Source organism: Larimichthys crocea, chromosome III (genome assembly GCF_000972845.2).
Source record: "Larimichthys crocea isolate SSNF chromosome III, L_crocea_2.0, whole genome shotgun sequence".
Lineage (NCBI taxonomy): Eukaryota > Metazoa > Chordata > Actinopteri > Sciaenidae > Larimichthys > Larimichthys crocea.
Window position 1 is genome coordinate 10,416,093 of NC_040013.1, and position 106,046 is coordinate 10,522,138.

The 106,046-nt window shown below is 39.7% G+C and overlaps 1 protein-coding gene across 1 annotated transcript; it reads right to left on the reverse strand.

Annotated features, from left to right (window-relative positions):
* Positions 1-23,571: 23,571 nt before the first annotated feature.
* Positions 23,572-74,595, reverse strand: wdr11 (WD repeat domain 11). The gene is made up of 29 exons (XM_019254593.2): positions 74,354-74,595; positions 73,351-73,462; positions 71,965-72,118; positions 71,525-71,698; positions 70,974-71,175; positions 66,073-66,238; positions 63,870-63,972; positions 63,015-63,213; positions 61,892-61,992; positions 58,997-59,173; positions 51,367-51,451; positions 48,520-48,626; positions 45,926-46,001; positions 43,794-43,902; positions 42,921-43,042; positions 41,773-41,920; positions 39,461-39,567; positions 39,113-39,227; positions 37,667-37,838; positions 37,419-37,527; positions 35,840-35,902; positions 35,432-35,497; positions 34,204-34,393; positions 32,251-32,346; positions 31,356-31,521; positions 28,659-28,756; positions 28,192-28,337; positions 26,826-26,905; positions 23,572-25,674 (listed from the first exon to the last, which is right to left on the reverse strand). The coding sequence occupies exons 1-29, from the start codon at positions 74,437-74,439 to the stop codon at positions 25,472-25,474; spliced, it is 3,732 nt and encodes a 1,243-aa protein (XP_019110138.1). The 5' UTR covers positions 74,440-74,595; the 3' UTR covers positions 23,572-25,471.
* Between the last annotated feature and the right edge of the window lie 31,451 nt (positions 74,596-106,046).

Sequence of the window (106,046 nt, forward strand, 5' to 3'; positions counted from 1 at the left end):
TTAAGTTCGAATGTGTCTCACCACCTATTCAATTTAAGTCTAATATTCATTCTCTTTTTGGCTCCAGGGAAAATATCTCTCTTTTTAGGATTATGATGCCCTTCCAGTTTAGAACGTGTGATGAAGTGCATGCTGGTTCCCGTCCCCTTTTTTTTCACCGGTGCCCCTTGAACAGCCCGAGTCTGCCACTGATTATAGCTGCTCTAAAGTTCCATAAAATTGTAGATGCTTTCTGAACATTCCACTGGGATGTCATGTTTATGTTCAGTCAGTCATCGTGGCTCAACATGTTTTTCTATGTTAATATATTTTTTTAACACAGTTTGAATATAGATCTCACCTTACATGTCCTTTGGAGTTAAATAAAACTTAAAGATTATCTTTCTTTAACATAGGAATATGAATGCACATATTTTTATTCATGCCATCAACAGCCCTACTATGCAAACACACCTGAGTGAGCACAATCACGCATGTATACACGTGAGAGCTCCAAGGTCACCTGTGTATAACAGATTAAGAGCATAAATGGCTGCTGTGTGTAGCTCTAATGACTGATCTGTCATCAGTTTTCATTAAGTGCCCTGAGTTTACCAAGGTGAGACCGTTCTGTCCGCACAGTCTGGATCCTGACGCCGAGCTGTGGATTGTGGACGAGAACAGAGAGAAACTTTGGAAGTGACCTAAATTTCCAGTAAAATACTCGAGCAGCAAAAAAAACCTGGTGTTTCGTGTTTGGCATGTGCATACAGAACCTGTGACTCGGGTCGCTGGCCCGGTGTCCTTAAAGGCAAATTCCAGCAAAGTCATCTTTTGGAAGAGTAATAACATGCTTCATGAATTCTAGAGTAGTCTACAAGATGTGTTGCTCAGGCAATCATATGCTTGTCCAATCAGCAGGCAATAACTGCGGTTATGAACCAAGTTTGTGCATATGAACCACAATAAACATGATGAGAAATTGAAAATGAAGAAGCACATTTATCTTCCCAAATGAGCCACTTATTTTTCAAGTTAAAAATTAAAAACTGTCTTCCTCCAGGCGATGGTTCAGAGCCAGAACTGGGGGCCAGGACAGGAACCAGAGCCTCCAGTGTGTCACCTCAGACAGAACACACAGCAACACGAGCAGATCTTTCTCTAAAGCCCAGGAACACTGCTGACAGTGTTTAGACAACTGCTTAAGTCTCTGTTTCCCGCTATAACTCACCCTGTCTCCTCTTTCCTCCTCCATCCTACAGCGCCAGAACACGGATGCTGAGATGAGCATCAGAGACAGACGGAGAAGTAACAGTAAACACAAGAAAATAGATGCATACACAGATTTTACTCTGTCACTAGATGGTGCTGGAATCTTCAGTGACAGGGGAAAGTTTCTTTTTAATTCCTGTTCTCCTAAAAGAGAAAATCCTGCAATAAGTCAAGGACATCTACAGATTATCTGATCTGAAAACAGGCAGAGATGTTTTTTTCCCACAGTAATGCAAGATAACATTAGTTTCGGTGAGATTAACAGAGATTTGAGGAGAGCCATTTCCTTTTTAATTAAACATTAATATCACGGGCAAATATTCAACATAAATGATTGATCTGGTTTATCGCAGTCAAACAAACAGCACAGATAGCCATCTGGAACAGAGACTATCCTAAAATGCCCTTTCATAACTGCACTTATAAATAGCTTTAAATCAAATCCCTGAAAAAAAGGAAAACAAAAAAAAGAAAAGGAAAACAACCAGAGAATTAACATGCTCCCAGTTCCAAGAATAGGCCGTACCACAAGGTCCAGGATTGGATTTTGTGATAAGCCAGCCATATGAGCTGCATTCTCTATCTACTCTGACCCGGCTGTATGTGAGCCGCAATAACAAAGGCGCTCAGCAGTGGGCCCCAGGGTCCGTTTACTCAGTGGTGTAATGTTTGTGCTCTCATGGCCCTCACAGCAGCCGAGCGCAGCCCTTATCAGGGGCCCCAGCCTAGCCCGCCACGGCCCTCTACAAGGCTGCGGCTACACCACACTGTGTATTCTACCACTGCAAACAACCCTTGCACAAAGGCGAGAAAAAAGAGCAGAGGGTGAGGAGGTAAAGAGAAGGATGAAAAACAGAGGGATCTGATGCCTGGGGTCTTGGTTGCTTTCCATAAAGGGGCCTCCATCCCTGCTCCTCTGGAGGGAAAGAGGAGAGGAGGGTGGAGGGTCGGAGTGCATTCCTCTCTCCTCATGCCCTGGAGGGGTGTCGGCTTTGGCTGTAGAACGGGGAATGAAGGCAGACCTAAGCCCCTGCAGACACGCAGGCCTCGGCTGGCTAATGCTCTTCTGGCCTCACAGCAAGCAAGACAGAGCCCTCAACCCAAAGATTTGAACCCTGAAAAGTGGAAGACCGCCTCTCTGGTCGGTCACTCTTATAATACATGGAAGTACAAATGTACTGTACAAGACCAATCTCGGGTGTATACGTTCTTTTGTAAGAAAATCAAGAAAACAACAAGGGGAATGTGTTTATAGAAAACATGTCCTGCTGCGAACTGAGCTGAACTCATTTTAGTTGTTTGGTGAGTCACAGTGCCAGTCCAGCCAGGGGAGAAATGGACCGTTCCATATTTTCCATCCTCGTTGCTGCTTTTTGGGCTTTTCTCCTTGACTGGCAGGCAACAGGCTGGCATGGCCATTGTAATTTCCAGCCCTGTCCCTTCTCAAAACGCCTCACAGAATAGTGCTTAATGTCACTCTTAGGCCAATTCAGTCTAATTGGAAATATCACATCTATAAATACCTTCCAACCGCAGCAGAAAGAAAAAAAAAAAGAATGATTTTCTACAAAATAATCCCAGTAGATATGGGGTGAAATCAATCATCTTGAAGTGATGATGATGCCACTTTAAAAAGGACAACTTCCACATCCAAAATGAAATCAGAATGTCCTCTTTAGGCTTTGGTTCAGCTATGCAATGCCAGTGATTGATGCGGAAATCTTCCCAAAACCCACCAAAAAAAACCTGTTCCAGTTTAGTAGAAACTATCCCACACTGTGACCAAAAGAGGCCTTCCTTCCATCGCGCAGCCAACCCACCAACCCACAGCTCTCTCTTTCCCTCATGTTCTCTCTGGTTTTCCCTAAAAACCAACAACGAAATAGGATGCAGGCCTGCAGACTGTTTTGAATTGCACCCATAAAAAGGAGAAACGGAGTCCTCTTTTTTGGTCCCTAAAAGTGGAGGAATGTTAAGCATATCCCTAAGAAGATTAGGGGTCTTCTTGGTATAGCACACAGCTTTCCCTCGATGTGCCAAAGGACCCGTGTAGATCAAAGCTGCCTTAGACTTCCTCGTCATTAGCCATGGCTTATCCCCAAATGCTTTCACCCTCCGATACTGACCCCCCTCATTATCCCAGCACACCCATCACTTCTGCTGGCTTTGGAAACAGAGTGCAGGGTTCTGGCACAGGATGTGATCCCCCCTCTTAAAGACCCCCTTCCTCTCTTATTGAAAAAGTTACACTCACTCAGTCAAACTCAGATGTAAACAGCACAGACGTCAGTATCTGAATGAAGTGTACACACAATAAATTTTGTGTTTTACAGTTACCTTTTCATGCTGTTTCCACACATTTCATGAGTAATATATGTTTATTTTCTATCATTAATACGCACAACATTAAAATAAGTAGGACCAGACACCATGACTTATGGAAAAGATGTTATGTGTTTAAACAAACATATAATTAAAGACTAAAAAGGAAACTAGTGAAAAATTGTTTGTTTTGGTATTACGGCTTATTATTTTTTCCTATTTGTCAACCCTTGTTTACAATACTAAATGTGAATTTGTTAACATTCCTTCATTGGTCCTTTGCCGTCTGGAAGCCATTAATATCAGGGAGTTGCTTGCCAAGAAGGTTATAGGCATATTTATACACTTATGGCTCCTAATCAAAACAAAGACTGGTCATATGAGCCAAGCATTTACAGTATATATTGTTTGTGAAATAGAAATACTTGCTTCAGAGGTAGAAATGATTTGTAATTATTATTCAGAGCAGTCACAGGAAACAAGAAAATACTATTCACTAGCTGTGACTGTAATAAAAAATGGAGCATTAATAGATTGCACTGTGCTCAGTTCAACCTGCCAACATCCATCTAGCCAGCCCCCTATCACTAAAGTCAATACAGGTTGATTAGGCGTAAAGGAAGCAAGTTAAGAAAGCCTTTGTTCCCACATTTATGAATACATTCCTCCATACTGTAGATTATCTAGCTAGAACACGGGAACAAGCCTGTCACACAGAGATGGATTTTCTCCTTCAAGTATAAAAGCATATAGTGTAGAGTGATCCAAGCATTCAGTGTGTTTGCTCAGGGTGTGTGATGCCTGCCGTGGCAAAAGGTGTTCGCTCAGGGTTGCTGGGAAGGCCACCTGAGCGGCAAAGAACTTGCACACCTGTTCTCTGTTTGGTCAACAGCACAATCGTAGCCTGGTCAAACAGCACAATGCTATCGCTACAGATCTGGAGAGCAATCCAGCGCTTATCTCTTATTGGCTCTGATTGCAGCCATTCAGGCCAATTAGGAGCTCTGCCTTCTGTTCAGTGGGTTCCTGCCCTCTGGCAGCATGGCCCCGCTGCACGGCTGCTGCAGTTCCTGGACCATGCGGAGGCAGCCGGGGCACTGAGGGAATTAAGATTTAAGCAAACATCATGGGACGTCGATTCCCACATATGGATGTGTTTGTAGAAAGGAAAAAGAAGGTGGAGCAGTGGCTGTTGTGACATTGCAAACCTTGTCACAGCAATTAAATAAAACAAAAATATAGCTCCTTTTGAGTGGTTTGGACTTTTGCCTGGATGGTTGGTCTAAGTTCACTGTTAGACCTAGAGGCAAAAAAAAGGACTATATTTGGACTGAACTTGCAACCTTTCAGTCTCAAACTTGTCCAGCAGGCCACCCTGTCTCAACAACATTACACTGTCTATGTTGTATCCACACAGCACCAGTCACACAATGATTAAATTATGCTCTCTCATTGCCCTGGTGAAAATCAGTCTTGTTAACTGAGGTTGTGCCAGTGAGATTGAGAGAAGGCAGAGTATTGGACTCTACAAGAGCTGGTTGATACCAAAGCTTTCCCCACCAAAGCCCTCCAGAGTGGATGAAGGACACAGAATTTGGAACTGACCCAAAAAGAAAGGAGGGGCGAGAGGACTTTTAAAACACCTTAAAATACATACACACATGCTATTTCTCTTGGACAGACTCACCGGTGTACGTCACCAGCCTGGCTACATTTGACCATTGCCGTGGAGACGATTCACAGTCCAGCCATTAACACTGCGGGAGCACTGGAAATCTTGACACAAACCTGGCAACATGTACATATTGTCCACGCACATGTCCTGCCTGAAAAGCCCAAATTAGACATAGAAAATAGAATTGATCTTTTCATGCCTGAGAGCCGAGACTGTGCCAGTATGTGACGCCAGCATCATGCCTGCTCACCGTGTGTGTGCGTGTATGTGCACGTGAGAATGTGTGAATCAGATAAATATCTGAAAATAGCCAAGTGGGCATGGTTCATGGAATCAGGTTAATGATTATTTTTGTCAAATAGCTTTGTTTAAACATCGACACTTGCTGTACTCTGCTGACACATCCAATACACTTTGACTAGACTAAACCAAACACAGAGATTTACTGGTAAATTTACTATAGGCTGAATGTATAGTTAACCTTGTGAGGCAGCTGCACTCACAAGACCACAAAATTGCAAGATGACGCAACAATCCATCTTGACATGATTCAGACAATGCATTTGTGTTTGAGCACAGTGGTTACGGACCATTCAGATTCCTATAAGGAACTACTGGCAGTTTTGGCATGAGCTATGGGCAAGGTTTAGTGCTAGGTGTATGTGAGATGTGACTGCTCAAAAACAAGAATGGTGGCTGCTCGAGAGGTAAGTGTAGATGTTACTACCATCACATCATCGTATATCAGAACTGGAAAGTATTTCCTCATTGAAAGAAGAGAACTGAAGGCTTTTCTCAGTAAAAAAACGTGTTTTCACTCTTCTGATTGGCTTGTAAGAGTTTGACTACATTATAAGGTCTGTTGATTTGATTGGTCTATTCACCGATGATAAACAGTCATAGACAGGTGGTTCATCCAATCATCTGGTCTACATTATTTTGAAAGTGCCTGCCTCTTTCCAAACAGTTTCTGATGACGACTTTCCAGATCCCAGTGTAACAAACCATCAGACGCAGTCAGGTTAATGTATAGTGTCAAACAGAGTAAAACGGATGTGGCAGTAAGACTTCAGCCACAGGATACTGTACATGAATGGCCTATACACAGGATGGAAATGTAGCACCACATATGTCACAGAGGTGTTGATGAAGTGGAAGAAGCTTCGTCTCTTGATCTTCACCTCTGCTTGGCAGAACTGTGCAGGATCATTCCTCGACAGCTCAGAGTGCTAACGGAGAGCTCTGGAAAAACAAGACACTAGCCAGAGACAGAGAGGATACTAGATATGAAGAGGAGATTTAGAGAGAAAGGAGACAGAACTCTATCAAACTCCTCAATTCATAATAATGACTGTGTGTGCAAGAGAAAGTGCCCAACGGACAGATAACATGCCTAATGCTGAATCCAGAGCATTTGTGTTCTGTCATTTTCAACATGCAACAACCCTAAAACAATCCTTGATTCTTCCCAATACACTTTCTGAGAGGCGATGAACCTAGCTTAGTATAAGGACTGAAAGCAGGAGGGAAGCTTGGCTCTGCTCAAAATTCCAAAATATTAGAGTTATGTACTGTAGCCTACTAACACTCATAAACTCAAATGTAGCTGCTTCCTGATGTCAACCCTTCATGCTAAGCGAGGCTAATCGCCTCCTGTTGAACTTTAAACATTTCAATTGTCCCTCACTGTAAATAACCTTAAAATACACAATATAAAGAGATATAGAGAGAATATATAAAAAGAGAGATTATATAAGATATGATAAGGTGAACATTTTATTGGAATTTAACCAATAACAGCAGGTTGACCTTATCAATACTCCTGCCTGCAATAAAGCAATAATTAAAAGTCCTATTAGGTCTTGAGAGCGTGCCAGTTAGCAGGTAATTAAATACAGAGGTTTATGACTTTGTTGGACCAATTTATGACACAATTATCATGTTGCTAAATGTCAGATTATCGCAGGGAAAAAAAGCTTTCATCACATTTTCTTAGACAGAAATTGCCAAAAAGAAAACAAAAATCTTTCAGTGCAGCAGTTTACAGGATCAAATGCATATAAAACTATATAAAACTGTGCAGAGCAAAAACTTTGACTAAAAAAGTTCTGGCAGACCTACTGTATGCGTAAAAACGCTAGAACTATGCCTCTTTTCTTCTTTCTTCATTTGAGATTTCAATAAAAATGCTAAAACACTGAGGGGTGAAAAAGTTTTGATTGACAGCATAGTGTATCTAGGTCAATTACAGCCATTATACTGAATCTGTAACTGAAGCACTCAAATAACAGGGAAGAAGAGTCCAAATCAATGAAACACATATGACTAACAGAGTGCTGTGATCTGTAGAGTCATAGATCTACTTCTCTACTCATGGAAATTATTCATGGATTGCCTTGAGAGGCAGCCAAGCCGCGCCGCAGTCATTGAAAATCAAACATGCAGGGCATGGTACATATGAAAGTCTTTACTGGACCCTATAGTGTGCCTCATTCTTTGCTTCACCCACCCTTTCCCTTCGTTCTCCCTGTCTTGTCATCCTCAGGGCTGTGTAAGCTCTGTGGTTTTGGCAAGCTGCTGCAGAGATCCCAGTAGTTCCTGTTGTGGGGAGAGCGACTATTACAACCCCACACTGCTACAGTTCACAGAACAATTATCATAATTATCATTTCACCAAATAGAGCTATGATACCCAGTGATGCGGCTGCCACGGTTTTGAGTGTCAGCCTGATAAGCCTGATATGTTTCTATTTTGCAGTCTGGCTTTAATTTAGTCTCTTTTGTGTATCCAGTTGTTCACAGAAAGGATACTGTATGTCATTTGGTGAGTGGCCACTGTGAGAAATTTATGAACCTACCACTTTCTAAACCGATACACAGAAAGACATTATGAAAAACACATTCTAAAAACACATGTGGTGGTGCACAAGCTGACCAAAGCCAGTCCATACAAAGAGTAAAATAAAGAACAGGGGAGTAATAAGATGGAGAGGAGAGCGGGAAGAGTCGAGGCGTCCGCTAGTCTCCCAAGCAGAGGAAGGACAGGGAAAAAGTGAAGTCAATAATAGTTTATATTTGACCAAGACAATGCTTACATCCATCCTCCATCTCCATCCAGTTCCTCTTTTCTCTCGGCCACAGTAACTGTCGGAAATGACTGTGACTTAACCGATATGTGGAGTGGTGAGCATTAGACACCAGCATGTCTGCCATCGGGAGTCAGTTTGCCGCCAGGGGTGAAAGGTCACATCTGAGCATTGGGATGGGAAACCGCTTCAGCCAAAGGAAGGGGGATATAAAGAAAAGACCAATGCAGGGTAGTTATGTATTCATTGGTGAAATGAAATGAGAAGAAGTGGTTAGAGAGAGAAAAAAGGGATGAGATTGTAAGTAGGGGTTTAGACTTTGTGTATGTTCGTATTTCCTCTATGATTTTTGGCCTGCAATCTGAGACAAATCACACTTAATTCTTTGGAGGATCAGTCTTCCTGTTTAGATAGAAATTCAAAAACCTCAGATCCAGAACCTTTTTATGGGACTTCTCCTTGATTAGTTTGAAAATGGTACAACACAGGAGCTTTGTATGGGATCAAATAAAGCTCAGCGGAATGTAGCCTAAATGTAGAAAATCTTAATTGAAAAATTCTGTAAATTTGATTAACAATTGATCAAGTCATCTCCCTATTAAATGAGTAAATGAGACACCCTGAGCTGTTTCTACTCTGAGAACAAACATAACAGGCTTACATACTCTTTCACGGCTTCAACACCGGAAGAGGGGGGTGAAGATTAGTAAAACTGACAACACTGTAATCTGAAGGAGTGCATGCTTGCATGAAACAACTTCAACAATAAATAAATACTAAAGCTCTGTTTGTTGCTAACATTATTACAACATATTCTACAATCCTCATCTACTTGATTTTATTGTTAGGAGTCAGCTTGCTGTTTGTCTAAGCAGATGTGTATGCACAGAGCCAGGCAGTTATCCATCAGCAGTGCGTTGACTACAGTAGACAGCAGTCAGAGGCAGACAGGAGTCCTGAGCTCTGCACTGCTGTGGACAGGTCAGCAGAAAAACCTTAACACATAAAAAAAGTAAAAAAAAAAAAAAAAATCTATATCAGTTGAAGTGTCTGAATGTCGAACAAGTTAGCATTGCAAAAAAATTAAAATTGTTTAAAACATAAATTTATCTGTAACAGTTACAAGATCTTAATGTTACACTGTGATTTTAAGCTGAGCCATTTCAGGTGTTAATCATGCTGTTACTACTTACACATAATCCAAAAAATGAAAGGAACCATGTTCATGGTTTAGATATTATATGTATTTTTGTCATTTATGAAATATTATTCAAATTTACATTCCTGTGACCACATACCTGTGGTCTAAAATACCACATCCAAGGAAGATTTATACACAGACACACGCACACACTTGTTATTTAACATTAACACAAATCTAACGTCATGCTCCAATTCCAAACTCTTCCACTCACTCACACTACATTAAACAGCGCACTCTTGCATACTTGTGGCAGCTGTAAGTCCCAGTGAAGCCACATTTCCTTCATTAAGATATATTTCTCTAGCACATAGTTCTGGGTGCAGCCTGTTTCAATAAGACCCCAACAGTCTCAACATGGCCCATTTATCACCATTAAGGCAGTGCAAGGAGCCCAGGACAGGTGCTGAAACCTGCTTGCAGAAAATTCCCTTTATTTTGACACAAAACACTATCACTATCAGTATTTTTTGCACTATGGCTGAAGTATTTACAGCACTTACAGGAGCTAATAATGAGGAGGACAGCAGCACTATAGAGCAAAATTATCTCCCAGCCAGGTCCATGTTGTTACAGACCTATAAACTGTATTTATGCTCCCAGAAAACAGTGGAAAATATTTTAATATCACCTTAAAGTAGCCTACATAACTCGATTGCAATTATGTTGCTGAATTTAATTCCACAAATCTAATACTCAAAACATTGTAAATTATGTGTAAACATTATTTGACCAAGGTCTTTTCTTGGGTTGTTACCCGATCCTACCCTCAAATCTGAAGGAACCTGGTTTCCATTTAACCACTTAATTTAACAACATAATGGGTCCTCAATGCCTTAATCACTGCAGCTCAAGATACGTTTCTCAGAAAACAAACCTCTGAATGACATTTGTTGCCAGGCGTTAAAGTCAAATCCAACTGGAGACGATTGACAGGATTCAGGGGTGTGGTACAGTTCAAGAAGGAGCAGCCTGAGACATCTAATGTGAAGAGATCATGTCAAGACTTGTGTCATGTCTTAATTCTCATTATTCAAGTTCACTGTTTGCTCTGTTTTCTTTTAGTTCAGTAGACCTGTTGAAAAGTATAAACTTGCTGTAATACTCTTGGCAGACAGTGTTTATATATGTGAGGATAAATGTATGTGCATGTCAGTGTATTGTGTGAGCGCAGTGTGTACGACGCAGTGCCTCTGGGTTACCTCCTGGGCTGAATGTGAGGAATCCGCCCCCGTTTTCTCAGTAAATGTGCACCCAGTGCCCTTTTACATGGCAAACCTCACCTGGCCCAGGTGTGCTTTCTCCCCCAGGGGCCACCAGTGAACCTGAAGTTTCAGGCCTGATGGGGTCACCTAGCCAGCCAGTCCTGCTTTATAGCTCATCTCCTGGGCCTTTCTCCTCCTCCTGTCCAAGCAGCCATGTAATGAAGCCCTAATGAGCCTGTCACTCCAACTGTCATTTACTCTCACCTGAGAGACACAGCGATATACGGTGAAAATCAGGGTAAGGAGGCGAGACAGGGTTAAAATGGCAGGAAATTTAAAAAGAGAGAGAAATTCATCAGGGAAATGTGTAAAGGATTAAGCTGAAGACCAAAAAATTTAAATTGAAAAGCAAGCCAAATTAGAAAGAGAGATGAATAAAAAGAATCAGTGAAAGATGAAAATTCTAATATGATAGAGTAGAAAGGATTTTTACAAACAGATCACTTTACAGAGATAGCAGAGCATATTTTACCAGTTTCACACACTTGTTTTTTCAGGTGAAGTAGCAAGACATCCATTACATAAGAACTATGATGGAGGAAGTACAGTATCAATACCACACAGTACACTATTTCACTTCATTACAAGTAAAATCTTGTTTTTAAAATCCCACTTACTTAAAAGTACGTAAATATTATCAGGTAAATGTGCTGGTATCAAAAGTCAAAGTACTCTACCCTTTGTGGCTTTTTCATTTTCACTTACTGATACTGATGCATCAAGGTAAAAGCAGCACTTTGTTGTTATAGCTGGGTGAGGAGTAGCAAGTTTTAACTATTTTATAAATTAGTTATAGTGGTTCCCAGGCTCCTCACAAGATAAATCTGGAGAGGTCATGAGATGATTAATTGGTCAGGAAAAACAAACAAAAAATACATTTTTGAATGTTCTCTGATTGCCTTTTATGTGAAATATTAGAATATTAGAGTTAACCTTTTTGAGCCTCAAACTGTCATTTATATGAAACCTGACACGTAACAAAGAACCTAGGCCAGATGCGTCTTTTGCAGCCAGACAAATTTTTTGTAAAGGGTTCTAAAACACAAAGGTTTGGAAACACTGGTTTAATCTTTGCATTAATCTTTAAAGTAACAAGTAACTACACCTGTGAAATAAATGTTATGGAATAAAAACTAGAATATTTCCTGCTGAATTGTAGTTGAGTGGAAGTATTAATTATCATAAAATGTAAATAGTGCAGTAAAATAAAATACTGCAGAAAAGAAAAGGTGCCCTGATGTTTAAACCATAGTGATGAAGGTGCTCTTTGGTGCGGGACACTAAAGTTATAAAAAATAAGAAAGGTCCAGAGCACTAAAAGTTCAAAAAACCTTTCATGGTGAAATTCTTCAGTGTGACCCTGAAGAAGCCTGTTTGTGCCACTTTGCATAGATTAATACCCAGCTGTATGTATGTATAGGCACTGTCTGTGCTTTTAGAATTTCACCATGAGATTGAGATGAGATGAAGAGCTTATTAACCTTTTCACAGAAGAGTGCTTTTTTGAATTACATTAAAAGTACCTAAAATTTCTACATAGGTACTTGAGTAAACATGCTTAGTTACTTTCCACTAAAGCATATGAAGGTACAGTAAGTTTTAAGACTTGTATGAGCTACAGCTCTACCACTGTGTGGAGCCAGTGAGCTTTTTCTTTGTAGCAGTGAGAGTAAATACTACAGAGAAGGGGAGGGAAGAGCTACGGAAGAAAGGAAGGAGGGGGAACAGTGTACAGTCGTCTGGCAAAACCAGAGGCTGCCTGATTAAAAGCATGTGCTGACCCCCCGATTCCCAAGCAGACAGACTACAGCAGATACAGACGCACAGACATGAACAAAGAAGTAAAGACCACAGCGTATGAACACATACTATAGATGCTATAGATATGTTTGGCACTCACACGCTTGATGCTTGATGCTGGAAATGATGTAGGTGGTGGTGAGGGACATTCACGGGTGAGGTATCCAGAATGTCACACATCGAACCAACAGTTTGCAATAACAAGGTGTGAAATGCGTGTTCAGACTTCCACCTTTTTCTTTTACATACTGATTACACAAAGGTTTTCAGAGAGGATCAGGTCTTCCTGTTAGGAGGGTTAGTTAATGACAACAAACACACTCAACAGAGGAGTTTAAAAGAGGAAAGGTGGGTGTGTGTTCCATGCAAGAGCATCACTGGCCCGTGAAGTGAGGAACTAAAGTGAGCCAGGAGAAAGCAAACAGAAGCAGAGAGCTAAAGAGGGGCTCAAGATCCAGAACGAGGTTCGAATACGGAGAGAAAATACACACCGCGAAGGCCTTCAAATAAAATAATAACATCTCCAAAAACATGAGAGCTGGGCAGCAAACTCAGCTCCAGAATGACAACATGCAGACACGCTTTTGTTCTCCAAGTGGTCGGCGGAGATGCCAAGGCTTTGAAGATGACAACTGACGAATCCAGACAGAAGAAACAAATTGGGGGAAAACAAATCACGACCTTAATAAAATAAATGTTTTTTTTTTTTCTTCTTTATTTAGACTTTGCGTGCATTTTCTGTTCCATTGTGATCTTTCACCATACTTTTGGTGTGGCCTGGCTTTGAAATATTAAATATTTAGTCAATCCTTGGAACATATTGCTTCGTCTTTTCTCACTGGTGTGGGTTTCAAAAACACACATGATGACTAGTTTACCTCTAACAAAACATTTTCAAGGGAGGTTTGGAGGGGCGTCGTATATGAGTAGAAAAATACATCAATCTTTGTATGTCAGCACTGCCATGGCACAATTGGGATTTCAAATGGCACAGAGCATTAGCCAGCAGCAAAAGCAAGAGCAGTGTTCATATACGAGATGTTGCTTATTGGTCTGTGCTGAGGAGAAGTGGTCTCATTTGGGGCTGCCTTGTCTGGCTCCCCTCCTTATCTTGTGTTTATCTGGTTCTCAGAAGCCGTTGCCAACAGTCACAGAGACCATTACACTTCCCCCATCACAACTTATTTATGTTAGCTTTGATTAATAGCCTGTGCATTTTGCAACGATGCACACACACACATTGATTGAGATATGGAAAAGGATGACTTGCTTCATTTGAGAAGGAGATTAATCCATTCCCACTCCTCTTATGACATTTCAGTCTTGCACCATATGAACATGAGAGAAGGCCAAAGAGTATAGCCTGCATGATACATCTGCAAACAAGCCCAACCAGCTGTGTAGTGTATAGATCCTAAGACTCTTTAAACCCTCATGTCTCTGTTCATTTGTCAAAATTTACATGGCAACAGATTAGACATGCATTTCTGAGAGCTGCTTTCCAAAATGTTTTTTTCCAAAATCTTATTTTTTCTGCACGTGGAGCAAAATACTGCAGGTCTCCAGTTGTTTTGAAATGTTTCTCAGAAATTAATGTCATGCATTAAGAAGATTCATTTTTCATTTAAATAACAAAGAATAAATGAATCTGAACATCTGTTGTAAGCACATAAAACATATAAAGTACATTTATATCTATTTATGGTGTATTTTTTCATTTGTCTTGTCTAGTAAAGCCTTTAAAACAAACCAGAAAGACATCTGTAAAAAAGTGATTTTATTGGCATCGTGAAGCAAAGTGTGAAATTGCAACAGACCTTTCCAACAAGAGCCTCTCCTGTTCAGAAGCCTTGCTCAATCCTTTATGTAAACCCAAAATTCCCACAATTATGTTGCAGTGTGATGGCTGAGCTCACCTGTCCCAGCATGAATTGTGCTGAGAACAGCGTGTGCAAGTAAGCAATATGCAGCTTTTATCTTGCTTTGGGGTTGCTATAAATATTTTACCAATACACTGTGTTACTATGGCTTAGAGCAAGTAGCTACCATGGGTGTACGGTAAAATTAATTGCCAGGTAGAGCTGACACTGTAGGGTGTACTATGCTTCAACATGCCAGGTAAAAGAGTAAAAGCCTCCAACACTTTATTGCATAAGATAATTTTTAGGCTGTGCTGCAGCAGAGTCAGAGCAGCAGTGTCTGTGCATGCCGTGCTGAGGCTAAACTGGTCAATGCAGCTGCACACTGCGCCCCCCCCCCCTTCATGGCTGCTTCACATTATAGTATTCCCTTATTCCCTATTGTGAAATTTGTTATCTATCATGTGACTGCCTGGGTTCCATTAAAGCTCACACCTCCCTCCATCCTTCCTTCTTTCCCTTCCTCTCTAACTCCTTCTCTGATGGGGGTGATGCACTATGGTGACAGATGGTGTTTCTCCCCACATTTACAGATCTGGACTGATGTTTATTTGTGCAGCAGTGGACTCAGCGGGAGTTCGCCCTTTCCCTGTTAGCGCCCACCCCCATATATAGGAATAGCCGCATGTGTGTATCTATAACTAAGTACCCCAGATTCACTATACGTGTAGGCATGCATCCCTGTGTTTGCACTGTATGTCATATCTATCAACAGTGAGTGAAAAGCTGATCAATTTCATTCTGCAAGATGTTGGCACATAGCCCAGCCTTATCTGTGGAGCTCAGTGGAGTCATACAGTAGGTATGTAGTAATGCACATTTATGATAACCCAAATGTGCACAAACCTATCGGCTTTTGTGGACCTGATAACAAGTTGGCGCCACAGCAAAACTGATATCACATGACGGGGTGAATGATGTGAGAGACAGAAAGAGTCTGTCAAACATATGACCAAATAGATAACTCCAAGTCTGAGCAAGACCCCCATCATTCATTTACTCTGACCTTTTATCAACCCCTCACCTCTCTCTCTGTTGCCCTCTTTTTGCTGCTCTTGCTCTCCATCTCCTTCCTCCTCCTCCAGCCCCTAGCTGAGGGTGACCACTCCGTTGGGCCACAGCTCTATCCAGAGACCCTACAGCTCTGTTTCCAGTGTCAGGGTGATGGAGAGGGGTTATCTCCCCGAACACCTCCCTTTTCTTCCCCTCCTACAGAGAAAAGGCCTGGGAAAGGATTGAGGCTGGAGGGATTGAGCTGTTGCCCTGGTTCGAATAAAGTGGAGCTTATCCTGATGGAGAACGCGCTGTCAAAGTGTTAGAACAAGACAGGGTCGAACCTTGATATCAGTCAAGTGAATACCATCTCTTACCCTGATGTATTGTGCTTCTTTAATATAGTATTAGTAGACTTTAACAGTAGCTTTAAGCACAGTCATCCATTTGATGACAGTTAGATCTCTTAGACCTGATGTGATAAATGTTGGGATTACAGCATTTTAAGAGAAATCTGTGTGTCTTTTTCGCACAGATTCTCAGAGAAAAAGTAAAATTCTACATTACTAATAGTTTAAATTGATGCTGAGGTAAAGGTGAGAAGAACAATGTTTCAGTGTTCTGAACTTTAATTCCTGAATAATTTGCTTTTCTTTGTCAGATCACTCAACACTTACAGGTCAGGGCTGCACTCTGGAAAAGCAAAAGAGAAGTCCAAGAACAACCATCTCTTCGTGTTCACACACATGCACACATACACAGACACACACACACAAAGGTCACCCAGCTGTGAAAAGAAGCCAAAATACACTTAACTAATCTGCTTGATCTAGCAATTTATTGACGATGAAAATTTCAAAAGGGTTGAAACTTGAGCCGCGTGCGTCTCCTAAACCATGGCCAATGCAATTTCCACTGGCAGGCGGTCAGGGGGTGTGTGTTATGGTGGGAAGGGCCTGACCAGTGGATGGAGGTTTATTGGTTGCATTCGCCCCAGCATAAAACTAATTCACCCTCGATGACAACCCATGGCGCAGGGGCGAAAGACGAGATGCATTCTTTTTACCCCCCTCTCTCAACTACCTACTTTATTAGTTGGCCTTTCTGTGACAGAGCTATTCATTCTCTGCCCTGCACTACCCTTTCTCTCTGACACACACTACGTACATGCCCTCTTTCCTCCACACATCCACACACACACACTTCTGCGTACACCAACCAACCCAAACAAGTTATATTACCGGCTGGGAATTTATATCGCTTTCAGAGTGAAAAAGCAACCAAGCCTCAGTCTGGGCGCAGGGCTCCATCGCTCATGTGCACAGGCTGCCCTTTATGGCTGCACAGTAGTGAGGCCCCCTCATACAAAGTGGGCTCAGGATGCACTCAAAGCTGTGACACACACAGGGAATTGCAACAGGGGCCATGTTATTTGTTTTTTCTGTATATTAATGAATGAACAGACAGGAGAAGGAGGATTCTGAGCATGAAGACAGCAGGACATTTGTCTTGGTTAAGTAATTTATTCATCCCATCTGGAGCAATAACTTATCAGAGTTCAAAGCTAAACGGCCTTTGCTCTACCTTTACTTGCCATCACTCACACTCTTGAAAGGACTGTAACTCTTTGTGGATGTCTGAAAAAATAAAAATAAAGAGATAGAATGGCTAACAGAAGCCTCACCAAGAATTTTACTTTCACTAACACCTTGTCTAGTCCCACCACCGAAGCTCCATCTCTCCCAGGGTTGCTCTGAAGGCCAGGAATGTGACCCACCTTAGATCTCCCAGGGCTCCAATGAGCTCCACATTGTGCTGAGGTTAGGTACCCGCAAGTCCAGCTGGGCTTTACTAGCAGTCCTGCCTCCAGCAGCTCTGCAGGCCTATCAAGTTACTCTGATTTTGGGTCAGCGAAGCCCTCCTGGTTCCACTTAGAGCCCTGTTTCATTATTTCAGATTTATCACTGCCATGTTTGCCAGTTGCCATGTTTTCCCTCCATACGTCCCTAAGTGTAATTCATAGCATCTAATAATGCACAAACCAAGACATTTTAAGGGACTGAAAGTTGGAGTTGTTCCCAGGCCGTAGAAATTAGGGGCTCCCTAGGGGCTGCTGGGTAAAGCAGTGGAGTGTTGCCCAAAGGAGAGTGAGACCAGTCCCAGTGGAGCAAACATTACTGGATATGTACCGAGTCATTGCATGGCCTAGGGGTCTGGCTTGACAGCCACCCACAACCTCCTCCCAACATGGCATCGTGCAAGGCAGACAAAGTCCCAGAGGATGGCACAATGACAAAGAAGTGTAATGGATGATTTGCAGATCCCTCATGCTATTTCCCGTGTATTGTTTACCTTATTGAGGCAAACCTTCATTACTGTGTCATTATCTCATCTGCTGCTGATTTGTGAACAATGACCAATTGATAAATGTGAAGAAAAGAAACTCATAAGGCTGTCAGGATCAATTTAAACTATTCCAGACACAGACAAATTTCAGTGAGAGAAAAAAAAAAGAAGACGTTTTTTTTTTTTTCACCACTCACTACATCTATGCAACAGTAGGACTTTGCATCTAATCTTTCGGGGGCCTCTAGGGGCCATTTAACTGTTGTGTACTTATGCCGGAAGCTCTCAGATGGGGGGTGTGGGGACAGGAGACTTGGATGGAGCAAGAAGGGGAAAAAAGCTGGGATTCATCCCCCATTACCATAATAGAATTACCGTGGTGAACAAAGCAGGCATTAGTGCACCCACGGTGGCATTTGGAGAAGATCCATCTCTCTTTCCTCCATGGGCCAGCCCTCACCATTTAAAGAAAAAGAAAATCTACCCTTTGTTCCCCCCTTTCATGAGCCTTGCCAGATTGCAACAAGGGGCTCAACGGACACACATGCACACAGACCGGCACAAACTACTTGTGTGTGTAATGTGCGCCTGCATGTGTGCACTCATGGCTGGCCAGTGCCTCAGTGTTCAGCAGGCAGCTTGACCTGCCCATCAGAAGGGATTACATCTACATAACTCCAACAAAACACTGTCAGCACCCTGCCCCTCCCTCACCCACCCTTCCTTCCACCTCTTCTGTCATCCTGCCTTTCTCTCCACTCTGTCTCCTCATCACTTTAACCTTTCAATCCTTCCCTCCTGCCTCTTTCTTCTCCCTGTCTATTAGACTTCTGTCTAGTCTGATGTAATACAGTTCCAGTATGCCAGCATTTCTCCCAGCTGTGCTGCATCAAATATCACTCATAAAGTCCCCTCAAAGAGATCAAGAAACAGGAGTGTCAGTGAAGGGTGACCTCCAAGTATTTATCGGAAGGTGTCAGCGTGATATACCTGAGCGGATGTTTCCTTGCACAGGGAGCTACGTGAGCAGTGCCTATAAGGAGGAGCTGCTACACAGATTCACAGATTAGACAACATGCAGTAGTGCTGGTGTGAGATTGTCTCGCTGATAGTGGGAACGTGGCGCCGTCATGCACAAACACAGTGAGCTGTTATGAAATGGACCTGCGACTTCTGGTTGGCCCTCTCACTGCACGACCCAGGTGGCTGAGGTGTGTTAGACACCTCAGCCAACGAGAAGCACGCAGCAGACACACTGGAATGTGACTCTTTTCAAAAGGGATTCAGACAAAGATTCTGCGGCCTAGTTAGCGTCCTGGGAAAGAAAATATTGACACAAGTGTGTTCGTTAGATGAATTAAACAGCAGTTTATTGAAATGTGTGCAGCATGTTTTAATTATAAGAATGATGCTGCAAAATAGCTTGTTGCCACCGAACTGTAGACAAACAAGTAGTTTGCATAGAATCATTATGCAGATACATTTTGCAATCCTAATTAGTTGCATCAATGATACAAGCTATCCTAATTTATAATCCATATAGAGTACATCTGCAAACTGGTATGGGGAATCTAAAATCCCCAAACTCTTAATTAGTTGGATTTTAGGAGGAAGACACTCACTACCAGACAATCCAAACATCTGTTCTCCAGACCTCTGCCGCCCCCTAGTGGAAACATAATGAAGCTATCAGACCTATAGTCATACTAAAGTGCAGTTTACTCTGTATACTAGTGTTGACAGTGCTCTGCTTTGGCAGTTAGTGTGCCAAACATGGATGAACTGTACCATTACTACTAATGAATTATTACTAAAGAATCAGCTAGTGTTTGTGTCTTCTGCTGTCACTGAAACGGTGTCTACATTTTTTTTTTAATTTACAGCAGCTGTAAACAACCCTCCAGTTTTGTAATGTTGCATTGTGTCAATCAATGCTACACTCAAAAGTCCTCTTGTCATTCCTTTAGTCTGAACACATGATATAATTAAGATGTCGTTTGAATTCGTAGAATGCAACTGGGACATTTGTGCTTGTCTCAACAGAACAGTCAGGAAGTGCAGCCATAAAACAAAGCTCATGGCTTTGTACCCCATACTGTAGATATGACTATGCTGTGATTGATTGCCATCTCCGGTTAACAGCACAGCGGATGTTTTCCTTTAAAAAAAACCACGAGAGAAAGACCCAGCCTGGACCCGTTTCTCTCTTGGCAGCATAGCACGTGCTTATCCCCAGGAGTGAAGGCCTGCACGGGCCGCAGCAAAACAGTCCACCGCTCCTGGGCCTCCAGCGTCCCCCATGGCCCCTGCTCTCACACACAGGCCCAGTGTGTCCGGTTGAACTACACAGAGAGGAAACACACATACTCCGCTTGACTAGAAACAAAAACACGCAGCTCCATGAGAGACCCAAAACACAGCAGGAGAGTCTCTCTGCACTCACCGGAAAGAGGCCAGAGCAGTTAAACTAGGATCACTCTGTACATTCAGACACCGAGCACGTATTCAGGGCATACACACAGCTTCAAATAAACACACTTACATGTGCATATACACAACCAACAATACAGGAAATGGGTCAGCTGCAGCACAGGTATCCTTTACATCCTCTACTGGCTCCCACTGTCCACCGATGAAAGGGAATACCCCCTTCCCTGCAAACCTGGGCCCGGCTGGCCGAGCATACAGCGCCTTATAAGAGGCCATTTCCTTCATAATCATCCCTGCCTTCCCCTACTCTAATCTCCCAAAGGACAGTGGCAATTAGCCCAATGAGGGCCTCGCTGTGGCATCTCTATTACCTCATGGCCTGCCGTTGAAACGCATCTTGTGTCCGCATACAGCAGCATATGATCTTTTTCTCCCCTTTAAAATGTGTTTGTTTGGTTAAGTATTCGTTCATTAAGCTACTTCTTTCTTCGTCTCTCACCACCTTGTTTGTTTAGTTGATACTTATTCGCTTCACAGTCATTAATATGATCTCTCTGCAGTCACTATTTGTTATTTACACATAGAAAAACACACAGTATGGATGTGGTGTAAGCTTTGACAACAACAGTTGGAGACGAGATCTTTCAGCTGTGTATTTCCAGCTTGTTGACACAGCAGTGAGGATTTCCTATTATATGTGAGATTAATATGATGGGATAAACCTCTTGCTACCAGTTTGGACATTTCCCACAGTGCAGTAGGCCTGTCAATCTAATGAAGCCTGCACGTCCCACTGCCTATGCAAGTCTTAGCCTTGTTAGCAAATCATTAGTCTCTCTTTCACACACATAACCCTGATCATTCTCTGAGGATTAGTAGTGTAGATTCATGTAAAAGCCTGTGCAGAAGCTGCGGACCACACTGCAGTAATTGACAGAGGCAGCACCACGCTCCTGACACAATGCACTCATTGATTCCTCTTCTCTTTTGTAAATAACAGCCCTGGCCGCAACATGCACGCGTGGAAGCCACAAAAGAGCTGTTTTAGAGATAGCAGGAGCTTTTTAAAAAGATTATCCTGTCTGCAAAGTCATTACCGGCACTCGATAAGAGTTTGTCGTCGTGTGGTAATGTTCCAGAGATCCTGTTGTTCCCCCCACGCTGCCCCTGCCCAAGCCCTCGCCCCCACGCTTTACTCTCTCACACATGTCTTTTCTTAAATGGGAGCAGTGTGGTGTTGTGGCAAGGTGAGGCTATGGTCTGCTGAACACTGTGACATTCATCTAAATGGAATCAGATAAAGCTTGGGGCCTGAATACCTTCAACATAAACATCACCTGGAGCCCCCAAGGTGGGGGCCCCAGCCAACCAGAGCCTGCAGACATCAGGGAGAACCAGGAGCTCAACCAATCGCAGAAGCTGAAAGGAGGGAGGGAAATTATTTCCAACCACTCAGAGTGGCTGTCTACAGATATCAGATGAGTTCAGGCCTGTGGGTTCCTTCCACGCCAGTCAATACCCCCAGATGTGGGCATGGGGAGGTGATGAGGGATGTTGAGAGTGATTGTGTGAGAGAAACGGATATGACCTTTACACGTGTAGATCAGATTGCCTGTGGAGTGGACTGAGAGTAAGAAAGTGTTAACAGTGTAGAGAAAGGTGTGAATTACAGTGATGTGGAGAAGATAGGCAGGCTGGTTACAAAGATGAGAAACATCAGATGGGATGAGGGTAAACAAGAAAATGAAAACATGTACATTTAATTCTACCTTATTTTCAACATGGCACAAAAGGTCGAGGGTGAATCAGCAAACTAATCTAGATACCTAGACAAATAATTATCCTCAAGAATGCAGCAGCCACTTGACACAAATATAATTTCACTACCTGGGGTTTGGGCTGACTAAAGAATGCTCCAAAATGTCTGGGGAGGGTGTTGAGAAAACAATGGAAGGTGGGATAATTACAGAGAAAATGAGGGATGAACTCAGTGGTAACCCTCAGGGAGGAGGGGAAAAACAGACTGGAAAACATTTCACACAAACAAAGAGAAAGACACAGTGAATTTTCAGTAAGTTGTGCAAGCAGGCATGGACCTGCCCATCCTGGATAAAGCTATCTGTCAGCACCAGAGGAGAACATGCTCATGGGAACCGAGTGACCTGCTGTGCACCAGTCTTCACCACACAGACTGTGCATCGTTGGCTCTGCCTCTGCATGCTGCACATAGAAGCCTAATTCAATGGCTACTTACTTATACAGATGATTGAGAATGCGTAACGGCAGAACCACCGTATACAATTGATTTGGAGCTGACAGTTAATTCTCGCCGTATGCAGCGTGAAAAGCCAGTGATTTCCATCTGTTAAATGAACATAAGTGATCCTCACAGCTCTGGATCCAAGCACACTTAATCTTGTGTTTTTGACACTACTTTGAGTCTTATTTCAGGACGTGGGGGGGGGCACTGAGAGGTGAAAGCCAAGCAGCAGATGGAAACAAGGCTTCCAGGAAATTAGAAGAGGTAGGGTGCAACAAGAACATGAGTTGGCATGGTGTCTGCTTGTTTTCTTTAGGTGGAAGAAAAGCAGAAAAAGAGGGATAAAGTGCATATAAGGTGGAAAAGGGAAGTGACAAGTGAGGATGGCTGGGTGGGTGTTGTTATCAGAGCCATTTGGCTAGCTGGGTGGTAGCCTAAAGTATAAGCAGTTGAACAGAATAGAAATCCTGTAGTGAGGTCCTGCATACTGATGACCTGGCTGTAACGGCTGGATCGGCTCTCCGGCAGTTATTCATTAAGCCATTAAAGGAACACAAGCAAGTCATTTGTGTAGCCTTCTGTTTCAGACTGTTTTTCTTCTCCTTTGTGCTCGGCTTCTTGCAGAAGAGAGAGAGGGAGAGAGAGAAGAAACAGAATACACATCAATGAAAAAAATCTGAGGCGAAGAAAAGGGTGAAAACGGTTAGACCTGGGCAGCGAGCTGAAGCCAGCTGTTGGCCCTCCTTCTGAGCAGAAAAGAAGTAATTAATTGCGGAAGCGACTCATGCAGGAGCTTATTCGCTTTTAAGACAGTTTGATAAATGAACGTTCAAATTCAATCTACCTGGGTTGAAATTAAAGTTGGATAATTGCTAAGAGCTCTTGATATAACAGACCTTTTTGCACAAAGCGCCTGACATTAAACACAAAAGAGCCACAGTCCCTTTGCCTCCTAATGAGGGGTAAGAGCGCCCTCTTGTGTCAACATCTTTAGACAGGAAACAACACACTGAAACTACAAAGTTAATAATTTTGATTTTATTGCCATCCATATATACATACAGTATATCTTTTTTTCACTTGTAATATTTTTTTTTTGTTGCTTAAAGCATTAGGATCACCATGTTAACAATATACAGAGAACAATGAAAAAAAAGGCTAAACTTTGTTTACTTCATCTAATTACAAAGAAAAGCAGCAAGTGTTAATCAAACTAGTGCCTAATCATAAAGAGGCAGTACAGTACATGGTGCTTCCACAATACTGTATGACATGATTGGAGGAGGGCACACAGCATCAAGTAAACTACAGCTGATTATCTGTTGGGTTGTAACTCTATGCTGGACTCTCGAGATCCTACCGTATGTAAGTGGAGCTATGTGAAATGGATCTACAGGAATAACATGTAGTCCCCAAAAATAGGCCTGGGTTGCCATAGTGACACTGCCTGGGGTTAACTGTAACACAGCACTGACGTGTTTATGAAACACAATGACACACAAGAAAAGGTCCTGTGGATGGAGTTACTGTCTTGTTTCAGGACAACTTAACACATTAGAAGGCAATTCAACACAACAATCACTAAAGTCTTTGCATTGTCACACAGATGATTTTGATGATCGGTAGATATTCACTACGTAAAGATGAGGCAAAAGCAGAGCAGAGGAGAGGAGAGGTGGCTGCAGGTCTAAACCAGGTCCTAAACTGTGAGTCAGTCATTTTTGTGATGACTGAGCGACAGTGGCAGCAGCACAGATTACTCGTTTGTAAATGGTTCCATCAGAGGTCTGATTAAAATGAGTAACAACACATCACAGCTTTTCTTGCAAGACACACACACACACTCACACACACGCCAGAGAACAAACACCAAAGAATACAGAGAGCAAAAGTATCCCCTCGAGTCTTCATAAAAGTAGAAAATTAAAAAATACAAATTAATTTAATGGAATGGATTAATGACAAAATCTGGTTAACTGAACTGAATGCTACATGAGATAATTAAATGGTGTCATCCACGTGGCAGCGGGCCCACTCTTAATAGAGAGATAATTTAACTAATAAGTGTCTAATAAGGGCGGAGTGGCCTGGCTGACTAATTTACAGGCTTGTGCAGTAGCAGGCTTTGGTCAGTCATTTATAGAGCACCTCCCCTGCTGTGGATTAAACATCCAGTCTGTTACAGCAAGTGTCTGTCTGGAGTTTTATTGTGTCTGTTACAGGGAGGGCAGAGGAAGCAAAGTTATTAAAATAACGCAGTGTTTTTGGTTCAATCAAAAGTGCAAAAAAAATAAAAAATAAAAATAATTTTGGAATTCAGTCATGGAGTAGTTAGGGAGACCTTCTATAATGGCAGTGCATTTTCAAAATTACATGAGGAACGTATTATTTTAAATTCATCACGCCACATTTAATCCCAGCAGCAAAAAAGGATAATTAAATCTGTAGACCTACAACAGCACTTTGAAGTTATTAATACAGGCACAAAAAATAAAGCTCAACCAGCAACCATTAAAAAATCTAATGAGTTAAATTCATCAACCAACAAGAACAACAACAACAAAAAAGTAGACCAATATCAATAATGTGTATTATTTCACTTGTTGGGGGAATCAGGACAAAAGTGTGTTTCTTTTGGGGCTGTTACATGCATACACATATGCACACAAACACACTAGTCATACTAAACATTAAGAAACGTCATTACAGCCACAGACACAGGCAGACTCCAATGACGAACTTCACATGGAGAAAACTCATCCGATCTCCTCTCTCCTCGTGATGAGGAGATGATGTTCATAATCCCCCTGGATACCGACTCAGAGCGAATTCACAATGGTTACATTATAGAAGCTGGACTGAATGGACGACCCTAGATTTGCACCAAAAGAGTGTGTTCTCTTCCAGACCTCATCTTTGGAGGTCACGCGGTGCTCTCCTGGCCCATCACTACTTCCTCTTTGCCAAAAACCGCTTCTGGTATTCCCCCCTCTCCCTGGAACAGCTCCTCCATCAGCTGCTCGCCAGCGGTGCCGGCCCGTGATGCCCACAGAGCGGCACCCTCTCTCAGGCCCAGCGTGCGGAGCAGCCGTGCGTAGTCCAGAAATGATGCTTCGATGAGTTTATGTGCAAACGCAGGTTAAGGAGAATTCATAACATTCGAAACGCAGTAAGCCAATGAAAGCCACTTAAAACTATGCGTTTATTTTATGTTACACTGGTAAAGTGTTGTTGATCCACCTAAATGATTGGAGATGCATTTTAACACGATTAACATCACAATGTCTGCATACAAAAAGGTAACTGAAATAAATGAGGCACAAAATGAATGCAGATGCTGCCATACAGGGCAGAAGGGGTCACTGAACAGTTTGGGGGTAAAAAGAAATGATATTAATTGCACAGAGTTACATTTAAAGAGCTGTATGTCAGTATTACCACACATTCAGTTGTAATTTTTGGCAGTTGTCTGATTCTTTGTGCTTGTGTGGTATTTTCATGGCTCCAATTCTACCTGCTTGCATTGAGGTGAGACATGTGGCACGGCTGAGTCTGTCTTTATGGATTAAGCAGGGCAGTTACATTTTTGTGATCAATTTTAGCATGTCCATGCACTAGTTGTTTCACTCAGACCAGATCCGATTTTTTATGGCTTTACTGGTCAAACAGACATTTCCAAAATCTCATTTCAATCAATGAAGGTCAGCTGAATAATTAAACAATTTTATGCAATACTGTTAGATAAAATACAACTGAAGCTGAAGCACACCAAAATGACTTTTAATCACCTCTTTAAAAACAGCTTCATCATAAACTACTATTCCAACCTTCATGAAGTGAGGATTCTTGCAGGACTTGTAGTTACTACTACTTATACTGACAGCATTAGTTTTAGCTAAGGCAAGTCTGGGTATTGCACCTGAGTTTGTGTGTTATAAAAATTAGGGTTACACAGTTAGTTGGATGTTTTAACTGTGAAACGCTCCTCTTGTACAAGAACAATAAATTCAACTTAAACTTTGATGCTTTGAATTCGATCCTCCTTATTTAAGGGTTTTTCTTTAAAATTCCCGTAACATTGTGTTTGGGTCCAGTTCATTTTGGTTAGTCTGGTCCTGGTCTGGTTGTAAATCACTCAGTGGAGCATCTTAATTGACTTTGACTGAGAAAAATCTTGAGTGCTCGTCTGCAGTAGAGATGGACAGAGTTAGTGGCAAAGCTAACTCTGGTTATAAATGTCCCTCAGAGTACAGTAATGGGTTTTTCAAAAAGGATATTGGAAGAGTCGTTGGCCTCCATAACCCCATACTTCAAACAGGCTTCGATGAAGAGGGCGGCACGATCAAAGTGCCTCATACTGCCAGGATATAGAAAGAAGGAGACAAAGACACAGGCAGAAGGAGATGGTGAGAGCTATTGTCAGAAACCAGCATCATCACTGCCTGTGATGTCTGTGATCCTAAAGCAGACATCAACCCTGTCGTCCCGATGCCACTCTATTTCTCTCTGAGAGGTCTTGCCGCCCCTGAGGCGTCTCAGAACACAAGCTGTCAAGGAGGAGGAGGAGACCCGCAGCAGATCGATGCTGAGGTAAAAAGGTATGGGGTCAGACCATATCATACACTGTGAAGTGCCCTTCAGTGTTCCCAGGGAGAGAAGCAGAAACTGAGAAAGACTCAAGTGTTCATGAGTGTGGATGAAATAAGCAGGGAGTAGAGCAGAGAAAGGTCAAGCAGAGAAAAGTCAGTGTAAATACATTTTTAACAAGACAGGCTCATACCTTAAGATGTTTGATTTTAAAGAGAACTTATTATATAAAAAAGTATATGCATCAATATATAGTATCCTCCTGCCCTTTCATTCATTTCTATCTGCAAGATGTCTCTCATTTTACATGACCCTCTCTGAATCTGGGTGTTCTGAAAGACTGATTGTTAATGTGAGGTGCTTTAACTCTGCACACTCCCTCATGTCTCTCTGTGCCTAGAGAGCTGTTTTCTCTCCTACTCTGCACTCTGCTGGGCTGTTACTATCTCTGTCTCTCACAGCAGTAGGTTTTATGTTGCTTTCCAGTGTCATTACCTCAAAGTGAATATCAGCTATCGTACTGTTTCTGTTCTATCTGTGCGCATATACGCACTGTGATGCATTGCCAAGGTTACTGATTTCTTGTGTTGTGGGTGTATTTGTCCTTGTGGGGAGTGGAAGCCTAAAGAAGTATATACAAAATACACTTCTAAACTGTGGGCCACATTAGTTCCTTTATTCCATCTGAATTAAAAAAAAAAGTTTTTGGGAGTCCACTGTCTGGTCTCACCTTCTATACTAGTACGTTGGTGTAGAGGGATGAGCCCAAAAACAATAGCCTTGGAAGGCATTATGGTGTGTAACAAACCTTCGTGCCTATTCAAGAAAAGAGCAACAGCCAATGGGGTGATCAACTGATCAATAGTGTAAATTCATGACTCACTCAGTGAGTCAGAATAGTGAGTCAGAACATAGGGCTAGCTGCAGCCCAGTCAAAAATAAAAATTTAAAAAGTTGAAGTTTCTCATCATGAAATTCAATACTTTTTTAAGACTACAGGCACTCCTTTTATGTCTGAATATATACAGTAGGATCAAAATAGCTTCTGGTTTTTACCTGTGGAGCATCTCTCCAACTTTGTAAAAGCAGCCCAGGGAAAGCAGCACCAGGATGGCTTTGGACTTGTGGTTGACCTGCGGGGAGCACAGGTGCTCGGCCCATCGCTTCAGTACATCCGAGCTTTCTGCCGGGCTCAGACGCACCTGGAAACACACACAACATGCAAGGCACTGAAACCACAACTGCTTCAAAGGTGCATCCTTACTTTTACATTTTATGTACAGCATAAGAACATACTGGTGTTGTGCAGCTCTAAATGTTCCTAATTTGGCTATATTGCCCTAATGTATCACTCTCAATGGTAGAGATAATAAGGAAACTTATTAAAACATAGTTGCAAGGATCCAAACAAATAGTAAGAAATAAGTTTAACCCACTACTCAGATGCTCACACACTGAAAAACATCCAAACATTACACAGTATCAGATGTTTCCTCATGATGGACAGCGTCATGCCAAATTACCTTAGCCAGCCAGGCAGCACGGTTCCACTCCCCGTAGGTCTGCAAGTAGCGGCAAGCATCCGCCGCCTTGTCAATCAAGCACAACAGCTGTACTCCCTCTGACAGACAGCAAAAGAATTTGTACACAAACGTGAGGTGGAGAAATGATGGCCTCTGATGGCTAACTCTGCTCAGACACCAGGGAAAGAAAAGTTTATTCGTATAGCACATTTCAACAACGAGGCAATTCAATGTGCTTTACATAAAACATAAAAGGCATCCAGAAAGTAACAATAAAAGTAAGATAAAACAGGAGAGTAAAAGTGGGGTTGCAGTGCAGTTTAAGCCTAATTTCATTCAGTCAAGATCTCTGGCTTGACTTGCAGTTTTTAACATGACAGATTGCAGCTGAGCATTGACCAAATGAACATACAATAGGTTCTGTCTAGACCTCTATACCAGATGCTGCAAAAATAAGTCTAGGACAATCAATAAGGAATCCAACCACCCGGATATTGGGCTTTTCTCCCTGCTGTGATCGGGAAGATGGTTCCAGATACATCAGGTCAGCAATGGGTGGCTCAGGAAGAGCTTCTACCCTCAGGCCACTAGGATCCTAAATGAGGACACTGCCTAGGATAGTTTATTTATTCCTTATTGCTATTGTTGTTGTCGCTGCAGTTGTTGTTGCCGTTATTATGACTTATTTAGTCCCATTAAGAATGTATAGTCAGAGCTCACAGGAATACATTTGACAACAATTGTTCTTTTATGACTTTATGTGACAAAACTGAATTGAATTTTTCTTTGGCTCCAAAAACAATTTTCTCCGTCATATCTTTGTTTAACTGAAGATTATTCTGGCACATCCAATCTATGATTAGTTCAATGCACCTACTCAGCACTTGTACAGGATTATAGTCCGGTGACATGGTTGTTGATTATGATTATGTACATGATAATGGTAATACAGTGGTCCCTCGTTTATCGCGGGGATATGTTCTAAAAATAACCCGCAATAAACAAAATCCGCAAAGTAAGTTTTACAATTTATTATTATACATGTTTTTAGGCTGTAAAACCCCTAACCAAACACTTTTATACACCTTTTTACACGCATTTCCCCTAACCAAACACTTTTATACACCTTTTTACACGCATTTTATACTGTACTCCCTTAGTTAATCAGGACGCAGAACACACGTGTGGTTCTCCCTTAGCCAATTTAGGACGCAGAACGCAATGCGCGTTCATACTGTACAGTACGCTGTAAAAAAAAAAAACATGCAAAATTACACTAAAAAAAATCTGCGAAACAGCGAGTCCGCAAAAAGTGAACCGTGTCATAGCGAGGGACGACTGTATAATGTTGTTTTGCATTATTTGAGCTAGTGGAAGCTGACAAATGTTGAACGGAAAAGGCTCCAGAATGGACCCTTGGGGAATTCCACATGAAGTAATTACCATAGACCATGATCGTTCAAACCAGTTAAGAAGTGTACCAGAAAGTTATGCCAAGTTAGTCTAGTAATATTTTGTGGTTCACTATTTCATATGCAGCGCTGAGATCCAATTATATCAAGACAGGATTTTGTCTACACCACAGCACTAACACTAGTTTTGTTAAGATCTTCAACAACATCCACTTTAAACACAGACAGCGGCTGCATTTCAGAGAGTTGTTTAGTGCCAAAAAGTTGTTCAACTGTTAAAAAACAGGAGGTTTAGTATTGGTTTATAACTGTTAATTAGTGAACTTTCTAAATTGTTCTTTTTTAAGAGTAGCTTGATGACTGCAGTTTTCAGGACTTTCAGTTTTCCTGAAAAAAAGAGACATGTTGACAATTTGTAAAAGATCTGAGGCTGTGCAATTAGAAACAATTTTATAAAAGCCTGTTAGTAAAACATCACAGTAGCAAAAGGACGATTTCAGATAGCTATAATGTCCTCCTCAAGTTTTTAATGAATGGTTGAAATTTGTTCCATGCTATCTGAATTGATTTTAAGTGGACACAGGGACACATTCCCTGTGCCTGGTCTGGAGGAACTGATTGAAGAAGGAGGCAAATTCATTGCAGGCTCTGGTAGATAGAAGTTCAGAGGGCTTGTTGACAGCAGCAAAAAAGGCTGTTCCCGATGACGTCAGAGAAAAAGCTCCAAATGAAATACTTTATTTATGTCATCATAAAACTAAAGCTATGTTTTTTCGCCATCTGTGTTCAGATTTCAACCCTCGGTTTTTTCTTTTCCTACCAGCGTGGCATTTCTACATGGACATCTTTCCAGACACCACCGTCACCTTCGTGGGTGCATCAATAACATTAAAAACCTAATTGACTAAGACCCAAGAGAAGGTAGGTGTGGAGGAAGCCTGAATAAATTTCACTGGTGTTTTCAGTGATATAGCATTTTGTGATTATTTCTTAATACACTGTGAATGTGCTGGCAGTAACCACAATCGTTATGCAATATGTGGATAGAGTCAAATCCAAATTTTAATTGTAAATAATTGCGAAAATCCATAAAGCTGGTCGGCCAGGCTGTACTGGTTTTTCCAGGTATAAAATGCAGAACCTTTTTTAAACCTAAACATAAAACAGATTTTAAAAAGGCATCCGGTTCATTTTAGGGCCTGAAGAATAGACAGATTATATTTTAAGGCACTAAAATAAGAGAGGACAACGTTGCTAACTGCTATCAGACATACAGTTACACTACCTGCTAGCTTGCCGTTGGCAATCATGTTGGTGGCCACTAGTTTAATGGTGGACTGTGAAGGGCCTGAAGAGGTGATGGTGGTCACTAAGCAGGCTTTGAGTGAATCACAGTAGTAGCTGGAGTTGTCAGCACTTGTCTCCAACAGTAATTGCACTGCCCGGTCCGTCTGAAAGCAACAACAAAGACATGAGAATGTAATGACTGAGGTGGCACAGAGAGAGACAGAGAGAGAAAGCATTAGCAGAATGGGCAGGTAACTACTATGTGAGCTGAACAAGACAGAGTAATAAGGGTAAATTATGTTTATTATCATGCTTTTCATCTGGTGTAGATGAAGCCTCATGCTGGGGTCAGCTCAGACTGTTTGTTGCAGGACTGAGCCTCCAACTAACAGCCTGCTGATTACAGCCTGTGATTAGAGGGAGAGTGGTGACATTGAGAGGGAAGAGGTGACTCCAATCTCTACAGATTGAGATGCAGGGGAAGATGGAGGCACCACTTATCATCCATCTTTGCTTCATTAGGTTCCACAGCACCAATATGACCCATTACCATTATGACAATATGCATGTATGTGCAGCTGAGTATGAAGGTGTGAAGGCGTGTGTGTTTGTGTGTGTGAGATTAGGTTACTTAATATTCTGAAAGCTGCAAGAAACAGGCAAAATTTGTCACATTGTTTTTTTTGAATCATCAAAGTAAATGTGACAGCTAAAAACAAAAATTTAGAGTTTATCCATTTATTTGTGAGGGAGGATTATGTTGTTAACAACTGTTATGCATATAATAATAATAATAATAATAATAATCCAATTTCACTCCCATATGATATGAATGTAAACATGTAATCACGTCCTCCTTACAGACATCGTTTCGTGTGTAGTGTAATACTTACCTGACCCAGCAGGAGGAGCTGGTCGGCACATTTCTTAGTGTGTTCATAACTGGAGCGCTTCACCTCCTGCAGATGAACCCGATCCAACTGGAACTTCTGTTGAGCAGTAAATGTGGAGCCATAAGTTAGTTTACCTTGTTTTTTTACACTTCTTTCCCTCTCCACATCTTTTTCTTTCCAGGTGTGGGAGAGAGGCACAGATGGAATGAGTAGGTACACAGATTGTACACTAAGGACATTAAAAGAGTAATGATGAGCAAAAAAGACATGGAAGATAATTATAGAAATACAGAATCCAGAGATAGGGAGTGTAATTATATTGTCTTTGAAATATCCAGGAGTTTTATGGTGCCAGAACATCCGGTATTGCCTTTCATTACTGGTGGCTTTTTCAACATTGTTTCATTACATCGTCCCTGACGAGAGATCAGATTTTCTTCCAGTGAGCAAATGACAGCATGTAACATGAAAATAGCGATAGATGTTTCAAAGTGTGAGAGCTTATCAGTTTTATAAGTAGACTAGAAGGGGAAAATCGAATAGAATGAGGAGAAAGATAACAGCATAGTTGAAAATGAGTTATACAGGCTGCGTGTGCGTCTCTGTGTGTGTACACACTTGCACATCTATATTTAACACAGAAGCTTTACTTTTTTTTAAAAATACTTTATTATGATGAATTCTTCTGTGAATCACAGCTGTGAGCATGAATTCTTGCAGAGATACCAAATGAGTTCTGTGTGCTCTGTGTTGTAGTCTTAGATATTAGTAATTACAATCATAGTTCTGCCACTGAAGCCGTTTTATGACAACAGGAGCCAAATGTAGCTGCAGACTGTCTGGGTAGCTCTTTGAAAGTTTTAACTTTGTGATCACTGCGTGGATCCTCATTAACAGGAAGTAGAACTTTCTCAAAAACAGAATGGTGCATAATCCCCCCAGAACAACTAGTTACTGAAATTAGACTGAAACATTGAATTTACATTCTGCTGCTTCAAACTTTAATGCTAGTTAAAAGTTACTTCACATTTTTCTGGCTAATTGTCTTTCATCAAAAAAGATACATGTTCTCTCGACTCTTGTCCTCGGCTTTCTTCTTTACATTGATGTAGCCTTATGAGGAAAAAGAACACACTTACCAAAAACCTTGTGTGTGAGTGTCTCCACTTGTACACTGTGTACTGTGCCAACTTTTTAATTACTATTCATCTCTAAAGTCCACAGAAGTATTTTCTGCAGCCTGGACAAAAAAAAAAACGATGTGTGGTACATCACAACCACAAAATGAAAAACAAAATGAAAAAAAAAGTTCAATCCGTTGTGTGGCTGCCGTGCCAACCAAGACGGAGGCACACAAGAGGAGTACCAATCAATGAGCATCTTCTAAAGAAACTTTTCTAACACACTTCAGAACAAACTAAGTCGATAATTAAAGTTTGAAAAAAAAAAAATAGAGAAGACTCAGGGCATTGTTAATAGAGGCCTTGTACGCTGGTTCAGCTATGGCATCAGCAAGACGCATTGATCCGAGCAATGACACGGAGCAAACAAGAGAGGGATTTTTTTATTTTTTATTTTTAAATTGAGCACCCCGGTGTGGGCTACAATCACTGTGAGGAAACGTTCAGGGAATTAAATGTAGCGAGGACAAAGTGAAAAATAGATTTGACCTCAAAGACTTCAAAGTGTGAGTTGCAAGACCGGGACACAATTTCATTAATAATGGAATGCACTGTGTGACCGGGCCAATGTTGTTGACACTGGTTGACAGGAGAGAGGATGGTGTTTGTGCGTGGTCTGACTTGAGGATAATAAGTGTCTCTGGATGACTCCTAAGGGAATTTTCAAATGTTGACTGCAGGGATTGTGTATATGTCTCTATTGTCTCTGTTAAACAAAGAAAAAGTGACCAAAACAGACTAACACTTCTTCGTCTTTTCTTGTCTCACTGACCTGGAAGTAGGAGCTCTCACACAGGACGTCATGGCAGATGTCCAGATGGTTCTGAGGTGACGTCTGGGTTCCATCACTTTGAGCCTGAACCTCCGCAGTCGACATGCTCAGCTGGCGAGCCTGGGCAAACGACTGGATGTAGTGGGACGCCACTGTCCAGAAGTGAAGATCTGACTCATCCCCGAACAGCCTGTGATTTACCACAACAGCTGATTAGCTGGGCCCAGAGTGGTAGATGCTCTGTCCGGGGTAGTTAGCCTAATTCTGCAGTCTGAATCAACATGCAGCTTGGTTCTTCTAATAGTTTGCTCTCTAATGACCATAGTTCCTGTATCTTCCAGCCTACGCCTTGCTCTTTCAGCAAGCTCCATACCAACCCCCTCTCCACATCCTTTTCTTTCCAAGGTCCTTGTAACATGTCTGCACAGGCACACAGATGTTGCTAGGCTACCTTGCCACATTATCAATGGCTCGAAATCTTGGACGGACATGATAATCATGAGCTCTCTGCCTTCACAGCATTTGCCTTACAACAAACGGAACTGGTTTTCTAGGTAAATCATAGTTTTAATAACTGGCTGTAAATGGGAGAGGTGAAATATTGCATATCCGCTCAGACTGGCTGCTCTAGATTTGTCAGATGCTCAAGGGAAATGAGAACTGGAGCAGAGACTAGATCAGAGTTGCTGACACCAGCTCTGATGTTATGCTTTGTTGTGGAGATAGAGAATCACGACTGTACTGTTGGAGCAAAAATAAACCCTCGTATTTTGACTGATAATTTGCCCGTTTAAAAGACAAGTTTATTCAACTCACAAGATCGGATCATGCTGCTCATCACATTACATACGATGATTTAAGCAAAATGTAAAAAAATAAAATACAAACTGAATGTAATGATATTTAAGGGTATGATTAAGCACAGATTTCTGTAAAGATATCACTTCTGATCCATCTAATTATATCTTGCTCAGTTGAAATATATCCTGAACAAATCTAACAAGTACCTTGACTGCAAACCCAGTTTGGCTTTAGATCACTGTAACAAATAGATCCAATCTACTGCCTAAATTGATCATTTACAGTGAGTACAGTGAGTCTTTGACATAGGTGCGCTGTCTGCATGTTAAAAAAATATTCATGCTGTAGAACTAGTAAGCCCCACTGAACACAGTGCAGTCTGTGCCAACAACAAACAGTTGTAACTCCATGCTGGGCCTCAACTCACCTTGAGACCAGGAGGCAGCGCTGAAGCAGACTGAGCTCTGGGTCTTGCAGCACACTCTTCATATCACTAGGGAGCCAGTCACAGACAGACAATCAGAACACAGTAAGAGCCAATTACACTTCTCAAACACAGCGGGCTGAGTGTGGCTGTTAGAGGAGATTCTTCTTATCTGTCAACCCACAGGCTACATGCTCTTTGGGCCTGCTGTCTAAACACAAAGGAGCTTGGGAATCGACCGCAAGCCAAAACTACAAAAACAAAAACTGACACTTGGCACAGATACTTTGGCAGACACTCATACATACACATACGCACAACATCCGATTAGTGCCGTTTGCATCATGACATTAATGCTGAATATTTTATATGAGCTACAGTGCAGATTCATTACCATTAGAAAGAACTCACTTTGACAAGGAGTTGAGCTGCTCCTGGATCAGGCCTTTTATCTCATTTTTCTCATTGTAGTCTCTGAAACAGAAGGATCAAACTCAGTGATATGGCTCCAAAACAAGGTGGGAGGTTAAAAGCCTGCAGAAGTCAATCTGTGGTGTCAGATAATGGATAACTCTATTTGAGCATTTATGCTGAGGTCAGGTAGCAACGTGTGAGTGCTGTTAATAAAATTGCCTGACTTGTGATAAGGCAGCTGTGTGTGTTTAATGGAAGAAAGCTGTGTCACACAGAGGGCTCGGTTTATTTGAGGCATATTTACATCAGGATATAGTTAAACACAGATGTAGCCATCTGAAAAAACACAAATTTCTCCTCTAATGGCTCCGGTGTTGACTTGTTTACAAAGGTGACTTGCTTATACTGGTAAATTGGGTATGTATTTATGAAGGCAATAAACTAAATGCTTGGGAGGTTGGCAGATGGTATGGTGTTATAAAAGAATACATCAAGGTGAGTCTTATACTGTACCTTGGCGTTTGGTTCATTCAATTCAGTTTTCTCGACCCTAATTCTTAAGAACAATTTGGTCTTTCAAATCTGATTTAGTTTCATATATTACTAAACACAACTATCTGCTGCTCACGACTAACTTAAAACTGAACTAAAATTAAAATCCAAAGTAAAATTGTATTAAATATGGATGGCACTATCAAGACCCTAGTGAATCATTTTTATGCTGAAACTGATCTAAAACTTAGATAACACTTTCAGATTCTATTCTGCGGCTCAAAACCTCTTCATAGTGATTTATTGAGTTTTCATACTGTATGTGGTGAGAAGTGAGTGAGACAGTCTGTAACTGCTGTTGCAGGTAAGTTAAACAGAAGATTGACAGCCTGTTATAATCCTCGAGTTCAACGATGTGTGGTACAAGTTCAAATGCCATTTGACCTAAAGTAGCTCTGCTCAGTCACTGATGCACGCTGTGTGGATATCAACAACTGAAACTCCTGGCCACTATTAATGTGCTGCTCAGCTTGCTTGCAGCGCCATGCTTTAGGGATAAAGGGAGGTACCAGTACTTATTTTTATTTTTTTTATTTTACAGCCGGTGTACCCAACAACAATTCGCCACAGTAAACAAAGGATCAGTTCGGATTAGGCTTGACAAAGCTGATACAAATTATAAAAAACGGTCAGCCCTGATACCAATTTTGTAGACTGGCTCAGGGCATCTAGAGTAATAAAAAAAGTCTGTTCATGCAGTGCCGTTTTATTCTTCTACAAGTTTCACTTACCAAGTTGTTTACAAAGCTGTTTTAAAGAAATATCTTTGTACGCATGAAGTACAGGAATATGAAGACTAGGAAAAAATGGAAGTCAAGAATTGCTTTTTGGACTTTGGTCTATTGTCATGTGGGTTTGCCTTCTTCTGGCAGCTGTTTTCACACAGTCCAAAGAGATGCTGGTCAGGTGGAATTGAAAAATTAAGATATACTGTCTCTGTGTTAACCACACTAACTAACCTGGCATGATAAGAGGGGGTGATTTTAGAGTGGACACAGCGAGTCTTTCAGAGTTGGGAACTTACACCTGAGTGATATCCATGGTGAAGGTTCCTGACCAGGGCTGCAGCAGGAGGAATGACTTGAGAGTGAGTGCGGCACGGGGCACCAGAAGGTAAGGACACCACACTGGATCTGAACATATTCCCCCACAAATCAGAAGGAACACAATATTAGGCTGTGGCTGCCTCGTGAGTAGTGTTACATCATGTGTCATTATGTGTAATTGGATATATATTTAAAAACCATATATCATTCCTTCACACTCACTCACCGGTCAGGTCTTGCTCATCCATGCGGTAGCTAGCAGACTTCATGGCCATCTCCAACACTCGGATGCAGCCATCATCAGAGGCCAGCACAACCTTGTCTGATGTGCACCAGTCAATGTCTAGGATGCGATAGTTCACATTGCGGCCGATCCGCATGCTGCTGACCATTTGAACCTGCATATACAGACAGAGGGAGTTCATTTCAAATGTCACGTAAAAGCTTATTTTACAGGGGAATGGTGGGAAATGAACAATTTCTGGATTTAATAAAAGCCTGTTGTACCAACAGAGGATGGCCAACACAATGGGTAACAAGTTAATGTTAAGTATAGCAGGATACACAATGGAAGGCTTAGTAGACAAACAGCCTTTTCAGGAGGTTCTCCAAAACCTCTATCTCATTCTATGTTTTCCTGTGGCTGTATGGGAGTCAGTGCATCCGAGCTGTCAGCAGAGCACTGAAGCATTTCAGAGATCTCTCCTGCACTTCCTCTCCTCCCTCAGTCTCTCCTCCTCCTCCCTCTCTCTCTACTCCTCTTTTCCCCAAACCTGCTTGTTCCCCTTTGCAGCTTGATCCATCTGTTGTCTGCCTTTTACAATTGGGGACTAAAAAACTGTCTTATCTCAGATTCCCTTAAGAAAACACATCCTTATACCCAGACAATAGTGCTCCGGTGGGACCCTCTTCTTCCACCGCTCCACCCCATGCTGCTTAATACACCAGAGTATCTATGCGTGCCCACATTCATCTAACTTTTCAATTTTTTAAACACATTGCAGCAGCAAAGCAAACAAACACATACTGCGACGTGGATACAGATAACACACAAAAGCAGTCCAGTCTGTGACATTAGATCTAATATAAAGTGGAACGCAATGTAGCCAGAAGGATCCTTAAATGAGGCAAAATGAAGACTGTGCAGAGGGAGGACTTTCTGGATGATTACGACTCCTGTAAACAAAGTTATAGAGAAAGCGAGGATGCATGCCTCTTACTGGGATCAGGATCATCCATCCTGTTATGGTTGAGTTTATATATGTCAGTGGAAAGCTTTTACCTCCTGTGTATGCGCACTTATACAGTGCACTGTAATGATTCTTTAATAAAACAGAACAATTACAGCGGATGTGCTATTACCACAACATTAGTTTGAGAGAGGACTTTAGTTAAATATACCCCACCACAATATTGTGCTTCAGTGATTACAGTGCCAGGGAAACACATTAATTCTGCCACAGTAAATCTGTTTAAATGCAAACCACTGCTACAGTATGAACCCGCAGAGCGCTGCAGATTCTATTGCTTTATTTGAGTTATTCAGAGCAGTCAGGCAATGCATGCTGGGAATTTATAACCTGTAAATAATGAATCAGTAAATCAACTGCAAAAGTTCTGTCACAGTAACGTATCACCAGTGAGTGCCAAGGGTTGGTGTGTGGAGCTTCACCTCTTTGGTGTCCCAGACCTCTGCACCATCCGTGTACATGACCAGCAGCTTTTGGTTGCCTTTTCCCGGAGCGAAGCGGATCTTCTTCACCCAGCCACGATGTGTTGGTATTCCCCTGAAAACATACACGACATTTGCTTTCATTCCTACCTCACAGTCAATACGTTCCCCTTCCTTTTAAAAAGTAACAACTGCATACATAGACAGATAATCATTTATCATAATGTTGGGGAATTTCTTCTCCTAAGTTGTAAGCATTCATCTTCGCCTGCACAACACAACAAAGCATAGTAGTAGTATTATACTGTAGGTAGTGTGGAGTAAAAAAAACCTAAAACTTGATGTTACCTTGACAACCGAGCTTTGAGGTCCCAGAAGTTGAGATTGCCATCCACATCCCCGAGCACCAGGGTGTCACCTTTCCAGGCAATGCAGGCGATACTGCCCATACTACCCTGTAATACAATAGGAACAATACGGATGAACATTTGTCCCCTGCAAAAAGTCCTAATTAAATTATGTATTAGAAAAGTGCTACTGAAGTAAACCTAAACATTTACCAGTTTTTACAGTATGACAAGCATCTTGTCTTTACAGATTTCACTAATACCTACTAGTGTCACCAATGAGCAGATGTACCCTTGAATTACTAAGATAGCCCGTGTCAATCTTTAAAAGTCATTATAATTCTGATAATGATGATCATCCTCCACATGATTACAGGATAGACAATGATGTTGTTGTTGTCTTTAATACAGGCATCCAATGAGTAGTTAAAAAAGTGCAGTTAAAAAATCTAATCCCTCCACTATAAAAACGTCTGACACTTAGTGTTTGAGTGTGAATCCAAACAGGAAAATAAATTTAGAATATCTGTGGCAGTCGAGGGGTGAATAAGCACAACATCTGAGTTCAAATAAGGCTGCACTGCAAGACAGAGTCGTGATGTGAAGAAATTAAGTGTCATTCACCGTCGGTGTGTACGCAGTGGATGATGGGACAAAACTTTTTAGGAGAGTTTCCTGACAGAGATATAAAGATCTTCTATCATTGTGAAAGGACTGTAAAACCTTTTTGGGTATGCAAATCTGTGAGCAATGAATCTGCAGCAGTCACAAAGATAAGGCTGTAAAATCCCCAGGTAAACCTCCAGTGTCTGTCTGTCTGGTGTGAATAGATGCGGGTAGTGCGCGATCAAAACCAAGACAGTCTAACAGTCCAATCTGTTGCTCAGAAATGGACTTGAAAATTTTGATAAACGCTAGTGGCTACCCTTTAGAAATACTGTATGGAGCAAGATATATTTTTGCCATCTTGAAGGATACATGTAAGTGGTGAGGTATGAAATAGTGCCGTTTTTATTGACAGAAGATGTGGGCAATCAACAACAACAGATGGTGCTACCTACTCTACAGCATGACTCAGCTCAACACAATTAAAAGTCACTAATGAGAACGGGAATGTCCTGAAGTCTTTCAAAAGACATCTCAAACAATAGCATCAAACTTGTGGTACTTAAAAGGAAAATGGATGCTTAGCAACTAAACACATTTCTCTAATCAACAGAGGGCTCTTTGTTAGTGACTTCTAAAGGGAGCAAAACATCCTGCTGCTATGATACCGTATCTTGTAGTCATCCAGGTGAAAAGAAATCGTGTTTTCAGTACTAGCTTGTTTCTGTTTCCCAGACTGGCCATTTTGCTGTCAAAGCAAATTAATAGCTAGCTTTACAGGTAAATACAATACCAGTCTGTTTGAGCCAGAATCATGTCCTGACCCAGAGCAGAGAAGATGGAAAGGATTATCTGGGACAAACTGATGAAACTCTGATGACACACTGAAATTCACACACAGCTCGCTGTTTAGTCTCTAGCACAAAAATCTAAAAATTAAATCTAAAAACAACAACAACAACATAAATTTGTAAAATTTAAACTTGCTTGCATGCAGTTTATAAATAATATGGTGTGTGACACAACACTTTTTTCTGCAGAACCAACATCTATATCATTTCCCCACACAAGCCCCACAAAAAAGAAAAACAAGAACCTGAAGTACACAGGATATAGAGAGGCAGTGATGGCTTTTACTTCATAGAGGAGGAAATTGTGCAGACACTGACTAACAACCAAAAAGCAGTGTTTCTTTTACGCTCCCAAACAAGATAAAATGTTGACAAAGCAGATCTTTGATCGCAAAAACGGGAAAGCAATTTATGTGAAACCCTGCTATCACCTTTTAAGTCTCTTTGAAACAGAGAGAGGAAAGTCACATTGCAAAAAAAGATTTAACCTTTAAACATAAGAGATACATTGTCAGCATGAAGAAAAAAGGGGGAACTTAGCTGCACAAAGGTAGGTGTGCTGTCATGTGTAAAACTGATTACAGTATAAAGGACAGTGAAGGTTACAGTACCGAGAGAAGGTATTGATTAACAGATGTGACAGAGAGACACATATTTACAGAGACGGGGAAGGAGAAAGTCAGAGGTAGAAGAAGTGATAGTAGAAAGTAAAGAGGGAAAAAAGGAGACAGATCTTTGCATACAGAAACACTATATGGTAATGAATGAGGGAGAGATATGGAAAAAGTAGCAATAACAAGGATCAGTGTGGATGACCTTAAAGTAATTCAAGAGGAAAAACTGTCTCTGGACTCACATCAGGGGGAATTCGTGCACCGTCTTTGACTGTATTGCCCTCTACGGTGATGTGGTAGACCTGCCCGTCTGTGTCAGTGAATACAAAATGCTCCCTGGCTGAGATGGCCTGACTGGTCTCTGACTTGCTTTCTGCATCCTGTAAGAGACTGTAGTGAAGAAACATGTCAGTTGTTTGTTTTTTTTACACTCTTTCCAGTGTGAAATATTTTGGCTTTACATTGACATCTTAGTATTATGCTGCTGACAGTGGAAAGGCCAACTAGTTGTACCCTAGGTGGTACTTCTACTGTTGCCAGGGGGTACATGGGATGATTTCAGAGAGGGTCAACAAAAAAAAATAGAAATAATGAGCGTGAGATTGCGTAAAAAAGTAGTTAGCAAGAGATCAAAGAGGTCTAAACAGATAAATAAAAAGGTAGAAATAGACCAATAAAAGTAGTCTTACAGATAAATGAATAAAATAGATAAATGCTTAAATGGCTGAATGCTGAAAAAGCTTAAAGTAATATTCAAACAGTAGCATTAGTAGCATTAGTTAGCTAAAAGTAATGGATACATTTTTAAAAAGCTTCTGCCACTCCAAGTGGTGACCAAGTAGTATGAATACAACCTGACCTGAAAATGAAAGTTTCTGTATGAAACCATTATTGCAAAAATAACAACATGTATATAATCCAAAGTGTTTGGACATGTTTGGAACATGTGAGACGTTTGTGGATGTATGTCAGAAAAAAAAAAAAGTTTTCATATTAAGGGATGAAGAAATAATTTTGGATGATTACCTGTTAAATTAAAAAGACAACCCCGTTGTTAGTGCCATGAATTTCTGGCTGCCACAGTGTCTTTTTCCCCAATTTAAATTCTTCACAGCCACAGGTTTGAGCCTCATATACACTGGGCTGAAAGTGTAACTAAATGTATTAAAATAATAATATAAAATAATGTTTTACTAATACAAAGGATGTCTACTGGCTTATTTGCCAGTACTATATGAGGTATGATACAACTTCAACTCTAAACACAGCTACTTTACTAGAAGATTTTATTCAAATCTAATAAAAATGCATGTAATCACAGTCTGATGTTGAAATATTTTACTTATGGCTTTCTATCCTGGCAAAACATTTTCATCTTTCTAACACTGACCTGATCACTGAGGATTCAACGCTACTCTGCTCGGCATCTGACACCGTCTGCCGAGCAATGGCCTCCCTCGCTGCCATCTGCTTCTTCTTTAAGCTCTTCAAGTTATGGGATGGGGACCACTCCTGTTTACACACATACACACGGGGTTACCATTACAGGAACGGATCCAGAAACAGACCTAGACATAAACACATTTGCTGACCTAGCAGCAAACCATTACAGTGCAAAAAGCGGACATAGAGACAGGCAGATCAAAGGAAGTGATTTACACATACAGTAGATGTTCACATAAATGAAACTAAGGCACACGGGAGCTGTTTTTCCCCGCTTTCCTGCCTAACTACAGGAGCTCTGTGGCTCTAGTCTGGCTGACTCAAGGTTGTAATCAATATGGAAATGAGACAGCAATATGGGACTGGGGGAGACCAGCATGTATTATTAAGGTTACTGCCGTTTTTATTCTCACTGTGGAATTTTATGGCCCCACTGTAAAGTTTGTCCAGCATAACTCTTGTTTTATGAGCATTTCTCTGGCCTAATGAAGCCACCATTCTTTGCTGAGCTTGGGGAAAATTTTCAGACTAATCTTTCAAATGGCCCACACAAGAAGGGAACAGGGTCGAAAAGGAAAAGAGACTATTAACAAAGAGAAGAGTCAACAATGAGCCCTACAGCACTGTCTGTGTGTTTTGGTACATGAATATGGGAACTGGAGAGGTTCTGATATGCAGCTGTGAATCTACATGAGAATACCCAAACACCTGTTTTTATATTCAAATTTCTACAGCATTTGTTTTTTCTTTGTGTTTTAGCACCTCAGATCAAAGGATTGTAAAGGACCATGTTTTTATCAGTATGCAGATTTGTCAGTACCAATGCCGTAACGGTGGGGAAGTTCTTAGCCATCTCTCGGAGGAGCGTCCCCGTCCTGATGTCCCACAGCTCCAGGGGTTTATCTCTGAACACCACCACCAGGTACTGTCTGAGAATGGAATCACAAACACTCACATTCAGTCTCAAAATATACAGTGCCCACTACTCCAGTAGAAGGTTTCTTGTGTTTTATTGAATTCAAAAAGCCAAAATGAGATTGCCTTGTAACTTGGATGTGTAAACACAGTCTACCACAGCAGTAAATGTGAAAGATCACCAGCAACAGTGACAGCACAAATTCAAGTTTATTTTAAGTTTCAGAAAGTTTGTTTTTTGTGTTCACAAAGGATAAACTTTGAATTGATTGTTGAGTGTTGAGCCTTCTCCCAAGAGCCTTAGTGCTACAAGGATGAGTATTCAAAAAGAGCTTTGTGTCTAATTCTTTAATCCTATTGTAAGTACACAGCTGTTAAGAGAAAGAAACAAATGAGCAGCAGCAGCATAAACAGCATTTTTAAATCTGGCCCAAGTAACACGGTCCCTTTCTTAAAAACCTACCATGCAGTTGCTCAAAAGCAAATATATAACCTTCAGCTGCAGTAGAGGAGCAACACAGAATTAAACAGTGCGGAAACACTGCAGCACCGGGCAACTCCTCAGTGAGTTTTTTTGTTTGTTTGTTGTTTTTTTCCTTGTGTTCAGGTTTGGTTCCTTTTCATTGTAAAAATAAATAAATAAAACATACTGTAATCAAATAAAAAATATTCCGTCAAGAATGAAAAACACAGACTTCAGTCAGTATCAGTCCTTCATCCTGTCCTCTGTCCTCCTCTGATGTGATTCACTGCAGAGAGGAGGGGCTGGTTTGTCTCAGCCAGTAGCTACATTTACAAGAATTTGACAAATTTGAAGACACATGGCAAACTAAACTAAACCATGTTGTTTTTCTTGGTTGTAACGATGCACTATGTAAAACACAGCAGTGGATGAGAGACTGCAGATAGAGCAGATTCAAATATTTATAATTTCCTCATGTTTATATGTTTATGTTTGTTGAACAGTTATATTGATAAAGTATTGTCTTTTTACGTTTTTATGCCAAGGTGTGATTGTACCTACAGTAATGAATGTAGTTACAGTTGAATCATTTTCACTTCACTTCTCCACCACTGCGGCATCCCTTCTCAGTGTGTATGTTTGTGTGGACAACACAGAGAGCAGCGATGAGACTGCAGCTTGATAATAAATTACACCAAAACGTTAAATATTCTTTTGCATTAGCAGTAAAAATAAACGGACTACGACAGAACAAATAATTCACTTTTGACAGAAGTCCGTCTGTTGGCAGAGCTTTTGCACAGATGCGTACGGCTCCAGCAGCAAAACACCAGAGTCTACTGAACTGAGCAACCGTCCGTTTTATGACTTGCGAATTCAACTTTTTTATTTATAAGGATTTATAGCTGTTCAAGATATAAATTATGTGACGAGATGACAAAAATGTCAAGGCTGAGACATCATAAACTGATGATCAGTTCAGAGTGAGGCAACTCTGAAAGTCGTTTAAGAAATAATCTAGGAGAGATGACTGATGATTTATTTAGTGTGAAATTGAATAACCTTAAATGCAAAATAGTAACCATCCTTGCTATCCAAGCAATGCATAACTTGTCTGCAGATGTACAACAACTTCAAGGTAATACCATGTATAATATTATCATGGTCATGACTTGTGTACTGTGTACTTGTTTTCATTTGGCAGCCTACGTATTTCACTCTGAAGAAGGGTACTTGTATACAGGACAGCAGTCTGATAACCTTGTGAAAAAATAATCGCATGCTCTTTTATTTGTCTAAATATCAAAGTCCTATCAAAAGGTGCAGCAATGACAAACACTTAAATAAAAAGAGACAAGAAAGCACAACATGAATATGTGAAGGTTCTGGGAGGACAAGAACAAATGACTGAGAATTACAAAATATTAAATGTTCAGAGATAGACAGAGAGAGAGACAGACAAAGGTGAGACTGCTGCAAGCAGGTGAAGGAAAGTGTGAGGATGTAAAAAAATTGTTTTTCAGTGTGTGTGTCTATGTGATCTTGTTGGAACTTGTTTAGTGCAGAAAACTTACTTGAGATGAGACACTTTAATCATCTCAATGGGTGGCTCATCGTTTCCACGCTCGCCTCTGAATGCAAAGCATCTGCCTGGAAAACACAACAGAAATAGAGAGAGAAGGGGTGAGAGCGTGAGGGAGAGGAGGTGATGATGGAAGGCAGAAGATGGTATCTTTCCTTACAACTGTGAAGAGTGATTCATTTAATTTCACTTTAGTGCCAAGGCATCCTGGTTTCATCTGTTTTGCCGTAGCAAGACGAGCAAACTGCCGACAACTTCTTCCCACCACCTGCTCCAATCCATGCCTTTCCACCTACCGAAGCAAACATTATGCAGAGCATCAAGGTGCCCCCTTAAACAAAACAAGAATGCCCTTCAGGTGTATGCTATCACATTTGCCTAAGGAAGTGCTGATCTGATTTTGCTGAGGACACTTAGGAAGGTGGCCTCTTTAAAATGTATGAGTGACAGATCTTCATGTGGTGGTTTGGGGGAAGAAGGCAGAGGGAGGGGTGACCTCCAACAGTTGTGTTGAGACTGCAGTTGTTGTGTACCAGAGGTGACAAAAAAAAAGCTAAGCATATGGTGCAAAGAAAACCTGGGAGACCTGTGGTGCACTAGAGGCTAATGCAGTCTTTGCTCTGAATTTCCTCTGTGTATGACTCGTTTCCTCAGTCATACACAGTGGGCTGGGTTGCATGATTGCATGAGTGCATGAGTGTCAGTCAGTCTGCAGATCATCAGCCTGTAGGCTGTAATGACACGTGTCAAAAATGGCTTCACAAAAACACACAGATGCTGATTATTTGAAAGATGCCTAACGGCACCTGCTATCATCATGCATGTATAAATGATAATGCTAATGCCTAATTATCATCAGTACACATAATGAATATTTATACTGAGTCTGGGGCAATGCAAAATGAGTTCAGTATAACTAACCTCTCAACACTAACTTCAGCACACAAAAAAAAAATCCTTTCATAAATTAACAATATTTCCATTCAGAGCAGCTACAGAAATCAGGTATCACCGCTATTGGGTAAGTCTGATTTTCCATCAAAGAGTCTCAAAATCTTATCAGAAAATGTTCAAAAGGGTACCTGCCTTTGTGGATTAGTCTTACTGATGAAATACAGAAACGTCAAGTACAGAACGTACTTTTCTGCTGTTCTATTTGAGGAGCTGTTTATGCAAAAATGTGCTTACTTACTATGAATAAATAAGATGAACGCTCACATGAAGAAGTAAGAGAAACAAAATTGGCCAAATCTGCCTGCTGTCTTACTGAACCTGGTAGAGGATGTGTATCTGAGCAGCAACTGAACTACTAGATGCTTGATCAAATCTGCAGTAGGCTGAAAGAGTATACTTCACAATTTAAAAAAAACCATCACTACATGCTTTTTAAATCATATACATGTTCTTTTACTTCTACAACACATCTACATCTTACAAATAGTTTAAAGGCATATTTTCCTGTTTTGATGGGGCTTAGCAAGTCGTCTCCTTCTTGCTTCTCCTGTCATCTCGGTGCTATGCTAAGCTAAGCACGTCCCAGACCTATTGTATCTCTGTACTGATTACACACAGATTCAATTGATATTGATTTTTTCCATCTAGCTCTTGGTAAGATAGCAAAAAAATAAAAAATAAAAATTTGTATTCTAAACTACTACAAAATAGTAACCATAGCAATCACACACGTGTGCACATCAGAGATGTGAGGCAATGAGCTCCCTACAGATTATATGCACTACCAGCAGCTACCTTTTCAGTCAATGACACCTTGGAGGATCTCAGTCACTTGAAATCGCAAGGAAAAACAATTAGGTATACGTGTGTTTGAAAGTGTATGAGCCTGTAACCAAAGCTAATGTCGTGGACTGTTAACTTTGACGACTGGTGCTTCAGAGAGAATCATTAAAGAAGTTTCTTACCCTCCCCATTGTCCTGAATGAATTGAAGATAAAGCCTCTGTAACCCGACCATCATAGTGACCATATTCTTTAGTGTGCCCAAGCAAATTTCTCAAGCCACACACATTAAGCTTTGAATTTATGAAGCAGAATCACGACCAAAAAAGGAAAGATTCTCATATAGATCATCTTATAGACCACTTACTGCTGTCCCTTTAGGTTACTTTCCAATTCTGCTTTCTCTTGAAAATGTAGCACTGTGTACTTTCCACATCGTGGAGGTGGTAGAAGCACACAATGGTCACTGTGGGTGCAGTAATTCAAAAGACCTGTCAATGGGCTCAGGCAGGGATATAAGTTGCTCTGTAGGAAGTAATGATAGGATCTCATTTTCAGAGCAAGGCATCCCTTGGTGGTACCCTAACACTGTTACGTTTGAACCAGATTTGGAGGAGTGTCTAAGTATCCCTAGGAGGAGAACAAGAGGAGTCTCTTCGAGAACTACAAACACACAAAAAGACAAATAAAAAGAGAAAGAAAGACTGAGGTGTCTTTGTTGTTAAGGCTGCAGGAACCCTGAGCAAATCTGAAATCTCATGAACAAAGGCCAATGTACTGAAAAAGTGGTGGTTGGCGCCCTCAGGTACAGGTGATAACATTTGTGTGAGTGTGTGTGTAAGCTTCTCACCAGTAGGCAGGTCGACATGCTGCAGTTCATTTCGCACCAGGCCCATGTTGTTGGGAGCAGAAGTGGCAAAAGATAGGAAACTGGTAAGACTCACCCATTCAATCCCCCTGTGGAATAAGTGCACACACACACACACACAGGTTTCAGGTTTAATTAATAATATTGCTATCTAATACTTGCAGTGCAGCTGTTAAATATTCCTCTACTACATACTAGCAAGAACCTAAATCTTCAACAAAAATGCGTTCGGAAGGTGTAAAAATGCACAGGAAAGTGCCAGATATGAATATTTTTTGAGGAGCGAGGCCATCTCAGGGAACAGGGAGAAACTCCACCGTAATGAGATGGTAAATAGCCACATGATTAATTAGTCAATTTCCCCACTAAATGTAAATGAGATGCTAAGCAGCCAGGCCTCCTTTGGCATGGCTGTGTTGGGGCAAGGGCTGCTGGAGTCATTTCCATAAAGTACCTCGGCTCTCTGTGAAACTGAAATCGCAAACTGCTCTCCATGTCTATGCAGGGACAGAGAAAATCCAGTGGTCTTTGTAGGAAAAAGCCCTGATCCGAATGTCTGGTTGAATGGGCTCCATGTATGACTGTGTTATTCATTTATTCTTAAATGTTGGTCCTTTTTTTCCCTCTACGTTTGATATGACCATTAAAAAAAACATGAGGGGCTCTAACACACCAAAGCGGTGTGCAATATCAAGCAGCTAAACAGTGTATAAGTGCTTGCATCTGTTAAATTTTTTAAATGCAGCGAGTGAGCGCGAGGTAGTGTTGAGTGAGAGATGACAAGTAGATGAAGAGACAGCTGTTCAGTGTCATGAGAGTAGAGCAAATTCACAGTGGCAAACTGACACCAGGAAGCAAGAGGCAGGCAAACACATAATCCACACATACAGTGTGCACAGGGAGTTAAATCAATTTCAAGTAGTTTTAGGCTTGTGTTGCATAGCTCATTAAGAGTTTTGCATTTGTGGATACCAACTTCTCTCATTAAAGAAAACCAAGCTATGCTTGAACGGATGGTGTTTGCTCCCAATCAATCTCCTAACAGCATTAATTGATTCAATCTCGTGCTTAATTAATCCTGGTGAAATAGTTTTGCCACTCATTAGAGAATACTAACTAATGAAGCGCAGCCTGCTTTTTGTTGATGTTTGCCTGTTGCATTGTGGAGCGTTCAGGATGTTGTGCTGTGTTCTGAAATCATCCCTTTTCATTGTCGCCTGTCATACAGATCATAACTGACCAATACGTTTATAGCAAGTTAAATGTTAACAAAACTGCACTGAAGCAAAGCTTAAAATTTAAGTTAAGTACTGAATGGTGTTATGCGATGCTGCAAGGCCATCGAGTGTTCTGAGTCATGTGGAATCAATCACAAAGTTCTGAGAACAAACTTCTTTTTCTGAGCACATCTATAACTATAGACATGAGAGGAATTTTTAATTTCGGCATCAAATGCTTGGTTAAGAAAATAAGGAGGAAGCTTCCCAGTATTGAATACTGCTCTTCTCTGAATGGGTCTTTTGATGTGTTATTGACAGGTTCATTATTCCAGCTACTTAGACTTAAGGGAATTATGTAGTGTTCAGAGGTCAAGGGAATACTACACGAGAGGCCTGGACATCTGGCATGATTTCAACCATAAGAAATTCAAGCAATTTATTCCAAATTATATTTATATGCAGCATGCATTTCATCCACAAATCAATAGACCTTTCTCCCAGCAAATATCTTGACTTGTCATATCAGGAAAAAACACAGGTATAACTAATAGCATTAATGAGGGCTCTGTTCTGCTTACGTGTTCCAGTGAGTCAGCATGCATAATACCAGAGGCCCAACCACAAGTCAAAAAGTCTTCTGTGAAAGGACTGAGCTTCTGTTGTTGTTCTTTTGTGGAGAGTGGCAACAAATGATTTCTTCTAAATAAACTGTGAGCTGGCAGAAAGTATATTCTGTTACTGTTAAATGAGCAAATACAATACTGTGCTTAATGAATCAAAGTCACATTAGTGACTTTTGCTTACATTGGACGTGACAGCTTTAACACACTGTTCAGTTATTCTACCGAAAATACACACACAGACAAAAACATACAGAGTAAATATAGGCTTGCAATGCCTGGGTTGTTGTGATGAATTGATTTGCATGGTATGCAAAGCTAGTCCCATTTTTCAAGCACATCTCAGCTCGCTCTGCGTTCACCTACACTTCAGGAAATGAAGTCACCATTCAGTTACTTGTTGGGATAAACATACCAAGGCAGCTCTTCAGTATTTTCATCGGCTCCTTGAGACTGTGTAGTGTTTCTTAAATATGCTCTGGCTTGATTACATAGTATGTGGTGCCAGGATTTTTCACAAAGGGGCATAATAAGTAACCAGACTCTTAAACATAGAACATTTTGTATATAAAAGCAATGCTGCTACCATCTAAAATATGGTGAATTGGTTTAGTTGTTTTGTGGAGTGTATTATACAGTATGCAAACCTTCTAAAAGTTTAGATCATGTCTTTAACTGTAACCACTATGCTCATATCTGTTTGATTATTTCCCTTTTGTTTTGTTGTGGTTCCTTTATTTCTTCAAGAGCTGAAGCCCTCTGACAAAATATTCCCTATAAAGGAAGCTAAGAAATCATTTCTCTCTGACACACAAGAGCTGACAAGGCACTTTAATCATGTGATTGCCAATTATCTTTGCAAAGTCTACAGTAATGAGTTTAAAAACAATCAATAGAAAATCAATCTGCCTTGAGCTGATTGACTGACCACTGTCAATCTAACATGTCATTTTACCACTTCTGACAATGGAAATGTTCAAAAATCTTACCTGACTTCACAAGAGTGGACACTGAGTTCTTTGTGGAGCAGACCACTCGTCAGGTTATAAACCAGTACAGAGCCATTACTGGTGCCTGAGAAGCGGAGACAGAGACAGAGAGCAGTGCACAAGAAATATTAGTCTCAGAAACACAAGAGGTCACAAGGCATGCAGTTACTTATCTTAGCATCATCTACCCTCCGGCAGGATCAAAGAGATGGCATGTCAGTGTGACACCCGTGTGTGTTCCCTGTCACCGCAGTAGGTCTGGATTTAGGCAGCACATCAAACCATGTGTCACTCAGCTCACAGCCTGAAAACATTGCACAGTTTCGTCTGCTGCTGGGAAACAGCAAAACAGCTCCATCCTTCCCCAAACTCTATCTGATTAAATACTGCAGGTGACATTTGACACTGTGATCAGAAAGTCTGAGGCGGTCTGACAAAGTGGTGTTTTTTCCACGTTTGTTCATACTGTAACAGAGAACATCAAACCGACATCTACTTAAAAGTTCTTCTTGATGTTTATCATTTGAGGGAAAGTTTATCAGTATGACAAGTTGAGATGAACTTAAAATCAACTTACAACTTTTTTTTAGTACATGCAGGGAAAGCTGATGTTTTTTAGTAATACTCTGGTTCAAACTCAGAGTTAAAACACATTTATCTTGGTGACCTGCTCAAGAGTATTCAGGCAGTGAATTTTGAATAATTTAGCATTTTCTGGTGATCTGAACAAGTGATGTCACATTTTAGCTCTGGTCTATAAGAGCCTTTCCTTCAGCTGAATATTTAGTTTGTGGACTGATTTTGTATTGGTGACTATTTCTAATTTATACTTTTGTATTTTAAGAAAACAAGTAATAAAAATGTACATTTTCAGCTTAGAACCACGACCTGACATCCTATTTACCATATGGAAATTTCCTCTTAAATGATTCAAACAGCTTTTTCGTGGTTTTATAGAATGCCATGGGCTAATTTTACATTAGTGGGAAAAACAAGCAGTTGTAAAAAGCACAAAACAATTGAGGTTATAACCTAAGCAAGGAAGCTGAAAGCCATGGCAATTAAAATAATTACTCAATTTCAGAGCGTGGCCTTAAAAAATCTCTGCAGCAGATGTAAAAGCAAATTCCCAACGTCCATTTTTATGATGTTTGGAAAGTGTAACAAGGTTTTGGGGATTTATTTTTATTTTTTGTGGCAAACACAGGCATATGCAGGAGCACAATCACTTCTATAATTATTCTGAGTGTGATGGAACTGGGCTGATGTGCCCAGTCCCTCTGCAAAGGACTTCTCAGTCTGCAAAGGGATTCAGCGAGACGACCACATGCTGACACAACATCTGGAGGTGGCGATAGGCAGTGTTGCATAGGCATCTGTGTGTGTGTATGTGTGTGTGCATGTGTGTGTGTGTCATCCCCTCCTGCTCCCTGTGAAGCTGATAGATGGCATGTAGTGTGAGACTGTGGGATGTTTCAGCAGGAAGTCAGGCAATCAGGAAGTGGTGGATGGAGATAAACATACGTACGCCTGTCCCTCAGTTGCCTCACAGCCAGGGTTTGTTTACTTTAATCAAGATGATCTAGAAGATGCTACACCTCCATATGGTGGTGAGGTAAGATATTGAAATCATTACAAAGACTTGATTTTAATTCTGGGACAGATACTTTCAATATCTGTAAAGACTTGTATTTTGGGCAACCAGTCAGTGGCCGGTTTAAGTCCAAAACAGACCAAATTACAAAGTGTCAACTGGTAGTTGGGAGAGACAATAGGGCAGGTAACAGGTAACTGTTCAGGACACCTGTCCTAGTTTGTTCCCATCACTCTAATATCTCTCCCAATAACTGCCTGTGTGTATTTTCGACCTGTGTTTGTATAATAACAATGGAGTGAAAAAACTGAATTTCCCCAAAGGGAAGTCTTCTTCTTTTGCGCCTTCCTCCTCTAGAAAATGGTCTGTTTACCCACAACACAGGACGTAAGAATCAAAAGCAAATTCAGGTCAGACAGTCCAGACAGACCAATCAAAAATATGCAATTTATGGGTGGGATTGCAGATGCTGCTGTTTGGCAGTTCTTACTTGATGCTGTAACTAGTGTTCAAGCATATCTGGTGTTTTTAGTCAGCAAATCAGGTTTAAAAAAAACTGCTTTTACTATTCACCTTCTAAATCTGTCTTGCCCTATCTTTCTCATATCTAGCTGTTAAATATGACACTACAACTAGGAAGTGGTTAGCTTAGTATTAAGGACTGGAAACAACTAGCCCAGTTCTGTCTTAAGGTTAGAAATCTAGTTTAACTATTGAGCTCACCTTAAGTGTAAAAAATGTCAAGTTGTGATTTTAAGAATTGTGTTTTATGCTGGACTATTCTTGGCACATGACGGTTGCTCCTGAGTTTCAGCTGGTTGTCTGGAAAAGTCACAACAACAACTGAAGGAAGTGACTGCTTCTGGCCAAGAAATGCATTCCTGAGACTAAGAGGTGCTGGTTGGTGAATGTTTTTCTTTGGAGAGAGCCAGGGCAACTATTTCTCTGTTTCAGTCTTTATGCTAAGCTTACTAGTTCCTGTAGGTCCGTACAGACCGTCATATATGTGGTACCAATCTTTTCACCTAACTCCTGGCAAGATAGTAAGAAAGTGTATTTCCAAAAATGCTAAACCAGCTCTTTAAAAGTGTGTTTAGTCATAGTGGAGAAAGCAACATCAGGCATCATGTTGTGTGGTTTGCGCCAAACTACTTTGTATATTTCCCACTTACATCGGAAATTTGAAGAATGGAAATGAGACTCAACAATCAACTATCATTATTCAGTATACTCACAACACTCTAGTAAATTGAGTCCCAGCTCATGCAGTTGTCTAAATTATTCTAAAAAATTCAACAACTTACGAAAGGTGCTGCACACATGGCAAGGCACCGTGGTTTTGTGCATCTGTAATGCTTGTTCAATAAAAACTCAACAAATTTTTGTTTCCTGTACACCACAGTGCAAAACTAACTTTTTTGTCCACCAGGTAAATGGCTGGTGACTGACCATTGTTTTTTGTCTGGTGGGTGAAGCAAATCTACCAGCCACTTAGATATTTGACCAGCAGTGGGCAGTGGATGGTCCTAATTCTGTGTCCTGCTATACCTGCAGTCAATTAAATGACTGACTTAATGAATTCCCTTTAAGTAGCAAAAAGGTTTTTCTCCAAATTCTAGGAAACTTTGGACTGCATCATTTGGTGGATTCAATTTTAACACACAAAAAAAAAATCCAATACAAAATCTAATATGTTTCAACATGAAGCACTGCTGACATCAATGTCGGACTATCCTCCGTTGAACCCAATTCTGCAAATAAGTGTGAGGCGACAGAAAATGATGGGTAAACTGGAGGCTTTAAATAGACCCTTTTGTGCCCTGAAAACATAATTCATATTCCCTTTGACGGACCGCTGGAGCTGAGAATGAGAATCAGTCCATCTGATAATTGTTTTGCTTTTTGGGAGGTGCATGCCTCAATGGCTGCCTTCATATCAATATGTGGGTGTTTATTTCCTGTATTTTGACTGACAAATGTTATGTTTTTGCTGTGTTGATATTTTATTCTACTCTTAATGCTATTTCATTTTCTAAATCCAAACAATGCAGCAAAGAATAGCTGTCGGCCAAGCATGGCTAAATAAATTAGGCATGCCACCATCAAATGATTAGCAATGGATGTCAGATTGTCAGTGTTTGTGTACATGTCACTGAATGGGAAGGCTCTGGGCCTTCTACCTATCTGCAATGGAGCTGTCAAACCCCACACCGATTACAGCTTTTTAGACAGGAGACCAGAAAGCATTGCTTCTGGATAGCTAGGTTGGCTGCACAGCTTCTGTAACCTTTCCTTTTAAGGCAAGTAGCAAGAAAGACAGGTAGAGGGGGGAAGTGAAAGATGTAAACTGAGAAAACAGAGATGGGAATCCCTGCCTTCTGTCTAATTGTAATGAAACTGTGGATGGTAATTTCAACCCTGAGTGCTTTCACGCCATCAGCAGTGAGCTCATCTCTTGCTTTATTTGCACCTAGTGGAAGGTGTAAGAACTCGGTTTCTCTACCTGATGTCACATCACTCTTTTAGGTTCCCTAATGTGTAGCTAAGAAACCTTAAGCAGACTGCAGTCTGAGCTGTATCTGCCAAGCACTTATCCATGGATCGCTCTGGATTTAGTGATCAGGTGTATTCTCTGGCTCTTGGTAAACAGGAGAGGTGACAGATGCCAACGCCTGCCAGAACACCTGTCACAGCACCAACCTCGACATCATTACTGAGGAAGTGACAATTGCAATTGTAACCCAGGAACGTTTTCAATTTATAAAGCATGACAGTGAGGCAGAGTACCAGAGTTCTAAAGATATTATAACTTCTACCTTGTTGTAATGGAGTACATATTATAACAATAATCTAATAAATTGGCTGTAAATGAAATGCACTAGCCTCAAGATACCATTCTAATGAAACATATACGAGATTTTAAATCACCTGGACATTGCCTCTGCCTTTCAGCAGATCTGTGTCAACCATGGCACAATCTAAAGTAATTAACCAGTTCCCTAAAATTGATATTCATAAGGCAGCTCACAGGAAGTGGAAGGCACATTTCAATAATGCCGCTAGAGACTGTTTAACCACTTGATTTTGCAAGATAACTATAGGGAATGGACAAATGATGTGCATAGAAAACTAAATCGCCTTAATCACAACGCCACTGGGAACCAGCTGTGCCGAGTCAACCCGACACCATCTGCGCGGTGATGGTCTCCTACTGCACCCAGTCTAGAATTCCCACAGTGGGTGAAAAAAAGGGACTGGTCTCTGAAAAGTGCTTTTTAAAATTAATGCTTTTGAAAGAATGGTGGTTGTTGTTCTTTAGGTAGAGTTGCTCTCTCACATTTAACAAAGCACACCTGACACAAACTTGTAAATAAGAGATGGAAAAGAGTGCAGTCCTCCCTTTAGGCCTTTTAGAATAATAATGTTCAAGTAATAATGTCTAATGAAGGATCTTAGAGTCCCACCATTGTGTATGTGATGCACGTATCCGAGAAACAAAGAGACCCAGTGAAAATGGCTGTAAGTTGTGTAGGTTGAAGGTGTTATTATTCATCTGCTTGTCTATGGTTCTGAGGGAGGCAATGTATCTTTGAGCTATGATTAATTTATGTGGGCTATGTCAGGGGACTGAGCGTAGCCTATTTTTCAGCTTGACAACTAAACTGAAGGTTTGCCACGTTGGGGAGAAAACAGCAGCACGCCTGGGCCTTAAATGGAATTTGGTGCACCAGCAGAAATGTGCGCACACACAGGCATATACACACACATAATGCAGACAGACAGATTTTAAAAAACGGGGACACATTACATGTATATTTCTCTTAACTTCCCATTCAAATTGAGACTTTTAGAATTGTATGCATCATAACTCTAGGGAGATAAGGGAACAGCTTTTGAAGAAAATTGCTATGCTGATCTAAAATAAATAAATCCTAAACTTTCACTGCCTTTCTCTTTCTCTCTCTCGCGCCTACCAGCTGTCTCCGGGGAGTAATAACAGTGGCTGATATTTCAGATTAACTCTATGCTTTTTGCATAATTTGCTGAGACTGCACAGTCAGATTCAACGGACTGCTACTTACTTACTTTCTGCCTCAAAGATTGAAATTCACAGCCATCATATATACACTATGCATATTCAGACAAACTATGCGAACAATTTAGAAATCATCACATCTTTTAACTCAAAGATAATAATTTGAAACTTGTCATGAGGGTTTTGTAACTTTTGTAAAAAATGTTTTGCTGCAACCTTAATAGTATTTTGTTCACACTGACAGGTCCCTCAGGCACAGCATATGAATGAGTATATCTGATAATTGTGTTGTTGTTCTGAGGTAAAGTCCTGCTTGACTTGTGTTTGCCTTCATATCAGTAGCGGTTCAAAAAAAATGTTTGAGGTCTTGTTCTGCTTCTATTCATCACCACTGCTTACCTATTTTATTTTTTTTTATACCTAAACCACAAACAGTGATAAAAGGCCTGAAAGTGCATGTGATTAAAATTTGTAGCTGCAGCTGCATGATTATCCCCAAGGCCCTCCAAACAACTCTCTCGCTGGATGTTTTGTGCTCTCATCGCTGGGCAGCAACATTTCATAAATCAAACCAGACAAGCTTCATTTTTCAACGCCTAAATCTGCAGTTGTTACAGTGATGGAATGATAGATGACAACAACTGATACAGAGTGTATTTGATAACTACAGTTTAAAAAAAAAAAAAAAGCATACTGTACAGTCATGACATAATATACCACACACTCAGAATCAACTCTGGCCCAAAAACATATCCATGCAATGTATTCATTCATAAACACTTTTTTTTTTATTTTTTAATTTCAGCAGGGGGAAGAAATCAAGTTCATTTGGGACTTGCTACTTTATACTTCTGACTTCACTACAGTTAAGAGAGAAAAATTATACTTTGGACTCTACTACATTTTAATATCTAACACTCTGAATGGAGGCTACGCTATTTTAAAGATGAGTTCTGGGTGAGTGTGTTGGTAAACGGTTCTTATTGGTCAGATGGTAGCATGCTCATGTATTGCTATATTAAGGTCATGCCTTGCTCCTTGATATTTGTGTTTGCGGCTGTGTTTTGAGTGGAAGTAAAAATAAAAATGGATAACTCAAGTTACAAGCATATGAATATTAATAAATCATTATTTAACAGTGAATTGTTGTTACATAATAAAGTTAAAGTAAAGTTCACAAATACTGTTTGTGCACTGATGATGCTTCTGCTGATGAGTCTTCAAATTCGATAAATGTCTGTAAGCAAAAATACGTTTTCAGCGTGTCCACACTGGAGAAAAGCCTCACCTCTGTGGCCAGTGTGGACACGCTGAAAACGTATTTTTGCTTACTGTTAATGTGTGAATGAAGTTCAATGATGTTAGAGATGATGCTCTCCAAGGTAATCAAAGCTGAATCCAATTCGAAAGGTTCCAATTCCAAAATGTTTTTAATATAAACACGACAAAACCACTCACTAAATCACTAAATATATAAAACTGAATCCTGACAGTTGTGTAAAACACTGTGCAAAGCTTTAAGCCAGAGTAATTAACACATCTAAAAATATAGAAGGACCCTCAAGCCACCAGGATCTTAAATGAGGGCGCTGTCCAAGACTTAGAAGTGCAGATAAATATGATATCTGACATATGATAATAACATGATATCTAAGTTTAACAAAGCATTCAATCAGATTTAACATGGATGCAATATCCATTGAACTAAATGAGCAGCACATAACATTTATGCAGCATTTACTGATGGTTACTAAAAGGCTTGTTGCCATGGCTGAGACAGAGAAAGAGCAGTTAATTTATTATTGGATTTCTCTATGAACTGCAGTACTAAACAAACTGGTTTTTAATTTGAAAGGGCGAAACATCATGATAAAACAAAAAACAAACAAACAACAAAAAAATTACATAATTAAATTACAGTTTTGTGAAATCCCCAATCCTGCCAGAGGTAGGACAGAATTTTACTAGCTCATGTGTGTCAGTGGTGCATTATTACCTACCTACAGCCAGTAGGGGTTGGTAGTGGTTGATGTTTTTGGTTGTAAGAGGTGGACACATGCGGATGGCAAATGGTGGCAGCGGCAGTCCAGACAGCAGGCCAGTCAGCAGGAACTTCAGCTGGACCTCTTGCTGGTTGGATGATGGAGGAGGAGCCTCACCAGCTATCAAGGTCTGACCTAGAGAAAAAAACACAACATTTACTACTTAATTAATAGAGCAGTTTAAAAACATTAAACACAAAAAATGCAGCACGCTTAGCATTGCTTGAACTACATGAGAAGTGTTTATTAAATGCTGTTGTTTCTAATTTCCTTCATCTTAACCCAGAGTACAATCACACATACAATCTGCAATGAATCAACATTACAACTCGACAACTTGACACAATTTATGTGATTGAAGCCACAATTAGGAATGTTCAATGACGTTGATCCAAGTCTTTCAATACTGTGAACGTGTTGATATAACTGCGTCCAATATAATATTTAAGTATACATTAAAATTAGTCAGGCTGATCCAATTTGGATGATGTTTTCTGGTTGCATTAAGAAAATATGGCTGGCATGGAGACTTTAATGGTTCCCTATAGCTTTAGAGTATTTCCAGTCTGTAGATGTTTAGAGAGGAAGGTTTGGACAGGATTTAGACAGCCACTCTAAAGCAACCATCCGTATGGATATTCCATTAAAACTGCTGGCAGCAGTTTATTTGTCCATGCCAGCACTTCACTTGCTTGCAAAAATGGGCATTAGAAATAGGTTGCACTAATTCATCGAAACCACAATCAGAAAATCTTGACAGTTGCCATACCTGGAGCACTCTGCATTACAATAAATAAAGATATGAGACAAAATAAAACACAAACCAAATGAAGGAAAGCTTCAAACAGAAACTAATAAACTGCCACCTGAAGCTACCCAACGTAGCAACAGCACCAACATAAACTATTGAACAGTTTAAAGTAGGGCCTTCTACAACTCCAGATGACACTGCATAAACATGAGACATGGTGTCCTCATTTTGTGCGAGTAGGTGTGAGTAGTTCTAGATCGAGTCCTGTGGCACAGTGTCATTATTATCCTGACAAAGGCGCAAGTCGAAACACACTGGAATAAATCTAATCTTTTGCAGCATTTTTTTTTTCCCGAATCCTAGATATCTATTTGTTACAGAGTTTATTATAATTAAAGCTTTCAACTTGGCCATGTAATCCAAAGATGTTCTATGGCTAAAGCAGAAGAGCTCACTGCAACTACGACCAGCAAAAAAACAACATTAAACTGCGGCCTCAGTTATCAAGTTAGACAGTTTTAACGATCTGAAGGATTTAGTGGTGAGTGGAGACAATTAAGCCACAGACCCATGTTTTACACAGGAATGTCTATATGATTCATCCAGTTAAATCTACTTTTATGATTTCATTGAATTTCCAATAACCGACAGTCATAGAATTTAACACCAATTTTCACCATAAATATAAGCCTATGGTGTTTTAATATTTTCAAAGTCCAAAACACAGCTTGTGTTTTTCACTGAAGCATAGATTTTGATGGCAATGTTAAAATCAGACAGTTAATGACTACATTTAATATGTTCTGACAGGGCGATCATCTTCTTTTGTGTATTTGCTGCAGAGTTATAGGACACCATCTGAGGCTGCAACAACCTTCAAGTTATAATTGGTGCTGGTTGAAAGATCCATTTGGTTTTCATTTCATGCACCATAATAACGTTCTTTGCATTGGAAATTTAATGTCTCTCTAAATGAGCATCATTGCAATGCAGTGAAGATATAATAAAATGAGATGAGGACATAATTCCAGACAAACAAATATAACAAAAACAAATCATATATGCACAACAGATTGCCATGTCCTGCAAATATAAATATGCAGTAGAGGCAAATATGGTTTTCTATTTGGCAGCTATTGCCTGCAGCAATGATCAGTTTGACTTTGCCTGTTAAATGCCCTTCTTGTGTCAGCCAATCAGCATCAGATTTTAACAACAAGCTAGCGTTTTCACAGAATCTTAGCAACCTGCAGGCCAGTGACGTTCCCTCATAACATGAGCTTTAGTCGGCAACCGTTAGACAGAGCTATTGCTTCAGGCAGTAGCTTGCTCAAATGTGTGTGTGTGTGTGTGTGTGTGTGTGTGTGTGTGTGTGTGTGTGTGTGTGTGTGTGTGTGTGTATGTGTCTTGCGTGTGTGTTGGGAGAGACAGCAAAATCCTCCCCTCTTATGCCAGCATAAATACTACTGCTCCACCTCTCCAAGGCTTTCCACTCAGTGGCAGTTTGACTCCTGCTGAATACAACTGACAGACCTAAAAAAAGCAAAAACAAAAAAAGAACAAAAAAAAAAAAAGAAGTCCTGCATTTCATTACTACTCTATATTCACATTCATCTTCTGATAGGCAGCTCTGTTTTAAACCAACAGGGAGGAGAGAGAGAGAGAGAGGTTGAATGGACTAGAGACAGACAGATGCATACACATCATAAGCAAAAGGATGAGATGGTAAAGAGACAAAAGAAAAAAAGGGCTAAGCGCCCATGGGAATCTTTCTGCAGAGCCCCTCAGGCTGGGGAATAACGCTGGCCTGTGCGATGTGCAGAGGAGAAACCAGCAGTCACACATTAAAACACAAAGTTAAGTGGTGCCCTGAGGCTCACATAGTTAAATGAGGTACAAGATATAAAAGGCTTGATGCACACTCACATATACCTACACACACACTCACACATATACATACATATATTCACAGGTCTCATTCATTCATTCATTCATTAAAGTCATCCCTCTATGGAGAGAGAGAGAGAGATTTTTGCCTTTGCAGACATGCAACATGTCTGGTGCTTGCCAGATGGTGTTGATAATGATGTGTACAGTCATACCGATCATGCTGTTGAGAGAGAGATCCTGAATCCTTTTCTGGTTTGGACCCAGTGGAGCTCCACAAAACGACACGGGGGAGTAGAGCGGCGAAAGACCCGAGCTGACACAGAGGGGGAGAGAGAATATTAATACATACAATTTGAAAGCATGGCACACATCTGTTATTGACACTAAGTGAATGGGGAGTGATAAATGAATAACGCTTGTGCCAGTGATGAATGTGATTGAACAAATTACTACACCAGAGGGAGACAGCAGCATTCCTAGAGGATGATGTGTACGAATTCCTTATATTGATTAGATGATGCTTGATAAAAAAGAAGAAATGATTTCTGGACAAATTATTTTCTAGATTGCTGCAAACTGTGATGGGGCTTGACCTGTTATCGAACAGGTACAGCAGAGTGAAATAACCCACTCTAAATAACTCATCTTAATTCTTCTTTATATCCTCACCGCACGTGACAACCGCACCTCACAGAGAGAGCATAAGTGGAATTGCAGTTCACGTCAGTACATCAAACCTAGGCCAAATCATCTTTTTAGGATTTGCTCTAGCTTGTAAAATATGAAGACTGCGCACCAGAATGTTAAAACAATCACAAGGAAGCATGAGATTATTAGTTTAGTGTGAAAAACATCTGAATAGTCCTGAAATAGAAAGCCCACCGTCCGGCAACTTTAAGCAAATCAATTCAAACAAGACAACAATGGGACAATTCATCACAAAAAACACAAGCCTGTCATCTCTCTTTAATTCAGTGCTGTAGATTTCTCTTTTTTGCCAAAAATAAATTCTGCTTTCAGTCAGACAAACCTTTCTCTGCCCCACACAGGAAGCCAATGGAGAAATAGAAAACTGTCTCCTTGGCAGAAGCAAGGGAGTGCTAAATCAAAGGGAAGGAGGGCTCATCAACGATAGCTTAAAACTCTGTGCACCCCCTACCTGCACTGAGAAGACTAAATTTAGCTCAGAAGATTATGTAGTTTAAAGACAGTTTAAGTCACTGTAGAAAGTATTCAAAGTTTAACCATTCCCTCTCCCTGCCATTTCAGCCATTACCTAAAAAAATATAATATATAATATAGCTTATTTATTATTTGTGTTATGTGTGTCCATACCTAGGATTGGCAGCAGCCTTGCCAGTGTGGGCTTTGAGCTCCCACAACATGGCTCTGCCATCACTGACCATTAGCGCAGCGTTGTTTTCGTTGACAGGACAGATGACCATACGATATGGCCGGACTGTCTTGGTGACTCGGATGGCATCGCATTGAGAACGCAGGTCGTACACAAGCTCGTGAACACTCTGCTCTGGGTCTGTGGAAGAGACAGAAGGTAGATAAATAGACCAAGATAAGAGTGATAAAACCGTAGAAAGACACAGTTTGAGTGGGTAGGGGAGTAAACAAAAGAAGAGAAGCAGAGCAAATTGATGAACATGTGAATGAAAGGGGGCACAAACAAGAAGAAAAAAAGAGAAAATATTGTAGAAGACATTGGGTTGATGTTAAGAATAATGGGAACAGAGACTGACAGAATGGAAGTAGATACAAGTGGGACAAAGTGTGACGGATACATTTTTTTGAGTCCGTGTGAAAAGAAAGAAAAGGAGCAGAGTGGAGAGATAAAGGACAGCATTTAAAGAGATAAGAACAGAAGACAGGAATTGAGTGCATGAGAGGCTCACAAAAGAAAATGGCGGGGAAAAATAAAAATGACTAGCAACAAGAGTAAGTGAGGGAGATCCAGCAAAGACAATGGTTTCCCATTGGCTTGTAACACTAAGCCAAAGATAAATGAGACAGTAAGAGGCTAAATGCCCACGGGAGCGTAGAGAAAGGCTACAGGCTCTGACTGCAGTGCAGTTCAGTTAAATAGATGAGGAACGATGGCACAGGAGTTAGAGTGGTTTGTGAGTACAGTGCCACTAGCATGTGCTCTATGTGTGCGTACACTGTCCAGAGGTTTCATACCTGTTGCTTCCTCTGCGGTGGTAGTGGAGCGACAAACTCGGAGGGTGATACACCCGTTCTCATGGAGACAATAGAGGGCGTCCCGCTGAGCACAGGGGATCACCTGAACACAGAGGGAAACAGGTCAGGATGTATATGTGTGTGTTCAGGATAAAGATGGCCAGCTGACTGAGTGTTCAATAGGTTGTAGACTAAGGGCATTAAGGTAGCGACAGTATAAATTGTTATACATGTATAGTTTTTAATTATTGATTATTAGTTTGCTCTGCAAAAAATGAATAGTGATGTAACATCTTTAAATGGCTTCTTTTGCCTAAGAAACAGTGCAAAACCCAAAAGATTCAATTTACAATAGGAAAATATTAAGCTCAGTACTCAAAGTACTCAAATTGGAGAACCTGGAACCTCGGAATGTTTGGTGATATTGCTTGAAGTGATTTGTTAAATCAACTATCAAAACATTTGCAGTGTTTCTCAATAGAATAAACGTTAGTAGTAGATTATTTTTACACCTGAACGCTCTCTCAGTAAATGAAACAAGCATAAAGCACCTACTTTGCCTTGTGTATAAGAATTGATTGTCCTAAGCAAAAATCATTAAGGTGCAAAAAGTTACAATGCTCTGCACATTTTCATAACAGTTCATACACAAACCGATTTGGAGTTAAATAGAAGGTTATGGCCCACAGGTTTAGTAATTATGTGGTATTTTTCATTTATCATTTTCAGTTTTTGAGCAGTTATATTGTTCATTTTCAACCCACATCCCCACCACATGCATTACATTAATAGTTTTTGTATTAGATTGCTTTAGATGTGATGAACTGACAACTCAGTGTGCATTGTGTATGTGTGTATAGTATAGATGTGCATGTGTCTTTATTTCCATTTGTTTTTTTCTTGGTTCTTGGTGGTTCTACACTCGAGCCTTGCTGAAACTGTGTCATCAGTCATGCAAATTGGCTGTATGACAAGCACTTTATAACACTTAGAGAAGGGAGGTGTTGGCCGGACAAAGCCTGGACGGTTGAGTAATACCCATCTACTTCTCTGTGACTTCAGGACTTACTCTGTGACTACAAAGACTTGTTCTCCATCTTTGTGCTGTTTAACCATGAATACATTTATTAAAACAAAATCACTGACAACACAAGAAAAGTGTGATTTATGGATGCAAATTAAAATGTAGAAGAGAACACTATTTCACGCACACAGAAATTGACTGTAATGATAAAATGAGAACTGATCAAGGCATGTGCAGTTAGTTTCAAGGTTATACATATGAAAGGGAAAAAGATAGCTCAAATACAGAAGATCCACCACAGCGGAAACTATGAGATCTACTCAGTGAAAAGCAGTGATAAGCCACCACAAAGGCCATTCATTCACAGACAGACATACAGACACAGAGTTGGGAGTGAAAGCAGTGAGCAGAGTTACATTAAGAGACAGTTTCTGTTCTATTATTGTCTCTGCAGCCATGACAAATCCGTTATCTAATACCCTCACAGCCTTCATCAATTTCCAATTAGAAATCCAGAATCCAAAAGAAGGAAATTGGCACCTAAAGGTCACCGGTGCCACTCAATGTGAGTATAGAAAGGAACAAGATGTCAGGCAATATATAGTGCTGGTGAGATTTTATTCTGTAGCTAAGGACGGCCCTGCCATGTGGTCATCAGACCTTGATGAGGTGAGCACTGAGGGGGAGGAAGAAAAGTAGAGAACTTTATCATTCATGGCAGGGGGAATTGGCTTGCTGGAAGAATCCATCCATAAGAAAAAAAGAAGATTTTGGTAAGCCCTTCAAGTAATGCAATAAAAGTAACTTCTGTCTGAGTTCATTTAAGGGGAGGGAAAGATGGTGATGTAGGAAGCATGTTAGAGTGAGCCAGCACAGTCATACTTTCATTTATCTCACCTAGACCTACTAAGACATCAGTGCAAACATTGTGCAAGTTGTCTTTGCATGAAACGTCCAAATACACAGCAGGAATGTCTCTCCCTCACATTCAAACCCATTAGAGAGCTGACAGAATCCAGACCTTGAAAAATTAATGCAATTAGCAAATGCATTACCTTATCCCCACTAAGAACTAGGTTAAGTCTTTTAGGACTGCAGTATCCACAAACTTTGACTCCATCCAGCTTTACTGAAATCCCATTTATGCAGAATTTGCTGTACATGTACATATCGCCTTACCTGAATGAAGGGCACCCCGGAGCGCTCGATGGCAACCACGCCCACCGTCTGGCTGAGTTCCAGATCCAGGATGAGGATCTCTCGTGGATAAAGCAGCAGCATGTGGTTTCTCTTGGATGGCAGGTAGGACAGCTGGAGGCAGTCATTCAACGTCACCGCCTCCGCACTAACGGTGCAGAGGAGGGATAAGAATGCACATAAATTAGGAAAATGAAATGTATTTCAGTGTCAGGTTATTTTCTTAACTGGAAAAATAAAAAATTGTACATGGAAAAACCTGAAATACATTTACTAATGTATTGATTAATTAACCTGTTGTGACATTTGGCCACCATTTTGGATACTTAAGCCAATAAACTGCAGGCAAGATATTAATGAAGAGGTAAAAATTGTAATAGCTCAATGGAAATGAAGGTCTAATATATATTGCCAGTCTTATTTTGCAGACACATCACTAAATGTGTAATGAGACTCTGCTATAACAACATATGCATATAAAATATGCAAAAATGATGTACTGTATGATGATGCTGGATAAAAGTCTCAAACCAAGTTTAATAATAACTAACTCATTTCAAAAAATCAACTCCTTGATCTTTATTCATGTCTTCGCATACAGACAGCTGAATAAATAAGTTATTATTACTGTGAGCTCTGTGAGAAGCAGACAAATGAGGGAGAACTTAAAAGTGAAGTGGTCGAATGACGGCAGACAAAAATCCCTTTCATTATTACCCTAAAGTCCTAAAAATGTTAAACTAAGTCTGTGTGTTGTAACTTCTTTTATGCGTGTTTAAATAAAATAGAAATGCTATTATCCATGGCAACAGTCAGGTATGATCTCTCCACATGACAACAAAGCAGTCACAAATACTTCAGTCAAGAGGGAACAGGGGCCTGATTTTCACAGAATCTATGAGCAGGTCTGTGGCTATAACTCATTCCTACAGCTTCATTCCTTTAGGTCACCACAAGATCAAATAAAAGGAGAGACAAACTTTATAACACAATGAAGATCATTATTATCCCGAGGAAAGAGTAACAGATAAACTGGACTCAATAGGGGAACCTTGCTGAGTTTCTGAGCTAAATCACACTGTTACTGAAGTCAGGCATGGCAGAGATAGTGGCTGAACTGTCTGAACCACCAAAGGCAAAACATCAGAATGAAACAGTAAAAGAGACTTCTGTGTTTTAGATGCAAAAAAAAACCTGATCTTCAGAGAGGGAAAACAGAAAAAGAGAAGAAAAAGTAACCCCAAACCCTCCAAATTATTTAGCTGTCCAATTTCTAAGACATCACACACTCCTCACATCTCTCTTTCTCTCTTTGCTGTGTATAAGAAAGAGGCTACAGCAGTCAATGGATCATACACAGTTATACATGCACACATGTTCTCACACGGTGTGAGTCTTGCGAGGTGTGTCAAGCACAAGAGGCTACCTCAGAGGACTGAAGTTTTGGCTCATGCTATTTTTTAATCATCTTAAATAAACTTAAATGACCCAAAGGACGTTCAAATCAAATACAATGTTAATACATCATGTAGTCACTCCAGCTTCAGCTTCTGATGTCCAGACAATTTAAAATAAACTCACATAACTTGATACTGGCAGGCAGTGGGGCATAAATCATTTTGACTTTGGCTTGGATATGCACATGAGCACCAAATGTGTGCATAATTACGTTTTATAACTGAGGCCCCACAGTCTTGGCAAAGAGAAGAGCAGCAGCAGCTGGAAATGGCAGTGGGAACAAAAAAAAAAAAGACTAAAACAAAACCTCAAACTCATAATGACCACATAAATCATAAATCATAATCCAATCATCAAAAACAGACAAAAAAGGTGCTTCTACAACATAGAACATGTCACCATAAGTGGATAAGATAGGTAATCCTCTGTGGATCTTATAAAAATAGCTTGGTACATTTTGGGGTTTGACTGGGTGCTCTTCCATGTCTTCTTAGTGTAACTGACAATAATGAATAATTTATTTTTTATTTAAAAAGGTCCAGTGTGCAAAAATCTTTTCTATTTACAGAACATGACAAAAATCAAATATGATATGCATAATTATGTCTCATTAGTGTATGATCACCTGAAAATAGGAATCATTATATTTTTGTTATATGTGTTACCTTAGAATGAGCCTTTAATATCTACAGATGTCCTCTTTCATGCCATGTCTCTAAACTGTTCTTACTCTTCTCCTACCCAAGCCTGAAATTTAATTTTTAATCCTCAATATATTTAAAGTTGTAATCCCTTTGGTCGAAATTTTTTGTGCAATAGCCGTTCAATGAAATGACAGAATTTTCATTGTTGGAGTCTGCCATTGTAACAATGGATTCAAATTGCCTTCACACACACACACACACGAAACGTGTATGATAATTTTACTTATTTGTTGTTTACTGTCTCTTTCTACCATTTCAAAGCAGTAAGGGGCCAGTGTGTAGGATTTAGTGGCATCTAGCAATGCAGTTACCGACTGTAACCTCCACCCCTCACCCACTCCTTCCTAACTTAAGCAGAAACTCTAGTGACTGTAAAAAAAAAAAAAAAAACTAAAGGTCCTATCTAGAGCCAGTATTTCATTCTGGGATACTGTAGAAACATGGCAGTTCAACATGGCATGACTTTATGGCATCTGTTGATAGAAAATTCTTATTCTAAGATAACAAAAACACATGCACTATTTTTTATTTTCAGTTGATTTAACACCAATGGAAACACATTATATTTCATTTCTGCCATATTTTGTAAATAATCTTACACACTGGATCTCCAAGTTACTGCTAATGCAAAAGGAAAATCTTGAAGCAGTGACTGGAAATATAATGTATTGGTGGTTAGCGATCGGTCATCGAATCCATGTATAAAACAATACTACAGTCATTTTCTGTATTTTTTTCCTCAGCACAACAATAAAGAGCAGTTACAGTCAGTGGTTAGATGGAGAGTTCCAGCAAACAGGCTGCACATTTCCAACTCTAAATTCACTTTGCCCTATCTACACTGCATGCAGAATGAATTCAGATCACATTTGCTCAGTGTGATTAAAACAAAAAAAAGGCTGATTATTGACTGATTGAGTGACCTCGATATTAAAACAACATGAGCTTATTTACTTTTATGTTGTATTTGTAACAAAATAACTGCTCATGTGTTTGCTGCCCCCACAAATCTGGGACCTGTAGTGTTAAACCTCACGTGCTGTTACCACAGTAACGGGTGTCAGAAATCTTTAAGATTACATCTTTGTTGTCTTGGTAAATAATGATATTACAGAAAAATATCGATTTAGACTGCCCATGTGTGTTTGTGTATGAACAGGCATGCCTAGGTGTGAATGTGAAGCCAATTTCTGTTATCTTGATAAAGGGACCAAATCTGTGCCGGCTAACAACTGGATTAATAGCTGCCTGATGAGACACTAATGTGCGTGATATAGTACTGTATTCAACGAGTTGCTGATAACAGTCTGGGAGAGCAGAGTCTTATTTAAACCCCCCCATTTATCAACCACAGATGGACAGAGCCGGAGAGGGGCGATACTGTAACAGTGGACATGATAAACAACCAAAATCGACAAACAGACAATGGTAGACTGAAGGAATACAGCAATTACACAGCACATGAAAAGTTAGGGAAGGAGGTGTCAGTTGCCAACAGAAGACACAAAGACTGAAATGGGCATGCGCAGGAGAAAATAAAGACAAGTGCGATTAATGGAGTGTTTGTTATTACAGCTAGTTTGGTGGGTGGACAGAGAGGCCGTGGTGCTGCAGCTATAAATAAGCCTGTTTGACAGCCACAACCGCTCAGGCGGGAAGCTGCCAGCACATCAAACACGTCGCATCAAACAAGCCTTTGGTTCCTGTTCTATATAAACTTTTGTTAAGTTAGCCTCTCCTTCTCATGTCTTTTAGTATTAAAAAGTACTTCCTTATTATTATAAGTATTTCCTTATTCTTCAGCTTAATTGAAATGACATCTTCACCCTAAAAAATAAAAAAAAGCTTGAACTTGGTCAAATCGATCACTGTCAAACCATGATGGGAGAAAAGTCAGCTCAGTCAGCTGCGCACCCAATTCGACTCGGAGTTGAGCAAAACAAACGAGATCAAAAATCAATTTTTTAATCTCACAGATTGAAGCCTGATATTTCATCCCGTTACACAAACATAATTTCTGGCAGATGCCTCAGGTGTGATAGATAGCTTTTCCACTAAGTAATTCCTCCAAAACAGACAGGGTGTCACAAATCACTTTCAACAGGCCAGTTAACTTGCTAAATGATGGTGGGGAAGAGCAACACAAGTTCCTGAATAATGGACTGTGCTCCGCAGAAGCATTTCCAACAAACCACAACACTGACATGCTGACTCATCCACAAAACGGCACTATATTTTGTTAATGTGCTCCCCACTCTGCACCTTTATTTTGCATTTTATACTCATATTTATGGGATGGAAACATGTGATGAATCGAACAAGACATATTCGGTGCCTGAATATGTTGTCCAGCAACAGAGGACATAACATTATTAACACGTGCTGACAGGTACAGATTTACTTCTGGTCAAGGGCACATACATATACTTTGCGGCCTAAGATGCCTTCAGCAGGATAAATTGTCTGGTAGAATTATCTAGTGGAACTCGTTTGAATTAAACTTCACTGAGTTGACCCTGAGCAATGCCCTTCAGTCCCAGTCACTGGAGTGAAACAGCAAGAGACCTTACTTGAAATGCAGATCAGGTTATGCGAGATTTGTAAAACCATGATATATGGGCGAAGTGAAAAGATTTTGAAAACAGTTTCAAATAGGCAATAATTGTTCACACATTCTAAAATACAGTTATGGAAGCAAAAGTCTAATTCAGTGGCTCTTACGTGGGTTTTTCATTGGTGATGAGCACTTTGACCTTGTTGAGGGCCTTCTTGGCACCAGTAGGGGCGGGAGCAGTGGCAGGTGCAGGTTTGGTGTGAGCAGGGCTTGCATGGGGGCTGGCGATGTAAACCTTTTTGCCAGCGCTGCCTGGTGGTTTGGAGTGAGTAAAGTCTGTGATAAAGACTATTCCTTCGCTGGTCAGCACTGCCAAGAAAGCCAAAAGAAAATTATAATTAGCTTATAAATTATAAACATTCATATGTTTGTCACAGCTGCTGTGTTAGAAACATCATTCAAAGTCATTCAGATTTCCAACAGTTCAATGGTTTGCATAATTGAATGCCATGCATCACTCTAGAAATGGCACAGTGATACATCTCTGATTTGTGTTCTATATATTGTTAGGCATAGTATTGAATTTGATTGCATACTGAGCTTGATGAATTGTAAACTGGCTCCAATATACAGCCAAGACGTGTATATGTGGGTGAGAAAGTTAAAAAAAAGCAAAACACTAAATAAACTAAGGCTGAGTCAGATGTTGTTCACCTACACGCCATGTTGGAAGGGTCAAAGGGGTCAAAAGAAAAGGAGAGGATATTTTCAGCGTAGCTCTTCTTCCACAGCTTGGTGCCCGTGTCTCCATTCCAAAGGACGATGTAGTTGGGAGGGTGGACAGCTAACAGCAGATCGCGAGAGGCATCCTGATTCCACAACCACTCCAAGTCTGACAGGGAAAGCGAGCAAGATAGAGAGGAGAATGTGGAAATGAAGAGGATGGATGCGTAGTGTGCACCAGGGGGGAAGACAGAGAATAATGGTCAGAGCATCTTAATGAAAACAAATGGCCAACAACAGTTCAAAGTTCCTCCTTGGCAGTGCTGGCAGGGTAATGTCCCCCTCTTGCATAGTGCAGATGGACAAAGAATCAATCTGAACCTACGATGAAAGGAGGCCAGGTGGGGGTTGGGGAGTTTCTGAAAAATCTCTTACCCTGGATAGGTTTGGAGTGCTCCTGAATCTCACAGTGGGCAGTGCCACTGACCACATCCCACACTATGATCTTCCCTGAGGCATCTCCGGAAGCCAGCCGCAGACAGTAGGGAGAGCTCAGGTTGTGGTAGTAGTTTTCCCTAGACCATTTCACCTGTCAAACACAAAACATGTGCTGAATATCTGGCAGTCGCTTTGGAGACACTGCAACACATCCACATTTTGCCATTTGTGAAATATAAATAAACAGAAGTAATATTTTTCTGACATAGAAGATGATACATTTCATAATTAAAAGACCTATCCAGACCAGGTCTTGTTCTGTATAAACTAATAACTAGTCCATATAAATGTTGGTTTGAGAGAGCAAGATACAGGAAATTAAAGAAATAAGACAGTCCCTATAGAACGCACACAACAGTGAAATGCAGCCAATGCAAGCTCTGCAAAGACAAATGACTGTGAACAAGTTGGTGTTTAAATAATTGATTCTCTCTGCATATTTGTTCCTGAATAGGCACCACTCTTCACTGTGGCCACTTCTGCTTTCTTTTGTTTTTAATGCTCTCTTATGTCAGACTGGGTGGTGAGGAATGCCAAGCTGCTGTGACTGCGGTGCTTTACAAGATTAAAGTGTGTCTCAGAGTGAGGAATGTGAGCCACGGATTGAGCCCAGGCATTGATTATCACCGCAAAATTTATTACTCATTATTTACCCTTCTACAAAACCCACAAACATAAATACACACATGTGTAAATGTATATCGGCACATACACACTAAAGGACTCTCTGTCAGAATGCAGAAGCAACCTTTATCTGTGTTGTGGTGTTGGCTTACAAAGTGAAAATGAGCTGAATTTGTCTGCCAGAGAAGGACGAAAACAACTCAGCTCAAGGTCACGCAGCGCTATCACTAATACTGTGTTATAAAATATTACTGCATAAATAGTTGTGTGTTTGTATTTAAAGTGTACAGCAGAAAATCAGCAAGAAACTTAAATATACAGAAATAGTACAGACAGCATGACATACAGTTAACACACTGGAGACATTTGATGCTTACGAACCGTACTTCACAAACACATATGCTGACTTAAACTGCAACACGTAACATGTATGATTTTGCTTCCAGGAATTGTGTATTCGATAAAGACTTTTTGTCATTGGGAAAGAACAAAACGTTACAGAACGAAGTGAAGCAGAGTGAAGCCCCAGAACAGAATTTCTGTTTTGTATGTAATCAGAACAACCTTTAAAAGGTAGCAGATCATTTAATTGAGAAAATAACCGAGTGATTGAAAATGAAGGAACCATTAGCTGCAGCCCTATTGTGGAAAAAATTATTAAACAGAGGAAAACCTAAGTCATATACTTCTGAAACTCACCTTGACCACATTAGCTTTGTGCCTCTCCAACACCTGAATGGTCTGGGATGTCTTTGGATCGATGATGAGAATACTGGAGTGACATCCCTGAGCTATCAGCCCCTGCCAACCCCTGTGGCAAATGAAAGCCAGAGAGAAGGGCAGGAAGGGGACAGGAAAGAGGAAAAGTGACTGATGAAGTGAACTGGAGATTCTTTCCACTTCGGGAATAAATGAGGCATACTGAGCCAAGTGCTGCACATAAAGAGTACAACATTTTATTTTAGGAGACAACATAAATAACCGTGTCCATCATACATTAGTTTGAATAACCTCTCCTATGAATATAGTGTTCCTCGAAAGCTGGGTCTGCATTACAATGTCCTGCTTTCCGTTCTATGCTGGAGACATCCATCTTCATCTCTCAGTGCGTGCACAACGTCAAAATGCAGATGTGGCTCAATCTCATATTACATTTTGAAACTCAAATATAACATATATATATATATATATATATATATATATATATATATTCCCTGACTGTGAAGTGACTGTAAATCAAAATATGGAAATAACAGAAAAAAATAAAGCAGCTGCAGGTGAAGACTTGATGAAATGACCATACATATCTAGCTTTTCATTCACATACTGTCTGCCTGCATGATGTAAACACCTAGACTAAAAGTCTTTTACTAAAGATGGTTCATGAATAAATCATGACCAGCTCCACTTATGTGGTTTAGAACTAATGTCCGTGTGTAAGTGGCACTGCAGTCAGTCTCTGCTGGGTTACACACCAGGCCCAGCTACATGTCACATAACAACATCACATGACTCAAGAGCCCGAGCATGTTTCTCTGTGCTGATGAGGAGAAAAATCGACATGATCAGCACCTCCAAATGCTTGGATATTTATAGGCAGCAATAAAAGAAAACAGTAACGTGAGATGCACGCGATCAGCTCGTCATCATCTGTCATCTCCTACAAAATAAAGCTGACGACACAGCAGCAGTCAGTACTCACCAGTCCACGGCGGTTTTATTCTGCAAATTGAGAGTGCCAGTCAATGTCCGAGCCGCTAGTTTGATGTTGACCGTGTACGGAATCATTGTTGTGTGTCAATGTTTGCGCCACATTCACATTTGTTGACAAAAAGCGGCTAACAGCTGATTAGCTTCGGCTCTGCTGAGAGTCCTAACAGGAAGTGACACGGTGCCTCTACACGAAACGCCGTGTGGGAACAAACCCCAGCGCAACAGGGTTCCGCAACTGACTTCTGGTGTTTGTCAAAGCGGAAACAAAATGTTGGAAAAATGTCAAACATTTAACGGATAAAAACGAATATTTCACTTTTCTACTGAATCTACTATTTGTTCCAAATGCAGAAATGCCAAATCCAATAGTCGTGTGAGGGTTTAGACATTGCATAGCTATCCATATCTAATAATTGTACATTGTTTTCTTTAATCAATGTTTGATTTAAGAAACAAATTTGACAACTTACTTACTGTCCCAAAGAATTTATTGGTGGGGTGAAATTTCTGATTATTATCAGGTAGACACACAGGCAGCACTTGTAAATCTACCTATGTAAATAAAATAACTCAGAAGCTGTATTTAACTAAAGTACCAATTAAATCCAAAGTATGATTACATGAAATATGCATAAAATATAATATATTGTTTCAGCAACTTCATTATAAATTGCCCACTGTGTAAATCCTATGCCCACTAGGTGCATCAGAGTGAAATACCAGAGCGCCTCACATGGTTCAAAGCAAGTATGCTCCTAGGAATGTGATGGCGTCATAATCTAGTCTGTTGGGTTTGGAAGCAAAATACCAGGGAGAGCAGTGCATGGCTTTTGGCCACTGCAGCTGTGCAACTTAAATCCTAAACTACCTCAAACAACTGTTGGCAGTTCAAACCATCAAAATCTTCATGCCTTTTATATGGTGGCTTTGCCTCCCTGTGGCGACTCAAGCTGGCACATTAGTTGGAACACACAGGCGTGTCTCTGGGGAAAGAACAGATGTCCTGGATGATTCTTATAGGGAGAATAGACCCTGAACAAATGACTGACAACCAGTTTGCTCAGCTCATTAAAAGTTCTGACACACTGATAAAAACTGTAATCACTGACATATCCTGCTGTCCGACCCTGATTTCAAGTTTTCAAGTTCTTTATTTGTCCTTGATTTGGTAGACCAGGAGCTTGTGTCGACAGCCACAATCAAATATCAACTCCTACGCAGCCTATTGCAGAGATTTTTTAAATTAATGTTACAGTCAGAATGTTTTCTGTTAGTCTCTTATTCTTATTAAAACTACTTGATTCTGTAAAAAATAAAATAATACAAAAATTTATATAATATAAAAAACAATAAATAAAATTACTCCCACTGTTAAATAACAATAATATGCCACATTTCACTCAAGAAAGAAAAAGTTACCTTGAGCTTTTTGTCCTAAATAATACAGACTATGACACTTTGGCAGAATTTAGCCTTCAAGTTTGGTATGAATGGAGGCAAAGTTTGCAGTGCAACATGTTATAATGAGATACTGGAGGTACGGAGGGAACAATGAATTGGAACATGGGCAGTTTATCTGTTATAGTTTTGCGACCTTAAGAAAGATTTTCCATTAACTGGTAGATGACAGTATTTGACTGATTTTCATGAAACCCAGAGATGACCTTTGAGAAGGATTTTTTTTCTCCCCACTGACTGTGACATATTTGACAAGACAAGTTTCCACAGCGCTAATAATAAAGGACTTTTCTTTTATTTGTAGAGACACTGTAGTGGAGACACTGACATGGGATGTGAAAGGAATGCATTATATGGTCACAAGTTTTCTTTAATTAGAAAATGTTCAGGTTAACAGTTTCTTCACTTGTGGTTCATTGGTTGCAAATGCACCGTTAATAGTGTTTTTCATAATATCAGATAACCAGTTAGTTGTCATAAACATTAACAGTGTGCATTTGATTTGATTGTTCCACGAACTTCATTCTACATGTTGTGTTATGCAGTGCAATCACAACAGTTCAAGTAAATGTTAATTCGAACACACAGTATCATTTCAAAGTGATTGTCATCATCTAGAGTCCAACAAAAAGATCCATATAGGGAAAAGGGATTGCAATATTCTTACATTCCTTTGTGGCAGACAGGTTAAATTAACATGTTTCATAGCTGTTACATGGTTATTGTATTTTGTTTGCAATCCCCTGCAGCTCGTTTCTGATTTGCATGTTAATTGTGAATTGGCTCAGACTCCATCAACCTTTATATCGTTTGACAGTCTGTCAAAATCATCTTGTGGTCATGGTTCTCTGCACATTTAATGTATACACCCAGAATCCATCACATTTATCACAATTATTGCAAGTCTGCAGCCTTTACTGCTGAGCTGATATAGAATTATTATACAGTTTCTCACTCTTCCCTCACTTTAGGTTGGAGAATATAAGACGTCATTTGCAGACTTAGGGGAACAGTGTCTAATTGATCTCATTTAAGCATTTCTCATTTAAATTAGCTTCCTCTACTTGAACTGATACATTTGGCAGTATGAGGGTAAAAAAGGATTCCCTATCCTCCTCTATAAGCATATATTTTTTCACTACTTGTTTGATGAATGTGAAACCTTTCTTTCTTTGAAAACTAAAGAGGAGCAGAAATTAAATTTATATTGATCTTCGTATCTGAAAGCATGAGCACCACTACCAAGCATTTTTCCCCAAAATGTCAAAGTGTCCCGTAAAGAATTATGAGTCTGGGTTGTCTTGGTCAGCTAAATGGTAATGAAAACAAGCAGTAAGTCAAGTAAGTCCAATTCAGCCAATGTTTCTGTCATTTTATTGCTATTTACCATCCACAATTTACTGTCAAACTACCTTTTGATGTGCTTCTATTATAGATCATTATAAAGATGATGTCTGTGCTATCAAAACATTTCTTAAGGCACATCTATCTGCTCTTGTCAGCCTGTCAACCTGTTGTTCACTGTAGAAAACAACTCTGCTGTGTTACTACTACCTCATTCAGACTCAGGTGCTTCTTTTCCACTTGATTATATTAGCCTAATTAAACTCTTTTGACCTGTTTTGCAGTCTGTCACATCTTGACATCAACATAACGTACATAATTTATTTGCATGTTGCTATTTCTACAGCTGTGTGCAAGATTTGTTTTTACAAGGAATCGCACTGGGTCATTTTTCACCAGTAGGAGGTAGACAGACAGCAAAACAAACCCACAGAAACACTAGGCTGACACACTATTATGTAGTAGTTAAAATCAATATGTTATGTTATGTTGCATTCTATCCCATTCACTATCTCACTCAGTGCCTTCCAAAACCACTGCAAATCTTACTTTCCGCTTTCTGATAACACTGGTTAAGGTTAGGGTTAGTTTTTGAGCTATTTTTTTTTATCGGAGGATGGTTTCATCTGGCCAACTGAAGAATGTAATCCTTTCAGTCCTGTTTTAGTCTCTGGCAAGTCTGAAGGTCATTATTTGGGTCTTAAGCTTGAGATGCAAAAGTCACTTGTTAACTCTCTCCTGTTTCACACTGGAAAGGCAGTCTAGTTAGCTTATCCTCTCAGGACAGACATTACTTGAGTGAAAGCTAAATCAATCCTTTATTTTTCTCTCTTGTTTTTCTCCCTTAAGCCTTTAGGTTTCCGTGGTGGTGTTGGCCAAGGTACCCGAGCCACGATGTGTAATGAAGGCTCTGTAATGAAAATGGAGAGCAGGGATAATCACACTTTGGGTCACGTAAAAACCCAATTAGAGCCTGAGTGCTCTGAGTGCACTTGACTGCTGGCCGTCAGTCGTGTGAAATGTCCCCATTATTTCTGCTACCCATCTGTATATCCAGCCTCAATATCCACCCTTATTTTAGATGTGTTTATGAGTATGATGAATTTTATTGATGTGCATGAATTGTTTATTCACACAAACTCTATTGACTCTCACTTTCATGATGTTCTCTATTGACTCCTCTATGATGTTCCTTTGTACTGTGAATCTCAAATAGGATCTGGGGCAGACCTCGTGGCAGTGTGTTTTCATCTTAGATACTTTTCATCTTAGATATTTAAAAAAAATTTAATTTATCTTTTAAAATAGTTATTATTTAGCAAAAGGCTTCATAGTTAAAAAAAATTATAATAATGAAATCGTTCTGCAACTCTTAGAATGTGCTGAGATGGCTCAAATATTTTTAACACACATCTTCACACAATATCTTTCTGATACATTCCTCTTGTGTTGTTCTTTTACATAACTAATCCTTTAAAAGAGTGAAAAATAAGTCAGATTTTTACATTTCCCATTTGCATAAGTGGGTCACTGATATATCTTCTATCTTGTAAGTGGGGCTTGGTTAAAAAAATGAACCTCTGCCTTACAGGGAAAAACATAAAATGATTTGTTCATGACAAAAGACAAAGTAAAATTGGGAGATTTCGATAACCTACTTAAGTTTCACTCAAAGAATGACTTATTCTTTTTATGGATGATTATGTAACATTTGAATAATGAGTAATAAAAATAATAAAACATAACATTATGCAGTTCAGTTCACACTGGTTTTGTTGCTACATGCGTACTTGATCTGAATGACCACTATAGCTTAAGGTGTCTAACATTAGGAAACTGTATTGCACTTATAACTGAAGTTACTGACTTAACGGCATTTTGTGTCTATGTGCAGCATAAATTAAACCTACACGTTATAATTTGATGTATTTTACCAGAGTAAAGCAAATCTTTGCATTCTTTTGGCAGGTCACAGTTAGAGTATACATAGTACGAGCACAGAACTAGGTAAACAAAATCGGACACATAATAACAAAATTACACATAATAGTACACACCATGTAACACACTCCATGTTAGTAACCAGGATGTGTTAGATAATTGTGTTACTGTGCACTAAGTTCAGGCACTCAGAGTACCATTACCATCATTCTGAATTGCTGCAGGCAGGAAGGAAACATACTGTATAGGTTCCCTATAAGAGCAATTTCACCCATCCATGTTGCTCTGTAACCTTTACTTCTGTACATGTTGCTAGATTTATATGTTGGAGATGTATGTTCTTTCACTGGACGGTAATGCATTTTTCAGTGCCTATAAAATTGTACTCAGTTCCACACAAAAAAAAAATTGTGAATATGGAGTTTCAAAACTGCACAAGTGATATATTTTACACAATATCAAAGCAGGAAAAACAAACCATAAAAAGTCACAGACAAATCCTAATGTGTTAGAACACAATAAAAGAGTCATACAGTTACAACAGATGTGCTGTCAGAGCCAAAGAAGCCAAGAGGCTTATCATGTGGCTCCTGTTATCATCATCATCTGTCCTCTAAGTTTTAACTGACACCCAGCAAAATACAGCCCTGTCATGTCTGTTTTTTATGTTTCCCATTAAACAGAGAATTAATGACAAGCTGAAGCTTCCCCCCCAGAGTCTGTGAGTGCTCATTTCTACCATCCTGTCCGTTTCCTCTTGATCTCCACATCATCAGAATTCCCTGCAAACACAGTGGGCATAGGGAACATGAAATAGAGGCAACAGGATCATAAAATTCTTATTGACCTCTCGGTAACCATAGAAGTCCATATGGAGGTTCAGGTTAATGTTTTACTGTGTCTCGTCTTAGCTCTCTTGGAAAGTTTGGAAAATGTTTTTCTTTCAAAGTTCTCATCACCTTCTGTTGCTCATGAAGCATCACCGATCCACATGAATGAAGCAGACCTTTGAATCATGCCTCCAGAATGTGTTAACAGCTCTCTTCCATATTTGAAATGGTCTCGCTCGACGGTTACAGCACTGGATGTCAAAATGAGTTATAATGTCACACTTTGAGAGGAGAGACTCCCACAAGATACCCCTGATTTACTTTTACCATCAGGCAGTTGAACATCTGTCGTATGTATATTAATGAAAGACTGAATGAGACGTAGAGTGAAAGCAGTGTCATCTGTGTAATTGTCAGCACAATTTCTATTACTTCTGCTGGTATAAAATTGATTCTAAATTGCTAGCCTGTAACAGCAAAATGAGTCATCATTTTATGCTCAGGGTGCATAATTTCTTCACACTGGGTAAATGATACATAATGGACATGTTTTATTTATCATAAATACAGCATAATTAGGGATGACAAGGAGGGCATAAATGGCATAATGACATAAAGCATAAAGATTATAATACATACTATGACCTTGTACCTGGGCAGAAATTTAATTGTAATTTTATTGCAGGTGAATGCTCAACATCCATTTCACTATAGAGAAACAATAAATGATGTTGAATACTGAATAAAGATCTTCACTTGTGAGGATGCTGCCCCTGTCTTGTGTATGCATTCATGCAGTTCATTCATTTGCAAAAACAGATAAACACCATTTTTTTAAATGAATAAACCAACACTAGTTTGATCCTTCCCCTGAATGCACAATACAAACTGAGATAGTATATCCCCCCAAAAAACAAAACAACACCAGTCTGATAATCTTTGGAGTGCAGCAAAATAAAACACGATTTTGAAAAATAAACAAAAAATAGAAATATCTGTTTTTGCAAATGAACTCTTCATATTTTTTCAACCTCAGAACTGTTCAAAATGACCTGTACCGAAATGTGATTTTCATCAGCTGAATGCAAATGAAGGCCATGTTTTAGTACATCTCTGTGGAGCAATAAAAGTGTTTGAACCACATCTGAGTGCAAAGTAGAAAGTGAAAATGGGAGTGCTTTTAGGCTAGTGGCAATGGATTAACATTATTATGTTTTTTTGCTCAGAAATAGACAGGAATAGATGTTTTTAAAAAATAATTTTTATCATTCTTGACCTTAAAAACAGCAGCTGACAGATAAAGATCCAGTTAGTAACCACTGTTTTGATCATGTCACATGATCTTCTTCAACAAACGTACAGTAGATGTTTTCAGCTTAGGCACTCACAAGAGAAATGTGTAAAGTACTTATAGATTAAAAAATAACAACATTGGAAATAGCTATTTATATGACAACTGAGTAGACTTGATATAACATGATATGATCAAAGATCAGATACTAAATGGAACTTGAAGTGAGATTGTTTGAGATATATCCAGTGAGAAATGAAAGCAAAAACCTGGCTCAACAACTAACAAAAGAATAAATCATATAGGCTATGGCTTATAACCACCTGATCTCATCTATGAGGGATTTTAGATCAACATGTTAGACAAAACTTGCTTATAGCATCATCAAAACACCAAATGAGAACAGTATTCAACCCTGCAGAGACTTCTTGCATGTGAATTGCTACAGCTGTCACATGAGATAAGAGATTTTGCTTGGTAGGGCACAGAGTGTGGTGTTTGCAGAGACAAAGCGCAGAGCACTCAGCAAAAATACATTCTTCAACAAAAACAAATCAGAATGTTTATGTAACAACATGATGGGATTTAATATTGCTAAGCTAAGTTTTCCTGCTAGCAACTGCTTATATTGTGATATGAAGCATACCCACTGACACTGTGTGTCATCGCTAAACACATAAACAGACAACTTTAGCATAGGATTTGCATACTAAGTTCAAAAATTATGTACCTATTTACAAAGCTGGTAGTTGCCCCATCTCACTGCTGACATTTCGTCAGGGTTTACTTGTGAAAATATGTCTTATTTTTAATGCTGTGTCATAATCTTAAGTTCACTCTCTGCCTATGTCACATACAGCTGTTATTTCATTGGTTGTGCTTTGAAAAGGTTAGTGGCACCTGTAGTAGAAATAATTGATTGCAGCATTAGGTGGCAATTTTGAGCTGTGCACCTCATCAAGGGTAGAACTTGGCCTAGTTGGGCATTTTTGCCACTGATGATGCACGGCCTTAAAGTTGAAGTGTGCTTGTGGCTTGGCCAACACCTGACTACAGGTGATTACTTTTATGTTTTTGTTACGTTTTTACCCATCTATATCTGTATCTGTATGTCTTAAATTTGTGCTTGTAAATGAGCACGATGACAATTAAGGATTAACCTTCATAAACATTTGAGAAGCCTTCAAGTATTTCTCTTCTCCACATTTTATTTCCTAATATGAATGGGATGGAGCTTAGCTAAACTATGGATAATACTGGTCATTACGCCATTTCTGGACCATCATCTACAGACTCAAAGCATTTAGTAGTAGAGGGAATGAGTCAATAAACCAATCGGCAAAGACAGCTATGAAAAACAATACGATGAAAATGAGTTTGCATAAATTGACCAAAGCGCCAAGAAAAACAGACAAATAATGTCTATTTGTTGCACTTATTACTTTAAACCAATAAATGTCAACTCTGTTTTCAGTCACTGCGAAAAGAATATTTAATGTAGTGGTAACGCAGTGTCACATAAACATGACCCTGAAAAAACACAAGTGGTACTTTCAGTCTCCTGGCCACACTTGATGCCTCATCAACACAAACCACATACAGTATGCTGATGTGACTGTCAGCATAACTTATTATTCTTCCTCCTCATTCTTGTCGTCATTATATTAACATCTAATAAATGACAAGGTGACAGACGGTCAGACATGAAAAGCCTTTAAAGAAAGCAAGCCTCTCCCAAGAGGAGTGTAAACAAAATGAATTAAACCTTGGATGTGTGACGTTTCAATAAAACAGTAAGACCACATTTAACATTCAGGGCAGACTAGGCTTCACAGCCTATTAGTTACACCAAGGAAGAGCAACATGGGGATAGTATAAAGGCTATAAGAGCAGCTCTGAAAGTATTTCACCAGCTTAATGTGATGATGACGCCTATAAATCTCTGATACATGATAAGCTTTCGATGTCTTACAGTCATGTAAATCAGTTTTGTTAATCACAAGCATATTTTCTATGATCCAAACCTTGCATACTTGGTTTCCAAAGGCAGCATGTACAGCTGTGATATAATACTTTTGCAGCCTTTGGTGCACATACTCTCTTTATGAATATACTGACATTAATATAGTTTTTTCTAACCTCCTAACAATGTTATTTTGCTATGTGGTTTGAACTTAGTACGAAGTGATGTTTTATTGGAGTTTGCTTCCCTTACACACTTAAGAGAAATTGGAGATGTTCATCGCTGGCAAACATACAGTGGTTGATAATGAAGACCCAGTTGCCAGGGATACACTTAAATCATGGCCAGATACGGTGGTATAGAACAAAGAGACAAAGGGAGTAAAGAGAAGGAGAGCGATATAAAGAAAGAGCGCTGCTTTTCTTTATTTCAGTGACATCTCACTGCATTCAGACACTTTGGCAGTATTGATCACGTCAGCTTTATAATAAAGAATATCGATTTGATGCAAAATTGAATTGAGACTGAAGATAATGGTGGGAGTGAAAGTGAGATAGAAGGAAGAACGTCAAGGAGATGCAGGCAGAGAACAGAGCAAGCTCAAGGTGATGTCTGTGAAGGAGGAAAATATGCCAGAAATCCACAGCAAACTCACACACTCATTATTACAAGTTATCTGCACAGCAAGAAACTGCTGCATTCTCTGCACTCCGCTCTCTTCTTCCTGCGACGTACATCTAAATTACAGCTCATTTCACCTCTGCACCTCTTAATTGTGTGTATATCTGTGTCCATGCACATTTACACACATTATGTCCACTTGCATGTTCACTGGTGCATGCAAGGGCTTGAATTAGATGCGCTCCATCTTGGACCAGGGAGGAGTTATGTGCTAATTACTTGAGTTTCAATTAAGCTAGATTACTTTCCAAGAGCAAGGATGCATGACAGCTCAATATTAATTGACCACTGCCTTGGTACAAGTGTGATTGTGTGAGTGTGTGTGCTTATGCCAGTGGGTGAGTGAGAAGACAGAGCAATATGTTAGGTACATAACAGTACAGTACATAAGTTAGTTTGTTTACAGTCTCTTCAGTAAAAGTAAATCTTTGTAACTCCTCTGTCTTACACTCTCCTCTGTCAGAACAGAAGTCTTGTCTTTGGCAGGTCAAATCTAGATGAAAAGAGCTTGAAGGCTAACTGAATGCATTGCAGCATGGACAGCACATTTGATCCCTGGCCAGATGAGACCTCAATAATCAATACAATCTTGTGACCTTTATATGTTGTTGACTTGATTTTTCTTCCTCTGACCCAGGTTATTGATATCAAACCTTTGCTTTAAACGCCCATGCTTTGTATTGCATGTAAACCAAACAAAACAGTATGTACAAAATACTCTATTGTATTTCTTTTTGCTAAACTGTACAATTATACAATTAATTTTACATTTGTATTTTCTACTTCCATCTATTTATCAAGCCCATAGACAGTATAAAACGTGGACATAGTATCCATGGCATCCCCCATAGGTTTGTGAAGAGCCGTTGTGAAGCTCAGAGTGTGGTGGCTGTGGCTGCCGCCATGCTAACACTCCTGCTCTGCTGCCTCCTGCCTAATCTAAATGAACGAAGACGTGGAGCGTGGGTGGAACTGTCAATCAAGGCAGCCACGCTCTTAATTATGCATAACTTTAAGCTTCAATATAATTTTAACAGGTGAGTTATATATTTTTAAGAAATCCACTTTCAGTACAGCCGTCAAGAACAGGTTGTTATTTCTGCTGAGTTAGATATTTTAACATGGGGGCTTTTTTTTTTTTCAGATTAACTTGTTCTGTAGCCAGCCTCAAGTGGTCATTCAGGAAACTGCAATTTTTGGCATAGCATTGGGGTCACTTCACAGTCACAGAGGTTGCTGCTTCATCAAGCTCAGATTCATTGTTGTTGAGTCATCCCCCATCTCTATTCAGCTTTTAGTACCATGTAAATCACTGAACCAATGGTAAAGCTTTACAATAGAACTTCCCAGATTAATGTTGAATGCCCTCCCTCTGCCCACCATTATCATTTCGGTTCTCCACAGTTGCACCAGTAATTCAGTCATCATAGTTTCCATTCAGCTCCAAAATAGCCACTTACAATATGACAAAAAAGATCCATACCCAAAGCACTCAACACTAGCAAGGAGATCTGTGTTGTATCATACAATTTCTCAGTCCCACACACAAATATTACTGACAAACAACTCCAGTTTCAAGGTTATATTACAACCACCAACTGAAGTAATTCATCTTTCACCACAGACATGTCACACTTTTCACACACATGCTCCTCTTCTTCAGATGCTCTTCTGTTCATCTTGCACAATGTCACTACCTCAAGATGGTGTTATACTGTTGTTGTTGTTCTATTTATTGTACATCCTTGTTTTTAAATTTAAATCTGCCTTTACTTTTTATATTATATATATATGTGTATACATATATATATATATATTTTTTTTTTTTTTTCGGGCTGCTCCGGGACCAGGGGAAACCAATTTCATTTCATCCTATGTTTTACATGTGCTGCAATGACAATAAAACTCCTTGAATCCTTGAATCCTTGAATCATGTTTGTTGTTTTTATTCTTTTTCTTCCAGAACAATGCAATCTGCTGGAAAATGAAACATAACTTGTTACGAAATGAAATTACTACAACAATCATTAAGGAGTAAGTACTGGTAAAAGAAACAGAATGCTGACCACAGAATGCTTAAAGAGTACACTTTAGAGAGAGTCATAAGAGTCAGTACAGAGCTGAAATTTCAATGGCTCAAGACAATGTGATGCAGTCATGACTAAAGTATGACTTACTTGCCTTTTATAGAAGATGAGAAGTGACTTTGATCTTTGTAGCTCAAGTATGAAGGTCATTCAGCTCTTGGAGAGCCAGTAGTCGAAAGTGGTTAGAGTAACGACCAAGATTATAGGATTTTTATAACGCTGGAACAAAATCAAAGTCACTCACACCCTTGTTTTTGGCTCTGACCATGGCTAGCCCTTAAAAGCGACCAGCGACAGAGCAGCAGTGATGGTAAGAGCAGATGAAACTGGATGCTGATGGGTAATCAATCACCCTCAATGCTGAGATGAGAGCAGGTTCCACTGCAGTGATCCTGAGGCAGTGACAGCGAGGGAGGAGACGGGAAGAGACACCGGGGTGGCAGGAGAGAGGGCGTTAGTGAGATAAAGTGCAACAGAGTGGAAAAGACAAAGACAAAGTTTGATCACGTTCCTACCGGGCATAGAACCGAGACCTGACCCACAGACAGGGAGCACTGAAGGGGCAAGGAGCTTAGTAGTGCAGGAGATCTTGGTTTAAAGTTCAACCTCAAATGCAATACTGCTTCAGATATATAATATAAAATAAAATATAAAACAGTAGAAAAGTTGTAAAAGTTTGGAAATTGTGTGGAGACACCAGGACTGCATTCTAATTTTCCTACTTAACAAAGCTGCATTTTCATCAGATGAAAGGGAAATGAGGTTGTGTGTTATTCTCTGAACAGCCGATGGATTTATTTCGCTTGGCAAACAGTTTGATTACACCTCATGTCAGTTAGGGCCATTTAGGAAACAATTTGTGCTCTGCAGCTATTCATCACCTGCTAGGCTTGATGACTTTGTGATCAGGTGGGAGTTGAAATGACAAATAATGCAAACATGTATAAACATGGGGTATGTATTTACTATACAGTCAACAACATGTTTGTGTGAGGCCTGCTGATGAACAAAATCTACAAATGGGGAATGCATATATTAATCTGTGCATAGGCCTGTGATTATCAAACTGTTTTTGGCATGCCTCCCTTCAGAAGTTAAAAAAAAAAGTTCATACCCCACACCCAATATTTTTTTAGTATTTTTAACACTGGGGGAAGCAACCAACAAAAAAGGATCAACACTGAAAAGCTGAAACCTGAAAATGTGCACAATATCAGAGCAGAAACTGAAGAATAAAAATGATTTGACTTTTAATAAAAATAACATTCAACATATTTCTATGCTGCCCCAGGGCGGCCTGCCCTATAAACCCACCCGCCATCTGCCAACATGTCATTCATTCATTTTCCATAACTGTTTAACCTTATCAGGGTCGAGGGATTCTGGAGCCAGTACCAGGTGATATTGGTCGTGAGCCGGGGTAAACCCCAGACAAGTTGCAATAGAGGAAAAAAAATCATTCAGTTAGGCAGTTTAGAATCACCAGTTAACCTATTAACCTTTGGGCTGTGGGATGAATCTAGAGTACCCAGAGGGAACCTACAGACATAGGGAGAAAGGTGGTCAGCTGGCTTGCAGGTTCAAACCCAGTTACTTCTTGCTGTTAACCACTGTGCCATGGGGGACAACATGTTGTTAAAACTATTTCTATTCTAGCATACCAGGCCAATTATAAAATATTGAAACCTGAAAATGAGAAAAATATCAGAGCCGAAACTGTGATATGAAAGAGGCTGAAGCAAAAAGTTAAATGTTGGCCAAGAGCAACAATCCTGTAGAATAGGAACTGTCAATTTAATATATCGGCTGCCCTAAAGAAATATATCGGACAACAAAAGAGTCAAATTTGAGTATTTTCAGCTTGAACTCTGCTGTCAAAAGAGGGAGCAAATTTGTGCTAACTCTTCCCTCCTGCTTCCCGTATCTTCCCTTGGCAAAAATGTTTTTATTCCAAGGTCTTTTCCTTTCAGGAGTTGTTGAATAAAACATGACACCAAACTAAGCTACATTGTTGCTGATGTACTTCCTATACAGTTAACTGTATATTGGTGCTGAAGCACATTCAAATTTGGTCTCGTGTGCACCTTAAAAGGTCATCACCGTCTAGTCTGTCAGAACCTAACATTGAAGAAATATCATGGGGATGAAGAATAAGTCCTTCATAGAAAAGCTTCTAGTAGATCAGAACATGCGTATATTAATCACAGAGTGCATATTTAATTGTTTGCTCCTTATACAGAATTAATCGTGTTGCTTGGTATTAAAACTATTTAACAAGTATCAAAAAAATCAAGCATGCTTAACATTGCAAATGGAGATTGAATAAAAACATGTGAAGACAAGTGTGGGCTGACACTGTCAGTAGAGATTAATACAAACAATCTTTTCCCCCTGAATGCTGGGTTGCTGTTAGCACCTATGATGCCCTAAAATATGGCAAAATAGCATTTTCATATGAATAATTTATCGCACAACCGCTGTCATTCAAGAAAGTTTGCAATTTTAAATAGCTGTCACATTGAGATGAATAAATTGAAGATTAAGATTGACAAACGTGAAGCAGCGCTTTTTAAATGTGCATGCTCACCAGGACTGATGATAACCTTTGAAAACAAAGAGAAGAAAACATTTTGCACAATGCCGCTCGTACTGTAGCTATACATCAGCAAATACATGTTTGCTTTTCATCTCAGCATGTTTTTCAATTTATTAGGAACCGTGTCAGGAAAACATTTCATCGCAGCATGGTTCCAGTGACCTCGGCTCAATAGGACGTTTAACTGGTGTCGATGGGAGAAGCAGCACTGACCTTTTAGCCACTCAGTGGGTGAGGGAGGAGTTGTTAAAGTTCAGACAAGACATGGACGTCCTCACTGCAGCTGATAAATAAATAAAAAAGCATTATTAAATGATAGTATTGTGAAAAAGGAAAACATTTTGTAGGACATAGGAATATAATGTGCTGCAAGGGATGGGATTTTTTAGGCTGCTGGTCAATCCGCCACTTTGGCTCTGACTCAAATATCTCAACAAACATCTGATGGATTGTATTAAAACTGTATACAGACATTTGTAGTTCCCACAGGATAAACAGACTTTGGTGTTCCTGGCTTTACTTCTAGTGCCAGCAGTAAGTCTGGTTTTACTTATTTACTTACTTACTTTACTTGCTTTACTTTCCTTCTTGATGCTCCCAGAGGGTAGATCCTGCTGACTTCGATGATCCCTGACTTGAAATGTCTTGGATGGGTTGCTACGCCCAAGTCCATTTCAGGATGAGTTGTAATCACTTTGGTGATCTTCTGACTTTTTATCTAGCGCAGCCAGACCGTCATGTTGACCAGCACTTTGGTTTATGAGCAAATAACTGCAAAAATTACATTCCCATCAACCCCAGCTGTACCTTGTGCTTATTCCTGCTTAGCACATGTTAACATGCTAAACTGAGATGGTGAACATGGTATAAGCTTTATTCCTGCCTAACATCTGCATGTTAGAATTGCCATTCAGCTCAAAGCGTAGTCTCACTGCTGCAATCATGACTCTTGTCTTGTTTATTAGCCGGTGAATCTTCCCTTTGTCACCTCAAAGTATATTATCCCACCTGGGGAAATAATAATGATAGGAGATAATAATGCACATCATAACATAAACCGTAGTCTGATGTCAGTGTCACAGGTTGTAATAATAAAAAAAAAAAAAGTCAGATAATACATTGACTGAGATAAACACTTCAAAGTCAATGACATACCTTTGCCATCACTCTCTGCTGGTGGAAAAAAAACAAAACAGTCAGATTTTCTGTCATCATTTATGCATAATGGTGAAGTCCACCAATTCCAGAACTCTGTGTTTGTGATACAGCTGGCATCCAACAGTAGAAAACAAATTTCATTATCCAGATGCTAAAGAGAATAATGTAGTCTCTCTATCTCTCTCTGCCAGAATGTGTGGCCCTATTTTATGTTTTTTATGTCCCCACTGTATGCTCACTAATGGCCACTCTTAATGCTTTTCCACTTAGCAGTGAAGTTGCCTCGCATACATAGGGGAACAGGATGGACACTATGTGGCTGCATGTCTTCTAATGAGTAGCAATTAGGCTATTGCACCAACTAGAGCAGAACAGAGAAAATTAACAAAAAAGCATTTTGTTTTACAGTTGCAAGGCTGAATGTCAAATCTCTGCATTTCCAGGGCTGACACTAGACACAGACATGAAAGAGCAAAGACATCACGTTTTTCTGCATGTGTTGAAGACAGAAGAGTAACAAATGAAAGGAATGAAGGGAAACATATCCCAAGGTCTCTGACTGAGGCTATGAAGGGATACATGTGTCCTTGCTGGGATGTCACAATATGGAACTTACTCTGAGACTAGTCTCTTCCATTTAGATACTGGCAACTCACCAAGTAGATGCAACAACAAGCCCTACAGAGCAGCTGTAAGAGCCCAATTATATCAAGAAGTCTTAATCAACACAACAATGTCACAGTCACCAGAAATTATGCAAGGTTTCCAAATTACACATGCGTGCTTAACTTAAAGACCAAACAAACATAGCACTGTCTACCTAATCTTGCTGAATGTGTAGAACTGATATGCATTGTCATTCTTTTGCGGGAAGGTTTCACTCAATAGTTAAACAAGCAAAGCATCTTAAGCAGAGAAAGAGGGAAAGGAAGCAACAGAAAATGCCTGTGAATGTCTCCATGGCAGGTATAAGATGGAATTCCTGGATATGGTGCAATTTGTGCTACCAACTGCGACTAAATGATTGCCAACTGCATCTTCTGCCTGGATGCACTCGCAAGATGAGAGAGCTTGAGGGAAGAAGGAGAGGGAAAACACACAAAGGTTTATTCAACATATCAGCAGTCAGGTAATCTGACTTGCAGCGGAATAAGAAGATTAGCAATACACACTGATGAGTGTGAACTCACAAGAAATATTGCTGAGTTTAGCTGTGATCCTGGACAGGTTCTGCACTGGCATCCAAATCAGGGACTTAATATTGCAGGATGGAAATGTAGGACCCGGAGAGATTCTGAGAGAGAGTTTTGCAAATTCCCTAACTCCTCATTCACCTTGCACATGTTTTAGCATGTCATTAAAGCATGTAACAATAAAATACTGCCCACTTCTGTTTCTCTTACCCTAAAGGGATTTATTGGATAGCTTATCTTTATGATTTTCTGCTGTTATGATGAATGTCCTCAGGCAAATGCAATACAGTATTTTTGCAGCTGGATCTTGATTGTCACAACACTATATTAGCCATGTTTAATTACTGGTGTTGGGATGCATTAGAGATGTATTTTTATCTATGCACTCATACAGCTTGGAATGTAATTGGCTTCCATTAGTGATAATGAACCTGGGGAGTTGGAGCAACTTTAGTGGATCTTTATTTTCAAAATAAAGGTGGATGTAGAAGCCATAAATCATTTCAAAGTAAGAATGATGACTGAAAAACAAGAAAACAAAGAGCAAAGCCTTAATTTGACATCTGTTGACGTCTGAGTTTGCAAAAATATCTGGTGCACTCTTAAATGGGCTCCTTTGGGTGTGTGTGTGTGTGTGTGTGTGTGTGTGTGTGTGTGTGTGTGTGTGTGTGTGTGTGAGAGAGAGAGAGAGAGAGAGAGAGAGAGAGAGAGAGAGAGAGAGAGAGAGAGAGAGATGTGACGTGACGTGGACAGTGAGGATACAGACGTGTGAGTGCTGAAAAAAGTAACATGTTTTTCATACTGATTAGCAGAGGAGTTCTATCACTTACCAAATGACATAGCACAAAGCATTAAAGATGCATATAGAGAAAATCATCTGTAAATCACTGTAATGATTCATGTATTTTTAATGAAGCCTCTGCGAAACCCTGAGCCAGCTAGTACAGCCAATGCGTCTTCTGCTCTACATGATAATGAACATAGGTGCTCTCAGCAGCCAGCACTTCATCGACCAGCTTGAAGGCATCATCTTTCACTCGTTTTTCACAAAGCCCCACAGATGGATGAAAGGCATGTCAGCCTAAATGAAAATGCCTGGATAAGGTAACATGTCTCTTCATGTGTGCATCGTTACGGACTCTTCTAGTGCTGACAAACCTCTCCATTAGGAAATGAACTGAGGCAAGCAAAATAAGAGAAATTTATTTGGAGCAGGTTTAATGTCTCATACGTTATTACTGTACGGTAACACTATTGTAAAAAATACTATAGCAGAGCAGCAACAGGAAAGCCAATGGAGTGGAACTGAATCTCATTACCACTGATACAGTAGTAACCAAGGCAACAAGGAGACATGCTGTCCCCCACAATTAATATGCAATTAATCAGTAACAATAACATTGCACTCCACATTTGTAAACTGTGTGTAAAACCTGTGAGGTGTCTGCACATAGGGGCATAGTTATATTTTAATGCTAGTACTATTATATACATATGGTTTACATTGAGATAATTGCTTAGTACTATTATATACATATGGTTTACATTGAGATAATTGCTTGTGTTGCCAGCTGTGATTTTGGTCCATCCTGACTTTAAGGGGTACCAAAGAACCAAAGAGCTGTCAGGGGTGTTGATGATTGTGTTGTAATATATGTTAAAAGAGTCATCTAAGATAGGGTTTTTTTTACTGTGTGTGTGTTTCCTTTGACGTGGTTAAGGGAGAGATTTCAGGTCAAAGGTTAAGGGTAAATTGTTGGGGCATCCTGGGAGAGGGGCCTCTCTTTTCTTCTGTCCCTATCTTACACTGATTTATACTATTGTTTATTTAGACTGCATGTATTAGGGGTATATAAGGGCTTATCCAGCATAGTTCGAGAGAGTCTCATTATTCGGTCGGAGGCTCTCCAAGTAACATTTTACTTGATCACAATACTGAATTTATTGTAATAAATTTGTTATACAACTAAGACAGTGTCAGCTGAGTTTTTCTTCAAACATCTTCAACTGCATCACCACTGAATATGCAACACCTGAAAAAAGCTTCTTTCATAAAATAAATTATATCCAATTGTATACATCCCTGGCACATTTTCTTAACAAGTATATCTTGTTTTGAGCTTGCTGCATGGGAGGCATAGCTTAGTAAGGTCTTTTATTTTGACTTACTGCGTGACTAAGCAGCTGAGGTCCTCTAACTTTATAAATCAGCTGCAATATTCTTTATTCCCCTGGGGACATAGAGCGCAGTCAAGTCAGCCCAATGGAGGGAAAGAATAATTTTTGAACTTTCTAACCTTTCCAGTGGACATGGTCTGACAATTTTATTCCAGTTTACCATAACAACTCAAGAGGTTATCAGTGTTACATTTATACTGCTGCCAACAAATGAACAAAAATGTACAGGTTTAAAATGAAATCTTGCTTCTGACTATTGACATTTCATGAGCTTTTATACAGTTAGCAGCCAGAGAAGTGATGTGAGTCTGAAAAGGAGGTAGCCTATGTAGGGAACTATTGTCAAATCTATTACCACCCAAGTGGGGTCTGGAAGAACAACAATTATGTATAATAAGTGTATTTCAGCAACAAACAGATGGCCAGTATTTTGATTTAACAGCAGAGATACAAGCAGTACAAAGAGATGTGGGAATAGAACAAGAGTATCCATCTCAAATGTGGCATCCTGAATGCTGGGGCAGATGACAGGACATAGAAAATTCTCACTGACTTTGAAAAGGCATCTCATCACACACAACTGTATTTCACACATACATCTGTCCACATTCAAAGGGTAGGCAAACGTAACTTTGTGTAACTATAACTAAGAAAATCCTGCTAGGTTCTGATACATTCATGTTCTTTAATCCTTTGCACAATACAAGATGCCTGAAATCCATCAAAAACAGCCAGATGTGAACTCATCTCACATTAGCTTTTTCCCCATTCTTGGCAGACGTATGTTATCCCCATACACCACTTGAATTGTTCTCAGATGTTGAATCAATATCAGACTGTGTTAGGCTGGCTCAGAAGTCTGCTGGGTAAAACTTCAATCTATAAACCTCCTTAAAAAAAGCTGATTATCTTCGCTGACTAGATTTCTGATATTTGACGTTTCAAAAGTAGCATCTTATTCTATTTTGTCCTCTTCTGACTTAACATATTGTGGACCTTTCTTCACTATGTCCTTATTCATTTCCCAGGTAGCAGTGGGAGTCGTTTTTCACAAAGTAGTTCACAGAGCATTAAAAAAACAGCAACATCAGCATCTTAGAATTGTCCCTAGATGGCCCATGTGTTCCGAGTCTCACTGAAGCCAGGTTGCTGTCGGTCTTGATAGCGAATCTTATCCAGGCCAGCTGTAGCCTCTCTCCTCTGCTGAGTGCCTCATGGGTTGGCAGAATGGTGGTGCCAATGCCCATCAGTGCTGAACATCAGTCACTGTGTGCCCCAGATTCACACATCATCTCCACTTCAGAGGGCTGGCTGACTGCTTGCACGTCTTTGTGTTTTTGTGTGTAAAATTAACAAACTGAGGCAATTAAGAGTTTTCATGAATATCATATTTATGTGAAAAGGGCCAGACATGAGCACACCTGATGAGATTCTCCCACCTGAATAATGCAGAAGAGATTCAGTTATCTTTTTAGGGCGAGAGGGCAATTTATTATGCGAATGCAGGCTGATACTGTTGCTGGTCTAAAAACATTCCCTTCCTGTTTATCTCAGCTGGTACACAGAATATACTGACAAATTACAGAGTGAGTTAGTTCTGAAGAACAACATATATCCAATGGTGAAAATCACAGACTTTGACATACAGTATCTGCTCACAAAAACAAATGAAAATCTTTTAAAGAAGTTTTAAATTGGAGAAACCATTAGCTTCTTAAAGGAAGAAAATTCTTTTATGAACTTACTTTCACAAGCTCTTCAGAGGGGAAAAAAAGCAGGCTGCCATTCATCCATGATTCATCAGCTGGAACGAGCAAAAGGGACTGAAAGCCAATTAAATAGATAAAATGAATAAATACAGACAAATGTAGACAGTTTAAATATTTTTTTCCTGCCTGCTTAACACATCACTGTTTAGAATTAATGTGAAGCTTCCATCAATGACCCTAAAATCTATTCCTTGAATACCATCTTTGCTTTTCTCTTTTACTACTTTGTTTTGAAAAGTACATATCGGCTGAAAAAACAAACACCATCTACAATCAACCTTAAAATATTTGTAAAGGTGTATTCCTCAATGTGATATTCACCATAACGTGAAGTCTGATGTTTCCTGAAAGAATGAGGGAGAGAGAGAGAGAGTGCTTCAAGGTGCCTTGGGGCAGTGGAGTTGCCAGGCTAAAGAGAGGCACTTTTCTTGCAGGAACAGATATTTTTTTTAGACAATTTCTGTGCCTTGGGCAAGATAAGGCTTTGTAGAAAGCCAAAAGATTTTTGGTTTATTAAAATACAGCATCAAATATTGCTTTGGGCTCTTTCTGAGTGTGGACCATTAAATACACAATAGATTCCCCATCATGGTGTTTTTTTAAACCTCTGAGCTCAACTGTTTCTTAGAGTGAGGCAGCTTCTTATCCCTGAAAACATCCATGACAAACAAATAGTGACAGTTAGTCAAGAAAAACTTGTGATGTGAGATGTGAGAAGTTTCAGCACTCATTGTAATGTCGAAGATATATGTTTCTGCTGCTTCACTGGATTTTAGCAGCTTTAGACACATACGTTTTACCTATCAAAGCAGTAGTCTATGGTCTGAGCCAGTGCATGTCTTCTTCTATTCAGTGATATAAGCACATTGAGTCTGACATGGAGATCATCATTTTAATCCACATGTGACAGGTGTGAGTGTAGGCTGGGTTTCATGCTTTTTGGCATGTATCTAGTGATGAAGTTGCAACTGAATAAATACCCCTTGCCCTCTAAGCATTTAGGTTTAAACTATAGTAGCTGCAAAAGTTGTGAAAAATGAATGAAAACATATTGCCAAAAGATCCTTCTAATCTTACACACTAGATCTTTAACACAGAGAACTAAAAACCATACCAATCCCCTCATTAATGTATTTCCCTAAAAGTCAGACAATTATTAAAAAATGTAGCAGATGGTCATCTTGACACCAAAGTGCCCAGTCTTCATTTTAAACTCTGTAAACCAGTAGAGCAGCTAGACTGTATTTCTACTGCTCTGTACAGTGTATTCTAAAATATCAATAATCTTGATACATGATTGGTAGTTTTCATGGAAATTTTCAATGTAAATCTAACATCAAGTTATTATGTAGCAACAAGCAGTAGAAGTAGAAGTTAGTAGTAGAAGATGACAGCATCCATCACATAAATTGTGATAATCATACAGGAAAAGATCTGAAATTTTCTTGTTTATCAGATCAAATTGCCGGATGTTTGTTGTGTGATGGTGGAAGATGCAGAGGCAAGATATATGGGTAGAGAAATAACCACACACACAGGTGTGCAACCCGCAATAAGCTATTGTATCTGGTGAAGTATTGCTGTTTCTCTGCCTTTAAGAGGTAGGTGGTGCTACTCATGACAATTTATTCTTTACAGTTTTATTTTCTCATTCTTTCTAGGTCTGTTGTGCTCACTTGCAGACAGGCAGGTGCACGGAAAGACACACTGACATGTGTGAGTGCACACTTGCCCAAGTATCTGCATACGTGTGAGTGTGCACAGAGATGTGTATCCCTAGAGTCAATGTCTGTAAATAGGTTGACAGGTTATCCTGCGGTTTCTAATGTTCCTCGAGCCAGTCAGCTGGAATAGATTGAATTTCAGGGTTTTTGCCAGAGTTTCCCACAAATAGCCACCCTTATGTCTTAAGGGATCAGTAATTTTACTTCGCACTGTGATTGTCAATAAAAAAAAACCTCAGATGGATTGATATGTACCATTATATAAGTTGATGTGTGATAATAGCTAATACTGAACCAGACAAGAACAGGAATTTTCAATGTTGAAATGCAGCATTTAAAGGATAGGTTCACATTACATTTGTTTTGTATGTGCTATATAAACAATTGATTTTTAACCAAACTTAAGTATCTTAGCATTTGATAAGATATTTAATTATGGCACATTATGTATTATGTAATATGTAATATGTATTTTATGCAATACGTTATGTATTATACTATAATACATATTATGTATATTATTTGTACCAACCCGTATAGCACTTTGGTCAGCCTCAGTTGTTTTTAAATGTGCTTTAGTGTAGAAGTCAGTCCTGTTCATACTGGTCTTCCTATGACAAATTCAAAATGAGAGATGGGGGATGCACAGTCTGTGTAAAAATGCATCCTTTACCATGTGTTCAGGCAGAACGCAAGGTCAAGTATAATAAGTTGATACAAAGTCAATGGAAAGACACAAGTGGGTGGGAATAGATGTAAATTTCGCCCCTGCAGCACAATTTGAAGAGAAAGACGTGTCCTTGCAAAGGATAGTAACACAGTTTAGTATGATAAACCCCGATGATGAAGAATTTTGCATATGTCATTGAGAAATAAGTTAACCTTTCTTGATATCGCTGTTCGCATGATCCCTGGATCACAAAATAAGCCCGACCAGGACTAAAGGTTGACCAATTTACTACAGTCCTGCATGGCATCTCAGAGTAATCTAAACTTAATTAGGGACTCACACAGGAAACAAAGGATAAAAGAAACAGACTTTGTGATGCAGAATTAAAATGTACATTATTCCAAGTGTAAAATTCAGACCTCTGATCTTGACTTGAGTGCAGCATTACCCAAGGTTCCAGCCATTTCTAGTGTTTCCTAATGTTGTATTGACTTTCACTTTGCTTTCTTGGACCTAAGCTGTCTTATGTTTCCTTGGATTTGTTTTCCCGTGTTGGACAGTTTTCTGGTATTGACCTTTGCCTACCTCATCATCACTGTAAGCCTTTTGTTAATTGACACTTTACCATTAAATCATTCAAAGGCATCTAACTCAGTCTGCACTTAGGTCCAATCTCTTGTTTTTCTGGTTGTCCTGCTTTAACAAATGTGACACTAAGGAGATATTTGCAACCCCCACACTGCAACCTCCTTGCTTGACCCCTTCCTTCCTAGCTTTGAGGAGAATCTATGGTGGCCATGAAAAGCGTGAAAAAAAACCCAAATCTTACACACTGGACCTTTCTTGTCAGAGACAAGAGCGTTAGGAAGCTAAATCGTCATCAGACGATAACCAATGGGTACCGATATTGTTCAACATGGTGTATAGACTATGCATTAAAACAGCTTTATTTGTCTTTTCTCCACTTGTTGTAAACTAGATTGCTCGTACACGGTTGATATCTGACATTTAAACCTGGGTTAGCACAGTCTATTATATACGTCTTACAAGATGCATATATCTCTATTCATAAAAGGTGTTTGGTATCTGTCAGTAACTGGCCAAGTTTTTAAATATGCAAAGATAGTCGATGCATGTTCCATTGCAACAATTACAGTTAAGTTCAAACACAACTTTTACCCAGATTCCACTTGAGCATTAACAGCCAGGTCAACCAGTCTGCTTCATGTTGATCCTCAGCACTTGGTGATCATGAAATATTTATTTATTCCACACAGCACTTTTCTCCTGCTTTCTTCAGCTCTTTTTATTCCCTGATGCATACAGATGTAGAAACACATATTCTGGAGTGCTTAAAAGACCCACCACATCACATCACTGTGAAAATCTACTGAAGACATTTTTACATTAAATCACAAAGCATACACACACGTACACTGCAAACAGAGTCATCAGAAAGAAGATTCCTGCCGAGTGTTATTAGTCATGGTGTTTGGATGATTTCGGGTTGGAGCAGCTGAGATAAACCCCTCCACCTCTCAGCGGCACCTTCACCCACAGGTGCGCAGATGGCAGATAAGTCAATATTTTAGTAGTGTTTTAGCCTCTACAGATTTAACTGAAACTGATCTGGGAGAGATCATGTCCACGAAAATGACTTGTCTTCTATCTTTTATGAACATAGCTTACCAGATGTAGCTCACTCAGTATCTCAAAAATATACACCAGGTCATACAGCCTGTAAAGATGCCATCCATGTGTCGACTGCAGATAGAAATTACCTGCTATCATTCTCTCCCCCTGCCCTCGTAATTTTCAATTTTGCGCTGCCAGCTAAGTTGGTATCACATTGGCAGATATGTCATTTTGAAACGTAACTCCTAAAATAAATCATGTTGGTAAAATGGATAGTGATAAAAATGTAGATTATTTTTTCAGCAAAATGTTGTTCCTGTATGAGGAACATGAACAGAGAAAACTGTAGGAGCTAGGATTTAGAAATATGACCTTTATGGGCTGAAATTGGCAAAGTTTGGTTTGAAACATATACACATTTGCGAGCTTTCATGACATTTCCACAAAAAGCCAAAAATGTCTAAAAATCACTGTTTTTCAGTTCGGTTACATTCCAGTATTTACGCTACTGAGAATTTCAGGTCAATAAGAATACTTTCTGTTCCAGGCTCAGCCACTCTTCTAGTCTTGCTCACAAGTAGGTCAGTAGATGTTAGCATAATGCAGCTCACCTGTGGCTGCTGTACCTGCTGCAGAGCAGATAATTTGGGTAATCCTTTAGCTCTCCTCAAGAGAAGTTCCCAGTTGCCTCAGCTGTGGGAGAGAAAGCCACATCTCTGTTGTGATAGCAATGCTGGGTCACTGCAGTAGCACATCACAGTGCTGCCACAGAGTTTATGTTTATTGATTTTCACATTTTTTAATGACTGGCCACTTTGTTTACAACAGCCCCATGAACATCATCTTTGTACAGGAACCTGTGAGTTCCTGTCGATTGGTTGAGTTATGCTGTGTTAAAATTCATGTGGCACCATCTTACGTGTATGAAAAAAATATTTCCAGCAAGATGAGTTATCTTTCCCTTATCACCCTGGTTACCAACTGCATTACTACATGATGGAAAAAAAAAGGTAAAGTTGTTGGAAATTGCCAGTTTTACACAGAAAGGTTTGGGAAAGGTGAGAAGTGCCCAACTTTAAAGTTCAGCTGTGCTGACAGTGCAGACTGCATTTGTTCTCGCAGTGTGTCACTTAATTCTCCTCACACCTCAGCCATCAATAACAGCTATGAAACAGCAACAAGACAGCATTTAAGTGGACAATGTCCTCTAGAGTGAGTCTAAACCTGGTGATTCAACAGAGAATAAAAGCTTTGTGCAAAACTGCTAGAGCTGATGTTAAACTCGATGAAATATTATAGAACAACTTATGTAAGTTACAGTCTAAGAAAAACATTGCATGTCCTCCATAGAGTAGTTTACCATGAACATAGATACAGGTCTGCGTTAACTGAAGGAAATGTGGGAGGTAAAGTTGACAAATGCAGCAAGTGAAGCAATGTGAAAGTATTATAATTTAACAGAACAAACGTGTGTTTCATTTGATTCATTTGAATAGTCTGGGCAGATTTGACAACAAATAGCAATGTCATAAAGTAGAGGTGCAAGGTTTTTAGTTTTGAGTAGGAGTTATACAATCTGTGAAAGAAACAAAACTTACCAGAATGGTAAAACTCTCCAACATGTCTTTTATAAAGAGACATTACTTCATGTAAATGTCAATGATAATGGATCTTATAAAATGGTATTCTCAAGCAGATTTGGTATTGCAATATGCATATGCACGTTGGCACCCTCAATTTCACTTAGGTCTATATACTGCTGCTGTAAATTAAACTAGTTTTATGATCATTTTCTCCATATGTCCAGTCACCCCAATACAGTAAACTGCTCCACACTTCTGCTGACCTGGAACCCAAAGTTACATAGAGCGAGAACAGGCGTACAGAGCAAGTACAAGTATGAATGACAGAGGCAACATTCATCCTACAAATCAGAATCATAGTGAAGTGGTTATTTTAGGGTAGAAAGTTTTGTCTTTTTAATAACTTAACTTTTTTGTTTGTTTGTTTGTTTGTTTTTTGTTGTTTTTTTTTTTCAATTCAACCAGTCAATTCCCTGACCAGCCTTCAAAATGAAGTAAAAGAACAGTATTTTTGACCTTGATATTTCTCAGATGGTGTATTGATCAAACATCAACATCAGATGTTAAGTAATCCACGCAGTAGAATATAAGAAATCTCCTTTTCAGTATTGCATGAAGTTAAAGTTGACTGTGCACTAGTAAAGAGTAGTTCACAACCTTTCTCAAGCCTCTTCTCATAATTATCTCACAACACCCCCTTGTGAAAAGGCCTCCATTCTTCCATTTATGTATGTTTGTCCTTTGCTGACTATTGACGATGCCATGTGTCTGAATAGTGTGGATCAATTTCTGCTTCTGAGTGAGCCGAACAAGGGTACAATCAGTAGTTAGCATTTAAGAAACATGAGAGGAAGCCTGCCACTCACTTTTCAAACAATTCCCCAAATTCCTATGGATTTATGCTGAATGTTACACTTTGACAGAATTTGTGGTTTGTGTATTTATGAGGCAGTCGTGACAGAAATTACTGAGCTCTGCGATATAGCACACTACCCTAAGGAATTTACAGGAGCATGAAAGGTACATATTCAGCTGTCTGCTCATTGCTATTGATCTATTATGGATGTCAATTTCCACGAGTTGAGCTGGAAATTTATTGTGCATGCTATTTTACATATACATAATTTTTATGATGATTTGGAGCTTTGTTTTATAGATAATACTGATTAAAATACATATTGACTTCTTAATGATGACCTGTTTGAAACATCCCAATGGAAATCTTATACTTCAACAGCATATTTGAAAAATGTCTGAGTGATGTTTCATTGCAGCTATATCGTTTAATAAAGTCGAACAAGTCAAACAAAAAAGCAACAATTCAGACAGAATGATAAATGTGCCTTGAATAATCTAAATATGTCAATGACATTTATTTTCCAAGAAATTTTAAGTAAGAATTTTGACTTCTGAGGAGACTTGGCGAGTTCAGCAGAAACTATTTTTTTTCTTCTGTTTTTCCAATATCAGTTACAACTCCACAGAAGAGACTTCTAACAGATGAATATCACATTCCTTGACTGATCCATTAATTATGAGCCAATCGGATGAGTCCTTTATTTGCCACATCCTCCAGAATCCAGAACCATTCATTATTTAGAAATGTCACATTTCAACAAAAAGACGATACCAAATTAGATGAGTATGGTAGAAAAAGTCTGAATTATTTAAAGCTCATGCTGTAGTTCCTTACTGTGACTACATTATTACTTGCTGCTGTAGACCTTTTCCCCCCGACTCCTAACTCCCAATTGAGTCTGAGGTCACAAGCTTTACTTATAAGAGAAACTTAGTTAACTCTAGCTAACGACAAAAAATGCAAAAACATTTTGCAGGAAGAATCTTTTCAGTATAAAAAGTCCTTACACAAATGGAAAAGGCATGAAAATATGTTGCTTAAAACATAAAGACGCACTTATTTTAAACATTGTGGTAGAAAGTTCCAGTGAGAGATGAACAAATAAGCAAAGTTTCTCCAATACTGTCTTTGATTTATTCAACAAAGACTAAAATTAGGTTAAGAAGACTCTATGAGCATACAACTGTAAAATGTAAGAACATTATTACAAAGAACAGCACTCAGAGAATAGCAAATCACAATTATTTCAGCTGAAAGGTCAGAGATCTTTACACATACAAGGTAGTAACTAGTGTGTATGAGTAATAAAAGTAACATATATTTATCCAGTTCCTGTCCTGCTTCTGAGGTGATCAGACTCACACAATTTGATTACAGGAAACTAAAGTTTGGCTGTTTCTCACCCTGACAAGTCGATTTTCCCATAATGAGAGTCTGACCCTTATCTTTGACCTTGAAGTCTATCACAAGAACTCTTTGTACATAGTTAGCTAGCCAACTCTCAGGAGTCACAGCTGTGAGATAGAAAGGTTGCAAACTGTAGTCACATTCCTAAAAAGCATAGCAAAATATTAAGAAAAAGATTAACAGTGTAATGAATACATTCTATCACCACACACACATTAGGATCAATTTACTTGTCATGGGGAGCACTACTCTGCCTGTGAAAACAGTGATGCTGTGTCCATAGTCATTCTGTTTCTATAATTCATGCCTCCCTCACTCCCTCAACAGTTTAGTCAATAAAGAGGAATACATTTAGGTTTCAGACACTCATTAATCATCGTCAATTTGTGGCACTGCATCTCTTGAGTCCTTCAATTTTATTGAAATACAATAATACATTGCTTTTACCAACAAAACATTTGTAAGCTTCTGCAAAGATAAGCAATGACAGCAAAGCAACAGCTGACAACTTTGTGTAGCTCAGTTAAGCTTTGAAGCTTTACCTAGCCTGGTTTGCTTCTTTGTCAATAATACGGTGACATGGGAGAGGTAGTTTGCTTCTTTGCACATATTTGTTTAAGTCTCATTTGTTTCATGCTTCCTCTTCTACATACATACATAGCACATATTTGTTCTCTTCTGCAGTTTACAGGTAGTAAAGACTGAATGGAGTTTTGCATGATCAACTGCACAGCAGGTTCTCTCTCCAGGACAAGATCATGTGAGAACCCATCTTAGCACACCATCAGCTATGCATGTCCTTACACACTGGTTACAGTCAGAATCTTCTGAGGAACTACTGGCAACTACTGCATGAGCTAGTGATTGTGTGAGGAGTGACTGTTTGCTCAAACTCAACAATGGTGACTTAGCATAGATGTTGCTAGCATGAGTTACATCAGAACTCGAGAATATATTGGTCAGAGTTTGTGATATGGTTCTTTTCCCTGATTGGCTGAAGTTTGCCTGTGATAAATGGTGATAGACTGTTCATCCAATCACTTGCCAAGTCAGGTTTTGAGTCAATCAAGTGCCTGACCTTTTTCAAAAAGTTTCCAACAACGACCCCCCAGATGGTTCGGTTAAACAAACCATCTGGGACTATCAGGTTACGTGTTATTTCCATATCCATACCCTATTGAGAAATGTATATGTAGAAGGTGTGTCATGTAATGTTTTTAATGATATGATCTGATAAAATCTGGTCTGTTGTCTATCACAGTCACACATTTTGTCAGCGTCTACAATATATAAATTACCATGTTAATGATTTCCTCATGGGATAACCACAAGCTCATGAAATTTCTATTTAAGTACCCCTTGGAAACACTGAGTATGATGGAATATTGTGTGTAGCGTCTTGAAGAGTATTACAGTGTTAAGTAATATTAGATGCCAGATGACTGTTGATGCATTATAACCAGGTTGATTTCACTGCCATTACAGCATTGCTTATTCAGACACAAGCAGCTGGTCTTGACAGAAAAACAATATGGATGTTTCGAGGGCTGACACACTGATTGAGCACTATTATAATTCACATAGTGGAAAGAAACCATCTCTTCTATTTCCAAGGCAAACAAATGTGTAACTGACGGGAAGCTTTTTGCTGCTGTATTAATCATTAATCTCCTGCAGTGCTACACAAGAGCATATTTTGTGCATAATTTACCTCAATAACAGACATAATCTCACAGCAAATGGTTTCTTGTAAGGTTCCAATATGAGAGCTACTCAGGAGCAACAATGGCTGTGTAATTGCTGCTATGTGGCTCTTTTACCGTTGTATGAATGTACAATGTGCCTTGAAACTACAATATCAACAATACCAGGAGCACAGACGCTCAGGCAATATCATGCCATTTTGACAATCCACTGTCAACTCAAAATAAAGTAAGGTTTAAGGCAAGGTGTGTGGGGACTTTGGGACAATTCAAATTGAAAGACGTTTTCCAAAAAGCTGTTAAAATGAGATCATATACCTTTAGCTTATAATTTATATCATTTAATGTATCCGATATGTATTCTCAAGTGTGAGATGAAACCAGCATCTTTCCGGTTGTGCAAGTGGCTGCTGCATCACTCCTAGGTCTGATAGGATGGGTTGCTACCACACATCACTTGACAGTTTTCTATCATCTGAAGAGGGCTGATGTCTGGAGCAACAACCCTATTGATCTGTGGTGTCTATATCGTTATTTAGAAAGAAACATTTTCATGAAAAACAAGACCAAAAGGGCTAAAACCCTGTGTGAAAACATTCAGTTCAATTTTGAGCTATCCAAAACAAGTGAATTAATCAATTCACTTCATCTAAAATTGTGAAAGGAAGCTAAGGCACTGGGAGTTCAGACAAGTTTGTGCAAACTACCGAACAAATTGTATAATCTAGCGTTATTAAATTATGTTATATAACTACAAATATCACTGAATTATTTTCTAACTTCTGACACCAAAATCAAGTCTAGATTTCTATTTGTATTTTTTTTATATTTGTAATTATTTCTCCCCATTTTCAAAAACGACTCATTAGCCTCATTGTTATTGAAACAATCATTACCAAAATCAAGTTAACTTGTTAACCAAATGTATGGAAATGTGTTGAAGTCCTATGACGCATTGTTCCAATGACAATGCTATCATGCTGATATTTAGCAGGTATAATGTTGACTTTAGTGGGCCAGTATGCTAACATTTGCTAATTAGCACTTGCCACAAAGTATAGCTGAGCCTGAACGTCTTTGTATTTTGCATGAATATGATTCCATAGCAAATTTCAAGACAATCCATCCAGTTGTTAAGCTCAAAACAAAAAGACTCATATGGCACTACGTGAAAAGTCAGGAGATCCATAAAGTCATCGAGGTTCATCATCTGAGGACCACAAATGTAGAAAACATTCTGAAGTGGTGGACTGACATAATTGCTATTGTTAGCATGAATACTAAAAAAGGTAGATTCTAATGCACCTCTGACCTCTGGCAAGTAAAAATAAAATTATTAATAGGAACAAACTTGGAGAAGAACATTCCCTCAGGAGTTGTCATTGGCAATATTTCAATCCCACTGATATGAAAAGCAACAGGCAGTCATAAGCATACACACATTTATTGTAAACTCCCTAAACAAGAGTGCAACACAAACGATGCAGAAAAGCACAACACACACTTAGAACAGAGTTACATTCACGCACATACACTCAACTGCCTCAGTAGCACAGTGCATTCTAACAGCAGGTCTGTTGAAGCATAAATTGACTTGGGATATAGCTCATTC

What these genes read in the sequence shown, in the direction of transcription:
- wdr11 (XM_019254593.2), bottom strand. Translation starts at nt 74,439, where the DNA reads ATGATTCCGTACACGGTCAACATCAAACTAGCGGCTCGGACATTGACT. An exon ending in CACCGCAGAGGAAGCAACAG is followed by an intron (nt 63,214 to 63,869) that starts GTATGAAACCTC and finishes TCTCTTCCACAG; the next exon opens with ACCCAGAGCAGAGTGTTCAC. An exon ending in GTTGAATCCTCAGTGATCAG is followed by an intron (nt 41,921 to 42,920) that starts GTCAGTGTTAGA and finishes TCTTCACTACAG; the next exon opens with TCTCTTACAGGATGCAGAAA.